Genomic DNA, 110,259 nt, shown 5'->3' on the forward strand with positions numbered 1-110,259 from the left:
CTAATAGTTCCTTACTCCTTTTATGCCTTTTTTTTTTTAAACCAAAACTAATGGATTTTTTTTTTTTTTTGGTTCATGGTTTGTTTGTTTTTAATTGAAGTATACTTTACTTGCAATGTTGTGCTAGTTCCAGGTGGACAGCAAAATGATTCATTTAGACATATATATTCTTTTTCAGATTATTTTCCATTATAGGTTATTACAAAATATTGAACATAGGTTCAATATAGAAATGACTCTTTAAGGAGCTTTATGGTGTCATGTCATATTTAAGTCTCTAGGCCATTTTAGTTTTGAATTTTTTTGTTTTTGCTTTTTTTTTTTTTTTTTTTTTTTGTCTTTTTGCTATTTCTTGGGCCGCTCCCATGGCATATGGAGGTTCCCAGGCTAGGGGTCCAATCGGAGCTGTAGCCACCGGCCTACGCCAGAGCCACAGCAACGCAGGATCCGAGCCGCGTCTGCAACCTACACCACAGCTCACGGCAACGCCGGATCGTTAACCCACTGAGCAAGGTCAGGGACCGAACCCGCAACCTCATGGTTCCTAGTCGGATTCGTTAACCACTGCACCACGACGGGAACTCCCCTGTTTTTGCTTTGTTTGTTTGTTTTGGCTATGTCCACAGCATGCATAAGTTCCCAGGCCAGACATCAAACCTACACCACAGCAGTGAAGCCCCGAACACTTAAGCTGCTGAGAACTCCATTTTGAGTTTATTTTGGTGTAGGGTGTGAGGGAGTGTTCTAATTTCATTGACTTACATGCAGCTTTCCAGCTTTCCCAACATCACTTGCCAAAAAGACTATCTTTTCTCCATTTTTTTTTTAATTTTTAGGGCAAAACCCTCAGTATATGGAAGTTCCCAGGCTACAGGTAGAATCTGACCTGCAGCTGTTGGCCTATACCACAGCCACAGCAATGTGGGATCTGAGCTGCATCTGTGACATACACCACAGCTCACAGCGACACCAGATCCTTAACCTACTGAGTAAGGCCAGGGATCAAACCCGCATCCTTATGGACACTAGTTGGGTTCATTACTGCTGAGCCACAGCAGGAACCCCTCCATTGTATATTCTTGCTTCGTTTGTCAAAGATAATTGACTGTAGATGTGCGGACTTATTTCTGGGCTCTCTATTCTGTTCCATTGGTCCATTTGTCTGTTTTTGTACTAGTACCACACTCTTTTGATTACTGTAGCTTTGTGGTATTGTCTGAGGTCTGGGAGGGTTATGGCTCCAGCTTTGTTCTTTTTCCTCAAGATTGCTTTGGCAATTCCGGGTCTATTGTGTTTCATATAAATTTTAGGATAATTTGTTCTAGTTCTGTGAAAAAAAATGCCATGGGTAATTTGACAGGGATCACATTAAATCTATAGGTTGCCTTGGGTAGCATGGCCATTTTAACAATATTAATTCTTACAATGAATGAATTGCTTTTGATGTGCTAGTCACTGTGCTTTGAAATTGGGAGGTGTCACTGGTGCCAAAGCCAAAGCTGGAATACTCCCTGGTCTTCCAAATGAGCATCTCTGGCACCTATAGCACAGCCCTCCCCTAACCCAGCCAACCACCTGAGCTCAGCCAGGTCTCTACCAACCCCGTTACGTCTGACTCATCCACCCAGCCTGGAATTAGGTTCGTTACATCCTAATGTCACTTGCCCCCCTTTCAAAAGCCTTTCAGAGCAGCAGGGTCTCCTCTGCCCCTCACAGATCTTGAAGCCTCCATGCTGTGACTTGAGGGAGCCCCACCCTCACATGGCATCCCACTGCCCTGGATTCCTCTTGGCACAAAGTTCCCATACCCAGGGCGAGGGTATGTGTCTTCTACATCTGTGTTTTCCATAGAGCTAGCCTCAGACCTGGCACATAGTAAGTGCTCAACAAATGATGGTTGAATAAATGAACTCATGGATTAGACGATAGGCACTATAACAGGGCTTCCCGGAACAGTGTCCTGGGCTGGTTCTCTCTGCAGCTGGCTGTGTGGCCTTGATTGCTCCCAGCCCCAGCTTCCTCCTCTGTGAGATGAGGACAGTTATGCTGCCCTCTCCTGCCCTCCTCACAGCAGGAAGCTGCCCCTCACAACAGAAGACCAGCCATGGGTAAAAGTTCTTCTCCCCAGGCAGCTGCTGAAAGGACTCACGTGTTTTCTGAGACAGGGGCAAGGAGGCCTAAAAATGCCTTTCAATGGAGCCCATATTTTCTGGACCAAAAACCAGGCACTGTATTCTGTTCATTTTTATCCAGGTTCTGAGTGACAGGGTTTGGGCACCAATGTTTAGGGATTAATAAGACAGATGGTGTAGCATCAGGACTGGCCCAGATTTTCCTGACCGTATAATTCACTGTCACCCAAACAGTCATGGAACTGTAGAATGTCCAGTCCAGAGGGGAAGTGTCTTATCTCCAAGGTCATCAGCCTATAGGTGGCTGGACTAAAACCCAAGTCACCTAATGCTCATCCCAGGACAGTTTTTTTACTGCCTACTATCCAGACAAGGCCCCCCAGCAGGGACAAAGACCCCCACAGACTGGCTTAGATGTGGCAGACAGTCCCATCAGGCCCCCACAGTGAATAATCCAAGGCGAGTTTATTTGCTCAAATAACACAGTACAAAAATGATATTCAGATGCCAGCATCAGGAACTCATACCAAATACTCATACAATTGAAGAACATCATTCCAAGTAAGCTATGTACAGAAGGTTCCTGACCCTCATGATTCTGACCCTTCACATTTTGGCGTGAAGTGTTTCTGAACACTGCTTAAAATAAATCCATAAATAGCTCCCCTCTCCCCTACTTCTTAGAAGCAGAAATAACACTAAATTATGTTCAAAATCTAAAACTCTGCCTCATGTATGAGGCCAGTCCGATCTAAGTGCCTAGGGACTCTCTGCCCTTGGCTTCCCTCCCACCCCCCAGCCCTATCCCATGGTGCTCACCACAAGTTCAACACAGCAAAACAGTGTCCACCAAGGGTTACAATAATGAACTTGCCATCCAGGTGTTAACACCCTCTCCCCTATGGCCGCATGCGCCAGGCAGAGTCCAAGGGCTATGTTCTTAGCCCTGTCAGGCCTACATGCGGATAATGGATACATGGCAAGTTGTCCACCTGAGCCAAGCTGCTGGAACTCTTCAGTCATGTAGAAGACAAAACCTCACCCTTGTGCATAAAACAAAAAAGGAGCCCCTTTCTCAAGACTCTTTACTGCCCTCTGCTAGAAAATCATCACTGTAAATCTTTCAATCCAGAATATCTTGGAAGTGAAGAGCACTTCCTGGGGTATGGTGGTCTTGAGCAGTGCACACTCATGCAACCATCCATGGCAATCCAGCTCAAAGCCCTTCCCCATTTCCTGAAAACTACTGAGACTGTAGCTATAATAAGAATAACAACATATGTAGACACAGAACTATGTGGTTTCAGAACTCTTCACGTTCTTCTTACTGGCTTCTGGCAAACTCCTGTGAGGTGGGAGAGATGCAAGGCATCAGCTTCATTTCTCTGGTCATAGAATTATAGGATAAAGGGTTGGAAGAGTTCTGAGAGACCAGTTGTCCCCAGTCTATAGGTCTTCCATATCTGGAGGCTGCAGAGATCCTGGGAGGGTTTACAAATCCATATGGTATTAAGCACTGTTGGTCAACTGAATAAATTATGTGTTACACACAGATGCACATCTGTTACGTGCATGTGAATGTTCTGGTGAGAGATTAACCAAAAAAACCTATTTTTAAAACTAAGACATTTAAAGCTAGCATCTGTAAAAGTATGGGCAGGCCTTTTACATGATGTGGGCATGTTTTTAGCCCTGGTGGATCAAGAAAAGACATAATTAAAGGGGGGGGGCACAGAAGTCAGCAGTAGACACTAGGGTTAGCCCAAGAATGCAAAGCCTTGACTCCTGTTCAGTGTTTTGGACCAATGCCTGTTGAGGTAGCTCCCGCATTTCTTCCCTGACTCCCAATTTAGAGCTGGAACAACTGGTTGCACATTTCCAGTTGGAGACCAAGGTCTCCAAGGGAATGGCTGGCAGAATTGCCTGGATCTCGGGAGCCCCCCTCATTTATTCATTCATTCATTCTTTCATTCAATCATTCATTCATTCATTCACTCATCCATCCATCCATTCATTCATTTGGTCAGTACCGAAAGACTGCCTCCAGCTCATAGGGTGGATGTATTTAGCCATAGAGTGAGGGCACTTACTGCCTCTAAAGAGATATGTCAGCATAACAGAGCCAGAAAGGATCTGATCAGTCACTAGTCCAGCCCAGAATCCAAGGTCTGGAAAGGAGAGGGGACCTGGGACATGTACAGGGTGTAGCGGCAAGTTTGGGGCAGATTGGCAGGTGGAGTCCTGGTCTCCTAACTCCCAGTCCGGTGCTCTTTCCCCGCCATGGCCTCTGCCTCCAGCTTCATGGAAGACACCTTGTGCATTCGCTATCTCAATAAGCCCATGCTGGTGGACACCGTTACGTTGGTGAGGCACTGAACTGGGACATCATGGAGCATCTTCAGGGTTTCCTGGCTAAAGCTGCCGATGTTCCGATAGTTTAAGGGAACTTGAGTGCAAAGCACAGCTTTCAGTCTGGACTCTGGCTCTGAGGACTTGTGATGTTCTGGGTGAAGAAAAAGAACACAGGTTTTAGCCATAGCCCAAGTGCGTGCGGGTCCCACCCTGATAACAGGCTTCTTGCTAGTGCCCACCTCTGGGTTTTTGCTCACGCAGGACCTCCTGCTTGCAGTGTCCTCCTGGTCCTTTCTCCCCATCTACAGCCTCTCCATCCTCACAGGTCAAAATCAATGCCTGCTACCTCCTGGAAGTCTCCCAGAACCAACTCGTTTCATTGACCTCGATTAGCGCTTTTAATTGATGCCAAATTTTGTCATCAGTAAACATTTGTCTCTTCCCCTAGCCCTCTAGAACCAAACAGCCCAGAGTCTTTCTCGTCCACCTCAATCATCCCTTATTTGATAGATAATCTTACTTTGCTTTGTTCTTTCAATTTTATGACAGTCTCAATTGGAAAGCCAAGCAGCACAACCCATGAAATAATAAGAGGACAGGCTAAGACGGTAGCCAGTTCAGTATTCCATACTGAGGTCAAGAAGTATGAACACGCACATCCAACTGGAGACCAGAGCCAAAGAAAGAAGATGCTAGTTTCCAGGTAAAGCCAAGAAGGGTTTTGGAAAACAAAGGCCACCCTGGTGTAGAATTGTCTTAGAAGGCCTCAGCAAGGAGGAGGCATTTGACTGCACCCCCAAAGGCCTGAACGAAGCAAGGGAGGGATGAGGACAGTGAGTAGCCCCTGTTGTGAATGTGAGCCTGTCCCCCTTGTGCCATGTTGTCCTTTCTCACCGGCTGCGCCTCTCTGTACGGGAATTGGCCGTAGCTGGATTGCCTGTAGCGCAGGCCCACGAGGCTGAGGACAGCCTGGTAATTGTTGCCAGCAGGTTTGTTAGCCAAGTCGAAGACAAATGGGTAGGATCCCTCGGCAAGGTTCCTGTCAGGCTCAGCGGAGTGGGCCTCCTGGCAGTGCAGGGTGGCTACCAGCTTTCTGAGGGAAGAGTCTGAGAGCCTGTAAAAAAACCTCTTAAAGCTGGGGTATCGTCTGATCTGGAAGGAGAAATGAAGGTGGGCCGTCAGGGTTACTGGAAAATAGCCTCCTCTCACCATCGCCCCCTCCCCCAACTCCATGCAGCCTCATTGTCCCTGTGATGAGCATCCTTTGTTAAATTCCACCCCCCCATCCCCAGCTGCTCAGAATCTGTTCTGCAAGGCTCAGCCCAAGCAGCAGAACAAAGCACACACACACAAAAGTGCAGGTCTTTAGATTCCAGTAATGGATGCTTCAATGGCATTTCATAGCTGTGTGACCTCTCTGAGCCTCTGTTTGGTCATGTGTAAAATAAGAGTAATAATAATAGCCCCCAACATTGTTGTTGAGGGGAAAGGATTAAATGAGACGGTTGAAGGTTTTGTGCAGAGTGGATGCTGGATGAATTTCAGTTCCCACCCTAAGCCTTTGTCCCTTGATCCTAAATGTCTTAGGCTGGGTTCCTCCCCACCACCCAGAGGCAGATGCAGAAAGACTAGGACACAGGCATAGCTCACTTATGTGGTAAATGATCCTGGCAAACATGGACGGGGGACTGGAGACCTGGGACAAGGATGGGAAGGCAGCCCACTGGGGCTGGCAGCTGAGCCTGATCCCCTCGAGGTGCTTGGGAGCTCTGGAAAAACACACTCCTCGGGGTTACCCCCCAAGGAGTGAGGGAGCTGGGATATGTATACCCCTCTCCCATCAGCTCTTGGTTGGGGGCTATTCCTGGGGGGCGGGGCAGAGTGCTCGTCCTGGCCCACCATCTGGGTGGGAAAATGGTTCTGGGGGCAGTCTTCAGGTGAAAGGATGCAGGTGCTAGCAGTCAGAATCTGGTGAAAGGATGCAGGTGCTGGCAGTCAGAATCTGGGCCAGGTGCTCTGTGGCGATCAGGTGAGGCTCCAGCATCACCAGGTACACCGATTCCTCATCTATGACCTGTGCTCACACCTGACACCTCTTCCTATGGGACCAGTGATTGTCTCTCCAAGACCGGGAGGTTTTCCAAGGCAGGGAATCTCCTGTGACAGGTTCTCTAGCAGAGGAGGAAAATCTAAAAGCTTAAAGAATCGGAGACTTTCTAAATGCTGAAATGTGTGCCTAGACAGATGGCAGAGGACGAGATCAGAGGGACTGGCAGTCCAGACTCGGGGAAGGAGGCTTCCTGGGAGGTGGGATAGGAGCTGAACTTCAAGGAGGATTTGGACTCAGGGAGGTCTTGGATGGCAGGGGGAGCCACAGAGATATATATATATTTGTCTTTTTTAGGGCCGCACTAATGGCATATGGAGGTTCCCCAGCTAGGGATCAAATTAGAGCCATAGCCGCCTGCCTACGGCCATACCAACATCAAATCTGACCTGCGTCTATGACCTACACCACCGCTCATGGCAATGCTGAATCCTTAACCCACTGGGTGAGGCCAGGGATCGAACCTGCATCGTCATGGTTGCTAGTCAGTTTCATTTCCACTGAGCCACAATGGGAACTCCAAATTAACATTTATTTCAAATGCTATGTGTCTGGCATTTTCTATATCTTCTATATATGACACATGTACCTATCTGGCAAGTAGGAATTTCTCTATTTTGCAAAAGAGAGAAAGGAGGCTCACGGAGGTTCAAGGACATGTCATAGTCATCTAGATGCAGAGATAGGGTGGGGGGTGGGTACTGAGCAATCCTCACCTGCTCCCCCAACTGGCCATCAGCTTCTTGGAGAAGGGCCACCAGCTTCTGGATGTTCATCTCCTCTAAGGAAAATAAAGAACGTTGAGGGACAGTTGACCAGTTCTGCAACAACACATCCTTCGGTCACTGACAGTATTTTGTTTCTAAAATGCAACACAGAGCTTCCCCTAAACTAGGGCAGGAGCATGAGAGCTCTGGGTTTTCTTTCTAGAAATAGATAGGACTTTGGCCTGCAGACACTCACCTGTTACCACATTCGGCCCCGTTTGACAGATGGGGAAACTGAGACCTTATCCAGGCTACAGAGTATCTCAGTCAAGAATAGGGTTGGGGAGTTCCTGTGGTGGCGCAGTGGTTAACGAATCCGACTAGGAACCATGAGGTTGCGGGTTCGGTCCCTGCCCTTGCTCAGTGGGTTAACGATCCGGCGTTGCCGTGAGCTGTGGTGGAGGTTGCAGACGCGGCTCGGATCCCGCGTTGCTGTGGCTCTGGCGTAGGCCAGGGGCTACAGCTCCGATTCAACCCATAGCCTGGGAACCTCCATATGCCGCGGGAGCGGCCCAAGAAATAGCAACAACAACAACAACAAAAAAAGAGACAAAAAAAAAAAAAAAGAATAGGGTTGGGACTGGGAGCAGCAAATCCAAATGCAGGGAGGGGAAAGGCCACAGTTACTGCTGCAACAAGAATGCTGCACCACAGTCTGGGCTATAAACAGCGGCATGCAGGTGGCTGCTTGCACCGAGTTAATTGTAAAAATTCAGGAAATTTGTGGACCCACTCTTAGAATCTGTTGGCAGCTTGAAAATGGCCATGGTGGGAATTTTATACCATAGAAATCTGCAAATACTACAAATAAGGCTCCCCTCACACTCCCCCCAGAGTTTATTTGCCAGAACACCACTGGTTATGAGACCCAGAGCAAACTAGGCATTTTATATGAAACATCCAGGCAAAGCAATGGCATGCAGCTGGGGGTGAAACTGTAGCCCTCTTCTACCTGGAGAAGGCAGTCCACCTGCAACTCCGCCCATCAGCCCCGTTCAAAAGCCAACTCTGTCTCCTCCCTGCCTTTTAAGTCTCCTGGAGTATTTGTCACCCACCTCCCCAGTTCCTTACTAGATTCAGCCTGAGAAATCCATGCAAAAGGGAAGCCCCCGGGCAGCCATCACAGAAGAGAGCAGGGTGACACTAACTTGATTCATTGGCTCCTTCTGGCTGAAGCCCCACTTCTGGTTTGTGGCTTCTGGCCTGGAAAGGTGCTTCTGAGCATCCACCTGGGCTCCCTTCTGCAGGTGAGAACTCCTGGAACTCAAGATCCTCCAGATCTAAGGGCCAAAAGGAGTTGGTATGAGCACCTGTCTTGAGTCCATAGTTGAAGCCAAGTTCTAACAAGACGCTGTCCAAATGCACTGGCTCCAGAGGGGCCTGGTTTCTCAGGCTCCCCGGGGAAGCCTGAACCCCACTGGACCTGCCTCAGTGGAATTCATGGTCCTCTTAGCCCCTCCAGAAATCTCATTATTTCTTCCACCCACTCCCTCAGCCTCCTCACAGCCTGGGAGGAAAGCAAGCAGGTCTGCCATCAGGTCCCACCAAGCTGGCCCACTTTCCTTTTAACTCTGGGGGCCTTTGCCGAGTCACTTAGCCTGTCTAAACCTCACTTTCTCCAACTGTCAAATGGGAGTAATAGGACTGACCTCACAAGGTTGTGAGTGGTTTAAATGAGATACTGTGTGTGACAGTGCCATGTAGTGGGCACTCTGTACATGTCAGGGTAATTGCTGGATATCAGTGGCCCTCAACTTGGATGCAGTAACAAAATAGGGGACCAGTTCCTATATCCTACCTCTTCACACCAGGGTCTCTGGTTTTCTGTCAGCTTTTCAGGTGATTCTGATGCATGTACCTGATGAGCGGGTGCACTGCTCTTATACATTTGTTTTTAGGTGTTTATGTGTGGGGATGGAAGGTCAGTGTTGTGGGGGTGGGTCCTGGTGGCAACCAGCCCGTTTCTCTCTCCATAGCCCTCCACACCTCCCCACTCTGCTCAGAGCAGAGAGCAAAAGTCAAGGCTGAACAGAACATCACGCAGCTGGCCACCCCTGCCCTGAGGAAAGCCTAGGGACCAGAGGCAGCCTCTGTTACCACGGCAACCCCGGCCGGCTTACCAGGGTTGCTGCAGGTGGAGGCCCGATGGCCGCCAACACACAGGGGCAGAAAGCTGGGCCTCTTGGGCGGCCGGGACTCCGGGCTGGCAGCACCTGCAGCCCCTGTTCTCTTGGTCTCCTTGAAGCTGTGTTTCTTATGAGAAAAGGCTTTTCTGAAGCTGGACTTTTTCTCTTGGCATTTCTTCCTGCAGACTGGGGCCAGGTTTTCTACAGCCACTTCTGGCTCCTGGACTTGCTACAGGGGGAAATAAGAGAAACTAAGTCAGGGCCCCTGACTTTGAGGAGGTTGCAAGTAAGCTGAAAGCACCTCCTGAAACTCCAGCATCTCCTGAAACAGAGACCCCACTGTGGATCAGAGGAAGTAGCCCAGGGAGAAGGGTGATGGATGCTCAGAGCTGGGGAAACAAATATCGCCTGCAGTGGTCAGGGGAAACTCTGAGAAGGAGACTAGAGCTGGGCTCTGGCAAGATGTAGCATTGGGGGAGGGGCAGGGAAGCAGTTGTGCCAGGTGGAGGTGGGGTGTCCACAGTGAGGTCGGGGGAACCACAGGGAATGTCTTCCTCACCTTGTCTGCCACCTGCTCCTCTGCATCTTGGAGTAGGGCAATGATCTTCTGGATAAATTCCTCTAAAAAAAGAACAAATTGGTTGCTTGAGTGCTGAGGAAAGCTTTTCTATGGTCAGTCTTTCCTAAGGCCCAGTGGCCTCCTGGGCAATTGGCACAGGTTTCCAGGGTGAGGTGCTAATGAGCTTACATTGGAGGTTGTCCCAGGCCCAACCCAGGGGACCGCAGATTCCTCAAAGGTGGCCTGAAGGCACAGCTGTTTTCACGGGAATACACTCACTTATTCACTGAGGGCCTAGATGTGCCATGTAGGGTGTGAGGAAACAGCCTGAGGCCCCTGCCTCAGAAGGTGACAGGGCCTGGTCCCCACAGGTCCCCCCCACGCTTCTCCTTTCTCCTCCTCTGGGTGAAACAGAGGCCCTTCTCAATTCCCCTTTGAAGCATATTTTCTGTGAAAAGCGAACAAGGCAGAATAGGGGAGGTAGTGGAAGCAGATCTTCAGACAGCCAGAATCCACAGGGACTATATGATGGGAGGCTTGGCTCTGCCAATGATAAAATAATCATAGTGACAGCAGCCACCATCAGTTCTGCTTCTCCCCCAAGACCCCTATCCCGCCTCCTGTCCCCTTTACTCCTCTGGAGGCTCTTTCTCAAGCTGTGCTACGCTATGTGACAACAGTAATAACAGTCACAATAAACGGCAGCTAACATTTATTAGCTGCTTTCAGGTCACTGCTCTCCCTGCTTTATGGTCATTAATTCATTTAGAGCCTCCAACAGCCCTGGGGAGTAGGTATTATTATTATTATTCCCATTTTACAGAGGAGGAAACTGAGGCCAGGGATGAAGTAACTTGGGCAAGTTCACATAACTGGAGAGGTCAGAGTCCAAACTCGAATTCAGGCCCCAAAGATCATACTATCTACGGAGTCCTGGCCAGGGGCCTGAGCTTTCCCTGCACCAGCTTTTGTTGGCCTCATCCTCTTGTGATTTTACATCCGAAGCTCTGACAGGGTGAGAACAGCAGCCTGGCTCAGGGCCTGTGCTCTGGACCCCACGCTGCCTCCCCAGCCCTGCCTCCCCAGACCTCAGAGGGAGGTCAGGACAGGACTTGGCCTGTCTCTGGTTCAGCTTCTCTTCTGCAAGACCTTCCTTCCAAGGTCTCTGAGGAAGGGAGGGGGGTACTGACTGAATTCTGAGGCTCTGTCCAGCTGCAGGTCCTCTTCGGGTCCCCGACTTCCTGCAGGGGTGGAAAGCTCCAGGGGACTGGGGTCGCCATCGGCTGTTGACGGAGCCACTGGGACTTCAGGCGCTTCCATGCCTGAGAAGCAAGAGGAAATGGAGAGCTGCCTCATCAGTCTGAGGGTGTCAACCCGTGCACAGAAGTCAGCAGAGACCCCAGGTGTTCCCCGTGACTAGAGCTAGTGCACCCACAGTTTGCTCATCTGTGAAACGGGAATCATGAAATATGCTTCCTAAAATGAGGACTGAGTGCATGTAGATACACGGCGGGGAAGTGTCTTATTTTACAGGAGTGGCAACTGAGGCACAGAAATGAGGGATGACATAGAAAGCACAGCCCAGAACCCCAGTCTCCTGCCTCTCAAGCTCCAGTTCCTTTCCGCACACGCTGCCCTCTGCCAGGGTGTGGAAGCTGAGGCTGCAGAGAAATGGAGGTCATTGAGGGGAACACAGTTTCCCCTGGGGGCTTAGCTGGGTTGCCCAGTCTGTGAGGCTTTGTATGTGGAAGTGACCTTGTAGTCTCCCTTTTGCCCTCCCCATGCTTGCTCAGGGCAGAGCAAAAGTCACAACTGGGAAGACAGCTCTTAAAATGGCCAACTCAGGCCTTAGGGAAGGTTCTAGTGCCTGGAGGCAGCTGCAGAGTTGCTATGGTAACGGTGAGCATGCTCACCGAGGCTGCTGGAGTTGGAGGCCCGATGGCTACCAACACACAGGGGCAGAAAGCTGGGCCTCTTGGGTGGCCGGGACTCCGGGCTGGAAACCTCTGCAGCCACTGTTCTCTTGGGCTCCTCCCGGCTGTGTTTCTTATGAGAAAAGGCTCTCGTAACACTGGACTTTCTCTCTTGGGATTTCCTCCCGGCGACTGGTGCTGGGGGATGTGGAGCCACCTCTGGCTGGGAGGCCTGACGCTGCTGTGGGGGAGAGGAGAGACTGGGTCAGGCCTCTGATCTTGAGGAGAGGGGAAAGCTCCCTGAGAAGCAGCCTAGGAGCAACCAAGGGCTTCAGGGTGGCCCCAGGTAAGGGAGGTGACAAAGCTTGGAGCGAAAGGGCAACAGAGGCCTGGAAGGATGGGTGGGGCTTGAGCAAAGATGAGGAAGGGAGGGGGAGGGGGAGGGGGAGGGGGAGGGAAGGCAGCAGGGCCCTGGGCACCTATGCAGAGTTTGCTTCTTTCCTTTTTTTTAATTTTTTTTTTAATTTTTTTAATTTTATTGAAGTGTAGTTAATTTACAAGGCTGTGATAATTTCTGCTGTACAACAAAGTGACCCACTCATATACATACACACATGCTCATTCTCTCTCAGATTCTTTTTCCACATAGATTATCACAGAATACTGGGTAGAGTTCCCTGTGCTACATAGCAGGTCCCCGTTGGGCAGTCGTTCCGTATACCTCAGTGTGTGCACATGCCAATCCCACACCCCCAGTCCATCCCTCCCACCCTTGCTTCTTACCTCTTCCTCCCACTGGTCTCCCACTTTCTGGAGCAATTCCACTATCTTCTGGATGATGGTATCCTCTGGAAGAAAAATGTACCCAGTTAATCTTTCTAGATACAAAGAGAACTCTTTCTAATGACTGTCTTGGACTTCTGAGACCAGCTTGGGCCTTTTGTATTATATGAGGATCCTCTTAAAACAGGTCCTTTAGCCACAGAAAGGGGGTCGTGGTGGGGGTAGTTTCACATCACAGGGGCTGGTTTTTCTGAAAGAGGGTTGGAAGATCAATGGCGGAATGGCACTAGGCCAAAGCATGAAACTTCATGCAGGAAGTTTCACGTCAGTCCTTCAAGTATTCAACTGGTATGCTGCTATTTCCTTTCAACTTTACAGATCTATGAATATCTACTTTGGGTTTGACAAGCTGTGTGACCTTGGGTATGTCTCTATCCTCTCTGGGCCTTCCTCTCTTCCCCTGTGAAATGTGGATCACAACCCTGTCCTGGTTCCCTCAGAAGGCCGTTGGGTCATCAAATGAGGGACGGTGCTTGGAGACACTTTGCCAGCCTAAGGCTGACCTTCCAACCTACAAAATTCCAGCAGGCAGGACACAGACAGCCTGCTACGTTGGTGCCTAAACCACACTGCCAAGCCCTTAACCACAAACAACAGAAAGAGGGTTCTTTGATATTTCAGCCAACCTACCAAAGACAGGGTACCCAAAGGGGGCTCTGCAAGTTGCCAGCTGATCAGTTTGCACAAAAGAAGGTACAAACAAAATTCCCTCTTCCCAGACTCTCTGCAGGTTTTTTCACGCCTCACTTCTCCCTCATTTATAAATCCTGTCAGGCTTTTGCTCCTTGACTCCTGTCTACCAGCCAACTCCCTCTCACAGGAGAAAATGATTAGCGTATAAAATGAAACATCCTGCAAAGTAACCAACTGCATGCCTTTCGGCTATTCTTTGACAGATGCATAGCTCCTTCATTTCATATCTTTTACAATATTTCCATTCTTTGCAGGGAATTAGACTAATACAGTACTTTTGCTTTTATTAGGGGCAATGACAAAGTTGTGGTTGTGTATGAGACTGTCCTTATTTCTTGTAGATGTGTGCCTAAGTATTTAAGGATGAAACATCATTTTAATTAAAATGGTCCTGCAACAAAATCATACACACACAAAGCAAATATGGCTGAGTGTAAACAATTGTGAGTATATGAGTATGCACAAAACACTCTTTTCTCATATGTATGTACATATGTGTGTATATACGTATACACACCCATACATGTATATATACATATACACATATGTACGTACACATATACACCTACATATGTATACACATATGCATATATACATATACACATATATATCTACATGTCTATATTCTACACATTTTATTTTATTTTTTTATTCTATAAATTTAAATGACTGGGGAAAAAAATGTCGCATACTCATGAACACATAAAACAGGAGGATTTGTCGCCTAATTCCTGGGAATCCCTTCCGTGAGGCTCTAACATAAGCAAGTATGACCAGAAGCACCAGAAGGGGCATGATAGGCACATGTTTTTCAAGAGCCACCAGCCAAGGTCTGAGCAGTCACCAGAGCAGTCCATCCGGTCTGCTATCGGCTGCCCCAGCAGAGGGCCCAGAGCAGATTCTGACTCACTGTCAGGCTTCCGGAGCTCCTCTTCCCGCTGGTGACCTGTGGCTTGGGAAGAAATCCCCTGGACTCCAGCACTCCTGCCTTCGAAGAGCAAGAAGCAATGGAGATCAGAAATGTCCCCTTCTGGAAAAAAGATGAAAGCAAGTTTTGGGGGGTGGGTATGTGGCAGGGCGGGGTGGGGGGGTGGACTGTCCGTGACATTCTTCTGACTTTTCTCATCAGCACAATAAAATGGCTCAGAATTCACAGCAGGACACGTTCTGCTGGAGCCAGCTCTAGGCTTAACCAAAAAAAATCAGAAACCCACCAGGGTTTTCATCTGAAAAGCTGCTGCCTCAGCCCAGACATCCTTCCCCTCCACCCACTAAAACATCCTAGATCTTCCTTGAGTCTCTTCTTCCCGATAAAAACAAGGTGAGTTTTGAGTCCTACAGGGAAAGCGTCACCTTTCTCCAGCTGCCTCTGGGACATGCAATTCCAGGACCCTAAGCGTCAGAAAAGGAAGGCACCTTGGGGAACAACTCCCTCATTTTATGAATGAGAATCAAGTGTTTCAGAGAGGGACAGCAACTTGCTCAAGGTCACACAGCAAGTTTAGCCCCACCGGAGCCAAGTCTAGAACCAGCACCCCAGCAGCTGGCTCTTTCTGCTTCCCTGTCACCCACCCCCAGTACTTGACTAGTGTTGGGGGACAGGGCTTCCCTCCTTGCCTGCCCCACCCCCACTCCCACCCCCCACCTTCCTATTTCTCCCTGGTCCCTGCTCCTCAAACCAGAGTACATAACAATAACAGATACCATTTACGGAGCGCTTCCCTTGTGCCAGCTCTGGGACACGGCCACCACAAGGGACAGCAACTGTCATAATCTCCATTGCATCAGTGAGAAAAATGGAGGCTCAGAGACAGAAGTCACCAGCCCCAGATCACACAGCCAGTGAGCAGTGGAACCAGGGTTTGATCTCAGGTGCTCACCTCAGTCCTGTTCTGCCTCAAAGAAGTGGTATTGTCCCTGATAGTGGCCCTACTTTGCATATCCCCTCTGTTGAGAGGTGTGAGGTGCTGCTCAAAGCACCCTAGCCCTTGGGGGTGGGGCCCTGGGGTTACCATGGAAATGGGCAAGGTCTGCTCACCCCCAGCTCCTGGGCCCAGGTCAGCCTCCCCACAACAGGAGGCAGCGGCCGCCTTGGCCTCTTGGCCTTCGGCCCCCTTGACTTCTTCAGCACTGTGTTTCTTATGACTGTGCTTCTTGCGGCTGGCCTTCTTGTGGTGGGCTTTCTTCCTGGGAGCTGGCTCCCCCAATGTCTCGGGGGTTTCTGCAGGCTCAGGGGGGCCCTCCTTCCCCTTGGCCCTCTTGCTGGCCTTTTCCTTGGACTCCTCATGGCCTGTCCCAAAGAAGAAGTTCATCATGGTTCTCAGCCACCCCTGCTGGGTCCGCCACTGGGCCTTGTCCTTCTTGGTGTCCTGTGGAGGTCTTGGCTCACTGGGGAGAAATTCCCGGGTCTCCTCAGGGCTGAGGGCTGTGGCCGTGGGGCCCTGAGCCTCCGAAGACTGAGCCAGACTCTTAGCGCATCTGGTCCCATCGCTGGCCGTTCGGCGAAGCATCCTCCTAGAGCGGGTGGCGGGCATGGAAAGGCACTGGCAGTCCCCTGGCTCTGAATCCCTCCTGGGGTCCTGCGACCTGTCCAAAGACCTGGCTCTCCTCCCAGACAGAGGCTTCCTTGGGCCCTGAGGAGGCTCCATTGCACTGCAACCAAACAAGCAGCTCCCTTAGTAGAGGCCCCGTCGACTGCTGACGTGAGCCAGCAATACTGCCCTTGCGCCCACCCACCCTCCCCATTCATGTGAGTAATATCAACTCTCAGAGCTGTTGTCTCAGAGTTCCTGTTGTGACTCAGCAGGTTGAGAACCCAACTAGGGTCCATGAGGACTTGGGTTCAATCCCTGGCTTTGCTCAGTGGGTTAAGGATCTGGTGTTGCTGTGAGCTGCGGTGTATGTTGCAGACGTGGCTCGGATCTGGCATTGCTGTGGCTGTGGCTTAGGCTAGCAGCTGTAACTCCTATTTGACCCCTGGCCTGGGAACTTCCATATACTGCACATGCAGATCTAAAAAGCAAAAAAAAAAAAAGCTGTTGTCTTGTATAAATTCTCAGTGACTCTGTCCCCAAGTCCCAGAAGAGGAAGCCGAACCCGGAAGTCATGCCCCAGATCACAGAGCGAGGCCCCCAGAGCCTCTAGGAGGAACACAGTCCTGCCAGAAGCTTGATTCTAGTCCTTTGCCACTGATTCCGGACTTCTGACCTCCAGATCTGTAAGATAATTAATTCGCCTTGTTCCAAACCCACCCAGTTTGTGGTCTTTTGTTACAGCAGCAACAGGAAACGAACATGGCTGGAGCCAGAGGCCACGTCCTGTCCCCCCCAGGACTGCAGGCAGGTCCTGCAGCTTCTCTGCAGTGTCTTCATCTGAAACGTGCCTGAGACCTGTCTCCCTGTCTCACAGGCTATGAAGGATATTTCTCAAGACAACTCAATTATTGACAACTCTGTTCTAATCGCTAGGGCCAAACAAGGGAAGCCATCCCGACGCCTTTCTCTCTCTCACTCCCCACATCTGATCCATCAGCAAAGCAACATGGCCTCCAGTTTCAAAGCACATCTGGGCCTGAACCGTGTCTCCCCACCTCCTCACCACTGCCCAGGTCTAGGTTGCATATCCACCTTCCAGCTGGTCTCCCTGCTCACCTCCTGCCGTCCTTACAGGAACTCTCCTCAGCAGCCACGGACACTTTTACAGCGTAAGTTAGATCCTGTCACTCTCCTGGCTCCAGTGGCTTAAGGTCTAGGTCCTTCCTGTGGCCGGCAAGGCCCCACCGACCTGGCCCCATCATCTCTTCTGTCCTTGCTCACCCCACTCCACTCTCTTCATGCGCTGCCTCAGGGCCTCTGGCTGTTCCCTCTTTCTAGAACATTCTTCCTCTAGACCCCCTTATGGTTGTTCCCCACTCCCTTCAGGGATCTATTCAAATGTCGCCTTCCCGTAGAGGCCCTCCCCCACGAGCACACACACCCTCTCTCTCTCTGTTATGTCACCGCCAGTGTTACTCAATATTGTTTCTTTATGTGTTTAGTGGTTTATCATCTGAGCCTCTCTTCTCCTTTGTCTGTTTTGCTGTGTCTTATATCCTGAGTGTGTAGAAGGCCTAGCACATCACGGGCACTCAGTGAGTACTTCGTAAATGAAGAAAGAAATGTATAACACAAACATTTAGTCAACTGTATGATACCTATGGTATCTCTGGATGTGGTGAACATGCAATAAACATATTTGGACCAGTCCCATCTTAGAGCAGCAGAGGCCCTTCCGTTCTCCATCCAGAATGAAGCAGCTGCCCATGGAAAAGACAAAGGAACCACCTGCTCCTGGGCAGCATTTTAAGAAAGCTGGGGTGTTGGCAGTGTACTTCACTTGTGTTTTTTGTTGTTGTTGTTGTTTTGTTTTATTTATTTTTTTATTTGGCCACACTCTCAGCATGTGGAAGTTTCCTGGCCAGGAATCAAACCCACACCAAGTAACCCAGTGACCCAAGTAACCAGGAGGATGAGGGTTTGATCCCTGGCCTTGTTCAGTGGGTTAAGGATCTGGTGTTGCCATGAGCTGTGGTGTAGGTTGCAGACACGGCTCAGATCTGGTGTTGCTGTGGCTGTGGCATAGGCCGGCAGCTATATAGCTCTGATTTGACCCCTCACCTGGGAACTTCCATATGCTGCAGGCATGGCCCTAAAAACACAAAATAAATAAATAAAAATTTTAGGTGTTCCCATCATGGCATAGCAGGAACGAATCTGACTAGGAACCATGAGGTTGCAGGTTCGATCCCTGGCCTCATTCGGTGGGGTTAAGGATCTGGCATTGCTGTGAGCTGTGGTGGAGGTCGCAGACATGGCTCAGATCTAGCGTTGCCATGGCTGTGGCATAGGTTGGCAGCTGTAGCTCTGATTAGATCCCTAGCCTGGGAACGTCCATATGTGGTGGGTGCAGCACTAAAAAAAAAAAAAAAAAAAAAAATTAAAAATTAAAAAATAAAGCCTCTAAGTCCTGAGAAGATTGTGTTTTAATATCACCTCCCCCCACATACCATACATATACATGCACGCATGGAATTTGTGTGCTGAAATTAAATCTTTCCAGACTTCCTGATTATAATTGCTGCCTAACCAGAATTTGTCAAAACAAGACTTTCTTTTTCTGCTTTTCTCTTGTTTTATGCCCTTGCTTTGCGCAAAAGCCCTTGCGCAAGAGACTTCACCCAAGTCCTGCCTGGCTGTCGGGGATTCCCACCCAGTCTGGGATGCGCTGACGGGCAGTGACCCTGACACAGTAGCAGGCTCATTGCGTGGAGGCCAGGCTGCTCTCGTAAACCTGGTGATGGCCTCGGCAGAAACTGGATTTCAGAGCAAAGTCCATGTATGCTCAGAAAATACCCCAGTGATCTGCAGATCACAGGACTTCTGGTAAGACATGATGTGTGCCGGTGACGTGTTTAAAAACAACAAAACACCAGAGAAAGTGCACAGAGCTGACCTTGAGTTGCTCTGGAGTGGGAAGTTTGCCAACTTTTCCCGAGCATGCTGCCCTTTGGGGTTTATTTTCTAAGTGATACACTGATCTCATCCATACACCTGTCCCCTTACCCTGTAACTGCTCCAGCGCCATTTCCGAGAGGAATTCAGCCACTCCCCTGTTCCACCCTTGAACCTCACACAATAGAAATTCAACAGATAGCTGGCCCCTCTAAGGCAGAGTGTGTGTGGACTCAGAGTCACACCCACAGACACTGGTTGCTATAGCCTGAATGTCTGAGTCCCTCTCAAATTCATATGTTGAAACCTAATCCCCAGTGTGAGGTTGTTGGGATGGGGCCTCTGGGGTGATGAAGTCATGAGAGCAGCGCTCTCCTGAAAGGGGTTAGTGCCCTTGGCAAAGAGCCCTTGTGGTACAGCAGCGTTAAGGATCCAGCATTGGCACTGCAGCGGCTCAGGTCACTGCTGTGGCACGGATTTGACTGCTAGCCCAGGAACTTCCACATGTCATGGGCATGGCCAAAAAACAAATAAAAGAGGCCCCACAGTGCTCCTTTGTCCCTTCCACCACGTGAGGACAAGAGAGACCTGATCACTTCAGGAAGCCCTCACCAGACGTGGAATCTGAGTCTGGACTTCTAGCCTCCAGAACTCTTTCTAAGCCACTCAGTCTACAGTAGTTTGTGATTGCAGCCCAAACAGACCAAGACACTCATGTGACCCACAGGCACAAATACCACAAACCTACAAGGACTCATAAACTCTGGAATGTCCTGCCCCAAGGGTACAGGGGGTGATTATCTGAGTATCTGTTTGCCGTCTGTCCTCCACATCTTCCTCCAAGTACCAGAGAAAGGATAACCACGTCCACGCACATGCCTGCTGTGACCTGTACACTTGGAGTCACACATTCACATGTGCCCAAGTATTGACATCCGTGTCTCAGAGGCAAAGACTGTAAACACAGGGTGGGACTCACAGGCCTCTTGGCTGAAAGCCAGTCCGTGGTCAAGGGCTGCACCCTGAGCTCACCTATACTTCTCATAGGCACAGGTGACCCCATGGAGCCCCAAGGCTGTGTGCCCGTTCAAGTTCAAAGCCCTCCAGCTGAGCTCCTTGGCTCCCATCCCACATGTTCCTGGGGGACACCCCAAGCTCCACTGGCAGGACTCGCGTGGGAGACAAGGTGGGCACGTCTTCATTCAACACTAGACCCGTGCTGCTCCTGCGCCCACCTCCGTGGTGTTATGTGGGAACAACTCAGGTATTCCTTCTCCTTTGTGGGGCCCCTAGCAGGTTCCTAGGGTTGAAAGGGATGAGGAGTATACAGCCCGCCTCCTGCGGGGTAGGACCCCCTTGTGCCACACTCCCCGCAGGCAGATTCACAACCCCTGTTGGAACCCTTCCTGCAGTGGGGGCTCACCACCCTTCATTCAGATCATTCCACTGTGACCAGCGGGAATTAAGGACCGTCCTCCTCAGACCAAGCTGACTTGGCCGTTGGCAGTCCCTCACGCCCTGAGGAGAGGTCACCTCAGCCCCCAAGTCCTCTCTGTTCCAGCCCACCCCCTATGGCCCAGGTCTCTAGGTGGTTCCTCAAATCATGTTGCTTCTGAACCCATCCCTTGCCTGGGCACCCATTCCGGGGTACTCCCTGGCTGGTCCCTGTCCACTTCAAAATGTGAGGCCAGGCTGGGAGGGAGAGTTCCAGCCACAGCCCCACCATGGCAGAGTCCAGTGGGATTTTGCATGAAGCCTCATATCACATGGGGCCCCTGGGGTGTCAACTCCACCTGAGCTGAACTTACACTGCCCAAGTTCAATGTAAAGAGCTAGACTTGGATCATCTGCTGGATCCTTATCATCCCCCTCAAACACATCACCTGGTACCCATTTTCCAAAAGGTTGGGGATTTGCATCTTTTGAGGATCTTTCAAAAGCCCCCCAAAGCAAACTTTAGGCACACTGATAGAGCCCTGGGGCTGACTTGCAGGGGGGCTCATTGCTCACAAAGCTAGAGGATTCCGAAAACAGACGATAGCTCCCCTCCCTCCAACACTAGAGCTTATGTTCCGCAGGCGCCCCCACCCTATTCTCACCCTGTCCTGTCCTCCACCCAAGTCTACAGACCATGCAGCGTTATAACCCCCCTCAATCCCTGTCAGAGCCGCAGGCCACCAGAACTCTTTCCATAAGATCTCCCTGTTCTTGAACCAGCCACCAAGCACCCTAAAATGATGGAACCTTAACCCAGCCATAGGGAATAATAACAACATCTCCACTTACAGGACATTTCCCTTTGCTATGTACCTTCACATAAAGTCTCTAACTTGACCTCCACAACATCCAATAGGGAAATGAGCAGGAGAGGTATGTAACACGGCCCCATTCTACAGATGAGGAAACTGAGGCTCAGGGAAGTGAGGTCCCTTGCTCAGAATCGTTGAGCTAATATGCAGCAGGGCAGGGACTTGAGTTCAGAGATTGCAAGTCAAAGTCATTTCAGAGCTGTTTGCATGACGCCTGGTTGAGAGCACATCATCAAACTTTCTTTCTAGAGATGACAAGAAGCCCAGCAAGCTAGAAGCAACACTCGGACTGCACTCAGGGTCTATCCTCCTTTCAGGCTCCCAAGATACCAACCCACACCTGCAGGCTTATAAGAAAAGTGTACCATTCAACCAACCTCAGACCACGAAAGTTTCCTGTACCAGGGCGCCTTGGGCTGGGACCTCCTGATGGGGGAAGGGGGGCTCTGCGTCAGGTTGTCCCCAAAACGTCCAGGCACCACTCTCTCTCTCTCTCTCTCTGCTGGAAGTTGTATCCAGTGAAGGGTAGTGGGCCCAGCTCCCAGGGAGAAGATGCTGACAGTTTCCAGACTGTCTCAGAAGACACTTTGGTCAGAGGCATATAAACCCTATCTCCCAGGAGTGAGCTCATGCCCAGCCAATCCAGGGACTGCCCTACAGCCCCGATGCCCTATCCCAGCAAGCTTCCCGCACCTCCAGCAAGAGGAGGCTTACCTCAGCCACCCTGGAAAAAACAGTTTCGCTTGACAACTTCCTTATTACACCCAAAGCCCAGCAAGAAACCCAGGCTCATAAAATGACCTTAGTCCTGGGTGGAGGAAGTCCAATCTATGGGATAGAAAACAAGAAGCTCTTATGGAAAACGTGGGGGGCGGGGAGGGGTTGGCCTTTTAGGGCCTCACCAGTGGCATATGGAGGTTCCAGGCTAGGGGTTGAATGGGAGCTACAGCTGCCAGCCTACACCACAGCCACAGCAGTGGCACCTTTGACCTATACCACAGCTGATGGCAACACTGGATCCTTAACCTGCTGAACAAGGCCAGGAATCGAACCCACAACCTCATGGTTCCTAGTCAGATTCATTTCCTCTGCGCCACAACAGGAACTCCTCACCATGATCTTGACAGCACAGTCTAAGAAGTCTTAAAAATTCAAATTTTCACTTTCCGAAGTGCCTGATTTTTTTTTTTTTAAAGATAATTTATACATGGGAATTCCCATCATGGTGCAGCGGAAATGAATCTGACTAGGAACCATGAGGATGGGGGTTTGATCTCTGGACTCGTTCAGTGGGTTAAGGATCCAGCATTGCCATGAGATGTGGTGTAAGTTGCAGACGTGGCTCAGGTCTGGCGTTGCTGTGGCTGTGGTGTAGGCTGGCAGCTGTAGCTCCGACTTAATTCCTAGCCTGGGAACTTCCAATATGCCGTTGGTACGGCCCTAAAAAGCAAAGAACAAAACAAAACAAAGAAAAAAAATCTGTTGCATCTGGTACTTTTCTAAGCCGTTTATGTAGACTGAGTGCCTCACTCCTAGTAAGTGCTTAATAAAGAGTCAATATTTTATTATTGGGAGCAGAGTTAATGCTTTAGTCATTGTCAGCAAACAGGCTTTGGATCTAGCGCTGTGTTGGGTACTGACTGGCTCAACGCTGAATTTAGAGAATTTATTAGCCCAAGAACTAGCCCAGTCTTCAAACCAGGGTTAAATTATATTCCATACTTTTATTTAACAAAACTGTGTTTTCTTTTTTTGGGGCCACACCCACAGCACATGGAGGTTCCTGTGCTACAGTGAGCAGTGACAATGCCAGATCCTTAACCTGCTGCACCACAAGGGGACTCCTAGGCTCTGTTTTCTTAACTATGTCCTCCAGGCCCCACGTGCATCATGAATGTGTCTCCTTATTCAGAGGGGACTAAAACCCACGTGGCCTGCATGGAGCTCACAATGTAGTTGGGAAGAGAGACACAGGAAAAAAAATTACTAAAACAGGTAAGGCAATGGGGAGTTACTGTTTCAGGGGTACAAGGGGTCAGTTTGGGAAGATGAAGAAGTTCTCCAGGGGGATGGGGGAGATGGTTGCACAACAGTGTGAATGTTCTTAATACTGCTGGGCTATAGACTTTAAAATGGTTGAGATGGTCAATTTTACATTTGTATATATTTTTAACTTTATTGGAGTAAAGGTGACTTACAAAGTTGTGTTAGTTTCATGTGTACAGCAACATAAATCAGTTATACATATTCATATATCCATTCCTTTTCAGATTCTTTTCCTATATATGTTATTACACAGTACTGAGTAGATTTCCCTGTGCTGTACAGCAGGTCCTTGTAACTATCTGTTTATACATAATAGCGTGTATATGTTGATCCAACCATCCTTATTTAGCCCTCCCCTGCCCCCCTGCCCCATGTTTCCCCTTTGGTAACCATAAGTTCGGTTTTGAAATCTTTGAGTTTGTTTCTGTTTAGTTAAGTTCCTTTGTATTATTTTTATTAGATTCCACATATTTGTGATCACATGATATTTGTGATCTCATGATATTTGTCTTTGTTAGTGTGATAATTTCTATGTCCATTCACGATGCTGTAAATGGCATTATTTCATTTGTTTAATGGCTAATATTCCATTGTATTATGTACCACATTCTTCTTTATCCATTCTTCTGATGATGGACATTTAGGTTGTTTCCGTATTATGGCTATTGTGCATAGTGCTCTGCCCTGTGCTTCTATCTGCCTTAAAAAACATGAAGTTATATATATTTTACTGCAATTTTTTTTAAAGGCAGATGGAAGCAAAGGGGCAGAGAGCCACACAGAGCACTATGTGTGAATCTACCCTCTGATTTAGTAATTCCATCTGCAGATAAGTACAATCCCAAATTCTTGCTGAAGGGAAAAGCACCCCAGGGCCATCATGGGCACTTCGCACCTTCTCTAAACAGACAGTGGGGCAACCTAGCCCTGTCCTCAGTGCCCTTCAAGGACCAAGCATTAGGTGGGTTCTGTGAGAGACACTCATAGCTGCCTGTGACCAGGGTGTCTACATGTGTAAAGCCCAGTGCCAAATGCAAACAAAAGACCCCTTGTTTAAAAAGTGTTAAGAATTTCAGGACAAAGACAGCAGAGCATGAAACTAATGGCAGGTCCTTCTGAGTGCAGAACCTGTGCAACTGTACAGGTCACACAGCCATAAAAGAGACTCTGATGCAGATAGTTCCCAACAAAGTATCACAAGGGAAGATGACAAAGGAAGAGAAAGAGGGAGAGTGAGACAATATTTTTTGAAAAAAAAAAATTTTGTTTGGCTACACCTGGGACATGCAGAAATTCCCAGACCAGGGATAAAGCCCACACCACAGCAATGACCCGAGCCACAGCAGTGACAACACCAGATCCATAACCCTCTGCACCACCAGGGACTATATCAACAAGAATTAATGGGCAGGAGTTCCTTTCATGGCTCGGTGGTTAACGAATCCAACTAGGAACCATACGGTTGCGGGTTAGATCCCTGGTCTTGCTCAGTGGGTTGAGGATCTGGCGTTGCTGTGGCTGTGGTGTAGACCGGCAGCTGTAGCTCTGATTAGACCCCTAGCCTGGGAACCTCCATATGCCACAGGTGCGGCACTAGAAAAGACAAAAAAAAAAAAAAAAAAAAAAAAAAGAAGAATTAATGGGCAAATCAATCGGGAAAAGAAAAAATAGATAACTCTGAAACCATTCTGAATAACATATGAATTTATTGAGAAAGAAAGCTCACAAATCAATAAGAAGAGAGGATAAATGCAGCAAATTTGTTGGAGAAATTGGCTGGAAATCCGGTCAGTTTGGACCTACACTTTATACTGTGGTATAAAATATTTTCCATATGCTTTAAAGCACTACGTGTAACAATAATTACACTTTAAAAAAAACTAAAACGGGAGTTCCCTTGCGGCTCAGTGGGTTAAGGACGAGCGTTGTAGGATCACTGCTGTGACTCTGGTTACACCTGTGGAGCGGGTTCAATCCCTGGCTCGGGAAATTTTGCATGCGGCGGGGACAACCCCTCCTAAAAAAAAAAAACCCACAAAAAAACAACCAACCAAAAAAACCAAAACAATAGGTAGATAACTAAGTTTTGATGAAGTATAACTAAGTTTGAATGAATAAAAGTAATGAGGGAGGCTCGCCCGCAGCGCTCCAGAGGCGGAGCACGCAGCAGGTTGAGCCGAAGCGCCGCCGCGGTTCCCAGGCGCGTCCGCGCTCGGGCCGCAGCCCTCACCCCAATCGCCGGGCCGCGCGTTGGGAAGCGAGCCGCTCAAGCCTGGGGACCCCCCCCCCCGCCACCCCGGCGCACCCGTTCCCTCGCCAGCCTCAAGCCTTGCTCGGGGCTCGGTCCCCGAGGGCAGCCCATCTGCGGGAAGGAGCCCGCCCTGAGGCGCGCTGCGCCGCCGGGCCCCGCAGGGGCGGTGGGGGCTGGGCGCCCGCCCTTCCTGAAGCCCCTCCCCCAGCCGTCTGGAGCCGAGGCGGGGACGAAGCCCGCCGGGTTGAGGCGGCGGCGCTCCCCGTGTTCAGTCCCGTCCGCAGGCCGAGACGTCGGGAAGCTGAAGAAATTCCTGCGGGCGTTCGTGGGAAAGCAGAGCGGTGAGTGCCAGCTGGTCCGCGGAGGCTCCCTGCGGGCGCGCGTCCGCGCTCTGTCTCCGCCACGGCCCGTGGCTGCGTTCGCCCACCCCTCTTAGCTGCTGGTTTCGTGTCGCCGGCTCCATCGGTGGGACTTTGACCTTTCGGTCTTGACTCTGTCCGCTCCTTTCCCAGCCGCGGGGCCCTCTGCAGTCCCCAGCCCGCCCAGGGTCCCTTAGCCTCGGCAACCCCCGCCCGCTTCCCTGAGCCCCACCCTTGTTCGCAGCCCTCTTCCCGCTCTCAGCGCTCTAACCTTCCCCGTCCCTGGGAAGTCCACCCGCCCCCCCGCCCCAGCCCCAGCCCCAGCCCCAGCATTTACTGTTTGTAGACTTTTTGATGACGACCATCTGATTCGTGTGAGGTGGTACCTCTTTGTCGTTTCGACTTGCATTTCTCTAGTAATTAGCGATGTTGAGCGTTTTTTTCATGTGCCTGCTGGCCATCTGTATGTCTTCTTTGGAAAAATGTTAAGGTCTTCTGCCCATTTTTCAATTGGGTTGTTTTTTTGTTGTTAAGTTATTTGAGTTGTTTGTATATTCTGAAGATTAAGCCGTTCTCCCACACCATGGGTTGTCTTTTCGTTTTTTTTTTTTTTTTATGGTTTCCTTTGCTGTGCAAAAGCTTGTTAAGTTTGCTTAGGTCTCATTTGTTTATTTTTGTGTTTATTTCTATTGCTTTGGGAGACCTAAGAAAACATTTGTAGAGTTGATGTCAGAGAATGTTTGCCTATGTTCTCTTTAGGAGTTTCATGGTGTCATGTCTCATATTTAAGGCTTCAAGCCATTTGTGGTTTATTTTTGTACATAGCGTGAGGGTGTATTCTAGTTCCATTAATTTATATGCAGCTGCCCAGTTTTCCCAGCACTACTTGCTGAGGAGACTGTCTTTTTTCCCATTTTATATTCTTGCTTCCTTTGTCAAAGATTAATTGGCCATAGGTGTCTGGGTTTATATCTGGGCTCTCTATTCAGTTCCGTTGATCCATGTGTCTGTTTTTGTACCAGTACCATACTGTCTTGATTACTGTAGCTTTGTATTATTGTCCGAAGTCTGGGAGAGTTATGCCTCCTGTTTTTTGTTTTGTTTTGTCTTGTTTTTGTTTTTTTGTTTTGTTTTAGTTTTGGGGTTTTTTTTGTTGTTGGCTTTTTTTTTTTTTTGCTTCCTGAGGATTGCTTTAGCAATTCTGGATTTGTTATGGTTCCATATAAATTTTTGGATTATTTGTTCTAATTCTGTGAAAAATGTCATGGGCAGTTTGATAGGGATCACATTAAATCTTTGAATAGTATAGCGTTTTAATGATATTAATTCTTCCAGTCCAGGAGCATGGAATAGCTTTCCATGTCTTTGAACCCTCCTTAATTTCCTTGATTAATGTTTTATAGTTCTCAGCTTATAAATCTTTCACCTCCTTGGTCAGGTTTATTCCTAGGTATTTTATTTTTGGGGGTGTGATTTTAAAGGGTATTGTTTTTATATATTCCTTTTCTAAGATTTCATTGTTAATATATAGAAATGCAGCTGATTTCTGAATGTTAATCTTGTAATTTATAGTCTAATTCACATTACATAGTTTTATGACTTCTCATTTCTTAATGTAAGTCTTTATTAACTCCCCTCCTTTCCACCATAATTCCAGAAGCCATCTTAGTTTTTTTTTTTTTTTAAAGTATACTTGATTTTTTTGGAGCAAGTTTAGATTTACAGAAAAATTAAGATCATGCAGAGGATTCCCATGTACCCCCACTCTATTTCCCCTACTATTAAGGTCTTACATTAGAATGGTACATTTGTTACAATGAATGAACCAATTTTGATACATTATTAACTAAAGTCTGTAGTTTATTCAGATTTCTGTAGTTTTACTTTTTTTTCTGTTTCATTTCAGAATACCACATTACATTTGATTGTCCTGTCTCCTTAGGTGCCTTAGATTTTTTTTTTTTTTTCAGTATTGTGTTTACATGCTTTTTAACTCTGTGGAACTGTGAGGTTAATTATCTTTCAAGGCTATTATATTGCTAAATAATGCCCTTTAGTAGCTCTGACAATGAAAGCTTGATCTCTGTTTTCACTGGCAGTCTGTAGTTTTCTTATTAGCAAAGGTCTGTAGAATCTCTGTCATCTTGGTACAGCTCTTCATATTTTATTTTCAGGTTTTAGAATTCCACAATTTAACTTTTGATGACTAATTTGTGGCAAAGCCTTGTTTGTCTCTTTACTAACATTTACCACATTTATAATTCTAGTTTTTTTGTATTTGTTTTTGTCTATTCCCCATAGCAGAACACAAGTCTCATGACAATTTTTTTGTTTCATTGTATCCTCAGTATCTATAATAGTGTAGGCTTTTAGTGGGCACTCAGAAAATTTGGTGAATAAGTGGTAATTGAATCCAATAGTAATCCAAAGCTAGTAGTCATCTTTCCAGTGGTGAAGGCTACATTTTTTCCTTATGCAATTAATAGTTTAACAAAACACTTTATACTTATATTATTTGACTGTATGCTGAGATACTCCAGGCGCTCAGGGAGCAGGGAACCCAATAATTTATAGCCTCTACCATGTCACACACACAAAAAAACCCAGAATTTTATTTTATACTGCCTTTTTTTAGTTGAACAAAATTAGTTTTGTTTTGTTAAAGTTATTGTTATATAATTTGCTATAGTATAGCACCTAAAAGCATGTTAAATGATTATTAAAGATGTGTTCATGGAACAGACTTGAGGTTAGGTAGACTTTTATTTAGCTTTTCAAAAATTTAAGATTCTTGAAGTTCCCTGGTAGTCTAGCAGTTAAGGATTTGTTGTTGTCACTACTCTGGTGCCACCACCAGACCTAAGGGTTCAGTCCCTGTCCCGGGAACTTTTGAATGCCAGGGGTACAGCCAAAAAATAAAATAATGTAAGGTTCTATGCTCTATGATGAAGATGAATTGTTTCAGTATATGAAGCCTCATATTAACTACAGCAGTCTTGGTAATCTTCCTGTAAACTCATAAGGTTTCTTTATATATTTCAGTAATATAGTAATAAATGAATATATTTCCCTTAATAAAGGGATATTGAAATACAAAAAAACAGGAGTTCCCATCGTGGCTCAGCGGAAACAAATCTGACTAGTATCCATGAGGACGGATCCCTGGCCTTGCTCAGTGGGTTAAGGATCCGGCGTTGCCATGAGCTCTGGTATAGGTCGAAGAGGCGGCTCATATCCTGCATTGCTGTGACTGTGGTGTAGGCCAACAGGTATAGCTCCATTTCGACCCCTAGTCTGGGAACCTCCATATGCCCTGGGTGCAGCCCTTAAAAAAAAAAACCGGAACAAAACAAATAATGAAAAGAGTTACATAAGGATGATAGACTTTACTAAGTCAAAATTATAAACTTCTGCACGTCAGAAACACCATAATATGTTACAAGGCAAACAACCAAACTAGAAAAAATAATTTGCAGCAAAAAATAAAGCATGCAAAAATAAATACAAATTTAAAAGTAAATAATAAGCACATAATAAATGTTTAACTTCACTTTTAATGTATAACTACATCTTGTAAACACAGTTTACTTTCAATTATATGTTATGACACAACATTAAGGAGAAAAATCAGGGAGTTCCCGTTGTGGCTCAGCAGTTAGTGAGCCCAACTAGTATCCATGAGGACACGGGTTTGATCCCTAGTCTCGCTCGGTGGGTTAAGGATCCCGTGTTGCCGTGAGCTGCAATGTAGGTCACATACTACATTGTTTTTTTCCCTTTCAGCTTTATTGAGGTATAATTGACAAATAAAATTGTAAGATATTTAAAGTGTAAAATGTGATGGTTTGATATATGTACACATTGTAAAAGGATTCCAGAAGTTGAGTTAATTAACATATTTACCCTTTTTTTTGTGAAAACACTTAAATTTGTGTGTTCTGTAACACACATTTTTTGCTCTCTTAGCAAATTTCAAATATACAACACAGTATTACCAATCATAGTTACCATGCTATGCATTAGATCCTTGGATCTCATTTATCTTATTACCAAAGGTTTGTACAATTTAACCAACCTCTCTCCATTTCCCTGTCCCCAGACTCTGACAACCACTATTCTACTCTCTGTATTAGTAAGACTTTTTTTTAGATTCCACATAAGTGATACCATGTAGTATCTGTCTTTGAGTTATTTCACTTAGCAGATCGTTCTCCAGGTTCATCTATATTCTCACAGATGATAGGATTTCTTTCTTTTTTAAGGCTGAATTGGAGTTCCCATTGTGGCTCAGTGGTTAACGAATCTGACTAGGAACCATGAGGTTTCAGGTTCCATCCCTGGCCTCGCTCAGTGGGTTAAGGACCCGGCGTTGCTGTGAGCTGTGGTGTAGGTTGCAGATGCAGCTCGGATCCCACGGTGCTGTGGCTGTGGTGTAGGCCGGCAGCTACAGCTCCGATTCGACCCCTAGCCTGGGAACCTCCATATGCCGTGGGAGCAGCCCTAGAAAAGGCAAAAAGACAAAAAGACAAAAAAAAAAAAAGGCTGAATAATGTTCCCCACACCCGCATCGCCCCCCCCCCCCATTTTCTTTACCCATTTAGCCATTGACAGACACTTAGCTTGTTTCTATACTTTGGCTGCTGTTAATAATGTAGCAGTGAACATGGGAACACAGATGGCATGTATCTTTTTGAGATAATGGTTTTGTTTCCTTTGGATATATACCCAGAAGTGAGATTGCAGGATCACTGGTAATTCTGTTATTTACCTCCTTGAGGAGCGCCATGCTGTTGTTCATAGTGGCTGCATCCTTTGACATTCCCACCAACAGTGCATGAGGATTTCTTTGCTCGGTATCCTCACCAGTATTTGTTATCTCTTGTTTTTTTGTTTTTGTTTTTATCATAGACATCCTAATGGTGTGAGGTGATAATCTCATTGTAGTTTTGATTTATATTTTCCTAATGATTAGTCATGTTTAGCACCTTTATATGTACGTATTGACCACCTATGTCTTTGGAAAAATGGCCTTTCGAGTTCTTTGTGTGTGTGCATGTGTGTATGTACATATATTGCTTTTTAGGGCTGCACCTGCGGCATACGGAGGTACCCAGGCTAGGGGGTCCAATCGGAAGCTACAGCTGCCAGCCTACACCATAGCCACAGCAACTCAGCATCTGAGCCATGTCTTTGACCTATGCCACAGCTTATGGCAACACCAGATCCTTAACCCACTGAGTGAGGCCAGGGATTGAACCCGCAACCTCATGGTTCCTAGTCAGATTCGTTTCTGCTGTTCCGTGACGGGAACTCCGTCTTTGCCCATTTTTCTGTTGGGTTGTTTGTTTTTTGGTATGGAGTTGGTTGTATATTTTGGATATCAACCCCTTATTGGGTATGTAGTTTACAAATATTTTCTCCCCTTCAGTAGGTTGCTTTTTTCATTTCGTTAGTGATTTCCTCTGCTGCATATATGTGTTCTTTAAAATAGAAATACAGCCACCTAAATATTTTAAATGACTTTCCTTTGAAATGGAATTATAGGTGGTTTTATTTTTTATTCTTTGCCTCATGTTCCAACTGTTATCTAGGAAGTGTGTGTTATTTACATACTCCAGAATTGGTTAAAGCATTTCCCTGGCTTGGCCCCACCAGGCAAATGATAGAAATGGCTCTCCCCTTTCACAAAGGGGGTTGCAAGGGAGGATTCATGGAGTATCTTCCCTGGTGACAGTTCCCAGGTTGCTGGGCCTCCCAGAAAGCTGCCTTCCTGTCCACGTGGGGCCTCAAACATGTCCTTCTGGGATTCAGTTTCATGGAGAAACACTGGCTGTGGCCCAGGTCCTCTCTGTCATGACCTCCCTCTCAAAGAGAATGCCAAACGGTGGTCTGGCTTTTCAGCCACTGAACAAACCCAAATCAAATCTCCCCATCTGGGAGGGTTGGGGAGGTGGGAGGTCCCCACTGGCCCAAGGCCTGGGGGTGATGACAAGCAGAGAGGAGAGGGGATTCAAGGAGGCCGCCTGCCCCAGATGCCCATCTATTTCTCCTTCCATTCAGCCTCCCAGCTTCCTCTGCAAATGAACTTCATTACACTCCTCCTGGTGCCAGGTCTGAACTGGTTGGAAAGGATGCAATTTAGTCTCCAGGAGCTGGGACCTCTTTTTCAGATAGGAAATTATGCAAAATTTTAGGCACAGAGAGATTTGCAACATGCTACCAATAGCTGTAGTAGCTCCTAGGGCAACAGGAGCAGCAACTGTCCTTGGTCCCACTGGGCCCCCTCTCTGTAGTGAGTTGAGCAGTGACCCCTCAAAGGGTATGTTCAGGTTCTAACCCCTGGAACCTGTGAATGTGACCTTCTTTAGAAAAAGTCATTGTGGATAAAATTAAGGATCTCAAGATGAGATCATCCTGGATTTAGAGTGGGCCCTAAATCTGATGACAGATGTTTTTATAAGAGAGGCAGAAGGAGATTTGAGATTCACAGAGACACACAGAGGGAAGACCATGTAAAGATGGAGCAGAGATTGGCATGAAGCATCCACAAACCAAGGAAAGCCTGGGATTGCAATTAGAATCTAGGAGAAAAGCGTGGAATGGGTTCTCCTTAGAGCTTCCCGAGGGAGCCAACCCTTTTGAAACCTCGACTTTGGACCTCTGGCCTCCTTTGAAGAAAACATTTCTGTTATTTTAAGCCCCTAAACTTGTGGCAGTTTGTCACGGTAGCTACAAGGAACTGACACACACTCTTTCACACATAGCCATTCAGCAGTCTGGGTCTCCAGGTCCCAGAACTCCCACCAGCTAGGCCATCCAGGCTCATGATTCAGTTGCCCGTCTCCTCCGAGTCAGCTACTGGGATATTCCCCTTCCTGCCGGAGGAATCGCTCAAGAGCACACGCTCTAATTGCCTGATTGTCCAGCAGAACGCGTGCTTGTCAGGCAGATGACAGTACCATCCTGTCACTTTCAGAGTGTTCCCTTGGAGTTCCTTTGTGGCTCAGGGGGTTAAGGACCAGACATTGTCTCTATAAGGATGCAGGTTCGATCCCTGGCCTCACTCAGTGGGTTAAGGATCCAGCATTGCTGCAAGCTGCAGTGTAGGTGGCAGATGTGGCTTGGATCTGGCGTTGCTGTGGCTGTGGTGTAGATCCCAGCTACAGCTCTGATACAACCCTGGCAACTAGCCCAGGAACTTCCATATGCCACAGGTGCAGCTGTAAAAAGAGGGGGGAAAAAAGTGTTTCCTTCATGGGCCCTAAAAAATAAGTGAGTAAAAGAGAAAATAATTCATCTTGAGATTAAAAATGTGAAGCCAATATCGAGGAAATTGAAGCCAAGGTTGATCCCTAAAGTGTTAGTCACAACTCTTTCTGCCCTTCATGACTTTCATTCTTAGTGCTGACTTTCCACTGAAGTCCAGGGTAGGACCAGGTTTCCACCTGCAAAGGTTGCCCACAAGGTGAAACCTGAGGGCTGGGCTCTTTTGACCATCCTGAAATTCCCCAGAGGAGCATGATCAGATGGTGGAATTTCAGGCATTAGGACTCAACCTGGAAGGAGCCGTGTTTCAGGGAAGAGGTGGACCTTTGCATTAGCAGGTGACTGTGCCCTCAGTTGATAAGTAAGATCACTCCCCTCCCACTAGGGAGCCTGAACGTGAGCTGTTCGGGCAGACTTGGAAGGTCTTATCGTATCAAAGGTATTGCCTTGTTGACAGGCAGGCAAGCCTGTGGGGCTAGCTTTGCTGGAAGCAGAGCTGTTGCACTGCTACAATATACATGTCTGGCTATGACTTAAAATGCCAGGCACCTGGTTATACCTGCACATGTGGGAGAGAGTCACTGTTTTGAATATGCTCTCCTGGGATACTTTTAATAGAAAATAGTGTAGCTTCATTGTTTATTATTATTATTTTCTTCACAGATGGGAGCATTCAACATATACTGTTCCATATCTCACTTTTTTTTTTTTTAATGTTCTTGTGATGGTTCCACAGTAAACATTGTCTTAAGGGAGTTTTTGGCCAAAAAGCAGGGAAGACTCCCTTCTCCCTTCCAAGCCCGAGATCGTTTCTTTTTCTAACATAGTGTGTGAAAGGGTTCAGACCCCCAAGAGACAGCCAGTACTCAGGAGGGGTGTTCAGCAACATCCCTGTGTTTCCCACACACGGTGACATGAAGAAAATTGCATTTTACCTACACGGGCTCCTCCGCTTTCTGTGGGTGACCTTTCTCCTTGAAACTTTGGAAAGTTGGAGTGGAATTCCCAGCCTGGACTCCGGATTCCCACATCAACCTAGGCAGCAGGGGTGAGGGAGGTGGGCCCAAATCAGCTTGTCCACAGCTAGGTCACTGCCTTCCTCCCCAGGGCAACCCCCATGCCTATTTTAAACCCAAGATGGTTGACAGTTAAGACATCCAAGTTCAACTTTTTCTATCTCCCTTGGGGCACTGAGGCACTGACTTAACGGAAGACATGAAGCCTAGAGAATATCCCATGCTTTAAGTCTAATTCCTTGGTGCAGGTTATATAAATTATCTTATAGAACAAAGAGACCTAAGCCTTACTATGCCATGTTCTCAGATTCTTGGTTTTACTGGTTCCAGATATTCATAGACAAGGATTGCATCACTGCTTGAGAAACAGCTGAGAGACCTCCCAGCCCTGCATCTGCAGGAGTGCCCACATTTCCATTCCATGGCACTAATTACGGATCTTCTTTACATTAGCTGCATGGTATTCCATTGTATTTATCCAAACCTCATTGCTAGTCACCTGAATTTTCGCAGGTGTTTATGGTTGTAACCCAGTGCTTAGGAGGGTACTTCTTTTCTTTTTTTTTCTTTTTTTTTTTTTTGTCTTTTTGCCTTTTCTAGGGCTGCTCCCACGGCATATGGAGGTTCCCAGGCTAGGGGTTGAATCGGAGCTGTAGCCACCGGCCTACAGCAGAGCCACAGCAATGTCTGCAACCTACACCACAGCTCACGGCAATGCCACATCCTTAAGCCTCTGAACAAGGCCAGGGTTCGAACCTGTAACCTCATGGTTCCTAGTCGGATTCGTTAACCAGTGCGTCACCACGGGAACTCCAGAGGGTATTTCTTTAAATATATTTCTGTGATATGCGAGAACATTTCTGAAAGGTATATTCTTAGAAATAGAAGAATTGGGTCACTAGGGAGACATTTAAATCTTTTGTAGACCCAACCGAATTCCTTTCCAAGACTGCCCCTCTTTGAAAAACTTATGGTTTCCAGATGAGACAGGTTGGGGGGGGTAGGAGGATGAGCTGGGGGTTTGGGATGGAAATGCTGTAAAATGGGGTTGTGATGATCATTGTACAACTATAAATGTAGTAAAATTCCTTGAGTAATTGAAAAGACTTTGCCGCTCTTCACACCTCCAGCTCTGGTCTGTGAGTGTGGCAGCTGCGTCCACTCATGACACCTCTGAGCCTGTTCATTGTTGTCTGTCAAATGATCACCTGGTTTTAATTCACCTTTATTCAGTTTTTTGTTTCATTTTGTTTTTTAGGGCCACACCTGCAGCATATGGAAGGTCCCAGGCTAAGGGCCGAATCGGAACTCCAGCCGCTGGACTACACCACAGCCACAGCATCGTGGGATCTGAGCTGCATCTGCAACTTATGCCACAGCTTGTGGCAACACCAGATCCTTAACCCACTGAGCAGGGCCAGGGATCGAATCTGCATCCTCATGGATACTAGTAGGATTCTTAACCCACTGAGCCACAACAGGAACTCGCCTTATTCAGTTATTAATGAAGCTGAGCATCTTCTTAAATGCTTCTTGGCCTCCGATTTTGTTCTTGAGCAGCTGGTTCTTTAATTGAAAAAAAAAAAATACAGCTTCTCAAGTTATATTGTTTCCTCCAGGAAGTGCTCATTATGCCTAAGAGAATACCAGGAAGTTCTCGCTGCCTATAACGCACAGGAGTTTCTCATCTCCTGTAGAGAAAGCAATTATTCACATCAACATCAGCCAAATGCAAAGTGCTCACAGCCAGATATGAGCAATGCTCAAGGGAAACCACCTTTCCAGGTTTCAAGGGCTTGTGTCACAGATGGGGCTTCAGGGGTAAATTTAGACTCCGTGGATGGGAAAAAGCCATTTCACAATGCAAATACAGATTTTACCCAGGCAAAAAAAAGGAGGGAGGGAATCATCAATTGTTTAGCTCAAGTAAATACCGAGCCAAGTTAAATGTGATTTAATGTATTAAATGTTAAATTTATGTAAATGTTGTTAAACATTAAAATCCCGATGGGTTGACCCCATTTGCATTCATCCCAGTCTCCTCCCCTAAGGGTCTTTTCCTGTGCTTCATAATTGGCAGCTAATTTCCGATGTGAATTCAGATCTGACAACTCTCATGCCCTGGGCTGTGATTTGGAAGGAGCCATTGAGATGGGGGCTGCTTTCCTTGACTTCAGCTGCTGCTGGAAAAAGCAAGGTAAAGAGAAGCCGTGTATTTTTTAGCACCAGGACTCCATCATATTGCTGTCTGGTGGTGGTGTTCTGGAACATTCCTGAAAATCCCACCTGGAACCCAGTCCTCTAACCTTTCCAGTGACTTTGTAAGGCCCTGATTCCTGTTCTAAAATTAGCTGATGTAGTTTCTGTTTTCCTCCAACTAAACCCTGACTGATACAGCTCACAAATGCTTATCTTGATGGAGCCACGTGAGGTACGGGAAAGAAAAGTCTATACAAAGGGCAGTGCAGTCAGGAATCTTGCTTGTTATGGTTTTCCTACTAGCATTTTATTTTATTTTATTTTTATTTTTTGTCTTTTCTAGGGCTGCTTCCCATGGCATATGGAGGTTCCCAGGCTAGGGGTCTAATCGGAGCTGTAGCCACCGGCCTACACCAGAGCCACAGCAATCCAGGCTCCAAGGTGCATCTGTGACCTACACCACAGCTCAGGGCAACGCCGGATCCTTAACTCACTGAGCAAGGCCAGTGATCGAACCTTCAACTTCATGGTTCCTAGTTGGATTCGTTAACCACTGCGCCATGACGGGAACTCTCCCTACTAGCATTTTAATCAGATACCTCATCCCTGGAGGAAATTTGAAAAGTACGTAAAAGGTACAAAGAATGAAATAAAAACCATCTGTTATTCCACAAGAATCAAATTTTTTTGTTTTTTTAATTAATTTTTTAAATAAACTATAGTTGATTTACAGTGTTGTGTCCATGTCCATTTCTACTGTACAGCATAGTGACATATGGAGGTTCCCAGGGCATATGGAGGTTCCCAGGCTAGGGGTTGAATCGGAGCTGTAGCCACCGGCCTACGCCAGAGCCATAGCAACGCAGGATCCGAGCTGCGTCTGCAACCTACACCACAGCTCATGGCAACGCTGGATCGTTAACCCACTGAGCAAGGGCAGGGACTGAACCCGCAACCTCATGGTTCCTAGTCGGATTCACTAACCACTGCGCCACGACGGGAACTCCTATACATTCTTTTTCTTATACTGTTTTCCATCATGTTCTGTCCTAAGAGACTGGGTATATAGTTCCCTGTGCTGTACAATATGAGCTCATTGCTTATCCATTCTAAATGTAATAGTTTGCATCTTCTAACCCTACACTCCCTCCCAGCTTCCCCTTGGCAACCACAGGTGTGTTCTCTATGAGTCTGTTTATATTCTGTAGGTATGTTCATTTGTGCCATTTATTGGATTCCATATATAAGTGATACCATGTATTTATCTTTCTCTTTCTGACTTTACTGTATGAGAATCTCTAGTTGCATCAGTGTTGCTGCAAAAGTCATTGTTTTGTTCTTTTTTATGGCTGAGTAGTATTCCATTGTGTATATGTACCACATCTTCTTAATCCATTCATCTGTCGATGGACATTTAGGTTGTTTCAGTGGCTTGTCTATTGTGAATAGTGCTACAGTGAACATAGGGTTGCATGTTTCTTTTTGAATTACAGTGTTGTCTGGATGTATGCCCAAGAGTGGGATTGCTGGGTCATATATAGCTCTATGTTTAGTTTTCTGAGGAACCTCCATACAGTCCTCTACAAACGGCTACTGCCCTGCACTTCCCAACTGTAAGAATCAGGTATTGATGAGAAGAAAACATTCAGGCCCTCTGGAGTGTTGGTCCTAATGGGCTTGCTGCTCCTGTTTACTGAACGTGGAATGACCAGGTCAGCCAGGGGGAGTCTGGGCTGAAGCTGATGCTCACAGAGTCAAGGGGGAAAGCTGGAGCAACAGAACGTGATGATAATAGCTTGTCCCATTTGTCTTCCAGTTCTAACCCACACACCAGGCACAGCGGGAGGCTGTGTTTATACTGTTTCTCTTCAGTCACCCTCCCTGGACCCATGCTGACCGCTCCCTATGCCTGGAGAGGACCCTTCGTATCCCTTGAGCCTAAGCTGCAACCTCCAATATGTTTGTCTCCTTATTTCAGCTGAGCCTCTTCTTTCCACTTTCTTTCTTTCTTTTTTCTTTTTCTTTTTTTTTTTAATGGCTGCACCCATGGCATATGAAAGTTCCTGGGCCAGGAATTGAATCTGAGCAGCAACACCAGATCCTTTAACCGACTGTGCCAAAACAGGAATAGAACCCACGCCTCCACAACAACCAGAGCCACTGCAGTTGGATTCTTAATCTACTGCACCACAGCAGGAACTCATCTTCTTTCCACTTTTCATCCAAGGCCAAAATTTCCTTCCGGAGAACTCCTTCCTCTATCTAAGAGAAAATAATAATAAAAATACCTATCATTTACTGGAGTTCCCACTGTGGAGCAACAGAATTAGCATCTGCAGCACCAGGATTATTATTATTTTTAAAAAATTTTCTTGGGGTATAGTTGACTTACAATGTTGTATTAATTTCAGGTGTACAGTAAAGTGAATCAGTTATACATATAAATATATCCATTCTTTTTCCCCATATAGGTTATTATGGAATATTGAGTAGATTTCATTCTTTTTTTTTATTTTTTTTATTTTTTGTCCTTTTGCCATTTCTTGGGCCGCTCCCATGGCATATGGAGATTCCCAGGCTAGGGGTCAAATTGGAGCTGTAGCCACTGGCCTACGCCAGAGCCACAGCAACTCGGGATCCGAGCCGCGTCTGCGACCTACACCACAGCTCACAGCAACGCCGGATCGTTAACCCTCTGAGCAAGGGCAGGGACCGAACCCACAACCTCATGGTTCCTAGTCAGATGCGCCACCATGGGAACTCCAGAATATTGAGTAGATTTCCCTGTGCTATGCAATGGGTCTTTGTTGCCTATCTATTTTATATAGTAGTGTGTATATGTCAGTCCCATCCTCCTAATTTATTCCTCCCTCTCACAGTTTCCCCTTTAGTAACCATAAGTTCACTTTTGAAATCTGAGTTTGTTTCTGTTTTATTTTATTTATCTATCTATCTATGTATTTATTCATTTTATTTATTTTGCTATGCCTGCAGCATGCAGAAGTTCCTCACCACAGCAGTGACAGTGCTGAATCCTTAACCACTAGGCCACTAGGGAACTCCTGTTTCTGTTTTATAAATAAGTTCTTTTGTATCATTTTTATTAAATTCCACATGTAAGTGATGTCATAGGATATTTATCTTTCTCTGACTTACTTAGTATTATAATCTCTAAGTCCATCCATGTTGCTACAAATGGCATTTCTCATTCTTTTTTATGACTGAGTAATATTTTGTTGTATATATGCCCCTCATCTTCTTTAGCCAGTCCTTTGTCAATGGAAATTTATGTTCCTTCCATGTCTTGGAAATAGTGCTGCAATGAACATTAGGGTGCACATATGTTTTCAAATTGTGGTTTTCTTTGGATAGATGCCCAGTGATTGCTGGATCATATGCTAAGTCCATTTTTAGTTTTAGTTATCTGTTCTGCAAAGAAGTTCATCATGTCCTTTTTTTAGATTCCACATGTAAATGATAGCATATGATGTTGGTGCCTTATTGTCTAACTTCACTTAGCATGATAATTTCTAGAGCCATCCATGTTGCTGCAAATGCAGTTATTTCTTTCCTTTTAATGGCTGAGTAATATTCCATTGTGTACCTCATATTCTTTATCCACTCCTCTGTCAATGGACATTTAGGTTGTTTCCATGTCTTGGCTATTATATGTAGTGCTGCAATGAGCATTGAAATACATGTATCTTTTCGAGTCATGGTTTGCTCTGGATAGATGTCCAGGAGTGGGATTGCTGAATCAAATGCTAATTCTATTTTTAGTTTTCTGAGGAATCACCATACTGTTTGCCACAGTGGTTGCACCAATTTACATTCCCACAAACAGTGTAATAATAGGGTTCCATTTTCTCCACACCCTCCCTAGCATGTATTGTTTGTAGCCCTTTTTTTTTTTTTTTTTTGCTTTTTTGCTTTTTTGCTTTTTAGGGCTGCACCTGTAGCATATGGAGGTTTCCAGGATAGGGGTCAAACAGCTGCCAGCCTATGCCACAGGTGTAGCAATGCAGGATCTGAGCCATGTCTGTGACCTACAGCACAGCTCACTGCAAGGCTGGATCCTTCACCCACTGAGCAAGGCTAGGGATCCAGCCCACATCCTCCTGGTTCCTAGTCGGATTCCTTTCTGCTTCACAACAACAGGAACTCCTGTTTGTAGACTTTTTGATGATGGCCATTCTGACTGGTGTAAGGTGGTACCTCATGGTGGTTTTGATTTGCATTTCTCTAATGATTGGTGATGTTAAGCATCTTTTCATGTGTTTTTGGCCATCTGTCTTCTTTGGAGAAATGTCTATTTAGATCTTCTGACCATTTTTTTTATATATATATAAAGTGCATGAGATGGTTATATATTTTGGAGATTAATCCCTTGTTGTCACTTCATTTGCAAAGATGTTCTCCCATCCTGTGGGTGGTTTTCAGTTTTTTTTAATGGTTTCCTTTGCTGTGCAAAAGCTTTTAAGTTTAATTAGGCCCCCCCCTTTTTTTTTTGGTCTTTTTTTTCTTTAGTGCTGCACCCCTGGCATATGGAGGTTCCCAAGCTAGGGGTCTAATCGGTGCTGTAGCTGCTGGCCTGTGCCACAACCACAGCAATGCAGGATCCAAGCCGTGTCTGCAACCTACACCACAGCTCATGGCAATGCCAGATCTTTAACCCACTGAGTAAGGCCAGGGATTGAACCTGCATTCTCACAGATACTAGTCAGATTTGTTTCTACTCAGCCACGATGCAAACTCCCAGGTCCCATTTTTTGTTGTTGTTGTTTTTGTTTTTGTTTTTATTTTCATTACTCCAAGAGGTGGATCAGAAAAGCTATTGCTGTGATTTACGTCGAAGAGTATTCTGCCTATGTTTTTCTCTAGGAGTTTTATAGTGTTTGACCTTAGATGTATGTCTTTAATCCATTTTGAATTTTGTGTGTGTGTGTATGGTATTAAAGAATGTTCTGATCTATTTCTTTTACATGTAGCTGTCCCAGTTTTCCCAGCACCACTTGTTAAAGAGACTGTCTTTTCTCCATTGTGTATTCTTGCCTCCTTGGTTATAGATTAGTTGACCATAGGTGCATGGGTTTATCTCTGGGCTTTCTATCTATATAATCCATTTTTGTGGATTATATAGATAGGTCCACTGATCTATATAATCCATTTTTGTGCCAGTACCATACTGTTTGATGACTGTAGCTTCATAGTATAGCCTGAGGTCAGGGAGCTTGATTCTTCCAGTTCTCTTTTCCTTTGTCAAGATTGCTTTGGATCTTCAGGTCTTTTGTGTTTTCATGTAAATTTAAAATTTTTTTGTTCTAGTTCTTTGAAAATCTGTGAAAAATGCCATTGGTAATTTGATAAGGATTTCATTGACTCTGTAGATTGCCTTAGGTATTACAGTCATTTTGACAATATTGATTCTTCCAAATCCAAGAGCATGGTATATCTTTCTGTCTGTGTCATGTCATCTTTGATTTCTTTTATCAGCATCTTACTGTTTTCTGCCTGCTTTTGCTTCTTTAGGTGGGTTTATTCCTAGGAATTTTATTCTTTTTGATGCAATGGTCAATGGGACTTTTTTCTTGATTTCTCTGTCTGATTTTGTTAGTGTATAGGAATGCAAGAGATTTATGTGTATTAATTTTTTTTTCTGTCCATTTTAGGGCCGCACCCATGACATATGGAGGTTCCCAGGCTAGGGGTCTAATTGGAACTACAGCTGCTGGCCTACACCACAGCCACAGTAATGTAGGATCCAAGCCACATCTGCAACCTACAATCACAGATCATGGCAACACCAGATCCTTAACCCACTGAGCGAGGCCAGCGATCAAACCCGCAACCTCAGGTTCCTAGTCAGATTTGTTTCCACTGCGCCACAATGGGAACTTCTGTGTATTAATTTTGTATCCTAAAACTTTATCACATTCATTGATGAGCTCTAATGGTTTTCTGGTAGCATCTTTAGGATTTTTGTATAGTATCATGTTATCTGCAAACACTGATGGTTTTACTTCTTTTCCAATTTGGATTCCTTTTATTTCTTTTTCTTCTCTGATTGCTGTGGCTAGGACTTCCAAAACTATGTTGAATAAGTTCACCCTTTTAAAGTGTACAATTCTTTGGTTTTTAGTATATTTACACAGTTGTGTGTCAATTGCCACTATCTAATTCCAGAATATTTTTTATCACCCTGCAAAGAAATCTCATACCCATTACTGTCACTCCCCATTCCTGCCTCCCTCAAGCCCCTGGCAGCCACAAATCTACTGTCTACTTCTATGGATTGGCCTGTTGTGGACATTTCATATACATGGACTCATACAATAGATAGCCTTTTGTAGTTGGTTTCTTTCACTTAGCATAATGTTTTCAAGGTTCATCCATGTTATAGCATGTAACTGTACTCCTTTTATGGGCCAAATAATATTCCATTGTATGGATATACCACATTTGTTTATCCACTTATCAGTTGTTTGTTTCTTTGAATTGGGTGGTTTTGTTTTTCTTTTTCTGATATTATGAATAATGCTGCTATGAATATTTGTGTATGAACATTTATTCATACATTTTTAATTCTCTTAGTTATATATTTAAGAACGAGATTGCTGAATCATAAGGTAAATCTACTTTAGCTTTTTGAGAAAGTGCTACACTGTTTTTCATAGCAGATGCATACCAGCAATATATGAGGGTTCCAATTTCTCCACATCCTCTGCGACACTTGTTCATCTTTTTTGTTACAGACTTCCTAATAGAAATGAAATGGTATCTCATGAATTGATCCATGTTCCCTAGTGATTAACTCTGTTGAGCATCTTTTCATTTGCTTATTGGCCATTTGTATATTTTCTTTGGGGAAACATCTATTCAAGTCTTTTGCCCAATTTTTAATTGCTTTATTTTTCTTTTTATTACTGGGTTTTAAGTTTTCTTTGCATATCAGGATACAAGTCTCTTGTCAGATACATGATATTTTCTCCAATTTTTGCATTGACTTTTCAGTTTCTCTCTCTCTCTCTTTTTTTTTTTTTTTTTTTTTTTTTTGTCTTTTTGCCATTTCTAGAGCCGGTCCCATGGCATATGGAGGTTCCCAGGCTAGGGGTCGAATCAGAGCTGTAGTCACTGGCCTACACCACAGCCACAGCATCACAAGATCTGAGCCATGTCTGCAACCTACACCACAGCTCATGGCAACGCCGGATCTTTAACCCACTGAGCAAGGCCAGAGACCGAACCCACAACTTCATGGATCCTAGTCAGATTTGTTAACCACTGAGCCACGACGGGAACTTCCTCTTTTCAGGTTCTTGATGGTATCCTTTGAAGCAAATTTTAAATTTTGATGAATCTCAATTTACCTATTTTTTTCTTTGTTGCTTGTGCTTTCAGTATCATATTTAAGAAACTATTGCTTTATAGTCATGAGGATTTACTCCTGTGTTTTAAGAGTTTTATGATTTTAGCCCTTATGTTTTATGTCTTTGACACATTTTGAGTTATGTTTGGTATATGGTGTGAAGTAAGGGTACAACTTCATTCTTTTGCATGTGAATATGCAACATTGTTTGTTTTTTGTTTTTTGGGTTTTTTTAAATTGTTATTTCCCCAATACAATTTTTTTCCTACTGTACAGCATGGTGACCCACTTACACATACATGTATACAATCTTTTTTCCTCCCATTATCATGCTCCATCTAAGTAACTAGACATAGTTCTCAGTGCTACACAGCAGTATCTCATTGCTAATCCATTCCAAAGGCAATAGTTTGCATCCATTGCAAGCTATTGCTATCCAAGCTTCCTATCCATCCCACTCCCTCCCCCTCCCCCTAGGCAACCACAGGTTTATTCTCCAAGTCCATGATTTTCTTTTCTGTGGAAAGGTTCATTTGTGCTGTATAGGACACAGCACAAATGATATCACCAGATATAAGTGATGTCATATGGTATTTGTCTTTCTCTTTCTGACTTACTTCACTCAGTATGAGTCTCTAGTTCCATCTATTTGCTGCAAATGGCATTATTTTGTTTTTTCTATGGCTGAGTAGTATTCCATTGTGCATATATACCACATTTTCCTAATCCAATTGTCTGTCGATGGACATTTTGGTTGCCTCCAGGTCTTGGCTATTGTCAGCACCATTTGTTGAAGAGACTATTCTTTACCCATTGAACATTCTCTGTACCCTTATTAAAAATCAGTTGCCATATGGAGTTCCCATTGTGGCTCAGCAGTAATGAACCCGACTAGGATCCATGAGGACTCAGATTCAATCCCTGGCCCCACTCAGTGGGTTAAGGATCTAGCATTGCTGTGAGCTGCAGTGTAGGTCTCAGATGCAGCTTGGATCTGGCGTTGCTGTGGTTGTGGCTGTGGTGTAGGCCAGTAGCTGCAGCTCTGATTTGACCCCTCACCCAGGAACTTCATATGCCACAGATGTGGCCCTAAAAAGCCAAAAAGAAAAAAAATCAGTTGCCATAGATATATGGATTTACTTCGGGATTCTCAATTCTATTTTATTGGCCTTGTATGTCTGTCCTTATGCCTGTACCACACTGTTTTGATTATTGTACCTTTGTGGTAAGTTTTGGTATCAGAAAATATGGGTCCTCCAACTTTGCTTTGCTTTTCAAGATTGTTTTGGCTATTCAGGGTCACTTGAAATCCCAAATGAATATTAGAATCAGTTTGTCCACTTCTTTTTTTTTTTTTTTTTTTTTTTTTTTGTCTTTTTGCCATTTCTTGGGCCATTCCCGCAGCATATGGAGGTTCCCAGGCTAGGGGCCTAATTGGAGCTGTAGCCACCAGCCTACGCCAGAGCCACAGCAATGCAGGATCCGAGCCGTGTCTGCAACCTACACCACAGCTCACAGCAATGTCAGATCCTTAACCCACTGAGCAAGGCCAGGGATCGAACCCACAACCTCATGGTTCCTAGTGGGATTCGTTAACCACTGAGCCACGACGGGAACTCCTTGTCCACTTCTTTAAAAAAAAAAAATGTTGGAATTTTGCTAGGGATTATGCTGGATCTGTAAATCAATTTGAGAAGTATTGTAATAATACTAAGTCTTCCCATCTATGAACATGGGATGTCTGCCCACTTATTTTGGTCTTCCTTAATTTCTTTCAACAATGTTTTGTAGTTTTGAGAGTATCTCTAGCTTTTTGTTTGTTCCTAAGTGTTTTATTCTTTTTTTTTTTTTTTTTTTTTTTTTTTTTTTGTCTTCTTATGGCTGTATGTGCAGCATATGGAAGTCCCAGGCTAGGGGTGGAATTGGAGCTGCAGCTGAGGCCTATGCCATAGTCATGGCAACACCAGATCCTTAACCCACTGAGTGAGGCCAGAGATTGAACCTGAATCCTCACAGAGGCTACATTGGGTCCTTAACCCTCTGAGCCACAATGGGGACTCCAGTATTTTATTTTTCTTGATACTACTGTAAGTAGAATTGTTTTAAAATTTCATTTTCAGATATTCATTGTATAGAAATAGAGTTGACTTTTGCAGATTGATCTTGTGTCCTGCAACCTTACTGAACACACTTATTAATTCCAATAGATTTTTTCCCTAAGATTTTTATATACAATATCATGTCATCTCTGAACAGACTTAGTTTTACTTCTTCCATTCCAATCTGGATGCCTTTTTTTTTTCCTTGCCTAATTCCCTGGTTAAAACCTCCTGATATTGGGAGAAAGCATCTATGATAGTAGCAGTAGGGCTTTCAAAAATGGCCTTTATCAGGTTGAAGAAATTTTCTTACAGTATTAGCTTGTTGAGTATTTTAATCATAAAAACATTTGGACTTTCTCGACTGCCTCTTCTGTGTCCATTAAGATGGTCATGTGGGTTTTGTTTTTCATCTCGCTAATATGGTGTATTACGTTGATGCTCATAAATTCTTGGTCTGTGGGTTTGAGAGAAAATTAGGACTGTATTCAAATACTAGGCCTCTAATCCCTGGCAGGAGGATGATATACACAGTAGGACCAGTGATTATTACTGAGGATAGTTGATGCCACCCAGTTAAATCTCTTTAGCTCCAAAGCAGTAATTCCCTCTGATTCATCCCAGACAAAGGACATCCCTTCTCTGCTTGAAAACCTCTAGTGATGGGGAACTCACCTTCTAGAAAAGAGAGAAGTGGCAGGCTTGGGAGTGAACTTGAAAGGTTTCAAGCAGAGCTCCCTGGTAGCTCAGTAGGTTGAGGATCTGATGTTGTCACTACGCTAGCTCTGGTGGCTGCTGTGGTGTGGGTTCAATCCCTGGCCTAAGGAACTTCTGCATGGTGTGGGTACAGCCCCCCAAAAGAAAGGTTCCAGGCAATCCTTTGACTGAAAATTGTACCACCTCCTCAAAATACAGTCAGAGTCTTCTGATTTGCATAGGACAAAAACCCAGCTCAAACCAGTTTAAGTGAGAAATTTATTAGAAGGTATCGAGTTTGTCAAAGAATTGAAGGGAGAGCCCCAGGGATTAGGACAGCTCAGAAATCCCACCAATTGGACATGGGCGGCCAGCCCCTGTTGGGACCCCACTTCACCTTAGTGCTTCCCGGCATCCCCTCATGGCCACCACAGGCTTGGGGATGACTTCCTGCCAGCTCCAATTAGAAAAATCTCTGACTGGCTTGACCTGGGTCATGTGCCATCTCTGGGCCAATCACGGTGGTCAGGGGAAGGAGTTTCTTCCAGGGCCCTCCCCCACTGCCAGGAGCAGGAGACTGTGATGAGGAGCCACTCCCAGAGGCAGAATCAGTTGTCACCAGGAGGATGGCAAGAGGGTGCTGGGCTGATCCCTGAATTACCTCACTGCCAGTCTCCCTTAGGGGTTAGTCACTAAAATTTGGGTTTCAAGTTTAGATTTTTTTTTTTTTTTTTTTTTTTGGGCCACACCTATAGCATATTGAGGTTCCCAGGCTAGGGGTCTAATCGGAGCTACAGCTGCCAGCTTGTGCCATAGCCACAGCAACGCAGAATCCGAGCCACGGCAGCACCGGATCCTTAACCCACTGAGCAAGGGGGATCGAACCTGCAACCTCATGGTTCCTAGTCAGTTTCGTTTCCACTGCGCCACAGCAAGAACTCCTAGATATGTTATTGAGGGACATTTGAAAGACTCCACCACCTCCGCTAAAACATCATTGCAGGTTAATCTATCAAAGTCCTGAGCCATAACACAGAGAAGCCCTAAAGGGCCAGAACCTAGGACAAGACATATATTAGTTTGCTCAGGTTACCGTAACAACGTACCACAGGCTGGGTGGCATAAACAGCAGATACTTCCTCACAGCTCTGGAGGCTGGAAGTCCAAGATGAAGGTACCTGCAGGGTCTGTGTTTTCTGAGGCCTCTCTCCTTGGCAGCTGCCTTCTCCCTGTGTCCTCACATGGTCTTTACTCTCTGTGTCCTAATCTCTGCTTTTATAAGACACCAGTCCAACTAAATTTGGGCCAACTGCAATGACCTTGTTTTAACTTCATTACCTCTTTAAAGACCCTATTTCCAAACAGTCACATTCTGCAGTATTGGAGGTTAGGGCTTCAGCATAGGAATTTGGGGGAATACAATTCAATCTATAAGAGGAAGTTAGAAGATATATGGCAAGTCATGATTATGTTGAGTTGTATATGTGTATATATACATATATATAGTCATGTAAACCTCATGGTAACCACAAACCAAAAATCTATAATAAATATGCATACACACAAAAGAGAAAGGAATCCAAACGTAACACTAAAGATAGTCACCAAATTACAAGAGAATAGAGCAAAAGAAGAAGAACGTAACAAAAAGAACTACAAAAACAACCCAAATACAATTTTTTAAATGGCAAGATATGTGCCTACCCATAATTACTTTATGTCAGAGTTCCTGCTGTGGCAGATGGGTTGAGAATCCAACTGCAGTGGCTTGGGTCACTGCAGAAGTTCAGGTTTGATCCCTGGCCTGGCTCAGTGGGTTAAAGTATCCGGTGTTGTTGCAGCTGTGACATAGGTCACAGCTGTGGCTCAGATTCAGTCCCTGGAACTTCCATATGCTGTGGATGTGACCATAAAAATTTTTTTTAATAATTACTTTATGTAAATGGATTAAATGTTCCAATCAAAAGACATAGAGTGGCTAAATGGAAACAAAACAAGACCCATATATATGCTGCTTATAAAGATTTCACTTCAGGAGATCTCTCGTGGCTCAGCAGAAACAAATATGACTAGCATCCATGAGGACGCAGGTTTGATTCCTAGCCTCGCTCATTGGGTTAAGGATCTGGTGTTGTTGCGAGGTGGTGTAGATCACAGACATGGCTCAGATCCCATGTTGCTGTGGCAGTGGCATAGACCGGCAGCTACAGCTCCAACTTGACCCCTAACCTGGGAATCTCCATATGCCGCAGTGTGGCCCTAAAAAAACAAAAGACAAAAAAAAATTTTTTTCTTCACGTCTAAAGACTGAAAGGGAATGGAAAAAAGAGATTCATTATTTACAATTGCCAGGATATGGGTGCAGCCCAAGTGCCCATCAACATATGAATGGATAAAGAAGATCACACACACACACACACACACACACACACACACACACACACATGCTGGAATATTATTCAGCCATAAAAAAGAATGAAATCCTGTCATTTCAACAACATGGATGCACCTTGAAGACATTATGCTAAGTGAAAATAAGTCAGAGCAAAAACAAATACTGTATGATCTCACATGTTGAAACAAAAAACAAAACAAATGAGCAATGATAACTAAACAAACAGAGTCATATATACAGAGGACGAACAGGTGGTTGCCAGAGAGTAGGGGGATGGGGAGGGAGGGAAGTAGGTGAGGAAGATTAGGAGGTGCAAACTTACAGTTACAAAATAAATGAGTCATGGGTATGAAATGTACAGTATGGAGAATACAGCCTGCTGTGGCCTCCTTTGCCTGGCAAAGCAGTAAATCTATTTTTTTCTCCTTCGTCCCAAACTCTGTCTCCGTATTTCTATTTAGCACCGGTGGACAGAGGCCAAGTTTCGGCAACAGCCTTCCTGTCTGCGTTATTCATACCCATTAGGATTGCAATGGGTTGCATGTAACAAAACAACATCACAGAAACAACAACATTGACTATCTCAGGCATGACTTTCATGGTGGGAACCACAGGCCAAATAGAAGGAGGACAGGCAGACTGCAGGAGCAGTTGATGTAGGTGAAGATGGCTTGCTTCTACCTTCATGTGTTTTTCACAGCTCTGGCAGGTCAAATTAAAACTGGCCCCTTCAGAGTTCCCGTCATGGCTCAGCAGAAACAAATCTGACTAGTATCCGCGAGAATGCAGGTTCGATCGCTGGCCTCAATCAGTGGATTAAGGATCCAGCATGGCCATGAGCTGTGGTGTACGTCGCAGATGCAGCTTGGGTCTGGCGTTGCTGTGACTGTGGGGTAGGCCAGCGGTTTAGGCTACACCAATTCAGCCCCTAGCCTGAGAGCCTCCATATGCTGTGGGTGTGGCCCTAAAAAAAAAAAAAAAAAAAAAAAAAAAAAGACCTTGCCCCTTCACTCGACTGTTTTCCTTCATGACTCTTATCATCACCCAGGTCTTACCTGTCCTGGTTACCTCTGTACTCCCCAGTTTCTAGAACAGTGCCTAGTATATCATGGGTGCTTAGTAAATATTTGTTAAGTAGGAGTTCCCATCATGGCTTAGTGGGTTAAGAACCCAACTCGTATTCATGAGGATGCAGGTTCCATCCCTGGCCTTGCTCAGTGGGTTAAGGATCCAGTGTTAATGCAAGATGCGGTGTATGTCACAGATGCTGCTTGGATCTGCTGTTGCTGTGGCTGTGGTGTAGGCTGGCAGCTGCAGCTCCGATTCGACCCCTTGCCCGGGAACTTCCATATACCACAGATGCAGCTGTAAAAAGAAAAAAAAAATTGTTAAGGAGTTCCCATCATGGCTCAGCGGGTTATGAACCCGACTAGTATCTGTGAGGATCTGGATTCAATCCCTGGCCTTGCTCAGTGAGTTAAGGATCTGATGTTGCTGTGAGCTATGGTGTAGATTGCAGACGAGGCTCATATCTGGCATTGCTGTGGCCGTGGTGTAGACCAGGAGCTTCAGCTCTGATTCGACCATGGCCTGGGAACTTCCATATGCTTCAGGTGTGACCCTAAAAAGACCAAAAAAAAAAAAAAATTAAATAGATGAATAAAGTATTTATTTGAAGTTTCTCAGTAATTTAATGTGGTCAGCAGGGGAGAGGATGCTCTTACTCATTTTATGGACATGGACACAGAAGGCCCAGGAGGCTGACTTCACTGAGGCCACTAGGGAACTGAGGGAGCCATAGTCCTTTTGATTCTTAATCAGGGGCTGCAGGTGTGGGGAGAGGGTAGCAAGGGTTTTGACTCACCCTGGGCTATGTCCCAGGAAGGTCTCATCTGGGCCTCTGTTCAGAAAGTTAATTAACTACTCAAAGATAAGGTGATAAGAAAAGGAGATGAGTTAGTCCCAAGAAAGAGACTGGGAAGACAGAAATTTCATAAACCATTGTCCTGTGGGTTGGAAGAGGAAGGGTAACATTAGTGAACAGGTAGCTTTTTGGTGCCCTCAATTCCATCCCCACTCCTGCTACTGACTCTGTCCCAAGAGGCAGCAAGCTCCCCATCACTAGATGTTTTCAGGCAGGGGTTGGATGTCTACTTACAGACCACGCCTGAGCTGGAGAGTAGTACTTACGTCTTAGCAGGAGAGGGCAGGCGTGCTCTGTCAGAACGGATACTGGCAGCAGAGTGCTCCCAACACCAACTCACGGAGCTTTGCGCCACCTGGTGGACATGATTTTAAACTTCAGGCTCTCCCAAGGAGAGATGCCTTGAGTGTCCCCAAGCTAGAGAAGCCAGAAGGTAGTTTCTGAGTGTTTTGTGAGGACTGCAGGGTTTGTGAGAGCTTGGGTGGGGGGAGGTTCCTGCACTGGGCCAGGCACCAGCAGGCATCAGAGAGGTTACTATTACAGGGAAGGCTTATTAATGGGACTCAGGGGTTGTGAGGCATGTCCCTGGAGTTGGAGGAGACACACCCTTCTCAAACTTTATTCCAGACTCCTGGGATGACAAACTGGGAAGCTACCTGGAGGAATATAGGAGGAGACTCATTTGTTCATTCTGCTGATTTGGGAGTGGCCCTGAATTGTCTTAGCCCAGAATTAAAGTTTCCCAGTCGAGTTCAGTTCTGCTGAAGCCTCCATGAAACTACAACACCCTTCCCCCCCAAAAAAAAACCCTCTGTTATTGCTCCATGGGTATCAGATTCTGAAAGATTTTGTCTACCGAAGTGCATATTTCATTATATTTGTTGTACTGTTTGTTATTTGCTTATCTTACTGCATTATTTACTATCCTCAAAGGCGTTGGCATCTATTGGTAGAAGCCGCGAAAAGCTTCATGTGTTAAGCTTACCACACAGAATCCACTTTGAGCAAAAGCAAAAACACCTGAGAGCTCAGTGGGCCAGCACAGCGCCATCTGGTGTGGGTGCTGGATTCTGCTCATCCCTCCTCCAGCCCTGAAATGGGCCCCAGCTCCTGCTCTGGGTGGTGAACTGCAGGGCACAGCTGCCCCTGGGGGAACATGCCCCATTCTGGGCTGGCTGCTCCTCTTAATTTCCCCTTCTAGTTTCTCTTCCTTTCCGAGAAAAGAGCAGGCAGTTTCAATCAAAGGTCCATCCCAAACCAGACTCTGGTGTCAGAGGCCAGCTAGGCTCCCATGACAGGGAAACCCCAGCACAGGGCCTGGGACTGAGCTCCTCCATTGAAAGCTCCCTCCAGACAGGCTTCCAACAGTGTTTTTTATCCCCACAGCATCAATTGCCACGTGAAGTTGGTGCAGGGGCTGCTGGGAGTTTCCCCTATGTCTCTCATGGGTCAGAGGCAGGAGGGCCCCCCCAAAGGCTTTCTCCTCATCCTTGCGACCCCTTTGCCCTTCCTCAGGGAGGGGCCTCTGCAGTCAGCCCTGCCTCCATTTCCCCTGCACCCTGCCTTTCTCCCGGACCCCTCTTGATCAGAAGTCCCCCCACCCTGCTTCACCTCAGACCTCACCCCTCCAAAAGGGAAGGAGAAAACAGAACAGAAGCTTGAGTGAGCCTCCTTAGTGACACTCCCCCAGCCCCTCCCCTCCCAAGCAAAATTCACCAGAGCTACCTGGTCCCCACAGCCACCTCTCATTCATCTCTCCCTGGAGACAAAGTCTGCTCATCAGCCACTTCTGCTTCCCACACTGATGTGTGACCTTCCCAAGGGCAGCAGGGCCCCACTCTCCTTTGGTTTTTATTTAATTATTTAAAAATTGGTTGTTGTTTTTTTCTTTTTAGGGCTGCACCTGCAGCATGTGGAAGTTCCCAGGCTAGGGGTCAAATCGGAGCTGCAGCTACCGGCCTACATCACAGCCACAACAACACCAGATCCTTAACCCACTGAGTGAGGCCAGGGATCAAACCTATATCCTCATAAAGACTGTGCTGGGTGCTTAACCTGCTGAGCCACAACGGGAATTCCTCTTTTTTTTTTTTTTACCTTTTCTAGGGCCACTCCCACAGCATATGGAGGTTCCCAGGCTAGAGGTCTAATTGGAGCTATAGCCACCGGCTTACATCAGAGCCACAGCAATGCCAGATCCAAGCCACGTCTGCTACTTACACCACAGCTCACGGCAACGCCAGATCGTTAACCCACTGAGCAAGGCCAGAGATTGAACCTGCAACCTCATGGTTCCTAGTCGGATTCATTAACCACTGAGCCATGACGGGAACTCCAGGAATTCCTCTTTTGTATGCTACCCCCAGCTCCCCATATGAACAGTTAACTTACTAGGTTAGGGAATTTTTAAAATTAAAATCATGATTAAAATATTTCTTAAACATTCACATTCTGATTTCAGGGCAACTCACTTTAAACTCCCCATCCAAAGGGAGTGGGCTTAGTTCGACGGTCACCCTGAGTGGCCAGGCCAGCATGGAGGAGGTGCCTGAGGGGACCCGATGCCAGCATTGGACAATCAGTCCTCCTCCTGAGCCCAGACCACTTTCACATTCGTCACCAGACATAAATGGCTTGGAGGCATCAGGAGCTTGCTCTGTAAGTGTGTGTGTGTTCTGTGTGTCTCTATAAAGCTTTTTTTTTTTTCCCCCATACGGCAGCATATGGAAGTTTCCAGGCCAGGGATGGCACCACGCCACAGCAGTGACCCAGGCTGCTGCAGTGATAACACCAGATCCTTAAGCCGCTGAGCCACAGGAGAATTCCTCTATAAGATTCTCAAGAGAACACATGAAAATGTAGAGTAACATTATAGGGAGGAAGAAGCCAAGAAAGACTAGCACAACTAGGATCCTACCCAAGAAAGACACAGGGTCACCAGTGTCCGCCCGAGCTTCCTGCATTAAGAGCCTGAGACAAGGCTGGGCCACCAGGATTAAAATGTTAGGAGTTCCCGTCTTGGGGCAGTGGTTGACGAGTCAGACTAGGAACCATGAGGTTGCAGATTCGATCCCTGCCCTTGCTCAGTGGGTTAACGATCTAGCGTTGCCGAGAGCTATGCTGTGGGTCGCGGACGCGGCTCGGATCCTGCGTTGCTGTGGCTCTGGTGTAGGCTGGTGGCTACAGCTCCGATTTGACCCCTAGCCTGGGAACCTCCATATGCCGCAGGAGCAGCCCAAGAAATGGCAAAAAGACAGAAAAGAAAGAAAAAAAATTCTAGACATTGTACACCTTAAACTTGCACATTATATGTCAGTCACATCTCAGTGAAGCTGGGGGGAAAGTGCTCGATCTGGAGCTTCCTTTCAAGAGTAAGAGCCTTGGAGTTCCCGTCGTGGCGCAGTGGTTAGCGAATCCGACTAGGAACCATGAGGTTGCGGGTTCAGTCCCTGGCCTTGCTCAGTGGGTTAACGATCCGGTGTTGCCGTGAGCTGTGGTGTAGGTTGCAGATGCGGCTCGGATCCTGCGTTGCTGTGGCTCTGGCGTAGGCCAGTGGCTACAGCTCTGATTCGACCCCTAGCCTGGGAACCTCCATATGCCACAGGAGCGGCCCAAGAAATAGCAAAAAAGACAAAAAAAAAAAGAGTAAGAGCCTTCGCTGGCAAGAATCCATATAAGGAGAGATGGACGTGTTGCAGCCTGGGCTCCTGGGTTAATGCTGTAAACGACTGGACTGGACGTGGAGCACCCGCTCCTTAGTACACTCACTTTTTTTCCTATAAACTCTTTATTTCCTGTTAACATTAATATAATGTGGCACAAAGGGTCACAGCTGGCTGCTTTTTCAAACCATGGGACTCTGTTTCTTGCTTGTTAAAATGATTTGTGAGAAAGTCCATTTTGACATAATTTGTTTTCAGTGATCCACCAGTTTTCAGGAATCTAATGGTATAATAAATAGATATAAACCCAAGGCCTTCTCTGGTGCCAGGTACATAGCAGGTGCCCAATTAATGCTCATGGAAGGAAGGGCTGAATGAATCCCCTTATTCCTGGCACCTGGGTGTCCATCCCAGACCAGAGCCAAATGTGCTTGGAGAAGTGGGGTGCACCTCAACCCAGAGCCGAGTGGGGAGTCCAGGCCTCTGGGATCTGGGCTGGTGGACTCTGCCCAGGCCCACAGCCCACCCCTGGCCCCAGAAGTCCCAGCATGGAATAAGATTTAACCCCCCCACTGTGAAGCCACAGTCCTTGGGATTCACAGCGGCTGACAGCCATGAACATGACAGCAGGCAGATGCCAGCACTGTAACTGGAAGAAGTGACTTACCACTCCATCCTCTCTTTTAAATCTCTGCATCTCAGACCTGTGAGCAAGATACAAAGCAACTAGAAATGAGGCAACGCTAGGGGGCGGCACCCTGAGCAGGGCTGTGTGTCCTTGGGCAAGTCACTCCCCCTCTCTGGCCTCAGCAGCCTTATCTATAGCAGGAGAGCCTGGATGAATCAATTTCGCTGGTCCCTCCCAGTCTAATTCTGGGCCTGGGATGATAAGGGCTGTGGGGTGTGCATTCATCCTGAAGCAAAGTCAAGGAGAGGGAACAGTCTCAGGAAAGACTCAGGGGCCCAGGATGTTCCTGCTGAACGTTTTTGCTGAGGCCCCTGTTGGGCCTCTTCTGGTGCAGAATTGTTCAGGGCCCCAGGCAGGATTTTCCCTGCTTATGGGCAGTCACAGTTGGAGCCCCCAAATCCAAGAATCCTTATCAGCTTCACTACAGTGACCCAAGGCCAGCTCAGGTGCAGCCAGGCAGTGGGGGTTTCCTGATCTGTTGGAGGCAAGAGGCCGAGGTGGTTTCCTCCTTCCAGAAAAGAAGATGCGAGTCCAAGAAGTTGTGTTTTCGATGCAGTGAAAACACTCCCTTCACTTCCCCACCCTGGGGTTTTGAGGGCAGAGGCTCTGACCCCATCGGGAGGTACCTGGGGGGCTGGGGAGCTGAGCCAATAGGAGGGGCATTTTCATGCTTTGGAGCAGCTTTGGATTTGCGGGGTTTTCTTAGCTCCTCACACAGCAGGCCTGCACTAAGCATAGCACAAATGCTGTCTTATTGAGGTTTTCTGGGAGTCCTGTGAGGTTGGGCCAGGAATAGCACCCCCACTTTGCAGACAAGAAACATGAGGCTCCAGAGAGATGGAATAACCTACCCGAGGTCACCTGGCCAATGCAGGTAAATGATAAGCTGGAGTGGGGATGGGTCAGAGTCGCCACGCACTGAAAACTGAGGACAAGGGGATTGGGCCAGGTGAGGTGAACTGTTCAGTGAAGATGCTGAGGATGGAGAGGCAGGGCCATGGCCTCTGCTTGAGAAGTGCCCAGTACATTCAGTGGTTCTGAGAAAGAATAGGTCACAGCGCTGGGCTCAGGGCAAGCATCCCAGTTCTGCCAGCCTCTGCCTCCTTTGCCTCATCTTTAAACCTCAGGGGGCTGGAATGTGAATTGAATGAGATAAAATGTAAGTTAGGCTCTTGGCACAAGGCCTGGCACACAGTAAGCCCCTCAATGTCCAGTATCATTATTATTATCACCAGAGTTGACAAAGCAGCAATCCTTTTTTCCATTTCATGCACCAGCCCCCAAGGGGGTTTTCATGAGCATGCCCTTTTGCAGATGAGGAAAGCGGAGGCTCAGCAAGGGACTTCGGCTTCCTTCTTTGGACTAGATGTTTTCTTGGAGATCAGCTTCCTCTCCTGAGCTGAGCAGGGACCAAGGCGAAGGGCAGGAAGAGAGCTCACTCCCTGTGCCCCCGCCCAGCGTCAGGGCTGCCCTGCCTGAAGAATGATACTCCCGCCATGTCCTCAGCCCTTCTCACTCCCCAAGCTTCCAGGCGGCTCTGAGGTCTGAGACACCAGCTGTGAGTGCAGAACTCTGCTGGGCTTTCCTGCTGCCCTGGGTGGAGGGAGGAGGGCTCTACAGCGGCTTTCATGTGAGACTCTGTCTCTGTCTTGCAGGTGCCTGGTGCCTGGAGTCCACGTGCCGTTCACGGAGAGACTTCCAGCATCTCCTCCTTGGAATCTAGTCTGTCCTGCTCCTGGCTCTCCAGAAGCTCCCTGCCGCTGTCCTCGTCCTGGATGGTCTTCCCGGGTGTCTTCAGAAATCTGGAATTCAGGGAGTTCCCGCTGTGGCGCAACAGGATTGCTGGCGTCTCAGCAGCGCCAGGATGCAGGTTTGATCCCCAGCCCCGCACAGTGGGTTAAAGTATCCAGTGTTGCTGCAGCTGTGGTGTAGGTCACAACTGCGACTCAGATCTGATACCTGGTCCCCAGGAACTCCACATGCCGCCACGTGGCCAAAAAAAGAAAAAGAAGTTCCTATTGTGGCATAGTGGTGACGAACCCGACTAGTATCCATGAAGATATAGGTTCAGTCCCTGGCCCCTCTCAGTGGGTTAAGGATCTGACATTGCTGTGAGCTGTGGTGTAAGTCACAGACATGGCTGGGAGCTGGTGTTGCTGTGGCGGTGGTGTAGGTGGCAGCTACAGCTCCAATTTGACCCCTTGCCTAGTAACTTCCATATGCTGCAGATGCGGCCCAAAAAGAAAAAAAAGAAAAAGAAAAAAAAATGGAATTCAGCTGCAAACCAGCCCCTGCCCCAGCTGCAGAGGGGCCTCCAGGCCACCCCACCCCAGCCCCACACGTGCTTGGCACCTTAGCTCCTAGGCCACTCACCTGAACAGGAGTTTCTGCCCAGGTTCCTTCTTAATGATATTCAGCTTATAGTAGTGGCGCAGGGCACGCGACATCTTCTCGTAGGTCATGTTCACCCGGTTCTGGAAGGCAAAGCAGCCACATCACCTCGATGCCCCACCTTGCGCCTTCCAGGTCTCAGTTTCCACATCTGGTTGGAGTGCACGGCTTCTTACACCCCTCAGCCCGGGAGTCTGTGAGGCAGTGTGTTCTCTTGAGTTTGGGAAGAGAAAGGCAGGGGAGGCTGGGGCATAAATACCGGGATGGTTCGGTCACCCACCTGGCTGTGACCCTTGAGGGGGCAGGAGTGAATTGTTATGTTGCTTTTAAATGGCAGATGTCACAAGTCATCTCAAATAAATATATGTTTCCTGGGAGAGACAGCATGGTGGGGTAGCACGAGGGCCTTGTCACCAGCTGCGAAACTTTGACCGAGTCACTTTGTCCCCTCTCTAGGGATGGGCAGTGCAGAGCAGGGGCAAAGAGGCTTTGGTGTCAGTTTAAGCCCCAGCACCACCATTTGGCACTGTGTGAACTTGGATCAGTTTATTTACCTCTCTGAATCAGTTGCCCCAGCTATAAAATGATGATTAAAAAAACAGCCATCTCACAGATTTGTTGTGAAGATTAAATTATCTTGTCCAGGAGGAGGGCGCTCATTCAGTGGAATTGCTGGAATTCCCGTGTGGCTCAGTGGTAATGAACCTGACTAGTATGCATGAGGACATGTGTTCGATCCCTGGCCTCATTCAGTGGGTTAAGGATCTGGCATTGCTGTGAGCTGTGTTGTCGATCACAGATGCAGCTCAGAACTGGTGTTGCGTGCCTATGGTGTGGGCCACCTGCAGCTCCAGTTCAACTGCGAGCCTGGGAACTTCCATATGCTGCATGTGTGACCCTAAAAAGGCAAAAATAAGTAAATAAATAATAAAAAGAGTCTTTTAGGAGTTCTCTTGTGTCTAGTCAGGTTTGTTACTGCTTAGCCACAATGGGAACTCCAAAACTCTTTTTAACTTGAATGAATTTATATATAGACTAGGACACTGGCTTTATAGCACCACTGAAAATCATGAGATTGATAAGGCAATTAGGAGTTCCTGTCGTGGCACAGCAGAAGCAAATCCAATTAGGAATCATGAGGTTACGGGTTCGATCCCTGGCCTCACTCAGTGGGTTAAGGATCCAGCGTTGCCCTGTGCTGTGGTGTAGGTCACAGATGCAGCTTGGGATCTAGTGTTGCTGTGGCTGTGGTGTAGGCCGACACCTGTAGCTCCAATTCGATCCTTAGTCTGGGAACCTCCATATACCGTGGGTATGGCCTAAAAAGCAAAAAATAAAAAATAAAAAGATAAGGCAGTTAAATTTTGTAGTCTTAATTCTTACTAAGGTAAATACTTATTAGAATTTGGAGTAAACCACCTAAAATTCCCGTGTGGACACCCACATAGTACAGGCGTTCCTCACACCGGGAATGCTGACCTCAGCCATCCCCAGGCCTTTCCAGCCCTTACACTGCTGACCCTTTGGGCCTGAGACCTGGGTTTCTGGCCCAGCTTCCTCCAGGGAACCAGCTTCCTCATCGGGCTTAACAGCATACGATGCCCAATTCCTGTAAACATGCTTTAAGAGCCTCAAGTGCTCAGCAGGGGTGTGATTCAGCCATCAGAAGGCAAGATTCCTGAGTTCCAGGGACAGCCCCCATCAAGAAGTAACTGCCTGTCCCTCGTGGTCTCTGCAAATAAAATGATCCCAGTACATCTCAGGCTGCTAGTGAATCCCCTGTCCCCTGAGGCCTGACCCTTGGGCTGGGGCTCCACTCTGACCCCTGCCCTGTCCTCTTCTGGATATATCTATTGAGACCATCCTGCCTGCTGGCTGAGTTCACCTTGTGGTTTCCCCAGAGTCTGGCGAGCCCATTAGGATCCACCACACGGAAGATCTTGGCGTTCTTGTCTTCCCACTTGATGTAGGGCTCGTACCTGGTGTCAGAAAGCAGCTGGTACACATAATCCCATAGCAGCCGGCAGTCTGCAATGGAGCACAGGGGTGCAGACAGGGTGCTTTCCTGGAGCTGTGAGGACAGGCCTGAGAAAGGCACCCTGCGGCTCTTGGATCCGCACCCTGGCAGGCAGCGGGATGGTGAAGACGATGGTGTTAACAGAAGCGGCCACATGTAGGGCTTATGGCTCGTCTCATGCAATCATCCTAAGCTCAAGGAGGTGGCTGCCTTTACCCCCAGGAAGGGAGGAGGAAGTGGCCTCAGACAGGTGTGGACATATCCCAGTCACCAGGCCCCCAGGTGGCAGGCAGAGCGGGGCAGGCCGTGGGGACTCTGGCTGGTGGCCAGAGCCCTGCCTCAGGTCCCTCTCAGCCCCGGCCTGGTATCTCAGCCTCCTGGAATGTGACATCCGTCCTGTCAAGCCAGCTAACTGGAGGTCTGGGAAAATCAGATGTGCTGTCTGGAGAGCGAGTGGCAGAAGGAGCCTGTAAGCAAGATCTTAAGTCCTTCGTGGGCCGCCTGGCTCGGACGTTGGCAGGTTACCCAACCTCTTCCAAGCCATAGGTCCCTCGGGTGGGGTGGTGTGAGGATTAAGTAACATGATAGACCCAAAAAACCCTTAGCGCAGTGCCTGGTACGGGGTGAGTGCAGTGTCAAGCATGATATTACAAAGATCATACACCTGTGTTTCAGGGACGCCCAGTCATTTCCAACCCAGGAGCTGGGCTGCTGCCCCCTCTGCGGCATCTAGAATAAATACAGTAGCTCTGCCATGACTAGAAAACACACTTTGGGAAGGCAGTCAGCTTATCTGTCAGTCTGTCTGGCTGCCTGTCTGTTAGTCAGTCCTTTAGCAACACATGTAGAGAAGTGTATCACCTGGTTAGAGCTTGGGCCCTAGAGCCAGGCAGCCTGGATTCACAGCCCAGTTCTGCCACTTACTGCTTTGTGATCATGGAAAGGCCACTTAACCTCTCTGTTCCTCATTTTCCTTATCTGTAAAATGGGCCAAATAATAGCACTAACCTCAGAGGGCTGTTGTGGGATTAAATAAAAGCATTAGAACTATGCTTGGTACATAGTAAGCACTCAACGATTTTATTTTTTTCTTTTTAGTGTCACACCTGTGACATATGGAGGTTCCCAGGCTAGGGGTCAAATCAGAGCAGCAGTTGCCAGCCTACACCACAGCCACAGCAACGCCAGATCTGAGCCACATCTGTGACCTACACTACAGCTCACGGCATCACTTAATCCTTAACCCACCAAGAGAGGCCAGGGATTGAACCTGCATCCTCACGGGCACTGTGTCAGGTTCTTACCCTGCTGAGCCACAATGGGAACCCACTCAACTATTTTTAAATAGTTTTAAAGGGAGAGGGCCATTCTCCAGGCCAGTCTGTCTGACTGTGACGCAGACACAGAGTGGGTTTGGGGATATCCCAGGCAGCACTCGCTGCCCCCTGCAGCCACACTGTGGTCAGCACACAGGACAGTCACCCCACTCCCCCACGGGCAAGCACAGACCCTTTCACCCCCAGGTCCAAACAACCCTCCCCCTCGTCACCCACCACCACTCTGGGACTCAGCCTCAACCCACCTCCCTGGGGGCCAGGGGAGCGCAGCCTCCTACTCACCTGCGATCCTGCCATCAATGGGGGCCTGCCGTGTTGGCGTTGTGGGGAAGGAGCCGGCTCCCTCTGCCCTGCAGCCGAGCTCTGCCCAGCGAGAAAAACTGAAGGACTCCTGCTTACTAAGGGGCCAGCTGGCTGGGCCAGGGACATCCAGGTGGCTCCAGGAGCTGGCAAGCCCTGGGTCGGGTGGCTGCTGCAGGAAGCCAGTCCCCTCTGCAAGCAGATGAGCGTGGTTGATTCTTCAGGCCCAGACCCCACAACATGCCCATGGAGCTGGACTCTTAGTGTCCTGCCCGCTCCCAGCCCCTGGTTAGAAGGTCAGGGAGGCAGAAGAGGGCACGGGTGAGGGCCAGACAGCCCAGGTGGTAACCCCAGCTCCCAGATAAGCAGCGTAGTCTCTCAGACCTGTTCTCTCATCTGTAAAATTATTCACAAAGCCAAGAGCAGACAGAGTCAGGTCCAGAAGCCAGGTGTCCTCACCATCCACCAATTAATATTTATGGAGAAACTTCTATGAATCAGGCATTGTTCTAAGAACTTTGGGGACACATCACTGAACCCAAAAATCTTCTACCTTCATGGAACTTCTGTTCTCATGGAGGTGGGGCCAGGGGAGAGATGATTAAAGTAAAAAAGGAGGAGTTCCCATTGTGGCTCATTGGGTTAAAAACCCGGCTAGTATCCATGAGGATGCAGGTTCAAGCCCTGGCCTCGCTCAGTGGGTTAAGGATCCGGTGTTGCCATGAGCTGTGGTGTAGTCACAGATGCAGCTCGGATCCTGCATTGCTGTGGCTGTGGTATAGGCCAGCAGCTGCAGCTCTGATTAGACCCCTAGCCTGGGAACTTCCACATGCCATGGGTGCGGCCCTAAAAAGATAAAAATTAAAATAAATTAAAAAGAAAACAGTGTGCAATGTGGGGGTGGGAGAGAAATAAAGGCAGTTCTGGGAAAGGCCTCACTGCTGTGTTAACATGAGTATAGACACCTGTGGAGTGAGCTCTGTGGGTTTTTACAGGACAGAGTGTCAGGCAGCGAGAACAGTAAGAGCAAAGGCCCTGAGGCAGGGGTGTCTGGCTTGTTCCAGGAGTAAGGAGGCTGGTGTGGCTGGAGCAGTAAGAACAAGCAGGAGGGGGTGGCAGAGGGTGAGGAACTCTTTGTAAGGGCTGTGGCTTGACAAGTGAGATGGGAGCCACTGGCAGATTTTGAGCAGAGAAGTAACATGATTGTCGTATGAATCTCTGGCTGCTCTGTTGAGGTCATAGGAGGTCCAGGGCAGAAGCAAGGAGACCAGCAAGGAGATTCTGCAGAGGTGGCCACAGTGGAGGTGTGTGCAGTGGTTGGATTCTGGATAGATCTTGATGGTAGAGCCAACGGGATTTGTTGACAGGATGAGGGTGAGAGCGAGAGAAAGTAATCAAAGGTGTTGTCTAACATTTTGTCCCCAGCAAAGGAAGGCTGCAGCCGGGAGTTAGGACTGGGGTGACCTGGACAGTTTGTGCGCAGGTCCCTGGAATCAGACCCTTATGGGAGCGGTTTCCATGGCGAGATCAGGAGAAGAGATGGAGGTGCCACACACACAGCCGGGGCTGGAGAGGAGAGCAGAGCCGAGGAAGGAGACAGGCCTGCGGCCCAGAGGGCCATCTCAGCGCGGGAGTTGGGGCGCTGCCTCCTCTTCACTTTGCCTGGAGGGAGCCCCGCCTTCCCCTTGAGGCCGATCTGGGGAAAGGTCTTGGAGTCCCTGGAGAGCCTCCTCACCTTCCAGAGAGTAGGGGCAGGGCTGGGGGGGCATCCTCTGCATGAAGGCCCTTCCGAAAAAGGGCCCACACATCAGGGCTTGCCGCTGGGTCTTGATGTACTGGAGTAGCTCGTACAGCACGTCACCTGGGGGTGGAGCGGGAGGGCAGACTGCTGACCAGGCCCCTGCCGTCACCTGCCTTCAGGTGCGGGCTGGCATGTCCCATCCCAAGCTTCGTGCTGAGGGAGATGCAAGGCCGTAGGATGGAAATGGGGAGGGGAGAGTAAGGGAACAGGACAGCCCCCCCTCCCCCATCCCAGGCTCTGAAAGGATACCCAGGTTGACACCTTTGCTGCTGACCTGCTCGAGGTGGGAACCACCAGGCACATGTGGAAAGAGCGCATCTGCAGGGCTGAGAAGGGAGCATGATCCTCCAGCCAGCACCCCCTCTGCCTCCCTCCCCGTCCCTGCCCCCCGGGGTTGCATCAGAGAAGCCAGTGAGTGTCCCTGACCTGAAGCCGGGGCGCGGAGCCGGAAGTCATCCTTGGTGAGGATGCACAGGGCGCGGCCGTTCATCTCAAAGCTGTGTTCCCCCGTGTGCTGCAGAGAGTACTCCTGCTCAGCCCAGCGCAGCCAGTGCAGCACGTCCTCCCTGCTCCAGAGCACGGGCTGGATGCCTGCAATCCGAGGACTGGGGCTAGAGAGAGGCCGGGGACGGACCCTCACCCTCCTACTTCAGGCCCTCGCTTGAATGTCGCCTCCTCAGAGAAGCCCACCAGGAACACTCCATCTGAGCAGAGGCTCTCCTCTCTTGCCCCCCACCTACAGTCATTTCCTCTGTCACCATGTCCTATTCTTGTCCTTCAGTCACCTTACTTTTTTTGTAATTATGTCTTATATCTGATATAATTGTATGTTTGTTTATCATTATCTGTGCATTATGTATATATTCACTTATTTTTGGTACCCCCTTCACCCACCCCCCCAGGCCCATTTTCCAATTATTCAAACAACAGATGGTTAAAGAAGACCTACTGTGTGCCAGACACCGAGTCATGTATGCTGGGCACCCTGTTGTATGTGTTCAACACCTGGGACAGTGCCTGGACCCCAGGAGGTGCCCCATAAACACACGGTGAATGACTGGTGAGTGATCAAACAGTCCTGCTAGGGAGAGGTCAATGTAACTCTTCCAAATGAAGAAACTGAGGCTCTTGGAGGTTATGTGACCAGCTAAAGGTCACCAGGTAGCGTGAGGTACAGTCAAGCCTAGAACCAGGTCTTTCTGGCTGCCACGCTTTTCCACCCTGTTGTGCCAGCTCAGATCTGGGTTTGCTCAGGAAACAGCCTGAGGGATGGAGAGTCTCCCACACCCATCTTCATCTCCTGCACTCTGTTTCTGGCAGTACTCACTCAGGTGGCTGCTTTCTTCCAGTCCCCCATGACTCGACTCTGACTGGGCCCTTTGTGCTCCTAAAGCCATTTTTTTTTGGCTGTGTCCTGGGTCAGTGATCAAACCCACACCACAGCAATGACCGAAGCCACAGCAGTGAGTGACAATGCCTGATCCTTGACCCACTGAGCCACCAGGGAACTCCTTACTGCCAAGTATTTACCTCACTAATCTGGGTTGCTTTTAGCACGTTATGACTTTCATGGGGTCCCTTCCTCCACTAAAAAACAAACAAACAAAAAACTTTTTTTTTTTTTTTTTTTTTTTTTTTTTTTAGGTCCAAGCCTGTGGCATATGGAAGTTCCCAGACTAGGGGTCAAATTGGAGCTGCAGCTCCCAGCCTGCGCCACAGCCACAGTAACACAAGATCCAAGCTGCGTCTGTGACCTAAACCACAGCTTGTGGCAATACCAGATCCTTACCCCACTGAGTGAGGCCAGGGATTGAACTTGCATCCTCATGGACACTAAGTTGGGTTCTTAACCCACTGAACCACAGTGGAAACGCCTAAAAAAAATTTTAACTTATATTTTAATGACTGTATTGTTATAAAGATGAGTACAATATTATATATATATTGATACATTTTCTTCTGCCAAAGGTGGTGGTTTTTTTCTGGAAACAACCATTTCCATGGACCCCCGGCACTGTGCCCACTGTGATGAGTCAGCCTGGTATTTCACTTTGTGAGGTGCTTCTCCTCCCCAGAGCCCTTCTCGCCCTGTGGGCCCCTGGGTGTAAGAGGGGAAAGAGCTCAGGGCTCATCAGATCCAGCCTGACAGGTAAAAAAAACTGAGGTGGAGGAGAGAAGCCACTGTCTGAGGCCACACCTTGGCACTGACAAGGACTGCACAAACCTCTGATTGCTCGATTCCCAAAAACAACACAAGAGAGAACTGGTTTTCATGTTTAAAAAAAAAAGGAGTTCCCTGGTGGCTCAGCAGCTTAAGGATCTGGCTTTGTCACTGCTGTGGCTCAGGTTGCTGCTGTGGCACAGGTTTGATCCCTGGCCAGGGAACTTTTGCATGTTGTGAGCATGCCCCCCCCCCCGAAAAGAGATGCATCACTCCTCCCTCCTTCATTCATTCCACCACTAACTACAAGCACTGGCCATGTGCCCGGCCCTGTCCCACTGCTGGGGACAAGGCACCAATGAGGCTGGTGGGAAGGATGGACCCCAGCCACCAGTGATCATCTAATGACAGTCCTGCTCAGCAGCACAGAAGGAAAGTGCACTGTGCTGCAAACACAGAAGGCTGGGCTATGTAACCCAGTGTGGGAGGAAGGAGAGGCTGCCATTATTTATCTGGGGACCTAAGAAAGAAGAAGGAGGAATGTCTGAAATTGACCCCAAAATTACCTAAGGGGGGGTAAAGAATAGAGGTGACAGCTGGCCTTTGTGGTGCTATAAAGCCATATAATCCAGATCCGATGGTGTTAACCTAAGATCGATAGCTACCACTGGAAAAGAAGAAGGGGGGGGATTAATTCAGTGGGAAAGGGTAGTTAATTTAAGATTTGACAAAGCCACAACTGGCTCTCGACCTGGAAAAATCTGTATGTGGACCTTCACCTGCCACAAAATCCACTCCAGAGGGACTAAGGCCTAATGAAAAGAACAATAGAAACCTTAGTACAAGTAGAAATAGGAAACCATACGTGCTCAACAAGGGTAGTATTGACCTCAACCACGACAGGAAATGCAGAGGCTGTAATAAAAATGAAACACATTTGACTGTATCAATTTTTGTATGTGTGTTGGAAGACCATAAACTAAAAGAGGACAGATTTCAGGGACACACTTGCCATGCAGATGACAGATAAAGGGCTAATGCCTGTCATAAGTAAGAGCATCTCTAAATTGATTTTTTTTCTTTTAGAGACAAAAATAGTCTTACCAGCAATTCACAGCACAGGAGGATTTCTCAACCTCAGCCCTATAGACACTGTGGGCCTGACAAGCTCTGGCTATCCTGAGCTTGGTAAGATGTTTTGCAGCATCTCTGACCTCTACTCCCTAGATGCCAGCAGCACCCCTCCCCCACTCACGAGTTGTGACAACCAAAAGCGTCTGCAGACACTGCCCCATGTACTTGGGGAATTGAGAAAAAAAAAACGTTGCCTCTTAAGAACCTCTGTAGTAGAGCAAATCCGCTAATAAGCATGTGGCATGACGCTTCAGTAGTCAGAGCAGGGAGAGAAGAATGAGATGACACATTAATAGTGATACGTACACCTGGCACAAATGCAGGGAAGAGGATGCATTGAGGGTGGAAATAGTAATTTAGAGCCTCCATGGAAAATCAGTCTGGTGATGCAGAAGCAAGACACAAAAAGCTGTGTGACATGAACCTCTGAGACTGCATGGTGATGACCTTCAGGAGGTGTCTGCGCAGCCTGCACGGCCAGCCAGGGTTGCTGGGCTCCAGGGACCAGCTGCCCATTGCATTTTGTTCAAAGGCTCCCTAATCCATGGTGCTTGGGGCTGCCAGCCTTAAAATACAAAACTTAAATTCCTGAGTCAAAGGAGTCTTTTCCTGGGTTTGTCCAGAGAACGGGGTTGGATTCCACACCCTCTGGCTGGTCTGCCTCCGTGACAACACAGAAACTGCAGCGAAAAGGGGAAACCCTGAATGTTGCAGACATCATCAACCACAGATGTGGTCCTGGTCCCAGTTCCGGAAAGATGGGCAGGGGATTCCCATGCTGTCTCTGAGGGACCCTGAGGTCACACACAGCCCCTGGTAGCACCTGAAACTTTGAAGCCTGTCACCTTCCTGCGGTGCAGTGGGTTTTCCTTCCATTTCCTCCTGCTCACTCCCACCCTCACTTTCATCCCCTTGCAGTCAGCACCTCCAGTCCAGCGATAAAGAGAAGGGACTTTTTGGCCGTGCCCACGGCGTATGGAAGTTGCCAGGTCAGGGGTCAAACCCCATATCACAACAGCGACCCACACCGCTACAGTGACAATGCCAGATCCTTAACCTGCTGCATCACAAGAGAGCTCTGAAAAGGGACTTTTTTGTTCCTCGTGTCTTCAATGAATATTAAGGTCAAAAGTCTTTTCCAATAGGACTTGAACCCCAGAAAAGCCCAAGTTCCAAGCATTGGGTCAGCTGCCAAGGTCTCCATCAAACCCAGCAGTGGGTCGAAGCCCCTCACACCAGTCAAATTGCCACTCACTGGATCAGCCACCTAAGTTCTAGACCAAATCCCCAAGCTCAAGGTCCAGTTTCCAGCTCAGTTTCCCACTCTGAGAAATGCGAACTTAACTCTGCCCGTCTGAGATGCTGGGCTGTTGGAAGGGAAGTGTGGTGCAAAGGTTAGGTGCCCAGGCTACATACCATGCTACCCAGCACTCCCATCCCCCAAGTAAAGACCTGAGACATGGTGAGCGCATCTACCAAAGACATGGGTGTGAGTGCCCGTGGGGGCTCTGCTCACATAGGAAAAGACCTGGAGGAGTGGCCTAGTAGTTAATGATCCAGCGTGGTCACTGCTGGGGAGTGGGTTCTATTCCTAGCCCAGGAATTTCCACATACTGGGGGCGAGGCAAAAAAAAAAAACAAAACACCTGGAAACATCACAAATATCCATCAGTCAGAGAATGGACAGTCAAATCATGATGCTTCCATGCAATGGAATGCTGCCTGGCAATAAACCAGAAAGTACAAACAACTTCAGCTCTGACGCATGAATGAAGCTCCAAGATGCTGCCTTGGAGAAAGAGGGCAGCTAGGGAAACAGGATCAAAAGGAGATGGTGCTTTTTCACAGTAGCCCAGACACGGAAGCAACCTAAATAAGTGTCCATTGACAGAGGAATGGATACAGAAGGTGTAGTACATATATATCATGGACTACTACTCAGACATAAAAAGAATGAAATAATACCATTTGCAGCAACATGGATGGACCTAGAGATTATCATACTAAGTGAGGTAAGTCAGAAAGAAAACAGCAAATAACCATATGATAATACTTATAAGCAGAATCTAAAATATAACACACAAGTTCCCTTCATGGCGCAGTGGTTAATGAATCCAACTAGGAACCATGAGGTTGCGGGTTCGATCCCTGGCCTTGCTCAGTGGGCTAAGGATCTGGCGTTACCCCGAGCTCTGGTGTAGGTCGCATATGAGGCTCGGATCCCAAGTGGCTGTGGCTGTGGCATAGGCTGGTGGCTACAGCTCCAATTCGACCCCTAGCCTGGGAACCTCCATATGCCGTGGGAGCGGCCCAAGAAAATGGCAAAAAGACAAAAAAAAAAAAAATATATATATATATATATATATATATACACACACACACATACACAACATTGCAAATGAACTTATTCATGAAACAGAAATGGACTCACAGACAGAGAACAGAACAGACCTGTGGTTTCCAAGGCGAGGGAGGGTGGAGAGGGATGGAGTGGGAGTTTGGAGTTAACAGATGCAAGCTATTGTACATAGAATGGATAACAACAAGGTCCTACCATATAGCACAGGGAACTCTTGTCAATAACCTGTGATAAACCATAATGGAAAAGAATATTTTAAAAATACTATATTCTTCTCTCTCTCTCAAAAAAAGGAATAGATAGTGCTAATCTAGGGAGAGAAATCAGAATAGTGGTGGCCCTTTGGAGGGGAATTGACAGGGAAGAGGAAGAAGGGACCTTTCTGGAGTGTTCAAAATGGTCAAAATCTTGATCTGTGTGATGGCTGCATACATAAAAATTCATGAAGCTGTATGTTTAAGATTGACTGTACATAAATTACACCTCAAAAAAAAAAAATGAAGAGTTCCTGTTATGGCTCAGTGGTAACGAACCCAATTAGTATCCACGAGGATGCAGGTTCGATCCCTGGCCTTGCTTAGTGGGTTAAGGATCCTGCATTGCCATGAGCTGCAGTGTAGGTCACAGACGTGGCTCAGATCCTGTGTTGCTGTGGCTGTGGTGTAGGCTGGCGGCTACAGCACCGGTTAGACCCCTAGCCTGGGGACCTCCATATGCTGCAGGAGTGGCCCTAGAAAAGGCAGAAAGACAAAAACAAAAAAACTGTCTCCTCTCAAAAGGCCACAAGCTGTCCCTGGAGGTTGCATCACCCCCTCTCAGACTCCCTCCCCTGTGACCCTAGGCTGGGTCCTGCAAGTGGTCCTGGGGCCTTCACTACCTTCATAGCTCCTGAGGCTCCCCCCAGAGATGCAGATGGGGTGGGGTAGGGGAAGGTGGGTGCAAATCCCCCTTCACCCTTCACTTCCACAGAGGGAAGCATGGTTGTGAATCTTGTTTTGTGAGTGGGGGCCCTCGGCCGGAGCCCCCGTGGATCCCGCCCTGCCATCCCTGCCCACCTCCTGTCACTGGACGTCAGAGTGGACTCATCCTCAGAGTGGACTTTCCACTGCTCCACGGTACGTCTTTGTTTCTCCAGCCAAGAAACATGGGAAAGTGGGCTCTGCAGGGAACTAGCTTGTGTGCTCCATTTGGCCCTGACTCCCAAAGCGAAGCAAGATTTGTCTGTTTACCTCCCTGCAGAGGCACATCAGCCCCGATGATGAGGCGGAAGCTGGAAGTGGAGGCAGGAATGGGGTGGACGCCTGGGAATAAACGTCAGAAAGATGTCCAGCAGCAGAAACCCGGTAAGAAACGGGGCCGACCCCACCATAGCCACCTGAAAGGTGAAACCCTCATTTGGGGTCTCAGCAGGTTGCTTATTTGGGATCCTGTTTATAGGAAAGTGAGCCATTTAGTGTTCCTTATCTTTCAAGATGATTAGATATTTACCAAAGGCCAGAACTGTGTTGCCTGACTCTTTTCAGAAGAAAATATGAGTCATGGAATCTAAGATGAACATAGAAGACACTGCTGTATAGAAGGCCCTGCCCATGACCCTTGATTCTCACCTCTGCACTTGAAGGCGGCAGGATGCCAGATGCTACCACCTCACTCAGTGCTGGACTCAGCCAGTGTACTGGGCAAGTGGGGAAGCTGGGACTCAGCACCCCTGGAAGCAGCCCTTATCCCGAGATGGATAGGAAGTGGGCTCAGCTTCGTTCCCTCTGGGTGGGGTAGGTGTCCCCCATAGGTCCTCATTGGTTTTTTTTTTTTTTCTTTTTTTTCTTCTTAGGGCCATACCTAAGGCCTATGGAAGTTCCCAGGCTAGGGATCCAATCAGAGCTGCAGCTGCCAGCCTATGCCACAGCCACAGCCACAAGAGATCCAAGCTGCATCCTAGACCTACACCATAGCTCACAGCAACACTGGATCCCTAACCTACTGAGAGAGGCCAGGGATCAAACCCACATCCTCATGGATCCTAGTTGGGTTCTTTTTTTTTTTTTTTTTTTTGTCTTTTTTGTCTTTTTGCCATTTCTTGGGCCGCTCCCGCGGCATATGGAGGTTCCCAGGCTAGGGGTCGAATTGGAGCTGTAGCCACCGGCCTACGCCAGAGCCACAGCAACGCGGGATCCGAGCCGCGTCTGCAACCTACACCACAGCTCACGGCAACGCCGGATCATTAACCCACTGAGCAAGGGCAGGGACCGAACCCGCAACCTCATGGTTCCTAGTCGGATTCGTTAACCACTGCGCCACGACGGGAACTCCCTAGTTGGGTTCTTAACCTGCTGAGCCATCGTGGGGATCCCAGGACCCCATGCATTTTGAATTCCAATTGTCCATGGTTCTGCTCTTGGATTTCCTTCTTTCTTCTGTGGGGAAGCATTTCAGGGTCTGCTTCTGGAGAAATCTACCCCAAGGCAATGGGACTAGTACCTTGGGAACTCAAAATAGGTCACAATGACTCTGCATCCTGAGCTGAGTAAACAGGGAACAAGCTGCAGTTCTCTTTGTGGCTTGGTGGGTTAAGGACCCGATGTTCTCTGAAGGTGCAGTTTCCATTCTTGGCCTTGCTCAGTGGGTTAAGGATCCAGCATGGTTGTGGCTGTGGTGCAGGCCGGCAGCTGCAGCTCTGATTCAGCCCCTGGCCTGGGAACCTCCATATGCTATAGGTTTGACCTTAAAAAAAGAAAAAAAGGAATAGACTGGTGCAAGAGGGGAGGAAATTTCTGTCACTAGAAAAGGGCAGGAAGACCTGGTGACCCTCTCAGAGGGGCCCCACCAAAGGGGCTTCAGAACTTGAAAAGGCTGTGTAATTGTATTTTGCAAGGTGATGACTAAACTTTCTAAGTCCCCTGCTTCTCCTGCACCTTCTCCACCAGCAACCTTGAGCTTCACACCCAGGGAAGGGGAGGGGACTGAAGGTTACATGGGCAGAACACAGCCTTCTGGGCCTCACTTTTCTTATTATAGGAGGGAGTTGCCTGAGGTGACATCCAGGGTCTCTGCCAGTGTGAGCCTTCCAGGACTTGGTGAGCCAATGAGGGGTGGTTTTTGAATAATGGGGAGATATGGGGGACAATCTAGAGGGCCCTGTGGGACCTGCAGAGAAGCCCCTTTCTCCGAGGCGTCATGTCCTCAGTGGCCACGAGGGGACTGGGTTAGATGACTTCTAAGATCCTCCTCAGCAGCAACACTCAGGGTCTTCAGGTCTGATCCGAAGCCCTGTTTTTCCTGGGCTGGGAATGGAGCCCAGATCCTACCGTCTGTGTAACTGTTGCCAGATATCTCCTTGGAGCAGCCCGAAGCCCCAAGCTGCTGGTCAGGACTGGTATTTGGACAAAAGGATACAGCAGAGGCTCTTTACAGAGCTGCCCACCGTTCTCCCAAATCACACTGCCACCTCCCTCCTCCGCTACACAGACGCGCCAGCTGTCCTCCAGCTCTGGGTTCTCGTGTGTCCGTGAGTCCCTACTTTCCCTCTGACCCTGAGAAAGGTAGGGTCTGTGCTCCATTAAAGGGATGCCCATCATTTGGGGGCAGCAAGCTCTTCCCAAAGCATGTGAAGTCATAGCCCACATTTTAATCCTGTCAGCAGCTCAAAAAAATAGGTTGTGCCTAGGAAATCAAAGAGTGTTCCAGACCCTGGGCCAGCCACGCAGGAAGTGGCCAGGATGCTTCACAGCCAATATGCCTGCCCACAGCTGTCCCAAGACCCCCACCCAGGTTAAAGACCCCACCGGTGATCAGCCAGCCACCTCTCCTATGATTTCCACAGCTTAGGAAGTGCATCTGAAAATCTCTTAGTGGAGAACCTACAGAACCAAGGTTTAACCTTAGCATGGAGACCTGTGTGAGCGTGAGCCTGTCGCCCAGCTTTTCTGCCTCTCAGCTCTGCCACACAGGGCCATTAATCTGCAGCCTGTTCATGGTTAGGAGTTTCCTCAGGCAAGGGTCTCACTTAGGAAAATGAAATGAAAGGATATGGCCCATACGTTTCCCGTGGGTGTCTTTGAGTGGATTGGATAGTTCTCTGTATTCTTCTCATGCTTCTCTGTCATTTCCTGATTTTTGGCAACAAGTACATGCTTCTTTTGTGACAACGGAAATTAAATATAATTACTTAAAAGAGGGTTCTCCACACATACAGCTGTTCCTTGGTTAGCCCCATCTGGCTTCCTCACTGACAACAGCCTCAACTCTCTGTCCTTAGGCTGGAAAGGACCCCATAGCTCATCCAGTCCCAACAAGAAGACTGCTGCCTTCACAATGACACGCTCGGCCATGTCAACTGTGTTCCCCACAGGAGAATTCACATTGACCTCCTCTGACTTCCTCCCCAAGGAAAGGTTAAAGAAAACCAGCAAAGAAATAGCAAATGGAGGGAAGGTGCTTCCTTGGCTAAGTTTACACGTCACGTTCACATCCTCTAAAAACATCAGCCTCTCTCCTCCCTCTACTCACGGAGTCTTCCTGGCAGCTTGCAGAGTCCCCTCTCCAACAGCAGTTTTACTCTGGCTTCACATCTGCCTCGGGCCTGGGTGCCTGGGTGCAGTGTGGCTGCTTCAGGGCTCACAGGAGAACTGGCCAAAGCTCTCTCCTAGAAAGAGGAAAACCAGGCAAAGATGAGCGTCTTGGTGAAGGTTCGGGCATCCTTAAGAATTTTTTTCAAAGGGGAAGAGTGTCCATCACTGTCTACCTTATAGGTAGGAACCACATATGTCTTCAGCTTGGTACCATCAACATCTTGTACACAGTGGACACTTGATAAATTTCGTCGTTTCAATTCCAGCTTTTTGTAACCCCACCAGAAGGCTCCCCTGCCAAGACTTGACTTATAAGCTGGAAATCTGAGATCCTACAAACCTTGGTGAGAAGACACAGGAAACTTGAGGGGCCAGGATAAAAAAGTCCTTAAACCAGAAATATATAGAAAAGCAAATGCTCGGAGTCCCCCGATAGCCTAGTGGTAAGGGTTCCATATTGTTACTGCTGTGGCTCAGGTTTGATCCCTGGCCCTGCAGTTTCCACATGCCTCGCACAAAAAAAACAACAACCAAAAAACAGAAAACAAATGCTATTTTCAAAAGAGACAATAAGTTTCTGAATCCCAAGGTCTCACCAAGGGCAGAGGTGATTGGGCTCAGCATCAGGATGAGGGGATGGAAAAAGTGACAGGATTTTGTAGGAACAGGGGGTCCTTAGGGATGCATCGTGAAAGTAAAAGCGAAACCAATCCCAGCAAGAGTCATTTTTCTCACCCTGGGATTTTCAAGAGCAGTGTGTTCATCTCTTGGTTTCTGAGGAGGGCGATGTGCAGTGATCTGGAGCCAGCAAAGCAAGCTCCAGAAGCCATGGCCACTGCAGAAAAGGACTAGACACCTTTGGGGGTAGTTCTCCAGCATTTCTTGCCTGCCCCCAGCCCCCCTGCCCTCGTTGGTGCTGTTTCCGAGGTGACCCCGTCTGAGAGGTTGCGACCTGGCAGAGGGGGCTTGCCAAGCTGGAGAAGGGGCTAAAGCCTAGGCTTGCCTGCCTGGTTCTTGCAGGCAGTTCCCTGACTGACACTCTTCCAAGTGTGAGGCAGGGAGACTCCAGCTGTGGCTGCCTGGGAAATGCCCGCCAGGGAGCTTCGGAGGGCATTAGCTCTGGGTTTCAGCACGAAGGCCAGAGAGAGGTCTGATAAAACATGGTTGTGGATATGGATCCTGGAGAGAGGGAAGTGGAGAAGGGAATCCAGCCCTGAGAGCACCTGAGGCTCCTGGGGAAATGGGCAAATGGAGCCAGACTGCTGTGGGGAGCGAGTCTCTGGTTGCATTGCTGGCTGTGAGGGTCTGGCTAGTGCCGGAGCCACATCTGGTTGACGGAGGGGTGAGGAGGAGCAGCACAGAGAGGCTTAGAGGGAGAGAGTGAGGGGCTGGAAGTGAGCAAGGTGGAGGAGAGTGAAAGACAGGTAAGGGATGGATGGTGAGGTTTGGGGGGTGTTGAAAAGTGAGGTTCCAGGCTGGGAAAAGGTTGGTGAGACGGGTATGGAAATTGAGGAGCTGGAGAAACAGGTGAAAGGCAGGTGGCTCCCTGTGCTCGCTGCGTGGTTTGGTCTCCAGGCTCTTACCTGCATTACAGGTGAAGGCGAGGGAGTCTCCCGGCTGTCCGTCGTGAGCGCTCCGGTGGCTGCAGCCGCTGGGCCCTAGGCCTGCGCGCTCTCGGGCCCTTTTCCCCCAGACCCCTAACTTGGCCTCAAAACGGGAAGGTCGCTTGGGAGGAAATCTCTTTCATATAGCCGGGTCTGTGCCCTCGGTTCCCGGGCGAGCAGGCGCGCACGGCGCTTCAGTAATTGCTATCCTTCCGGGAAACGAAAATGAAAGAGAGGGATCCGGCTTCCACACCCGCCCAGGTCGGCTTGGCGAAGGGCGGGGGCTGGCCGCTGCGGTAGCGGAGGCCGGGGGCGCTCTCCGCTGCCGGCTGGGAGGCGGCGGTCCTGCTTACATTCTTTAGCGGATGGACAGCTCCTCACGCAGCCTGGCACAGAGGTGGGATTCTGTGCCTCTAGAGAGCGGAAGGAACCCCTGGTCCTGGGCTGGCGACAAGAACAGGCTAACTTCACGACACACTTGTGCATCTTCGCAGATGGATGGGAGGAGCCTCTCATGCTGTCTGCCTGGACCAGATGCCTCTTCCCTCAGGAGCGAGTGACCCCGGCCCCAGCTCGGCCTCCACCTGCCCTTTGGCCGGAAGGAGTCCCCACTACCCCAAGTCCAAGGGCCACTGTCAGAGAGGCTGTGATGCTCTTCCTGACCTAGACCCAGGTCTCAGTGGCATCTGACTGACACCTTTCCTCAGGCCTCTGGCTGCTCTGGTGTGGTGCCCACCCGCCTATCCACCCCCCACCTCCCCCCCCACACACACACCTGTCTCAGCTCCCTCTGCCTTGAGAGGAAGCTGAGAAAGGTTGTAAGCACTAAAGCAAACCAATACATGGGGAAGATAAGAAAGCAAGAAGCCTTAATAACTTGCCCAGACTCTTGAAAGTGTAGATGCTGTCGGCTTAGCACTGCTAAAGCATGAGCTTCTGGAAATCAATGAGAACAAGACCAGAGGAGTTCTCTTGTAGCAGTGGATTAAGGATCCCGTGTTGTCACTGCAGCAGCTTGGGTCACTGCTCTGGCGAGGGCTTGATCTCTGGCCTGGAAACTTCGACATGCTGCGAGTTCAGCAAGAAAGAAAGAAGAAAACAGAGAAACAGAGAGGGAGGGAGGGAAAATTTAAGTTATTCTGAGATATTTTTAATCCTTTAGCTTGGAAAAGAAAAGTCTCGTAGCATAAGCTGCTGGAGAGGCTGAGGGGAACAGAGAACACCAGGCATGTAAAGTGATGCGGTCCCACGGAGGCCAGCGAGGCAGGCCTAGCAACGTCACAGATGTATTTCCCCTTCACCAGCAGTCCCAATGCTGGAAAAGTATTCGACACATACACCCACACATATCCAAAATGTACGTGGTTATTTTTTTCCGTATGGCTTCTAATACCAAATGATTAGAAGCAACCCAGGCATCAGGGGGCTGATGAGACAAATTCTGCTACATCCATTTAACAGAATCCTGTGTGTTGTCTGAGGGCGCTTTCTGCGAATCGTGGCAAGCTCTCCAAGAGGCAACGTGGCAGAGCGGTTAAGAACCTAGACCCTGAGGACAGTTGCCTGCCTGCCTTGGAAACCCAGCTATGCCACTTACCAGCCACGTGCCCTTGAGCAACTCAGTTAACCGATGCACTGCCTCTCTCTACTAACTACTGCCTCAGTTTCCTTAACAGTAAAATAGAGCTAATAATAAAACCTATCTCATAAGGTCCTTAGGAAGAGTGAATGGGTTAACATTTGTGAGACAACTAGCATAGTGCCTGAGCACCATGTGAAGCAAAAAATGAAGGTACAGAACAGTGTATATTACATGCTTCCTTGTGTGTGTGTAAATAATATAGATACACACCATGTACAGTACTGGTATTTGTACAAAGAAACTGAAAGGATATGTAATACATGATAAATGTAACTGGGATTCAGGATAGAAAATAAGAGCAAAGGTTTTCATTGTAAACCTTTTGATATGGCTTTGATTTTTTTTAACCATGTGAATAAATAAATACCTATTCCAAAGGGGAAAAAATAAATAAGAAAGACATTTTAGGTTCTATTCCCCACTAGGAAGCCAAAACCTAAGTGATGATAGGCATTGCCTGAGACAGACTAAAAAATTAGGGACATTTTCCTTTGGAAGGACATTTCCCTTTGTAGAGTTTGATCAGACTCTACAAAATTACGAACTCATATGAGCAGAAACAAGTGGAATCCCTGCTTCACAAAGAAACGTGCATAGGTGTTTCATGCTCAATAAAATAACCGTGTTTATTTCATCTTAAAAATTATTAGTTTTAAATAACACTTTTCCTACAAAGAACTCAGAATGCATATACAGAACTTATAATTTATAACAATAAACTTTCTTAACAGACTTCTCAAAGAGGGGAGGGAGGGAATATGAGGTAGACAGAAAGGTAAAAAGACGGGGCACTGCAGATCTGTTCACAGGCGGGCGGCAGTGGGGCCAACAGGGCCCGGGACCCAGGGAGGGGCCCAGGAGGAAGCACCCATTTCTGTGACCTCTGGTTTGGGCTTGGGGTTCAGTTTCACTCATGGAAGGAAATGGTCAAGGCTTCCTTCGGAGGAGCACCGGGACTATCCACAGCACTGGCGTGACGTGTTTAAAGTCTCCTGGGTTCCTTGGTCAGACATCTCATCCATGGTTGTTCTGAACAGACGAATGGCCAGTGGGTCCACAGTTCTCCAACAAAGTGGGCACAAAGCAACAACGGTGAAGAGGCAGGTGAGGGGCTTCCTCCCACCTGCTCCAGTGAGATTCCTGTTTCCTTGGAGGATAGAGCGACATTTACATTCCTTTCACATCAAATGGTTATTCCAGAGAAAGCGCAGTAACACGTGCACGCCTTCAGCAAAAACTAAGACAAACTGAGCCAGGAGAGCTCTGCCTTCCTGTTGAAAATCCTGTTTAAAAGAAGAGAGAAGTTTAAACAAAAAAACCAACAACAGGCATTCCTGCCATGGCACAGTGAGTTAAGAATACGAACTCTAGGAGTTCCCGTCGTGGCTCAGTGGTTAATGAATCCAACTAGGGACCATGCGGTTGCGGGTTTGATCCCTGGCCTTGCTCAGTGGGTTAAAGATCCAGCATTGCTGTGATCTGTGGTGTAGGTTGCAGATGCGGCTTGGATCCCGTGTTGCTGTGGCTCTGGCGTAGGCCGGCGGCTACAGCTCTGATTTGACCCCTAGCCTGGGAACCTCCATGTGCTGTGGGGAGTGGTCCAAGAAATGGCAAAAAAAAAAAAAAAAAAAAAATGAACTCTGGCATCTGGGGTTGCCGCGGAAGCTTGGCCCATTGGCCCACGCAGCGGGTTAAAGGATCTGGCGTTGCCAAAGCTGCAGCTCAGATTCAGTCCCTGGTGTGGGACTGCCCATATACTTTGGGTGCAGCCGTAAAAAAAATAATCCAGGAGTTTCCGTTGTGGCACAGCAGAAATGAATCCGACCAGGAACCATGAGGTTGCAGGTTCGATCCCTGGCCTCGCTCAGTGGGTTAAAGATCCCACGTCTCTGTGAGCTGTGGTGTGGGTCGCAGACGTGACTCGGATCCGTGTTGCTGTGTCTGTGGCTCAAATTTGACCCCTAGCCTGGAACCTCCATATGCCATGAGTGTGGCCCTGAAAAGCAAAAATGAAATAAAATAAAAAATAAAATAATCCAAAATTAGAACTTCAGCATAAATATTAATTCAATCAGTGCCATAAACAAGCTTCTGGGGCTGCTCTATGAATTGGAAGACCATCTTGGTCAGTTCCATAATGTCCATATCCTCCACACCACCTTGGGAAGCGTTCCTATGGATGGGTTTTCCCATCTTGAGCATCAGCAGCTTGGGGCCCTTTGCAGGGGGTGATAACTGATGACTCTTGCTCTGGCTTCCCAGAGCATGATCTTAGTCCTCTTCAAGGAGCAAGGACGTCTGCCTTGGGGTCAGAAGAACGTACTTAGATGGTAAAGACGGGAGTTAATATGGGCAAAGCTGGACAAAGACTACAGCAGTTTTGTGGAGCTTTAAGTAAATGCCACTGTTTATATGGGAGCATTGGGAAAAGAAGGCTGAGGGCCCAACACAAAGGGCTGGCCCTGGCCCTACCCTCCTCCTGTACACTGTTCTCAGCACAGCATCCTCAGGGACTGTTGAGATGCAGCCCCTCTGCTCAAGGACCTTCAGTGGTGCAGCCTCACTCAGAACAGCCCTTTCAGTGGCCCCCAAGGCCCTACCACCCTCCCCTCTGACCGTACCTTTCGCTGCTTTCTCCAGTACTCAGCTTCCAGCGCCCTGGCCTCCTTGCGGCAGACAGGATCCTGCTTCGGGTCTTTTCTATCCACCTCCTCACTGCTCTCCCCATTTCCACAAGCCCTTCCCTGCCCCCTCTCAAAGTTTTACTCAGAAGACCTCCTTCCCTTAAAACTGCACATCTGGGAGTTCCCGTCATGGCTCAGTAGTAATGAACCCAACTAGTATCCATGAGGTTGCAGGTTCGATCCCTGGCCTCACTCAGTGGGTTAAGGATCCCCCATTGCCATTGCCAGAGCTGTGGTGTAGGTTGCAGACTAGGCTCAGAACCTAGTGTTGCTGTGGCTATGGCCGGCAGCTGCAGCTCTGATTTGACCCTTAGCCTAGGAGCTTCCATATGCTGCAGATGTGGCCCTAAAAAAAAATTTTTTAAATAAATATGAATCAGCACATGGCACTCTCCTGTCCTCCCTCTTCGGAAGCTTCCTTTCTATCCAGACATCTTACCACTGCCTCTAAGAGGAGGTCAATTCTAGATCTCAACTCACTCCATTCCAGCCACTCTGGCCTCCTTGCTGTTCCTTAAGTCTGTTCCTGTCCCAAAAGCTTTGCACTCTCAGTTGTTTCCGGAACACCTTTCCCCCAGGTGCTCCCGTAGCCTACTCCCTCACTTGCAGTCTCCACTCAAATATTGCTTCCCCAGAGAGGCCTTCCCTGATGGCCCATCAAAGTCACTCTCCATCACTCAGTGTCTCCTGATCCTGCTTTGAACCCACATCCCTGTCTGACTAGAGTCTAGCCATCTGCTTTTACGGTTAGTCTCTCTCACGGGACTCAGTAAATATTTTATTGAAATTGGTCTATCAACATTTTATTTGTCCATGTTTGTTTCCTTCTTACTTTTAGTAATATTATTGCTTTTTAAATTAATTTTTATATTGAATTATAGTTGATTTAGAAATTAGTGAACTTGTCTTCCAGATCAACAGATAAGGGAACAGTTTGTTAAAACCTTTGCTAGTAAATTGCCTTCATTAAGTTTGCTTTAGTTTTCTTTTTTCCTCTTTAAAATTTTTTTTTTTTAATTTGTCTTTTTGCCATTTCTTGGGCCGCTCCCGCGGCATATGGGATGTTCCCAGGCTAGGGGTCTAATTGGAGCTGTAGCCACCAGCCTACGCCAGAGCCACAGCAACGCGGGATCTGAGCCGTGTCTGCGACCTACACCACAGCTCACGGCAATGCCGGATCGTTAACCCACTGAGCAAGGGCAGGGACTGAACCCGCAACCTCATGGTTCCTAGTTGGATTCGTTAACCACTGCGCCACGACGGGAACTCCAAAATTTTTTAAAAGTATAGTTGATTTACAGTGTTGTCAATGTCTGCGGTACGGCAAAGTGACCCAGTCATACATATGTATACACATTCTATTTCTCATATTATCTTCCCAAGTGATTGGATATAGTTTCCTGAGTAACATTATTGTTGAGACCTTCCATTCTTTTTTTTTTTTTTTTTTTTTTTCTTTTTTCTTTTTAGGGTCACACCCACAGCATATCGAAGTTCCCAGGCTAGGAGTCGAATTGGAGCTGCGGCTGCCAGTCTACACCACAGCTGCAGCAATGCCAGATCCTAGTTGCATCTTCGACCTGTGTCACAGATCATGGCAATGCCGGATCTTTAACCCACTGAGTGAGGCCAGGGATTGAACCCACATCCTCATGGATACTATTCGGGTTTATAACCCGCTGAGCCACAAGGGGCGCTCCTAAGATCTCCCAATTTGTTTTGTCTCAGGGGATGTTTTCTTTGAGGGAATGGCGGAGTACTGCCACACTGGGACCAGAGCACAGAAGGTGGTCTGGCACTCCCTGAAGTCAGCATGATGAAAGTAGCAGTGATCAACAGGAAGTCAGCACAGGTACCGTCCTGGGATGAATTTAAGGGCAGGAAGTTGGGCTCTGAGGCAGCCACCCCTCTAATGGAGTCCCACGTGATCATCCTCTCTCTGAACAGCTTGTTCTGGAGGAAAACTAAGTTGGCTGAGTATTTCATCACCCCGAAGATTTCAAAAAATAATCATTATTCTTTCTTGTTTTCTCTTAGGAGAAACAAAGAAATCAGAAGAAGCAAGGCTTTGGTCATAACTTCTGGGTTGATTCAAGGAGGATAATAACCACAATCTAAGGCAAAGGTTCTCCTCCCAGACTGAGCCTTAGATTTACCTGGAGAGCTTTTAAAGTGACTGCCTGGGAGTTCCCATCGTGGCATAGCGGAAATGAATCCAACTAGGAACCATGAGGTCTCGGGTTCAATCCCTGGCCTTGCTCAGTGGGTTAACCATCTGGCGTTGCTGGGAGCTGTGGTGTAGGTCGAAGACATGGCTTGGATCTGGCATTGCTGTGTCTGTGGCGTAGGCCAGCAGCCTGTAGCTCCAATTCGACCCCTGGCCTGGAACCTCCATACGCCGAGGGTGCAGCCCTAAAAAGACACACACACACACACTCTCTCTCTCTCTCTCCCTCCCTCTCTCTCTCTCTCTCTCTCTCTCTCTCTCTCTCTCTCTCTCGTGACTGACTGATGCCCAGACTAACCTCATGCCAATGAAATCACTGTCTCTCAAGGTGGGGCTCAGGCATTATAGTTCTTAAAACCCCACAGGTGATTCTAACATGCATCCTGGTTGGGGTGTGGAGCAGAATTTCTCACACGTTAATGTGTGCACAGATCTCCTAGGGTATGTGTAAGATGGTCAATTCAGATTCCAGCGCTGTGGGCTGGGGCCTGAGATTCTGCACATTTGACCAGCTGCCAAATGCTGCTGCTGCTGCCAGTACAGGGACCATGCTTTGAGTAGCAGGTATGAGATCAAATACTGGCTTTCACTCAGGTTCACAATTTTCAGATCTAATGTTCGGTAATCTGCGCAGTATTAATCTGTGTGTTCTGCTAATTCCTGGGCATCCCAGTCACTTGGCAGCCATTGTTCTCTTTGCTCTTTCTTCTTCCCTGACAGGCCCTTGCTGGGGAAACTGAGGCCTCACCTCTCGAACCATCCTCTGATCGATGCTGTCCCCAATGTTTCTCAACTGAATGGCCAGCTTGTGGATTATTTCTTCCTCGTGATGGTTCTGGCCAGTGCTATTCTCCTTGGGCTGAAAAGGTGGGTTGTGATCTGCATTGACAGAAAAGAGGTCACAGAGAAAATAAGCCACAGGGTTACATTATACGACATCCGGAATCTAGCCGGTATTTTATAATGACTATAAGTGGAGTATAACTGTTAAAAATCGTGAATTGCTATGTTATTCGCCTGAAACATACAATATTGTATAGCAGCTATACTTCAGTTTTGAAATAGAGTTCAGGGAGTTCCCATTTTGGCTCAACGGTAACGAACCCAACTAGTATCCATGAGGATGCAGGTTCAGTCCCTGGCCTCGCTCAGTGGGTTAAGGATCCGGCATTGCCTGGAGCTGTGGTGTAGACTGCAGACACAACTCAGATCCTGCATCACTGTGGCTGTGGTATAGGCTGGCACCTGCAGCTCTGATTTGACCCCTAGCCTGGGAACTTCCATATGCCACAGCTACAGCCCTAAAAAGACAAAAAAAAAAAAAAAATTAAAAAAAGAGTTCAAAGAGATTACTCCATTAACTATCTGTTACTCACTACGAGTCACTAAACCCTTAGACAATGAGAAGGATGAAATCCCGTCAGTATAATAATCATCAAAAAGCAAAGCCTTGCATTGGAATAGATCAGCTCTGTCCAGCAGAAATATAATTCAAGCAACATATTAATTTTAAATTTCCTGTAGTAAAGCATTGTTTACCTTCTTAGTAGGAAGCAAAATAATGGTACATTTTACAATTGATGGAATATTAAATTTAATAAGATACCATAGTAACTACCTCATAGAGGGGCTGTTGAGATGACTAAATGAGCTAATATATTTAGCCTTTGTAGGATGGTACCTGAAACATGGATAGATGTTATTTAAGTGTTAACTACTGCTACCACCTGGAAAAACAGTCCCACTCATATAACAGCAGAAAAAAACCCACACTAGTTAGCTGGTCCATGTTTCTTTAAAATAACAAAGGATCACCACGCAATTGAGAAGAATTACAGACTGAAGGAGAAATACCAGATAAACAAAACAGTAGTCCTGAAGAAGACAGATATTATTCAGGGAAAAGAAGAGAATATTTGCAACTTTTAATGTGTGCGTTTAGAGAGACTTAAGAAAATATTACATTCAGGAAACAAAAGAGAATGCTATGAAAAAAGAAGAATCCTACAACAAAATCTTTCAGATTTTCAGTAATACAATTGACAAAATTAAAAATATAATTGATGGTCTTAAAAAAATAAAGTCAAGGAAATCACTCAGAAAAAAAGTCAGAAATGTTAAAATATGAGAAAAGATAGGCGATACAGAGACCAGCAACTGATAGGAATCACAGAACGAGACAGATAGAGGGGGAAAATTATGAAGACAGTGTAAAACAAGTTCCCAGAACTAAAGGACACCAAACTTCAGATTAGAAAGTCCCGTCGAAAACAGAAAGTCCCACAACATTTTAGGACAGCAAATGGGGAAATAAAATCCTTCCCTCTAGAACACACTGAAATTTCGAAATGCCAAGCATAAGGAGATGCTAAAAATCTCCAAAGGGAAACATGGATTCATTTGGTGACTGACTCCACATCAACAATGGATGTTAGATTATAGCAGAACGATGAATGCCTTCAAGGTTTTTCTTTTAAAAATCATTTCACCCTAGAAGTCTGCATCTATCTAATTCTCTGTCATCTGTGAGAGGTGAATAAGGACATTTGCAGACACGCAAGGATTCACGGAGTAGTTCTCCCATACATAATTTCTTAGGAAGTCTCTTGAGGAAGTATTGCAGTCAAGCAGAGTATGACTAAACCAAGAAAAAGAAGATTTAGCAAAAAATGGATCCAACCCGTGAGAAGGGAAGTCTCCGGATGGCAATGGTGCAGGGGGGCCGAGAGAGTGTTGAGATGGGAGCAAGGAAACAGCCCTAGGAGTGAAGTCCCTGAGGAAAGTGAGATTAGATGGAAGAGACAGCATGGCTGAAAACAGGGGAAACTTGAGAATATCATAAGAAATCATGGGAGGAGAGGAGAGGCAAGAAAGCAATAAAAGTTCATACAGGAAGTGTATGGTCCAAATATGAAGCAAATTAAAATGTGCCTTAAGTTTAAACTAAAGGAGGGAGTTCCCTTCATGGCTCAGCAGTTAATGAACCCTACTAGGATCCATGAGGATGCAGGTTCCATCCCTGGCCTCGCTGAGTGGCTAAAGATCCAGCATTGTCATGAGCTGTGGTGTAGGTCCCAGACTCGGCTTAGATCCTGCGTTGCTGTGGCTGTGGTGTAGGCCAGTGGCTGTAGCTCCAATTTGACCCCTAGGCTGGGAATTTCCATATGCCACAGCTGCAGCCCTGAAAAAGCAAATAAATAAATAAATAAAAATAAACTAAAGGATTTGTTTTAGAGTTCTTTTCAAAAGGATATTCCTCTGTGTTAAACTTTGCAGTGCTTGACCTGTATGATGAGTGATGAAATAAAATTCATTTTTCTGTTTGTCGTCTTTTTTTGTTTGATTGTTTTTTGTCAATACCAGATCCTTAAGCCACTGAGCAAGGCCAGGGATTGAACCCTAGTGCTCAGGGATACTAGTTGGGTTTGTTACAGCTGAGCCACATTGGGAACTCCCTCAATCCCTTGTGGAGCAGTGGCTTAAATATCTGGTGTTGTCACTGCAGTGGCTTGCGTCGACTGCTGTGGTGCAGGTTCAGTCCCTGGCCTGAGAACTTCCACATGCCATGGGCGTGGCCAAAAAATAAAATAATTCAATCACTTTTAACATTTAAATCTTTCTAGTTCAAGATCAACAGTAATTGCCCCATCTCCAAGGACACACCCTCTCATAATCAATCAAAAGTATTATAGTTGAATGTCCAATTGTTACCTAATCTGAATAATAATTTCCAAAAATGGTGCTTACATTTAACTACTAGTCAATCTCAGGAAGGCTTAAGGTGTCTTACCAAGGACACACTGCACTTTTAAAAAGGATTGCTAGCATCACCCAGAATTGAAGTATAAGAGAACTGGTCACACATGGAGAATGAAAGGAAATTTGCTCACAGCATCGAAATTTGAGTTTGAGCTACCAGACTAGAGTTGGCGTCAGGGAGTGTAGACAACTCTTCCAAGAGGTACCCTGATGAAGGATGGGAGAGAATGGACAGGAGCCAGAGGAAGAGGTGTGTTGAAGGAATACTCTTAAGTTGAGTCTTGAGCAGGTTCGTAGGTTGAGGAGAGGAATTAGAGCAGGAGGGATGGAAAATGGAAGATTGGTGAAGCAGAGTCCCAAGGGTTTAGGAGAAATGAGAAAGAAAACACGTGGAAGGATTCATTTTGAACAGGAAAGGAGGGCCTTCCTTTGAGACAGGACAGAAAGCGATGAGATGTGATGCTCGTGGAGGGAAACCTTTGACAGCGGGTGAGGGGATTCGGGTGTTTACCCCGATGACATCAGTGTTATACATGAAGCAGAAAACTCGACCCTCTGCCGAGAAGGAGGGGAATCCTGAGGCAGCCAAAATTAGTCACTAATAGAAATGGAAAACAGGAAGCTACCTAGAGTTGTATAACAGGAGCTAAAGAATATTTATATGACCTTGATGTGTATTCTCTTTCCAGCTGGCCAGAGTCCTAAACTTGGATCTAAAGAAATTTTTTATCCTTTCCTTACTTAGGAGACAGTCTTGACTCAGTAACTTTTTTTTCTTTTTCTTTTTTTTTTTTTGGTCTCTTTTTGTCTTTTTAGGGCCGCACCCACAGCATATGGAGGTTCCCAGGCTAGGGGTCGAATCGGAGCTACAGCTGCTGGCCTATGCCACAGCCACAGCAACACAGGATCTGAGCCATGTCTGCAACCTACGCCACAGCTCACGGAAATGCCAGATCCTTAACCCACTGAGCGAGGCCAGGGATCGAACCCACAGCTGCAAGGCTACTAGTCAGGTTCGTTAACCACTGGGCCACAACAGGAACTCCTAGACTCAGTAACTTTCTAATTTCCTGTTCTTAGCTTCTCTGTGCCTCAGATTTCTCAGTTGTTAAAAGGGATTTTAAGGGGTGGCTTAGTGGTTAAGGATCCAGCATTGTCACTGCTGAGGTGAGAGTTTGATCCTTGGCCTGGGAACTTCCACATGTCATGGGTGTGGCAAAAAAAAAAAAAAAAAAAAAAAAAAGTGGGAGGGATGAGATGGGGAAAGAAGGGGACAGGGAAGGCCAGGGTCTCAGTGCATTAATTCACCTCAACCAAGGGTAAGGAGGCTTAAATAGTAGGTGAAATAGATGGCCCTTTGACTAAAATTGTAACCATATTGCCTGTCATTTCAGTTTCTATTGCTGTTTTCAAGAGTATCTCACCTCAAGCCATTTTGAAATGATACCTTAATAGTTAACAGCCTAGCAAGGATAATTTGATAATTATCTAAGAAAAGGAGAGAGATTCCCAGTGAGGGCTGAGAGTCACCCCAAAGGCAAGGTGCCCAGAGAGAAGAAAGGGCAGCTGAGTGGTGAGACCCTCCAAACTGCAAAATGGGTTGAGCGCCAGCCCTGCTCGTGCCAATCAAAAGCATAATGATTTGCAAGTTATTTTCTTTTTTTTCTAAGTTATTTGTATTTTGTTTGTTTGTTTTTTGTTTTTTAGAGCCAAACCCGAGGCATATGGAGGTTCTCCAGGCTAGGGGTCGAATTAGAGCTGTAGCTGCTGGCCTACACCACACCCACAGCAACGCTAGATCTGAGCCTAGATCTGAGCCTCTTCTGTGACCTACACCGCAGCTTGTGGCAATTGCTGGATCCTTAACCCACTGAGTGAGGTCAGGGATCGAATGTGCGTCCTCATAGACACTAGTCAGATTTGTTTCTGCTGAGCTGCAACGAGAACTCCCTTTTTTTTCTTTTTCGGCCGCTGATCCAAGCCACAGTTGCAACCTACATAAAGCCAGATCCTTTAACTGTGCTGGGCTGGGAATTTCAACCCACATCCTGGTGCTGCAGAGACAGCACCAATCCCATTGCACCATAGCGAGAACTCTTGGAACTATTATTTCAACTGATTGTCAGCTGGGAAATACAAAATCAAGTATCTGCAGTAGGAAAATGGAATACAAATTGGATAAGTTCCAGTAATGGACAAATGGGAGAAGCGAAGAGCTATAAGGATGCCAGCAAGCCTTGGGTATCTCACTTGGGTAGGTGAAGAGGCAGAGAAGGAAGGACCTAGAAATAGGATGCAACAGAGCACTGAGTGTGCCTGAAGCAAGAGAGGTGTTTTGCATTCTGGTACTCAACATAATAACTATTTCTATTTTATGCGTGTCTGACCAGCTAACGGTGAAACCCTTGAGGATATGTATCTTTTTCATAACTCTGGGACCTAGCTCATTGCCCCACCCAGATAGTGCTGATTATGATTATAAAGATGCAGATGCATAGGAGGGTGGAGAGAATGGGACATAGAAGCTGAGGGTTGGAGGGAAAATGTTGGCTACCCTGTCAGTTTATCTCAGGACAGCCCTACCTTTTAGTTTGTCTTGAAGACAGCTGCCCTTTTCATTTAAAGTCGCAAGATAGCAACAATAATGTACACATATTCTAAACTCTTGGAACCTTTTGACACTCTCACAATTGGTGGTGGAAATTAGTACAACGTCTGTGGAGGGGCAATGTATCTATCAAATTTTACAAATGCAGATGTGCTCAAGGTTATCTGTTGTAGCAACAGGTTTCAGTATTAACCAACTGAAAGACAACCCAAGTGTACATTAGTAGGAAACTATTTAATAAATTATGGTGTATCCCCACCGTGGACTATTATACCACTGTAAGAATGAGAAAGCTCTGTACATATTAATGCAGAAATATTTCCAAAAAATTGTGTTAAGTGAGAAAACAAGAACAGTGTGCTTAATATGCTATCTTTGTCTAAAAAGGAAGAGGGTATAAAATCTATATTCACCATTTTTCATATTCACATAAAAGACCTCTGAAAGGATACTTGAGAATCTAAGAACAATGGCACTGACCAAATGGTAGGAACTGAGCAGCAGATGGGGGGATAGAACATGCAGGAGAGACTTTTCACTACATGCCTTTTCATATTCTTTAGTTTAGATATTCATGAAAATATCTTTTTACGTAAACACTCATACAGCACTTACAATGTGTCATTGTTGCAAGCCATCAAAACCAAGTGGTGTGTTTTAATTATTTATTTATTAACATAAATATTATTCAAATTTTAATTTTAAAAGTATCTCAGAAGTGTCATAATTGTATTGTGGTTATGCAGAAAATATCTTTGTTCTTAGGAGACAATATGGGGAATTACTTAGAGATGAAGTTAGTTATGTCTGCGACTTTATGTCAAATAGTTTAGCAAAGAAAAACATCTGTGTATGCATGCATGAGTGTGTGTGCATGTATATGGTCGTATGTGTGTGTGAGAAGAGAGAAAGCAAATGTGGCAAAAAAAAAAAAAAAAAAAAAAAGAGGTAACTCTGTGCGAAGACCATGTGAACAGCATATGAGTAACCATAGACTTATCCATGCAACTTTTTTTATAGATTTTAAATTTTCCAAGGTAAATTTAGAAGGGGAAAACATCTTTTCAAAGTCCTTAAAACTTAAATAAAACATTTCTATGTAGTTTTCTACAAACTCTTTGGACTGATTTTCAAGGACTTTAAAATAATTGCAACTTATCTGTTCACCCTCCTTACTCTTCTTCTTGAACCTTATGCCCTAACCAAACTGACCAAATCTCCATTTGACCAAATCTTACCTGTAAAGTATATCTCAAAAAATCACTTTCCCTAAGATGCTTATTTTGAGTCTTTCAAAATAATGTGATCTCTCATCACTTTGAATATCTATAGCACTTTCAGTTCTATTGAGAAACATCATGATCTAGATTTTGTTACAATCATTGCATGTTTTCCTTATGTAAAATAACAGATGAGAATGCACGTTTAACAATAACTATGGGTTATCATTACTCCCTAAAAACTCAGAACTGAATGAAAAAAGTGTCTTCTGAGAACTAGGAGGCAAGATTCAGGTATGCATAGTGGAAGTGGGTGAGATGGGCAATCCTTGGAAGAGGATAGACTACTGGCTCTCCCTCACACGAGCTGCTCCCTCTGCCTGCAACCTGCACCCTCCTTAACCCCCTCGCGTCTCAGTCCAGGGTGACATCTCAAAGGAAGCTTTCTCTAACCTCCCTGCCAAGTCAGAGCCCCATTATAGCATCTGGAGCTGTTCTTAGCTTCTCTCACATTAACATTGTATGTGCTACCTGCCTCCTTCACCAGACTGCTCCAGGAAGGGAGGCACTGTTAGTATTTTTTACTCACTATTGTCACCCCAGTACCTAGCACAGTGCCTAGAATATGGTAGGCCCTAGTATTTTTTTTTTTTTTTGGATGATTTGAAAAAGTAAACATGTCCATCTAGAGGAGGAAAGGGAGAGGCGATGAGCCTTAGAACACACACACACACACACACATGGCAAAAATGAGCATCTGAGCACACTCAAAGAGAGAAAGAACTTGAATAACTGACGTCTACAATTAATAGATCCTATTTATACTACCTATACAATATGTGTATGCATACATATGTATTTTGAATTCTGCCCTTTCCTATCAATAATTATAACATTTTTAGAGGTGGGCAGGGCCTCTTTCTGCTTTCAATTATTTTTGTTTTCCCAAGAGTGTCTAATTTCTCTTAAATGATGCATCAGGATGATTGCTCTGGACTTCCCAAAATCCTACCCACCCTCTCAACTTTTCTAAGAAGTGTCTTTAAATTCCCCATTCAAATATTATGGGTTTTTTTTTCCCTCCCTCAAGGAGTTATGTTCATACGTGTAGTGTAGATGTTCTCAAAGTAAGAGACATTTGGGCTTCAGCGAGTCTCTTTTCAATCAACAATAGCTTGTGATGTCCATTTACAGTCTGTGTCACAACCCTGGACAAAAAAGCCACTAAAAGGAGAAAGGGACCTTCTCAATAATCAGCTTCCTAGGTAAGAGTTTTACTTCGGGCAGTATTTAGGGTATATATCTATCTATCTATCTGTCTGTCTATCTATCTACCTATCTATCATATATCCATCCATCCATGTAATCCAGTGTATCTGTCATCATCCATTTTTAAGGTTCCCAGCAGGAGAGCTTCCCAGGGTCCTGTGCTCTGTGCCTGGCACCTGGGCAGGCTCGGAGTCCAGCTCTCCGGCGGGAAAAGAGCTTGGGGCGGGGCTGGCAGTAGGGTCGCGTGGGCGGCTGTCACCAATGAGAAGTGCACACAGCGCTCAGCCGGAGGCGGTCTCCCGCACCCTCGGTGGCGCGCATTGCTCTTTCCTACCTTCAGACCTGAGTGAGAGGTCGGGAGACTGAGCAGTTGGGTTTACCGCCTGGAGCCTCAGCTTACCCTGGCTTTAGGGTTCTCCATGACGTTTTAACAACTCGGTCCCTCTCACATCGCCCCCGCCTCAGTCTCCACATTCCCCACTTCTTCCGCGATACAGTAAAAGGGAAGAAACGCGCTGTTTCCCCGTGAGCTAGTGAGGGAAGGAAATGGGGGGTGTGGGAGGAGTCTGCTGCCACCTAACTGGGGGGCGTCCCCTCGTTTCTGTTTGGCAATCCTTGAATGCACATTGGTTGGGCAGCAGACGAAAATGCGAGGCGCAAGTAAGGTTTTATGGACATAGTAAAACCAGAACTCCGGGCAAGGAAACACGTAGATTAGGTTGTTAGCTGTTAATTCTCTAACTCAAAGGTAGTAGCATTATTAATTCTCCACCTCGCTTCTGCTTTTGAGGTGAAAGTGTAATTAGGAAAGCATTAGAGGGTAGATGTGGCAAGAGCCCACCGTGCACCTCAGCTTCATGAAGGATCTGTGAGGATTAAGTGGTATGAAAGTGAAATGAAAACATTGCAAAAGGTTCACCACGAAATACAAGTTCTAGAATAGCGGTGGCTATTGCACAGCTTTGTGAACATACAAAAACCACTGAATTGTGTTCCTTTAAAGTTTGAACTTTATGGTGTATGAGTTACGTTTCAATTTAAAAGAACAAAATATATGTTCTAGAAGTCTCGGGCTTTGAGAAATAATTGTTGACACCCGCCCTGATGAAAATTCAAAATTTTAGTCAATTAGGTACTTTTTAGAAAATGGATACCGTATTAGACATGGTGGTAAGAGACCTTGAAATTTCCGCTTTCTCAGTGGCATGTAATTCTTTTAAAATTGGAGAATAGTTTGAGATTAGTTTTAATAATTCCTTTCAGGTGTCTAGCATATTTTTAATCTAAAAGTCTAAAACCAAAACCCCATACATTTAACCCGAATGTTTAATGTTTTTCAAAACATAACACTTTAATTTCCTAACATTTTTGGGACATTTAGGAATCATACATTTTTGCAAAACAAAATTTCAAGTTTATCTTTCTCTCATGTTCTTTGCTATAGTGACAAAAATCAAGAAGGACTCCAAACTGAATTTTCCCTGCTTTAACAATACAGAGATTTTTGGGTCAAATTTAAAGATGAGTTTTTATTAAAAGATAAATTTGATCTATTTTAGCCGATTTGGAATCATCTTAATTAGTTGTCACATCAGTGATTCAGAGGTAATAGATATTAAGAGATTTATACCATGAAGCAAAGACAGCTTTAGATTTTTACCACAGAAGAACTTTGATGGATAGATTTACCACTCCTTCTCACAGTTAATGTTTAAATACTCTGTTTAATGCCCAATTTTATGTCCTCAATACCAAGAAAAATACATGCTAAGTAGAATATTTAACTTAGTTTAAGACAAATAATATCTTACCTGGGTTCCTTGACATGGCTGGAACTGGCTGGGAGCTGACAAGTCTAGTCATGTAAGCCTTCTGAAAACTGTATTTCACCCACAGTGATTTGCAACAATTTGTTACTTTGGGAGAGGGATTCAGTAGTTCTTTAGGTTCACAAACAATGGCATCATGTTTTTTCTTCATGTTTTTTCCCTGTTGGAAGATATAAATTTTCAGAGGCTTTCCCCCTTTTCTCAGTATATATGTTAGATGAACACTGATGTTCTAACATAAGCAGGCTTTATCCCATATAGAAAAGGGTAGTGAATTTGGGTGGAAAATGGAACAGGGTCATCTTTCTCTACAATCTTCTTCAACTTAAGTGAAAGTCTTTCTGTGTTTTTTTGGTCTTTAGATTTGCTGCACCACCCAGTATCCTCATCTCCCAGCAGTTTTCTTCATCTTTTTAATAGCCACATACCATCAAGTGAACAGTCTAAATTAGTACACATAGAAGAAGAGAGAAAAATTACTGTAGCCAAAAGAAAAATAGATTTAAAAAACTAGACAGGTAGGAAAGGATGGAAATGAAACACATTCTTTGTCTTATTTGTGTATTTGTGTGTGTGTCTCCTCCGCAGATGTTTTGTATTCCCTCTTTAATCCTCTGTATACACACGGTCCATCTCTATAGACACTAATGAAAGCTATCCTCCTGTGCCCAGTCCCCCCCCGGCCCTTTATTCTAGTATTGTAGCACCCATCAAATAAGTTGAAGAATTGAAGATTTTCATTGTCTATCAGTGCACTTAGTTCTCTTATTTAAAGGCTGGCCGCAGCTTGACTTGCCATTTCACCTTCCAAATCTAAGCAGTTACTGGAAAGGGAAGGAATGGATAAGAGAGGTCAGACTATGAAAAACAATTGAAGGGAGGTCCCATTGTGGCTCATCAGGGTTATGAACCCAACTAGTATCTACGAGGATGCAGGTTCAATCCCTGACCTTGCTCAGTGGGTTAAGGATTCAGCATTGCCCATGAGCTGTGGTGTAGGTTGCAGATGTAGCTCGGATCCCGCATTGCTATGGCTGTGGCCTAGACAGGCAGCTGCAGCTCCAATTTGGTCCCTAGCCTGGGAACTTCCATATGCCAAGGGTGCAGCCCTAAAAAGCAAAAAAAAAGAAGAAGAAGAAAATGATAGGGGAGGCCTTTAGGAACCTTAGATCAATGATCAGTACTAGCCAGTAAAAGTATGTGAACTATATATGTAACGTTAATTTTTCTAGTAGCTACATCAAAAAAGTGAAAAGGAATAGGTGAGATTAATTTTAATGATATATTTTATTTAATTAAATATATCCCCAAATAAAACTCAGTGTTATTTCAATAAGTAATCAATGTGAAAAATGAATAATGAAATCTTTTACACCTTCATTAATGTAAGTCTTCAAATCTGGTATGTATGTTACACTTAACAATGCATCTCAACTCAAACCAGCCACATTTCAGGTGACCAGTAACTGCATATGGCTAGTGGCCACTGTATTGAACAGTAAGCACTGTAAGACTGTATTGCAGCTTTAGATAAAGAAGCAAGAATTGAAAAGAAATGACTTTGAAAGAAAGGTGATAAGCAGCTATCTCAGCTATACAAAACAAGGAGGGAGAAATCGTCAAGTAAAATGGTGATTCATCATTTTTCAAATGTCCCACATTTTCCAGTGTAGAATGCTACTGCAAATTTTTATTATTGTAATTTGGACCGATTAGGGGAGAGGGAGCTGTGGGGTGAAGGGTTGTGTGTTCCTGGACATTTTGGGTGCCTTAGGTGGCTTGACGTTTTAACAACACTCATCAGGCAGTCTTCTAACCTTAATTTGATTTCTCGAGTAAACTTTCCATTAGGAAAAGGATATCCTTTCCAGCTAGTGCATCAGAGCCAGATCAGCCCTGGATAAAATTCCTAAATGGGCAACTTTGACAGTCAAGATGCAGTTTCAGGGTGAGAGTCTTACCTGACAGAACCAGCAGGAAGCCTTACCCATCATCTCATTATGAAACTATCATTATGTTCTAGTTGTTCATATAACATTGCTAAATAACCGAGAGTAAAATATCTAACTATGGTCTTTTAAAATAAACAATGGGGAATGTTGGACTTTATTTTCCCCAAGTAGATTGAAAAATAATCAATGCCAATTATAAGCCATCTTTTGTTATCTATGGGGTATTGATTCCAGGTTCCTCTTTGTTGTTGTTTTTGTTTGTTTGTTTTTGGTTTTTTTTTTTTTTTTTTGCTTTTTAGGGCTGCACCCAGGGCATGTGGAGGTTCCTAGGCTAGGTTTCGAATCAGAGCTATAGCTACCGGCCTACACCACAGCCAGAGCAACGCCAAATACGAGCCACATCTGTGAACTACACCACAGCTCACAGCAATGCTAGATCCTTAGCCCCCTGAGCGAGGCTAGGGATTGAATCCTCAACCTCATGGTTCCTAGTCAGATTGTTTGCACTGTGCCACAAGGGGAACCCCTCCAGAATCCTCTTTGGATACCAAATCCAAGTATGATAGATGCTCAAGTACGGTATTAAAATGGCATAGATTTGCATATAACCTGTGCACATCCTCCTGTATACTTTAAATCATCTCTAGATTACCTATAATACGTAGTATGTAAATGCCATGTAAGTAGTTAGAATGTAAATGCTCTGTAAATAGTTGGCAGCCCACAGCAAATTCAAAGTTTTGCTTTTCAGAGTTCCTGTCGTGGTGCAGTGGAAACGAATCCAACTAGGAACCATGAGGTTGAGGGTTTGATCCTCAAAAAAAAAAAAAAAAGTCAAAGTTTTGCTTTTCAAAACTTTCAGGAATTTTTATTCCCAAATATTTTCCATTTGCATTTGGTTGAATCTGAAGATGCAGAACCAGTGGATACAGAGGGCCCACTATATTTTTCATCTAAAGTTTATTTTTAAATATATCTAAGAAAAACAATATGCACTTTTTTTTTTTTGGTCTTTTTTGGGCCACACCCATGGCATATGGAGGTTCCCAGGCTAGGGGTCTAATCAGAGCTGTAGCTGCCGGCCTACACCACAGCTGCAGCAACTTGGGATCCGAGCCACATCTGCAACTTCACTATAGCTGATGGCAATGCCTGATCCTTTTTTTTTTTTCCATTTTTTTAATTACTCAAATGAATTTATCACATCTGTAGTTGTATAATGATCATAACAATCTGATTTCACAGGATTTCCATCCCACGGCAATGCCTGATCCTTAACCCACTGAGCAAGGCCAGGGATCGAACCCGCATCCTCATGGATGCTAGTTGGGTTCGTTAACCACTGAGCCACGACAGGAACTCTATGCACTTTTATATAGTGATTGGTATAATTGCCTTGAGACCTTTATGCTGCGCCAACCTGAAAACTCCAGGAAATCCCAGGGTTCTCTAAAGCATGATAATAGAAGACATTAGGAAAGCCTAGGCAACTACAGAGCTGATATATATTGTCTATTTAATAATCATTGGTTTATGTTAGGTATTTGTCTTTTTTTAGGGCCACACCTGCAGCATATGGAAGTTCTCAGGCTACTGGTTGAATCAGAGCTGAAGCTACAGCTGCAGCTGCAGGCCTACGCCACAGCCATGACAACACCAGATCTGAGCCGTATCTACGACCTCCACTGCAGCTTGTGGCAATGCTGGATCCTTAATCCACTGAGCGAGGCCAGGGATCAAACCTGCATCCTCATATATCAGTCAGGTTCTTAACCCACTGAGCCACAATGGGAACTCCTAGGTACTTGTCTTATGTTGATACTTATTTATGAATTTTTCACTTAGTAATTTTATCTGTTTTGGAGGTTTTTCTAATATAAATATATATATATATATGCTTATTATTTCTTGCAGCGACTCATTCATTCATGGGTTCATATTTTGCTATCTGTTTGTGGGAGGCTGAAAAATGATTCCCGCAAAGATGTCCACAGGCTAATTCTCAGAACCCATGAATATTTTCCTTTACATAACAAGATGGACTTTGCACGTATGGTTAAATTAAGGCTGAAAAGAAACAGATTATCCTGGATTATCTGGGCCCAACCTAATCCTGGGTCTTTATAAGAGGGAGTTAGGAGAGTCAGAGTCAGAGAAGGAGGAGGCAGTGGAGGCAGAGGCAGAGTGATGTGAGAAAGGGTCTATGAGCCAAGGGATGCAGGCAGCCTCTGGAAGCTTAAAAAGGCAAGGAAACTGATTCCCTCCTAGAGCCTCCAGAAGGAATACAGCCCTGCCAACCTATTTTTAGATTTCCAACCTCCAGAACCATAAGATAATAAATTTTTATTGTTTTAGGCCACCCAGTCTGTGGTAATTTGAAACAGCAGGAATAGCAAACTCATATACTATGTTGAGTTGAGTGCACTTTGTATTATTGTCAGTGCATGATAATTTAAAAAGGGATCACTGTAAAATAAATTTGGAAGATGGACCAGAGTTCATATTATAGTGTTTTCATATCAATACCTAGACAATTATAATAATTGGGATTGTTGAATTCTGAATAACTACTTACTGGTGGCAGCAATTGTAAATTAAGCTACAAATCTTTATAGTGAGCAATATATGTTATCAACAATGAAAATATATATTGATCCCCTACTGAATGCAGTTAAATGGTCCCTTCCCTGTGGAGGTGACAGTCTAGCAGAGGAGACAGGCATTTACGCTAAATAGACTCATGGCAAGTGTTCTGAGAATCTGCCATGGGGAGTGTACCTAACCTAGTCGGGATGATCAAGGACTCATCTGGGAATGATGTTTATTTTATTTATTTATTTTGTCCTTTTGCCTTTTTTCTAGGGCCGTACCCGCGGCATATGGAGGTTCCTAGGCTAGGGGTCTCATCAGAGCTGTTGCCCGCCGGCCTACACCACAGCCACAGCAACGCCAGATCCGAACCTCATCTGCGACCTACAGCACAGATCATGGCAACGCCAGATCCTTAACCCACTGAGCGAGGCAGGGATCGAACTGTAACCTCATCGTTCCTAGTCAGATTCACTAACCACTGAGCCACAACGGGAGTTCCCTAGGAATGATATTTAAACTGGAATCTAAAAGATAACTTAGAATTGGCCAAGAGGGAAGATGAGGAAGGGAAAAAGAATGTCTCAGAGAGCTGGAACACCAAATGCCAAAGACCAGGGACAGGAAAGAATTCAAGGCATTTGAAGAACTAAAAATTAAAACAGTGAAGACCCTTCAGTTCAAGGTAGCTGAGGGAGTTCCATAGTGGTGCAGTGGAAACGAATCTGACTAGTACCCATGAGGATTCAGGTTCAATCCCTGGCCTTGCTCAGTGGGTGGGGGATCCGGTGTTGCTGTGAGCTGTGGTGTAGGTTGCAGACGAGATTTCGATCTCACATTGCTGTGGCTGTGGTATAGGCTGGCAGCTGTAGCTCTGATTTGACTCCTAGCCTGGGAACCTCTATACGCTGTGGGTGCAGCCTAAAAAAAAAAAAAAAAAAAAAAAAAAAAAAAAAAGCTGAAATAGTCCCCATACCACCTCTCTCACAAATGAAAAGGAGGAAAAACAAAACCCAGAAACACAAATGTCACCTTTATTGAACTGATAGTCACCCCAAAGTACAATGCATGAAAATGGAAAATGGATGGAGGATTGTAAAGGACTTAGCAGACCCAAGGTAGGTCGAATCTAAGTGGTGGAGAAGGAGGAAGGAAAAGCAAGGCTGATCACCAAGAGAAATCCTGCAAAGACTCAGGAATTGGAAGCTGATAAAGCACAGGAGAAAGTTGAGATGGAAGGAGTGTAGTGTCGAAAAGAGAGATTTGTGTGAATATGTGTTTAAGAAGTGGTCAGGGAGTTCCTGTTGTGGCTCAGCAGTCTGACAACCTGACATAGTGTCCTCAAGGATGTGGGTTCCATCCCTGGCCTTGCTCAGTGGGTTAAGGATCTGGCATTGCTGCAAGCTGCAGCCTAGGTCACAGATGTGGCTCAGGTTCGGTGTTGCTGTGGCTGTGGTGTAGGCCGGCAGCTGCAACTCCAATTCGACCATTAGCCTGGGAACTTCCATATGCTGCAGATGTAGTCCTAAAAAGAGAAAAGGAAAAAAAGTGGTCAGATTCCCAGGTCCTGACTTTACCTGATATAATCAGGCTATTATTTTTACCTTCATGGAAAATAAAAAATGTCACCTCTGGCAGTTTCCACTGTAGCACACTGGGTTAAGGATCTGGTGATGCCACAACTGCTGCATGGTTGAAGCTGTAGCTCAGATTCTATCCCTTGCCTGGGAATTCTATATGCCACTGGTACAGCCAGAAGAAAAAAAAGAAAGAAATGTAGGGAGTTCCCGTCGTGGCACAGCGGTTAACAAATCCAACTAGGAACCATGAGGTTGTGGGTTCGATCCCTGGCCTCGCTCAGTGGGTTAAGAATCTGGCATTGCTGTGAGCTGTGGTGTAGGTTGCAGATGTGGCCCGGATCCCGAGTTGCTGTGGCTGTGGGGTAGGCTATCGGCTACAGCTCCGATTGGACCTATAGCCTGGGAACCTCCCTATGCCGCAGGAGCAGCCCCTTAGAAAAGGCAAAAAGACAAAAAAAAAAAAAAAAAAAAAAAAAAAAAGAAATGTCACCTCTGGAGAAAGTAAGCCAAGGGAGTTCTAGATTCGGGGATACCAGGCATAGAGCAGATTGTCAATGAGACATCTTACTGAAAAGAGAGGAATTAAGTCCAAATCTGAAAATGAGACCCTCAGGTCTCTTCTCTTGCTCGGCTACATAACTTCACAGCCAAGTTCTACTCCCTAGCAGAAAATAAATGGTACTTCTCAGGAAAAATTAATCATGCTGGAAATAAGAGCCACAGATACTGACATTTAGGGGACTCGTGGGAAAAGCCTACAGTGAATCTCTTCAATTGACAAGACTTGAACACACACTCAGGCCCCCAATCAACTTTTAGGACTTAACGCTTAAAATATAAGTGGACAAAAATCACCAGATATCAGCTACTTCAACATAAAAAAATAAAAAGCTCCAGCATGTAGAATCAGGAGAAAAAGGAATCAGAGGAAACAAGACAGTGCAAGGAACACAAAAATACTTCAAAGAAATCATAGTATCATCAGATAACTATGAAATAAGAACAGCATGCTAAAAGAAGAAGTAGTCTAAGAGCAATAAAGAGCAGCTGGAAATTACAAATACTGTAACTATATAAAATTCAGTTAAAAAAATTAGGTACTGAAAGATAAGGACGAAGAAATCCTCAGAATAGAATGACCTTGGAAATTGCTCTAAGTCTGAAAAGTCATCAGAACATTCTGCAAGCTAACTGGCTAATCTCTCTTTTAAAATTAGTATTGGGAGTTCCCTGGTAGTCTAGTGGTTAGGACTCAGCATTTTCCCTGCTATGGCTGGGCTTTGATTCCCCAGTCTGGGAACTAAGATACCACATCGAGCCACTGCCCGCTATGGGTATGGAAAAAAAAAAAAAAAAAGGAAAAAAATGAGTACTATGGGAAGATAAAATGGTGGGCAGATGGGGAGTACTGCCCTAGTTTAAACAAGGCAAAAGAGATAAAACAACCAAATTCAATACGTGAACTTTGGATTCTGGTTTAAAAAAAAACAAAAAAACAGCTCTAAAAAAGTGTTCTAAGGTCCTTGCATTGTCCCAGAGAGGTAAAAATATAAATTTAAATTTGCTATACTTAGAAAGTTATACTTTTTATATGATATAAAATTAGATATATATGATTGTTGGCCCCATGTCTCTCTATCTTGCATCCACATCTCTGCAATGGCTTCATGACTCTGGAGCAGAGGGACAGGGTGCTATTTCCAAGCCTAGGTCTGAAGAGGCCTGGTGTACTTCTGCTTGCCCTTTTGTACCTCTGCCATCTCCATCAGAAGACTTTCCCCAGGGTAGCTGATGCCCCTCAGACTGAGCATCAGAAAGAAAGCAAAACAAAAGACAGCAAAATGTCAACAGGCTAGAATTACAGTTTGTTTTTTTACCCCTCCTTTCTCCAGAGAAAGAGGATTAGAGTTTCTTTATCCCACTCCCATTTTCTAAATTTTCTAAATAAGCATAAGTTACTTTCATTCTCAGGAAAAAAAAAAAAAAGTTACTTAAGCAATGAAATCATGAACTCTTTTTGCAGTAGAGTAGTGCATATTTTTTTCTTTCAAGGAATGAATTTAGGGGAGTTCCCATTGTGGTGCAGTGGAAACAAATCTCACTGGGAACCATGAGGTTGAGGGTTCGATCCCTGGCCTCACTCAGTGGGTTAAGGATCCGGTGTTACTGTGAGCTGTGTTGTAGGTTGCAGGAGAGCCTCTGATCTGGCGTTGCTGTGGCTCTAGCGGTGGCTGGCAGCTGTTCCAAGCCTGGGAACCTCCATATGCCGCGGGTGTGGCCCTAAAAAGCAAAAAAAAAAAAAAGATAGAAAAAGAAAAGCCAGAAAGAAAAAGAAAAAGAAAGAAAAAAGAAATGAATTTACCAGAGTGCCTTGTAAACTGTGGGTGGGCAAAAAATATTTGTAGAGGAGTTCCTGTCATGGCTCAGTTGTTAACGAATCCGACTAAGAACCATGAGGTTGTGGGTTCGATCCCTGGCCTCGCTTACTGGGTTAGGGATCTGGTGTTACCGTGAGCTGTGGTTTAGGTCACAGACACGGCTCGGATCTGGCGTTGCTGTGGCTGTGGCATAGGTCAGCAGCTACAGCTCTGATTAGACCCCTAGCCTGGGAACCTCCATGTGCCCTGGGTTCAGCCATAGAAAAGACAAAAAAGAAATATATATATATATATATATTTGTAGAATTAAAAAAAGAACTCCTTTGGAGTTCCCTGGTGGCCTAGCAGTTAAAGATCCAGCATCATCACTGCTGTGGCTCAGGTCACTGGTGTGGTAAGGGTTTGATCCCTGGCCCAGGATGTTCCACATGCAACGAGCATAGCCAAAAACAAAAACAAAAAACTCCCTTAACTCGCCTAACCTTTCTAACTTTGTGTCACTCCCTCTTCTTTTCCTTCTTCTCTTCAACTCTTTTTTTCTTCCTATGTTTCTCTCTTTTTCTTTCTTTCTTTCTTTTTTTTTTTTTTTGTCTTTTGACATTTCTTGGCATATGGAGGTTCCCAGGCTAGGGGTCTAATCAGAGCTGTAGCCGCCGACCTACGCCAGAACTACAGCAACGTGGGATCCCAGCCATGTCTGCAACCTATACCACAGCTCACGGCAATGCCGGATCCTTAACCCACTGAGCAAGGGCAGGGATCGAACCTGCAACCTGATGGTTCCTAGTCAGATTCATTAACCACTGCGCCACGACGGGAACTCCATCTCTCTTTTTCTTTTTTCATTCCCCCTTTTTCTTTTTCTTATTTACTTATTTATTTATGTTTGCTTTTTAGGGCCGCACCTTCAGTATATGGAGGTTCCCAGGCTAGGGGTTCAATTGGAGATAGAGCTGCAGGCCTACTCCACAGTCACAGCAACGCAGGATCTGAGCCACGTCTGTGACCTATGCCACAGCTCACAGCAACTCAAGATCCTTAACCCACTGAGCGAGGCCAGGGATCAAACCTACATCCTCATGGATCCTAGTCAGGTTCATTAACCCCTGAGCCACGAAGGCAACTCCCATCCCCCCTTTTTCTTTTTAATTTGATATTGCCTTCCCCTTTGCTTCTTCTCTCCTCTCTCCTACTTCCTTAGATTGCTCTCTCTTAGCTGGACATAATAAATAGTTGATTATTATGTTTATTGAAAGTGTATTATTTACAGAATTGTATCTTGTTTTTAGGGTTTAAATAATTTTAAAATGTAAAAATATATCTATATGTGTGCTTAATTTTTAGGAACTATTTTAATAACACACTAAAAACTAAGTTGCTTTTTAATTATGTGTGACTCATGATTTGCCTTTGACTTTTCAGTGATTCAGTGGTTCCGTGAGGAAGTTTCACCACCCTTATTTTTACCTTTTCAAAAAAAAGGAATGTCCTCCAGTGACCTCCAAATCTTTGAAATTTTGCTTACTTGGACAGACAATATATTTTTAAATTTTTATTTTTGTTTTTTCCATTGTAGTTGATTTACAGTGGTCTGTCAATTTCTACTGAGAGTAAAGTGACCCAGTCATACATATATACACGCATTCTTTTTCTCACATTATCCTCCATCCTGTTCCATCACAAGTGACTGGATATAGTTCTCTGTGCTACACAGCAGGATCTCATTGCTTATCCATTCCAAAGGCAATAGTTTGCATTAACCCCATGCTCCCAGGCCATCCGCCTCCCTTCCTCTCCCCCTTGGCAACCACAAGCTTGTTCTCCAAGTCCATGAGTTTCTTTTCTGTGGAAAGGTTCGTTTGTGCAGTATATTAGATTCCAGATATAGGTGATATCATATGGTATTTGTCTTTCTCTTTCTGACTCACTTCACTTAATATGGGAGTCTCTAGTTCCATCCATGTTGCTGCAAATGGCATTATTTTGTTCTTTTTTATGGCTGAGTAGTATTCCATTGTGTATATGAACCACATCTTCTTAATCCATTCGTCTGTTGATGGACTTTTGGGTTGTTTCCACATCTTGGCTATTGTGAATAGTGCTGCAATGAACACAGGGGTGCATGTATCTCATGAAAGCTTTGTCTGGTAGAAGCCCAGGAATGGGATCGCTGGATCATATGGTAGTTCTATATTTAGTTTCCTAAAGTACCTCCATACTGTTTTCCATATGGTTATACCAATTTACATTCCCACTAACAGTGTAGGAGGGTTCCCTTTCTCCACACCCTCTCCAGCATTTGTTATTTGTTGACTTGTTAATGATGGCCATTCTGACCGCTGGAGCTGGTACTTCTTAGTAGTTTTAATTTGCATTTCTCTAATAATCAGTGATGTTGAGCATTTTTTCATGTGCTTGTTGGCCATCTGTATATCTTCTTTGGGGAAATGTCTGTTCAGGGACAGACAATACCTATACACATAACCCAGGTCATCTTTCAGAACTTTTGGAGCCCAAGCAAAATTCAACTTCCTAACCCACCACATATATTTCTTTCTGTCCAAATGGAATCAGATTACATTGAACATTTCAGACAAGCCTGAAAGAAAATAAATCATTACCACAGACTGGCCAAGGATCTTTTTTGGACCTTCTAAACAAGTGATTTCTTTTCTTTTTTTTTTTTTTTTTTGTCTTTTTTGTCTTTTTGTTGTTGTTGTTGTTGTTATTGTTGCTATTTCTTGGGCCGCTCCCGCGGCACATGGAGGTTCCCAGGCTAGGGGTCTAATCGGAGCTGTAGCCACCGGCCCACGCCAGAGCCACAGCAACAATGGATCCGAGCCGCGTCTGCAACCTACACCACAGCTCACGGCAACACTGGATCCTTAATCCACTGAGAAAGGGCAGGGACCGAACCCGCAACCTCATGGTTCCTAGTCGGATTCGCTAACCACTGCACCACAACGGGAACTCCCCACATTTGGCATTTCATGACTGAATCCCAATCGATGGAATTTCTAAAAGGGAAGCATAAGGCCCAAAGGGATTTTCTCTCTAAGGAATCCTAGAATTTCAAAGCTGAGGCCAGGGATCGAACCTGTATCCTCATGGATACCAGTCGGATTCGTTTCTGCTGCGCCACAACGGGAACTCAAGGAGGGCAAATTTTATCTCACAAAAAATTCTTTGGGTGTTCCTTTTAAAGAGGATATCGGTTTGGATGGAGTGTATGTATAACAATAGTATTACATAATATTAATCTACGTACCTTAAAATTTTCTAATGCTTTGAAATTACAAAATACGTTTGCATACATTTTGATTATATTTTCTTCCTTTTAACAATCTCATAGCTGAGATAAGTCAATTATCATCTTATGAGTTAGGAAACTCAAGCTTTTGGGTGACTTGCTCAGTCAGTAAGTGGTGGAATAGCCTCAAACCGAGTCCGTCTGGTTTTTCCACTGTTTTTTTTTTTTTTTTTTTTTTTTTAACCACATCATTTCCTCACACTGCCTTATGAATCTGGTGTCACTTTGTTTTTGTTTGTTTGTTTGTTTGTTTTTGCCTTTTAGGGCTGCACCGGTGGCATATGGAGGTTACCAGGGAAGGGGTCTAATTGGAGATATAGCTGCTGGCCTACAGCACAGCTCATGGCAACGCTGGATCCTTAGCCCACTCACCGAGGCCAGGGATCAAATCCTCAACATCTTGGTTCCTACTCAGATTTGTTTCCGCTGAGCCATGACAGGAACTCCCACTCTGTTTATACTTCCTTTTCATGTACCTTGTACATTCACAAACTTATTTCCAAGAAGGCATCACAATTCCAAATAAGCAAGGGGAGCTCTGAGTTCCTTGTTGACATGCAGAATAAACTTTTCTGAATTTGCCTTGTTCCTGTTATTTATCTTATTGTTTACCTGTTTGTTTTTCATTATACATTTTCTCAGAGAGCAGAGATAAGGAGCCAGGACACATGCTTTGGTAAACAGATTTTGTTCTTTTTTTCAGTTATTGGAAGTTCAGGGAAAGGAGAAGGTATGATTTGAGCAAAGTGAAAGAACCTCAAGGTTTTCTGTGGTAGCTCAGTGGGTGACTGACATCTAAATAGCTTAATTGTCTCTCGTTCAAATCCTAGTATGAAGAATGTATATCTGGGGGCTTGTCTATTTGTTTTCTTTTTCAAATGCAGTTTATTTAAAACACATACAGGTTTAGAAGAAAAAAAAATGTCGCAACATTCTCAGTATTGGTTTCAAGAATGAGACCTATGTGTTTGTGATGTTGGGCGATGTGAGCTGTGAGAGCTGGTGCGTGGGACTGGAAAGTCAGAGTCTGTTTGTAAACAGGTAACAGGAGCAACGGAAGATAGATAAACATATTATCAGTTTACACACAGCCTCTGCTGACGCCTGGGATAACATATGTCCACATTCTTTGACTCTTTCGTTCTAACTCCCCATGAGACTTCTGTTTACAGAGATCTGATACTTGAATCTCAAGCTGAGTATTCTGTTCTGTGTACATTTATTTATTTATTTATTTATTGTCTTTCTAGAGCTGCACCCGTGGCGTGTGGAGACTCCCAGGCTAGAGGTCTCATCGGAGCTGTAACCACCGGCCTACACCACAGCCACAGCAATGTGGGATCCGAGCCGCATCTGTGACCTACACCACAGCTCACAGCAACTCAGGATCCTTAACCCACTGAGCAAGGCAAGGGATCAAAGCTGAAACCTCATGGTTCCTAGTCAGATTGGTTTCCACTGTGCCACGACAGGAACTCCAGAATTTTAAGATTTTAAAAGTACGTAGAGGGAGTTCCTGTCATGGCTCAGTGGTTAGTGAATCCGACTAGGAACCATGAGGTTTTGGGTTTGATCCCTGGCCTTGCTCAGTGGGTTAAGGATCCGGCATTTCTGTGACCTGTGGTGTAGGTCGAAGACGCGGCTCGGATCCCACATTGCTGTGGCTCTGGGGTAGGCCAGCTCCAATTGGACCCCTAGCTGGGAACATCCATAGAATGCCCTAGAAAAGACAAAAAGACAAAAAAAATAATAGTAAGAAAAGTATATAGAATAGGGAGTTTCCATCGTGACGCAGTAGAAACGAATCTAAGAACCATGAGGTTGTAGGTTCAATCCCTGCCCTCGCTCACGGAGTTAAGGATCCCGCGTTGCCGTGAGATGTGGTGTAGGTTGAAGACGCAGTTCAGATCTGGTGTGGCTATGGCTGTGGCTTAGGCTGACAGCTACAGCTCTGATTAGAAACGTGGCCTGGGAACCTTGTATGCTGTGGGTGCAGCCCTAAAAAGACTAAAAATAAAAATAAAATCATAAAGTTCTGAGATTAATTGTCCTGGTGTGTGGGTGAGAAAGGGAGGGAGTTCAAGCTCCCACCAAAATTTCAATGGGAAATGTTAATATATTACTCTCCTGACTTTTATGATTTAACCATTAAGCTTCAAGGAATTGTTCTAGGAGTTCACTGGTGGCTCAGTGGGTTAAGGATCCGGTGTTGGTTTTTGCTGTGGCTCTGGTTACTGCTGTGGTGTGGGTTCAATCCCTGGCCTGAGAACTTCCAAATGCCATGGGAGTGGCCAAAACAACAACAAAAAGAAATTGTTCTAATCTCTTTATCTTTCATCATTCCATTTTACCCATTTTCTCTAACACTCAAAATACATACTACTACCTACTTGTCCATTACCTTCTTAAGAAAAATACATCTAAATAAAATTCCCAAATTGTATTACAATGTGGAGTATCATTCAAAAGTTTTCTTTAAGCATGAATTTTCTTTTTAAAGTAATTTAACCTAAATATTGTCCCAGGAAACCAAATGATAACATTGGCAAATAGCTCAGTGTGGAGAAAATATATTTCAGCTCTTGGCTGGGACTGGCCTTTCACTCCAAACATTTTCTTTTAAAATCTTTTTTTCTTAAAATAAAACACAGAAACAGAAGATAACGCAAAGGAAATGTCGGACTTAAATCAGTTATTCTAAGGCAAACAGCCTTGTAACCACCACCAGCTCAAGAACCAGAACTTCACTACCTACCTTTAGAAGCCCTTCCACGTACCTGTCTCACCACCACCAGCACCTAATAGGTAACCATTATCCTAACTTTCACAATAACTATGTTTACCTCCTTTTTTCTTTCATGGTTTTGCCACCCAAATGTTCTCCCCTAGATATAGTCTTCCTCTATACATAAACACACATTTTAAAATATTGAGATGTCTTTAAAATGACTTTAAAGACTTAAAGTCTTTTTTTTAATTAATTAATTAATTTATTTGCTTTTTAGGGCCCTACCCTCAGCATATGGAGGTTCCCAGGCTAGGGGTTGAATGGGAGCTACAGCTTCTGGCCTATGCCACAGCCACAGCAACATCAGATCCGAGCTGCATCTGCAACCTACACCACAGCTCTGGCAATGCGGGATCCTAAACCCACTGAACGAGGCCAGGGTTCGAACCTGCAACCTCATGGTTCCTAGTCGGATTCATTTCTGCTGTGCCATGACGGGAACTCCAAAATCTCTTTTTTAAACTTCGCAATTTATGTCTTGAAAAACAGAGGTCTTTTGACCTGTAGAGTCTCCCACGTCAGATTGCCTCATCAAGGTGCAGCCCAATCCCTCCCTTTCTTCTCTGTGTTTCCTTCAAATTGGCAGCTGGAAAGTCTAGACCAGATTTAGGTCTGATCTCTTTAGCAGCATTTTGCAGGGTGGTGTAGTCTTCCCCTGGGAGGCACGTAATAGCAGGTTCTGTCTCTTCTGATGATCTTACGAGCTGTTGATGCATGATGCCCATATCTATTAATTCACAAAGGTTTGCAAAATTAGCATAGTCTGTCATTTCTTTCTTACTTAGTAGTGGAATATTTTGGTGTAGATTCACATCCCCTTATCTCCTATTTGGTTACCCAAATAACTAAATTTAACTTTGTAAAGCTCCCTTAGTGGAGAGGTCCTGCAATCATCATCTACATAATTCTCTTGGGATCCTACACCTTGGGACTGCGGCTATGTGTTTTTTGAATTTGCAGAGGAAATATTCCCTATAAATGAGACTAAAGGTGCACCAATGTTGAATGTAAAGCGGGTGTATGCAAAGATTTAGTAGCAAATTCCAGCTACTAGAAACTTAAAATTCTTCCTTCGCTCGTTGATTATGCATTCAAGGTCCAGTCTTTGTTTCCTGCTGGTCATAAGCCTTTACGACTTTTATGAACAGATTGTTAATGAAGCCAAACTGATAGAAGGAAAAAAGATTCTTATGAATCTATTTGGGTCAATATGCAGGGTTCTGGCTCCCCTCTAGGAAGTCAGAAATTAAATAATTATTTCTATCTATATTTGAGCACAATTTTTCAAACCATTTTGAATGATTTATTAAAATTTCAAATGCGTTATTTTAAAATTTAAAAGACAAGGAATTCCCTCATGGCACAGTGGGTTAAGGACCTGGCATTTTCACTGCAGGGGCTCAGGTCACTGCTGTGGTGAGGGTTCAGTCCCTGGCCTGGGAACTTCTGCATGCCTCAGGCATGTCCAAAAAAATTTTTTTTAAATCAAAATACGAGTTACAAGAATGAAAATTAAAAATTGAGGAGTTCCCTGGAGTTCCCATCATGGCTCAGTGGTTAACGAACCCAACTAGCATCCATGAGGTTGAAGGTCCGATCCCTGGCTTTTCTCAGCGGGTTAAGGATCTGGCGTTGTTGTGAGATGTAGTGTAGTTTGCAGACACAGCTGGGATTCTGCGTTGCTGTGGCTGTGGCGTAGGCCAGCAGCTATAGCTCCCATTCAACCCCTAGCCTGGGAACCTCCATATGCCTTGGGTGTGGCCCTAAAAAGCAAAAAGGAAAAAAAAGAAAAAAAATTAAGGAGTTCCTGTCTTGGCGCAGCAGAAACAAATATGACTGGGAACCATAAGATTTCGGGTTCCAGGAGTTCCCGTCATGGTGCAGTGGTTAACGAATCCGACTGGGAACCACGAGGTTACGGGTTTGGTCCCTGCTCTTGCTCAGTGGGTTAAGGATCTGGCGGTTGCCATGAGCTGTGGTGTAGGTTGCAGATGCGGCTCGGATCCCTTGTTGCTGTGGCTCTGGCGTGGGCCGGTGGCTACAGCTCCGATTCGACCCCTAGCCTGGGAACCTCCATGTGCCGCGGGAGTGGCCCAAAGAAATAGCAAAAAAGACAAAAAAAGAAAAAAAAAAAAAGAAAAAGATTTCGGGTTCCATCCCTGCCCTCACTCAGTGGGTTAAGGATCTAGCGTTGCCGTGAGCTATGGTGTAGGTGGAAGATGCAGATCAGATCTGGCGTTGCTGTGACTGTGGCATAGGCTGGCAGCTACAGCTCCGATTAGACCCCTAGCCTGGGAACCTCAATATGCTGCAGGTGTGGCCCTAAAAAGACAAAAGACAAAAAAGAAAAAAAGAAAGAAAATTAAAAATTGAGATCAAAATGGTTTAAAGCTATTTTTTTTCTTTTCCTGCTGTACAGCATGGGGACCAAGTTACACATGCATGTATACATACTTTTTCCTCCCATTGTTGTGTTGCGATGTAAGTATCTAGACATAGTTCTCAATGCTACACAGCAGTAAAGCCAATATTTTAATTTCAATTTGATTAAATATTTTAAAACATTTTTGTATATAAACTGTATTTTTTTTAATGGCCACACCCATGGCATATGGAAGTTTCCAGGCTAGGGATTGAATCCAAGCCACAGCTGCAGCGATGCTGGATCCTTTAGCCCACTGTGCCAGCTGGGGATTGAACCCAAGCCTCTGCAGTGACCTGAGCTGCTGCAGTCAATTCTTAACCCATAGTGCCACAACAACTCTGTAATACTTTAAAAAAAAAATTTATTGGAGTATAGTTGACTTACAATGTTGTGTTAAATTCAGGTGTACAGCAAAGAGAATCAGTTACACATATACATATGTCCATTATTTTTCAGATTCTTTTCCCATGTAGGTCATTATAGAGTATTAGGTAGATTTCCCTGTACTGTACAGTGGGTCCTTGTAACTTATTGACTTTATATGTAGTAGTGTGTATATGCCACTCCCTACCACTCAATTTTTGAGCACAATTTTGGACTTCCAAGTGAAAGTGATTATTCCTCCAAAATGTCTCATTTGATATGTCTTCAGTCATTCAGAGATTATACAACTTAAAGCATTTAGTTTAAAAAGTTGCTTTTGCAAATTTAATTATTTTGAGAGAGAGTCCAAAAATCTTGGGGTTGGCGAGTTGTTTCTATATTTACTACATATGAGGTAGTATGTAGAAAGGATACTTAGTTTCTTATATGATAATTGATAATAGCTATTACTTTAAAAATATTTTCATACCTTTTTTTTGGTCACACCCATGGCATGTAGAAGTTACCAGACCAGGGATCGAACTTGTGCCACAGCTGCAGCCTGCATCACAGCTGTGGCCAGCCAGAGCCTTAAGCCGCTGCACTAGGTGGGAATTTCCCAAAATATTTTCATTCTGAGGGTCAACTTTGGATTATTTGGGTGGGGGTAACAGCTGAAGACATTTAATGTACCCCCCTGGAAGTGC

At 46.0% G+C, this 110,259-nt stretch overlaps 4 protein-coding genes across 15 annotated transcripts; 1 reads left to right on the forward strand and 3 right to left on the reverse strand.

Moving 5' to 3' along the window:
- Positions 1–2,578: 2,578 nt before the first annotated feature.
- On the reverse strand, positions 2,579–21,867 carry BNIP5 (BCL2 interacting protein 5). 4 transcript variants are annotated; one of them, XM_013977845.3, is made up of 12 exons: positions 21,668–21,867; positions 15,531–16,144; positions 14,403–14,522; positions 12,740–12,804; positions 11,957–12,197; positions 11,234–11,365; positions 10,044–10,105; positions 9,479–9,713; positions 8,507–8,638; positions 7,308–7,372; positions 5,379–5,636; positions 2,579–4,635 (listed from the first exon to the last, which is right to left on the reverse strand). In XM_013977845.3, the coding sequence occupies exons 2-12, from the start codon at positions 16,138–16,140 to the stop codon at positions 4,600–4,602; spliced, it is 1,956 nt and encodes a 651-aa protein (XP_013833299.3). In that variant the 5' UTR covers positions 16,141–16,144; positions 21,668–21,867; the 3' UTR covers positions 2,579–4,599. The 4 variants fall into 4 exon arrangements, with proteins under 4 accessions (XP_013833299.3, XP_013833298.3, XP_020954299.2 ...); XM_013977844.3 differs by lacking the exon at positions 21,668–21,867 and adding an exon at positions 17,143–17,429; XM_021098640.2 differs by lacking the exon at positions 14,403–14,522.
- A 3,592-nt stretch (positions 21,868–25,459) lies between these two features.
- On the forward strand, positions 25,460–77,214 carry LOC106504394 (uncharacterized). The gene is made up of 9 exons (XM_084970547.1): positions 25,460–25,928; positions 36,309–36,425; positions 53,369–53,565; positions 56,572–56,815; positions 56,913–57,127; positions 64,006–64,163; positions 69,727–69,872; positions 69,997–70,100; positions 73,013–77,214. Exons 1-4 carry the CDS (start codon positions 25,460–25,462, stop codon positions 56,653–56,655), a joined length of 867 nt encoding a protein of 288 aa, XP_084826673.1. The 3' UTR covers positions 56,656–56,815; positions 56,913–57,127; positions 64,006–64,163; positions 69,727–69,872; positions 69,997–70,100; positions 73,013–77,214.
- Positions 54,676–75,150, reverse strand: ETV7 (ETS variant transcription factor 7). 9 transcript variants are annotated; one of them, XM_084967966.1, is made up of 9 exons: positions 74,909–75,150; positions 73,264–73,399; positions 63,530–63,694; positions 63,378–63,429; positions 63,038–63,163; positions 61,285–61,494; positions 59,534–59,676; positions 57,631–57,731; positions 54,676–57,059 (listed from the first exon to the last, which is right to left on the reverse strand). In XM_084967966.1, exons 3-9 carry the CDS (start codon positions 63,557–63,559, stop codon positions 56,942–56,944), a joined length of 780 nt encoding a protein of 259 aa, XP_084824092.1. In that variant the 5' UTR covers positions 63,560–63,694; positions 73,264–73,399; positions 74,909–75,150; the 3' UTR covers positions 54,676–56,941. The 9 variants fall into 9 exon arrangements, 7 of the variants coding, with proteins under 7 accessions (XP_084824092.1, XP_020954300.2, XP_084824094.1 ...); XR_014810035.1 differs by lacking the exon at positions 63,378–63,429 and having other exon boundaries at positions 61,285–61,698; XM_021098641.2 differs by lacking the exon at positions 63,378–63,429.
- A 406-nt stretch (positions 77,215–77,620) lies between the features above and the next one.
- On the reverse strand, positions 77,621–92,353 carry PXT1 (peroxisomal testis enriched protein 1). Its single transcript, XM_013977855.3, has 3 exons — positions 92,150–92,353; positions 82,231–82,361; positions 77,621–77,854 (listed from the first exon to the last, which is right to left on the reverse strand). The coding sequence occupies exons 1-3, from the start codon at positions 92,316–92,318 to the stop codon at positions 77,750–77,752; spliced, it is 405 nt and encodes a 134-aa protein (XP_013833309.3). The 5' UTR covers positions 92,319–92,353; the 3' UTR covers positions 77,621–77,749.
- Between the last annotated feature and the right edge of the window lie 17,906 nt (positions 92,354–110,259).

This window comes from Sus scrofa, chromosome 7 (assembly GCF_054392235.1).
Source record: "Sus scrofa isolate SSC_HxYL_T2T_F1_AM1 chromosome 7, Sscrofa_HxYL_maternal_Yorkshire_Landrace_v2.0, whole genome shotgun sequence".
Classification (NCBI taxonomy): domain Eukaryota; kingdom Metazoa; phylum Chordata; class Mammalia; order Artiodactyla; family Suidae; genus Sus; species Sus scrofa.

What these genes read in the sequence shown, in the direction of transcription:
- BNIP5 (XM_013977845.3), bottom strand. Translation starts at nt 16,140, where the DNA reads ATGGAGCCTCCTCAGGGCCCAAGGAAGCCTCTGTCTGGGAGGAGAGCC. An exon ending in GAGACCAGTGGGAGGAAGAG is followed by an intron (nt 12,198 to 12,739) that starts GTAAGAAGCAAG and finishes TCTCCCCCACAG; the next exon opens with CAGCGTCAGGCCTCCCAGCC. An exon ending in CTCCACCTGCAGCAACCCTG is followed by an intron (nt 8,639 to 9,478) that starts GTAAGCCGGCCG and finishes TTTGGCCCTTAG; the next exon opens with ATCTGGAGGATCTTGAGTTC.
- LOC106504394 (XM_084970547.1), top strand. Translation starts at nt 25,460, where the DNA reads ATGAGGGAGGCTCGCCCGCAGCGCTCCAGAGGCGGAGCACGCAGCAGG. An exon ending in GTTCGTGGGAAAGCAGAGCG is followed by an intron (nt 25,929 to 36,308) that starts GTGAGTGCCAGC and finishes CATAATTGGCAG; the next exon opens with CTAATTTCCGATGTGAATTC. An exon ending in CTGCTGCTGGAAAAAGCAAG is followed by an intron (nt 36,426 to 53,368) that starts GTAAAGAGAAGC and finishes TTCTGATTTCAG; the next exon opens with GGCAACTCACTTTAAACTCC.
- ETV7 (XM_021098641.2), bottom strand. An exon ending in GACTCTGGGGAAACCACAAG is followed by an intron (nt 57,732 to 59,533) that starts GTGAACTCAGCC and finishes TTTGCCTTCCAG; the next exon opens with AACCGGGTGAACATGACCTA. An exon ending in GGGCAGAAACTCCTGTTCAG is followed by an intron (nt 57,060 to 57,630) that starts GTGAGTGGCCTA and finishes CCTGAATTCCAG; the next exon opens with ATTTCTGAAGACACCCGGGA.
- PXT1 (XM_013977855.3), bottom strand. Translation starts at nt 92,318, where the DNA reads ATGAAGAAAAAACATGATGCCATTGTTTGTGAACCTAAAGAACTACTG. An exon ending in AGCCATGTCAAGGAACCCAG is followed by an intron (nt 82,362 to 92,149) that starts GTAAGATATTAT and finishes CTGTCAATGCAG; the next exon opens with ATCACAACCCACCTTTTCAG. An exon ending in ATCAGAGGATGGTTCGAGAG is followed by an intron (nt 77,855 to 82,230) that starts GTGAGGCCTCAG and finishes TCTTTTAAACAG; the next exon opens with GATTTTCAACAGGAAGGCAG.